This window comes from Dasypus novemcinctus, chromosome 4 (assembly GCF_030445035.2).
Source record: "Dasypus novemcinctus isolate mDasNov1 chromosome 4, mDasNov1.1.hap2, whole genome shotgun sequence".
NCBI lineage: Eukaryota > Metazoa > Chordata > Mammalia > Cingulata > Dasypodidae > Dasypus > Dasypus novemcinctus.
Window position 1 is genome coordinate 3,214,907 of NC_080676.1, and position 130,211 is coordinate 3,345,117.

Below are 130,211 nucleotides of genomic sequence, written 5' to 3' on the forward strand. Positions count from 1 at the left end.
GGCTGAGCGCCAGCTTCCCACATACAAGGTCCCAGGTTCAATCCCTGGTCCCCCAGACCCCAAAATAATAATAATAATAATAATAATAATCAGGTTGGTTCACAAAGGCAGAGTGTGTTAGATATGCTCCCAGTGGAGCTGGGTCTGGATAAAGTCCTGGATTCCCCTCCTCCATGGTCACCTCAGGACAGAAGGGTAAAATCCGTGTCAGGCTGAGTCCTTTCAACAAGAGTCTCTGTCTCTAACTCACTCCTTTACTCACTCCCACTCTCTGTTTCCAGAAAACATTAGGTAGGAGGAGCATTTCTCCAAAATCAAGATGGGAAAGAGTATATTAATTCAATGATTAATTCATTCAACAAACATTTATTACATGTGTTCTATGAGTCAAGGATGTGGCAGTGACTACAGCAGGCAAACTCTCTGCTCTGCTTATGCTTTGATGGAGAAGGAGACAATGATCAAGTAGGAAATAAAGGAACAACACTATTTCTGATAGTGGTGAGTTCCAGGAGGACAGTAAAGTAAGATAATGTGATGGAGAAGGGTGGGTTCTCTTTGAGCAAGGGAACAGGGGCTGCAGACCTTACCAAGAATGTGCTGTTTGGGCTAATGCCTGAACACCCCCAGGAGCCAGCCCTACACAGACCAAGGAACAAGGCTCTGAAATGGGAACAGGCTAGGCACGTGTGAGGAACCAAAAGGAAGTCTGGATGTGTAAAGTGAAATGAACCAGGAAAGGATGAGACCAGAGAAGTAGATGGAGCCAGATTATGTGGCAAAAGTAACCAAACTGCCATACCCATGGAAATGTTATTGGCTCCAGGCCCATCTCAATCTCTAGGCACCCATCACTTGGTGGCCAATTATGTAGAGATGGCTGGTAGAGAAGAGCCTGCAGGACCTGAACTGATTTTTGTAACTTCTGCAGTCACACAGGTATGCCGGCGCATCTAGAATCCTTCATTTCTGCCAGGTTTTTGGTTGGTCTCTGCCATATTTTACACTCACCTTGGCCAGACCAATATAACTGGTTTTGCAAAATTAGCATTCCAACTACTAGGGCTTCCATTTTTAACAGTTCTGCTATGATAGAGGGAAGTGGTTAGTCCTCTCTACTTCCCAGTGATGCCTCTGACTTCTAACTCAACTCTCTTGCTAACCAGCTACTACAAACTGAGTCGGTGTCAAATAACTCACCTCAAAGCTTCTCATTGATCAGTTTGGGACCTTGCAGAGTTTTGTAGCTCTTCTTCTCATTTTCTGTTGACCGTTAGCGTAGAAGAATCGTGTGAGGTAGGTTCTCCACTCACACTTCCCACCCACTGCAGGCGCCTCAGTACCAACCTCCTCTCCAGGTGGTCAGACAAATTCAACCGGATTATTTCTAATGGGGAATTTACCAAGTCATGAAGGACTTTTGCTCCTCTGTTGGACAACTTTAGTTATTAGAAAACTTGTCTACCTATTGTTGAATGGACACATCTGCTAGTAACATTCCTAGACATGTATTTGAAGAGAGTTATCTTGTAGTTGTCGAGTTTTCTCTTCTGTGGGCTAACACCACCAGTTCCTTAGTTGTTCTCCCTGGAGACATTTCCAGAGCCTTCTAATTCCTCAGATGCATTTGTTTCAGTTAGGGCTCTTTTGTTTACAAATGACGGAAAACCCAAGTCAAATTATCTTGAGCCAAAAAGGGAATTTATGAAACTGAAAAGTCCAAGGATGTTCCAAAACGCTCTTCTCCAATGCCTGACATCTCCTTGTCCTTGGCTCAGCCTTCCTTTGTGTTGGGTACATTCTAGCAGGCCACATGGTAGCCCTCATCGCTCCAGGCTCGCATCAGAGTTGCCATGCTCTGATAGGCTGGTCTGAGCACAGAACAGATGTACTGAGCATGCAGAGATGGTCTCCAGAGGAAAAGTGGGGTACAGCTACCTGGAGAAAAAGGTGAATAGATGCTTGGGGGCAAAAGCAGCAGCACTTCAGCTGAATCATAGATTTAAAAGTAACCAATATGTTCCATATCATCAGCGGGGAGCACAATTAAGGTCAGATCTCCTTGGGAAATTCCAAATGAAAAGCATCAAACTTCCATCTCAACTCATCTTTTTTTTCTTACTGGGGTCTAGCACAGAAGTGTCTCCCACCACCGGTCCCATGTGAGAACCCAGAGCCAGCTGGAACTCAGCCTCCTGCTCAGGTGCTGCCTCTGGCAGGGGCAGGGGATCCTCAGATGGGGGGGGGAGGCTGATTTCCCACTCCTCACACTTGTACCACCCTCCCTTTCCCCACACTGGGTGCCAAATGCCCAGCCAAGGAGGTACCGGGCTCCAAATATTGTGTTGGTGGCTTCTTTAATGTTTGAGGGCTTTTGAGGATAGAGAATTACTATTCTTGTACGTGGTTTAATAGTTCATTCATTAATGTTCCAAATTTATAAAATGATGAACATTCTATTAACTTGAAATGCTCCACATTCCTCTACCTATTCATGTATTTAGGCAATTATAAATAAAAACTTGACTTAAACTAAATTTCCCCAAATAGTTTCCCATTAATTGAAAATTATTTAATCTTCTAAACATTTATAACATCTTCTAAAATTATAAATCCATTGTATCAGATTTTCTTAAACACTTTAGGAAACAGAAACACCCCAAATCGCTCAGTGACTATAAAACTGATTCTTCGACTTGTCTTAAAACCATTCACAAAAATGCTAGTACCTGTTTTTATCTATTTATTAGATCTGTTCTTATCCTCAATCTTACCTTTGTGCAAATACCTCACTGAAGTCCTCTTTTTTGGGGTTTCAGTCCCCCAAAGGAAAAAGCAGCCATTTAGAGGGCCAGGCTGATGGCTGTGTGCTGTGGACAGACAGTGCCGGGACAGGATCAAGCGCCTCCAAGGCCAGCCCCCAAGGGGCACGCCGAGCCCCGCGGATAGTTTGGTTTCACTGTTAATTCCCTGGAGTCAGTGCTGATTTTCTGAAGGGAGGTGTCTTTTTCTAGCAATGAGGGACTCCATGGGTGCTGCCTGCCGGCTCGCCTGGCCCACTGCCCTGCCCTTCCAGTACTTGGACTCGGTTATGGCCCGTCCTTATGGTTAGCGTGGCTGTCAGAGGAGTTCCCCTGCAGAGCGGGGGGAAGTCGAGTCTGGGCAGGGAGGCTCATCTTTGGGATATCTGGTTCCTTCACTCTCTTGGAACCCATTGTTGAGCCTTTTTGTAACTGGTTCCTGTGAGTGAGCACCAAGGCTGGTGGATTTGAGTCCTCTTCCCTTGGGCCTGTGGCCCTGGTTGGCGGATCCTGTTCTCGGTAGAGCACCTGCTTTCTCCGGCCTTACTTGGCTGAGTCTGTTTCTGTGTGTAATTTTTAAATTTATACTTAAAGTACATGTCTTTACTCTATAGACATCTATTTAATAGACAAAACAAAATAACAATAGATATATGTATGCATATGTGTGGATATAGATGTAGGTGTAGGTGTATCTTCTCCCTTGTCTGTTAAAATAATTAAAAATGGAACCAGGGGAGCGGATGTAGCTCAGTAGTTGAGCACCTGCTTCCCATGTACGGGGGTCCCAGGTTCGATGCCCAGTACCTTCTTAAAAAAAAAAGAACCTACCTTCTTTGTTCATCCTTCATTTTTATCTGGCTGTACCTTTTATACTCACTAGATTAACTTTTTCTTATTATTATAAGTTCTGGCCTTTCCCAAACCCCCGTTGTTTTCATCGCCATATTTATCATTCTCCCCCTGATGCGCACGGGTCCCAGCTCAGCCCCGAGGCCCTTCGAGCTGGCCCTGGTCCTGTCAGCCCCCCCTCGCGGTGAGCATCCTCATGCCACGGCAACGGCTCGAGCACGTCCCGCACCCACCCTGCCTGTGCCTTTTCCTTTCATTAGGGATCCAAATCTGAGCACGGCGAATGCCCAGGAGGGCTGGGGGCCATTGTGTCATTCTGGAAAAAGAAACCAAGACTTTTTTTTCAAAGGAATGGGTCTGTACTGGTTTTTCCAGTGTAACATGCCATGTTAACAAAATCTTCCAGAGTTTATAGTCTCATCAACTGCTATGACTTTTCCTCACCTGACGAGTTATCGTTCCTTTGATACACTTCCCCAGCCGCTGCCCCAGGGCACGAGCCGGTGCGGCAGGCTCCAGCTTTCCTTAAGTGACGGAACTCCAACACTCTGCCCTTTTGACCGCTTACCTCCGCACGGAATCCAGGCCACAGGTCCCGCCTCGTCCACCTGCAAGCTTGGCAACTTTGTTTCAGGAGGCTCTCTATGCCTCTCTATTCTGCTTCATTAGCAACCTGCTTCAGAGAAGTCTCTATTTTAATTATTTGTTAGAAAAATAATGTTTATTAAAGGTAATTTGGAAAAATTAACAAATTACAGTAAAAATAAAAACCACCCCTGATGGCTCTAACTTTCTTTTGGTAGCCCACCTGAAGCAAAGGATGCTTCTAGCAAATTCTATTTCAAACACAGTGAAGTCTGATTTATTTCACAATGTTAATAGAGCTTACATCTAGAGAGTGGCTAGGTGAGAGGGATGGTAGGTGAGAGGGAAGATACTTTAGTTTTTACTGTATCTCCTTGTGTATTATTGGAATATTGTCAAGCATTTACTACCTTTGTAATAATAAATACAATTTTAAGTGCCGTGAATCTTAAAAAAAAAGGTCACGTCGGTAATAAGCACTCTTTATATTTTGTGTGCTGCTTTCTAGTCCTTTTTTTCCTCGAGGCATGCATTTCTTTTTGCAAAATTAGAACCATAATCTATATTTAAGTTTTTCCCCCGACCTTTTTCTTTCAACTTGCTATTATTTCACAAGCACTTCTTATGTTAGCAAATATTCTTGGGAAACACAGAACTTCCAGCAGCTGCATGATATTCTATCATGGGGATGCACCATAAATGATTGAGTCATCCTCCTTTGTTGGCAAAGAATCCTCATCAATCTGGGAAGTACACGAAAGATCATCCCATTCGAGTCTCTCATTTTCCAGAGGAGAAAAACGCAGTCCAGAGAAGTTAGTAATTTGTTCAGGCCGGGCCAGCTGGTGGGAGGCGTGGAGGCGACACGCCCGAGGCCCGGGCCTCTGCAGGGCACTTCTGGAACCTAACTGCAGGGCACTGCCTGCATTCTTGCTAAATTACATTTAGTCATTTGGGGCCCATTGTTCCTACCTGTCAAGGTCCTTCTTTATCTTCTGTCACAGAACCATTAGCTAATGAGGGACAGTGTAGGCCACACCAGAAATTGTAGCCTTCTCCTTTATCAAGACTCGTTTTCTAAATCATCTCGGTGCCCAGCAAGGGGGATACTGTCATCACTTTTATCAGATACGCCAATAATCACTGGCAATTACACGGAAGGGTGCTCATTAGCAGACCTCCACGTCGGTGTTTCTCAGAGGTCCCCGGCCTCTGACACACCGTCATCAGCATTCCACTGGGATGCCTGGGTTTTGCCCCAGGGCCAGTGTCAGGGAGGAAGAGGAAAATTATCGGGTGGGGAGAAAGGTGGGGGTTGGGGGGATAACACTTGTGGCCAGTTCTGTGCCTGGCCAGGGTGCCAGGCCTGGGTGCCAGCGGCATCACCGGGGCTGGGTTCCTGGAGAGGGGATGGGATCAGTGTGGTTTAAGGGGGAAAGCAGGTGGGCCAGGGTCTCTGCCTTTTAATCAAATTTAAAAACGTTTTCTCTTCTTGAGGTTGTATTACCAAACTCTAATTAGGCACAGAAGAATTCTCGAAGGTGTGAAAGATTGCTCTAGGGGAGCCGGGGCTGATTCTGAGTTTTCCATCACATTTTATCCAAACTTTACAAATGAGTCTGTAACATCCGTGTCTGGCATCACTAGAACCGCTTTTGGAGTCCCCTAATATAGTTTGGGTTTTTTTGGAGCATGTCATTTTCACTCCCACCTAAGTTACTTGAGATACAGTACCTTTCAAATCTGTCTTTGGAAAGGTTGCTGGGGTTTATTCTGCATTAACATTTTTCATCTATCGCTTTTCAGAAAATGCTTAAGTCAGATGAACGTGATTGGCAGTCTCCAGAGACTATAATGGCTTCTATTTATGGCCGATGTTAATACATTGGCCATATGGTAGTTTAAATTTCTCGTATAAATTCCTTTTCCATGGTGTTACAGCTCATTCTTGAACTGCTTTAATTGTATACTTTATCAATGTGGAAAAAGGACTTGGAAATACAATAGACCAGAGCTAATATGGAGTGCAGCAAGGGGACTGAGCGTGTTTGGAGAAGAGCTGTTTCCAAGAAGCGGCATCCTTTGAGAAAGGCCCCAGACCCTGAGCTGCAGCGTGGGCTGCAGATCTGGGTGATCCGGCCTGGACTCCAGGCTTCGCTCTGCCGCGAGTTTCCAGACGCCACAGGCAATTGCCTTGACCTCTTTGGGACATAACACCCTTATCTGTGAATTGAAAAAGTTAGATGAATTCAGTGGTTACTAGACTTTGGGGTATCATATATATATATATATATATATAAGTTTTATTCTGGAATAATTTTAGGGTCACAGAGAAGTTGTAAAGATAGCATAGAGTATCCCACACACCCTTCACCTAGGTTCTGCTAATGTTAACATCTTACAGATGTCAAAACGAAGACAGCAACATAGGTGCAATACTATCGATTGTGCTGCAGGCTTCATTTGGATTTCATCAGTTTTTTCACTAATGTTCTTTCTCTGTTCCAGGATCCAATCCAGGATCCCCCATTGCATTTAGTCATTATGTCTTCATAGTTTCTTTGAATCAGTGGCCATTCCTTAGTCTTTTTCTGTTTATCCTGACATTGACCATTTTTGAAAAGTACTGGCTATGTATTTTGTAGAATGCTACAACCAGTAAAAATTTTAAAAGCCAAACAAAATCGAAGGACTTGTCTAAGTTTGAAAATTTTTTATTTTGATAAATAAGGTTATCCGTGTTGTAAGTGACAGAAAACTGGACCTGAACTATCTTGGCCAGCAGGGAATTTATTGGCTCCTATAACTGAAAAAGTCCAGCGGCACATCTGTTTTGGGAATGACGTTTGGATGCAGGGCTGCTCTGTCTCTGAAATGGTGGGTCTTTCTCAGATCTGAATTCAGTGCTAGATACAAGATAGCTGCCAGCAGGCCCATATGGCTATAGCCATCCGGATGTGTGTGTGTGTGTGTGTTGTGTGTGTAGGATGCTCATCTCTGCTCTAGTTTCCCAGCTAAGTTCTCATTGGTTAATATTCACCCCTCTGCCCATCCCTGAACCAATCACTACGGCCACTGGAATGGGAGGTTCTGATTTGCTGGGTCCAATACTCTCCCATCTCTGGAGCCAAGGTGATGCCAGCTCTAGTAGGAGAATAGAATATGAGGAAAATCAGAGCATAAGTCTTTTAGAAGAGTGCAAAAAAGGCACGTCTCTACCCTGTGAGGTTAATAAATAAAAAAACTACAATCACTATCACCACCATTTCCTGAAAGGAAAGATATTTTAATACCAAACCAGTAGAAAAGATCTGCTCTTTCTAAGAAAGAACAGTCATCAACTTTTCACTATTTTTTAAAAAAATTATTTGTTATTTATTTCTCTCCCCTTCCCCCTCCCCCCCCACTTGTCAGTTCTCTGTGTCTATTTGCTGTGTGTTCTTCTGTGTCCGTTTGCATTCTTGTCAGCGGCACCGTGAATCTGTGTCTCTTTTGTTGTGTCAGCTCTCTGCGTGTGTGGCGCCACTCCTGGGCAGGCTGCATTTTTTCCACGATGGGTGGCTCTCCTTATGGGCACACTCCTTGTATGTGGGGCTCCCCTACACAGGGGACACCCCTGCGTGGCTCAGCACTCCTTGTGTGCATCAGCACTGCATGTGGGCCAGCTCATCACCAGCACTGCGTGTGGGCCAGCTCATCACACGGGTCAGGAGGCCCTGGGTTTGAACCCTGGACCTCCCATTTGGTAGGCGGATGCTCTGTCCATTGAGCCAAATCTGCTTCCCAACCTTTCAGTATTTTTTAAAAAAGATTTCTTACTTACTTTCTCATGGAGAAAAGTTAAACCAAATGATTTTAATTTATGACTTTAAAAGATAATGTAAAGATACTGCTGAATTGCCTACTCAAAATCCTCCATTTCCTCCTTGTTTATGGTGTTAAGAAAATTCTAGTTTTGTTCAGGTACGACCTTCCTCCTTTTGCTTATGAGCTCCAGGAAGTGACCCCGACCTCAGCCGACCTGAATCATCAACCCCAATCATGCGAATTCCTTTTTCATTGCCAGTGTTTGGCTTAGAAGGGTATATTTGATCCAATTTGGTGGCACTCTAGGAAAACTTTCTTAGTTCTTCAAGAGACAGGGAAAAGACCATTTCATTTCTGCTTCTTATCTGAAGATGTGTTGCCCAGAGATACAGCCGCCACCTTGTAACCATGAGGGAGTGAGCTGACAGCTGAGAATGAGAAGAGAACCTTGACAATGGACAAGAACCTATGTTCTGGGTGATGTCGTCTGGCTGCTGAACTAATAGACCCTGGGGCTGTGTTGGTTGTGTGAAACACGTCATTTAAGCTTCTTTTAGTTGGGGTTCCTGTTACTTGCCAATGATGAAATGATATGGCACCTTTGTCCTTGTGTCTTCGATGCAGATTTCTTTGTTGGGCTTCTTTACTTGACAGGCAATACAAAGTGGCACTCAGCATAGTCTGCTTCATGATTTTTATCAGAATTATTGCTGAAAAATCTGGCTTTCACATAGGCATTTTGGCAAAAACAGAAGCGATACTCTTCAATTTCACACAATATGGTTGCTTCTTACCATCAAGACATGAAGGGAACCTTGGGGGCAGGCCAGTGAGGGGAGAGGAGAAGGTCTGCTGGGAGGGCCCAACTCAGCACATCCAGCATTCAGGCTTCTGCTCTTCCAGTGGCCACAGAAAGGGACACTAGTGCCCGGAGAACACTTTCCCTAGAGCAACATTTGGGCATCAGGGGCTGAGATGATCTCATTTAAGCCCCTTTCGACTCAGTCGGGTTAGCACTGCATGGTGTGACGGTGTGGAGACCGCCGTGCCACCCGCAGTGGAGACTTTTCTCTCTGTGTCACTGTGAGCCCATGCTTTCCCATCAAGCAGTCTCTTTGAAGACTAAAGGAGTGACAACTTGGAAATGCAGCATCTTCTTCGTCTTCTAGGTCTGATACGCTCAACTCTTAATGCTTTGCTCGTATGTGAATCGTTCTTGCTTGCCGCTCTAGCTTTTGAAAATAAAGAAAAACATTTCGACTCCTTCCTTTCCTCCCACACGTACTTTCTCATGAACAGATACATACTTACATGAGTCTCAGACGTCTTGTGGATCCACATATTTTGGGCATGAACATAAGGGCATTTATAGAGGTTTAACCCATGACTCATAAGCAGAAGCTTCTCATTAGGAACGGGCCCTGGCTTCCTTAAGCTTGCATACGATTTACAGGATTTGAAGGTGGAAAACTCAACATTTTATACACGAGGTTCGTTAGTGTTGCAGCAGGTTCCTTATTTTAATGTTAAAACTGTGGATATGGTATTAAGCCCAAGAGCCTCAATAATCTGATACGACAGCAGCATTTTGTTCAGGGCCAGTCATAGAGTGAATTGTCAAAAACATTTGTTGAGAAAATGAAAGACACGTTCCTTCCATTTTTAATGACTGGAAAAGGACAACTGGATTTTTAGAATAAAAAGTTACAAGGAAGAAAAATCAATGATTTAGGAAAAAATCAAGGACTTCGGGTTAAATAGAAAACATTCCTGGAATGTTAAGTGCTAAAACACATTTTCAGTTTCCCTGCGGTCATTATACCTCCGCAGGACTGTGGACAGTCTGGTGCAGATTTGGTATTTTCCAGTGAAGAGGACTTCCATCTTTAGCGTAAAAATGGCTTCCGTTTCTTGAGCCCATTTCTGGAGGTTGCTGTTTGTTTTCTGTAACCCACACAAAGTCCTCGAGGCCTGGGCTTTGGCTTTGTTTCTGAGAGTCTTATATTTTCCCTTTTGGTCTCAAATGAGTCTTACTGAAACCCTATCTTTATGTGGGTCAGAGCTTTCTTCTTCCTTAAAAACATTTTTTTCCACTTTAGAAACAAACAAACAAAAAAACACCCTCTCATTTCCAGAAATTCCCCACACTTATTTCCTGTTGGCTTATTTCGGGCATTTTTTTGCTAAAGAAGTTTCAAGATGATTTCTTGAAACCGCTATAAAGTTATATAACTTTGCTGATTTAAAACTATCTTCATTGCTGAATTCTTAACTGTTGAGTCTTGCTCTCTTTTTTAGAACAGAGGTTCTAAAAACTACTGATGGTGGAACTAGACTGGATTTTACATCGAATTGATTTCAGTTTAGAAGCATGCCTCTCCATTATGCTTGTTGTTGTTTTCTGATTCCAGAGTTAATGATCTTCCCCTCTACAACAGTTGTCATTACCTCCCCTTTTAACCCTGCCAAATCACACTCTTTCACAGGAAACCCACTCTCAGGACTTGAAGGCGCAAGAGAGACTCGTGGGCTTTTTCCTGGGCTCCTGAGATATTCTGCCAAGAAGAGCGCCTTGCAATGGGAGCCAGGACCCTGGGCCATGCCCACACGAAAGGTCCCGCCCGCCCTGGGCCTTGGTTTCCCCATCTGCAAAGCAAGGAACCTGAAATGGATACATTTGTGGTTTTTTCAGTCTGAGGTCCATTCCTTTCAGGTGTCTCGACAGATGCTGGCTCTTCTATTTCTCAAGACCTTGCAGAAGAAAATTCTGGAGACTGCGACTTCATTTCTATAATTTTTTTCCTAGTAATTCTGAAAATTTCTTCCTTTCCTCCCCTAAATCCTTTCCAATTCAATCAAGGCTGTGTCCTGGACGTGGGAGCACAGACCTGCTTTTGCAGCCACACCGGCAGTTGTCATTTGTACGCTGGTGGTTGTAGAATGCTTTGCGACTACTCTCCGAAGCGTTGGCTACCAGAATTATTAATTGTTTTCCAGAATGAAGATCCCAGGAACAGAGGCATGGTGCAAAGAGGATGGGCTCTGGCAGACAGCTCCTGGGTTCCTGGGGGATCTGGGCTTTCTGAGCGGCTCTGGCCCCCCCACCCCCCCGGCTAAGGTGGGGACCTGGTCACCTGGGTGCGGGGCTGTTGTGAGATGCACCAAAGGCCCCGCGGGAGAGTGGCTCTGCTGTGCTGTGTGATTATGCCACGTCCCAGAGACAGGCAGCCGGCACAAGCCATCGGGAGACGGCCGGGAGCGCACCTGACCAGGCGGGGGGCAGAGGCCGCGGGGGCTCCGGGTGGAAGGCGCCCGGCTCCACGCGAGCGCAGGGAGGCTGGCGGGGGGGACATGCTCCCCTGACCTGCGCTGGGGTTCTGGGCAGGGGCGGATGGTTTGGAACACTCTCTCCTTGTACTTCTCCATTCCCGGGGGTTTTGAAAAAACTTTCTCCGAATTTTCCCATTCCTCCGTGGCCTGGCTGCGAATGCTGAAATTCCATCCCATATTTGTTGTCACCCGCGGGCCCGTTTCCATGGTTACCCAGATTCCGGGCTCTGGCCCAAGGCCCACCACAACCCATCCCTCCCAGTCTCCTTGGCAGAGGAGACGCATTCCTCCTGCCTGGAGAGCGTCGAGGGAAACGCGCGTCCCCCCTCCCCGGGTGATTTTGTGATTTGGGAGTTCTAGATGGTTCTGTTAATGCCATGGGGGAGGGAGGGGCGTAGAAGGTGAACATAATATGGCAGTTTTCCCTCCATTTCTCCTCTCCTCATTTGAGCTGAGGAATTACTTTCTTCTACCAAACATTACACCCTTGGCAAATACTCCAGATGGTTCTCATTAAAATTCCAATTCAGTTCCCTTTTTTTCCATTCCCCTCAAACTGCTATCTCGAAAATAAACACCAGGTTGAGGCCTGAGTGAGGGGTTCTGGGTATGCCAGCCTAAACGAATGGGAGCTTTCCAGGGCCTTCTGGTGTGGCTGAGAAGCAGCCCCGCTCCTCTTCTCCCCGCTCTTGAGGGGCGCAGCCCTGGGACATCCTGTCTGTGGCAGTGTCGCCAGGGAGAGTCCAGATGCCCCTGGGTGGCGTGCTCGATGGCAGAGGGGCCGTCGGCCGCGGGCCCTGCTGTCTGTCAGGAGGGCCTGAGAGCCAGCCCCGCGCTCCCCGAAGGGCTGTGCCCCAAGGGTGCCTCAGGGGGACGGCGGGTCCACCAGCTTAGTGCTTACCTAGCCCCCCGCTGGCTACTGAGGACGCTGGCCATGGGGTGAGGAGAAACTGCCCTAGAAGGCGGCAGGAGGATCGCCAGTGGCTCCTGGCCCACCTCCTCCCCTTCCCGCCGAGAAGGTAGCTTGCTTTGTCTCCTTCCTGCCCTTTGTCTGTGTTTATACTGATAGGGGCATATTTAGATCGAAAGATACACTTTTGTCGTATGTGCTTTTAAACATAGGTACGATCATACCGTGCAGCTGTTTTGCGATTTGTTTTTCACTTGGAAATATGTCTGCGATCTTTCCATGTTACTACTTGAGCTCGACCTCTTTCTTTGACTGCTGCAGACCATTCCAGAGAATAGTTAGTCATACAGTACTCTCTTGACGGCCATTTCCGCAATTTTTTTCATTATTCGCGATGATGCAATTATTCACAGTGATGCTTGACATGTGTTTCTTTAGGAGCGTGTGCAAATGTTTCTCTTGGACAGGTACCTAGAGGTGGAATCGCAGGGTTGGATGGGATGCACATTTTACATTCGGATGGTTACTGCCAAACTGCTTTCCCAAATGGCTGCTTCACTGCACACGCCACCAAGGTGTACGTGAGAATGCATACGCCTCGCCAACATTGAATGTTATCAACCTTTTCAAGTTTTGACTTTCTGAGGGATGAAAAATCGTAGCATCGTTGACTTGATTTGCATTGCTGTGATTTTTAGTAAGGTTGATCTGATCACTGTGTCAGAGTTCAGCTACAGATGGCAGAAGCCACTCCAGTTAGTATGAGCAGAAAGAGATTTAATATGAGGATTTGTGTTTTAAACTTTTGTCAGATGGTGTAGAAGGGCAGATTCTAGGCTAAGTTTCGAGGCCTGACTCCCGGAACACCAGCTCAGAACCGACCCAGCAAGGGAAACCCCACTTCTGCCGTGACCAGGAGCCTGGGAGGTTGGGTCCCAGCTGCTGGCTCCAGGGCACACTGCTTCTCCAGCAATCTGGAAACCAGGGAGCCTTGGCTACCCCAGGTCTCCAGGGCCACACCGCCTTGGCTGTGGATGTCCTGTGTCCTGTCCGTGATACTCACGAGGCTGGGAATTGGCTCTAGGCACCGAAATCTCGATTGTGGATGCAAGAAAGAAACCAAACTGAGCAAAGCACACAAAAAATGAGGACCCCCTCAACCCTGTGTGCCAGCAGTCAGTGGGTCTGTCCGGGGAAGCCTGGCCACGTGCAGAGGCTCAGCTCTAAAAGACCCTGGAAAATGGAAGCATTAGCTTTCCAGGCTCCAGCTCGCAGGAGGCAAGCTACAGCAGGGAAGGGATGGAGCTGAATGAGTCAGTCTGAAATATCTCCCAAAACACATTTTTATGTGTTTCAGCCTTTTTTTTTTTTTTTTAAATAATTTTCCTATGACTAGCATGCATTTTTCTATTGGGGTTACCTTTTTCTTATTGATTTACAGAAGCTTCCTAAATTATCTTTTGTTTGTTATATATATATAGCGATATATATTTCAACTTCTATTTCTTGTCTTTTAACTTTATATCTGTTATCATAGAGCAATTTTATCTATTTTTTTTGCTTTTTGGTTTCTGAATTTTATAGCATACTTAGGAAAAGCCTCCCTTACTTCAAGATTACTAAAGCATTCAGCTAAAATTTCTCCTAATATCTTTTACTTTACAAAAATGTTTAACTCTTTAACCCATCCTGACTGCATGGTGTGAGGTAGGGATCTAACTTAATTTTTTTTTTTCCCAAATGGAGAGCCAATTGTCCCAGCATAATTTGTTAAATTTATTTTTATTATATCTTAAACTGGAAGTTTTTCTATTTATTTATTTTTTAATTTTATGACAGAATGACCTCTTTGCCTTTTCTGAAGCAGAGCCAGGGTAAAGCTTAAAAAAATTAGCCTGTTAACCACTCCACATTTTGGTTATCTAAAGGGTTAAAGTGGGGATTTGGCATCTCCTAAACTACAGCTATGACAGGATCATTCTCCTAGTCAAAAATCTTGATTACATCTCCTTTTTCTCAAGACCAAGGTTCAGTCTCTGTTGACTAGCCCCTATCTGCTCAGGCCTGTGTGGGCTTCTCCAATCTTGTTTGTCTGTTCCTTTTCCTAGAAGGGAGGTCACCTCATTTGACTTGGATGATATAGCAGAATACTTGTACAGATAACTGTGTCAGCACTTTACGACATAATAATCTGTTTTCAATGCTTCTTCCACCTACCAGCATTTCTCAATGTGGTCATTATTGGTATGTTGGATGGAACAGTTCTTTGTTGCAATATATTTAATAGCTCTGGCCCAAATCCACAGAATATAGCATTATCCTCTGCATACCCCGCATCCCAGTCATTGTGACAACCAAAAAAATTGCTCCCACATGTTTCCAAACATACGAGTGCTGCCCCTTAGTTGGAGGGAAGAAAAGAAAGGAGGGAAAAATGGGATTGAATCATAAATGAAAGAATATGTTATCACCCCAATGCACCATCCCAACTTTCAGTTCCTAGATGTCCAAATCTAGCCTGTATTTTCAAAGACCACCTTTCCAAACAAAGCTTTCGTAAATTCTCTCAGCTGCAGGAGGTCCCTTCCTCTTCTGACTGCCCTCTTCCCTAGAACTGTATCTATTTTCCTATCGATCCACTTGTTCATCTATGCAGTAAGTATCTATTTAGCATTTACTGTGCACCAGGCCCACTAACAGCTTTCTTTCTTATGTTACAGCTCTTTGCATGAATGTCTTATCTTGCCTAATATTGCAATCTCAGGCAGACTCCTACAACTGATCTAGCTTTATGTCTTTCCTGTGGTCTGCGTGGAACTGGTGCTTACTGCTGAATGTGAAGAGTGGAATGAAAGTGACTTAACACAGACACATTTTTAATGCACATACTAAATCTTTATTTTAAAGCCCATGAGGGTATATATTTTAAATGACTGCTCTTCTGGTATCTTCATTATTAGTTAAAAAAAATTACTCATTAGCCCCACTACTCTTTCAGAAGAATATAAAGTAAGCTGTTACAATTTCCCTCCTCTGCTGGTCTAATCTTCCCCCTACAGGTAATCACTGTCAATAGTCAGTTGTCTTTCCTTTCCTTCCACTTTAAGATTTATTTCTCCCCACCCCTTGTGTTTACATTTGCTGTGTCTGTTTGTTGTGTGCTGGTTTTCTTTTTAGGAGACACTGGGAACCGAACCTGGTACCTCCAATGTAGGAGGGAGGTGCCTAATCACTTGAGCCACCTCTGCTCCCTGCTTTGTTGTGTCTTTCATTATGTTCTCCTCATGTCTCTTGCTGCATCATCTTGTTGCATTAGCTTGCTGTCTTGCCTGTCTTCTTTAGGAGGCACTGGGAACTGAACGTGGGACCTCCCATGTGGTAGGTGGGAGCTCAATCGCTTGAGCCGCATCTACTTCCCAACCTTCCACACTTTAAAAAACAAGTTTAACATTTCTCCAAAGAAGGTATACAAATGGCCAAAAAACACTTGAAAAGATGTTCAACATCATTAGCCATTAGGGAAATGCAGATCAAAATCACAATAAGATACCACTTCACACCCACTAGAATGACCACTTTTCAAAAAAACAGAACTCTCTAAGTGTTGGAGAGGATGTGGAGAAATAGGAGCACTCATTCATTGCTGGTAGGAATGTAAAATGGTGCAGCAGCTGTGGAAGACAGTTTGGCAGTCCCTCAAAAAGTTAAGTACAGAATTACCATATTACCCAGCAATCCCATTTCTAGGTATATACCCGAAAGAATTGAAAGCAAGGACTCAAAACAGATATTTGTACACCAATGTTTATAATAGCATCATTCACAATAGCAAAGGGTGGAAGCAACACCAAGTGTCCATCAATGGATGAATGGATAAACAAAATGTGGTATATACACACGGTGGAATATTTTTCTGCCCTGAAAAGGAATGAAGTTCTGATGCATGAAACAACAATCTTGAAGACATCATGTTGAATGAAATAAGCCAGAGACAAAGGGGTAAATATTATATAATCTTACTGATATCAAATAGTTAGAATAAGCAAACTCATGGAGTCAGAATCTAGAATATAGGTTGCCAAGGGAAGGAGTTGGGGGGAGGGACAGAGAATGGGAAATTAATGCTTATAATGTACAGAGTTTCTGTTTGGAATGATAGAAATATTTTGGCAATATGGTGGTAATGGTAGCACAACATTGTAAATGTAACTAACAGTGCTGAAATATAAATCTATGTTTAAGAGAGGAAATGTTAGGTTGTATATATGGAAATAGAATAAAAATTTTAAAAAATCCATGGAACTGCACTACACAAACAATGAACCCTAAGCCAAATCATGGACTGTAATTAATAGTATAATTATAAAAATGTGCTTCCATCAATTGAAACAAAATATTCCACCCCAATGCAAGGCATTAGTAACAGGGTGGTCTAAGGGTACCCTGTATTTGATACATGATTTTTCTGTAAATCTACACCTTCTCTAATAAAAAATGACAGGTTTATGCAAATATACATACAGATATTCCTACATGTACATTTATTATTTTCTAAGTAGTGCATATATTAAGTGCTATATGAGAGATGAATTTGAGGATAAATTTACAAGTTTATGCAGCAAATGAATTATGATGCTTAACTCCAATGTGCATAGTTTTTTTATAATTACAAGACAGTTTTGAATACATTTCAATCACTTTCCTCCCTCAATCCTGTGGTGTAGGCTCAGAGAAGCTGACGGACTCCCAGTCACACAGCCATTGAGTGGTGGAGCTAGAACTTGAACCCAAGACTTCTGGCTTCTAATTCATGAAAAATCCCTGAGGATTATAGGGGAATGACTATTTACACAATGAAATTACTCTTTGCTTGACTTCAGTGTGTCCATGTAGAATTCCTTTAAAATGCTTTAATACTTTATTATATTGACAACAAGAATAACAGTTTTTCAAGTGCTAAGCACTTTACCTGTATTTTCTCAGCTCTTTACCTGTGTTGTTCAGTTTAGTCACCCCACAAACCTGTCATGTGGCAGTACTGTTAGCCGCACTCTCAGTGAGGCAGCGGAGGCCCAGGAGAGCTCTTTGCTTGGAGAGGGGCAGCAGGTGCAGGCTGGGCAGGTCTCTCTGCCTCCCAAGTCTGTGCTCGCTGCCACTGTACTTTGCAGCCTATATGCATTTTACTAACGTGTGATTTTCAATAAGTTGCTAATATGCAAAACCGAACAAGAGGAGACTGTGATGTGAATTGTATTTTAGAAGTAAATGCAACATAAAAGAAGAAAGGCGAGCCTAATGCATACAGTAAAATATTTCCATAAATCCTTGAACAAGAGAAAGGGAGAGAAGAGCAAGAAAGGGAGAAATAGCAACATCCACTGAGTGCACCGATTGACTGACTGAGAGAGAGAACCTGGATGAAGGAATTAGAGAGCAGAGTCCATGGTGGCCGAACCAGAGCTCCAGCCCTCTCCACCTGGCTGCAGAGCCATCTGGAACACTCCAACCCAGCCCAGGACTCCGTGTACTCCTGGAGCCCTTGCTACCTGCACTTTCGGGCTAAAGACTCAGACCCATGAACACCTAATCACCTCACCCAGACAGCAACCCCGGGTGAGAGGAGCCACTGGTGGAGAGGAAGGAGTGTTGCTAAATATCTGTACAGCCCTGAGAGCAGGGGCTGGTTGAGAGCAGCTGGGGACACAAAGCAGGAGAATGGGATGGGAGAGAAGGCCCTCACCAGGCAAGCCCACCTTCTACCCTGTCCCTGCTGAGCTGGGGGAGGCTGCGTGGGGACTCAGCCAATGAGAGGCGGGAGGGCATTCCCACAGGCAGGGGTGCCGGCTCCTGCCTCATCCTCAGGAAGTCCTGCGCTGGGAGACTGTGTTCCAGTTAGACCAGGTACTGATGGGAGAGCGGGGCCTGCCTGAGACTAAGATGACAGATGGGAGGGACCACGGGCAGAAATGCCAAGAGCGTGGAGGTAGGGCCATGGCATGGGCTGCTCCTTTTGCCCCTGGGTGGTGGCATCGTGATAAAGGGGATCTGAGTCACCAGGAAGGCAGGGAATAAGTGGGAGGCTTAGACAGCAACCTCCCTCATTTCCTTTCTAGTCATTTGGCTGCTTTGATCTTCTCCAGCATTTGTCTGCTCCCCTCCTATCCCCAGTGAATCTGGTATGTATGTGTTGTGTATGTATGTGTATTTTTGTGAGTATACATGCATGACTGGCTCTTGGTAAAAATATTATGAGATGAAAGCATGGGAAATTGTGACTACCTGGCTGGTTGTGACCTACAAAAACAGGCTCTTTATATGGTTCATGCCACTAGGGTAAGCTAAATGAAAAGCCAGGTAGAATCCCTCTTGAACGGAGCTGACCATTGTTTCCAGCTGCTGCTGTGCTTCTCACACCTTTTCAGTCAGAGGCCCTTTCTGCGGCAAGGGCATTCCTGGGACCAGGGCAGTAGGGAGCAAGGTTGTAGAACAGCTGGCTAAGAGCCAGACATTTAGGCGAAGACGTGCCTGGGACTGGGTGATCGCCTCGCTCAGGTTCTCCCAGCCGTCCACATAACCCGTCCCATTGCCCTTTGTGCGCTCCTCTACCTGTCCCGTGGGTTAGTTAGGCTTTCAGGAGGCAAGGATGACAGAGGGCTCAGGGGAGCTCGAGGAACAACTTCAGCAGCAGCACTGACGCGCACCAGGCGCTGGGACCGCGTTCCCAGCACTGCAGGAGCCGGGGCGGCTGCCCTCAGCCAGCCGCAGCTCTTCTCTCCACTCCTGGGCCTGCCTGTTTTTCTGCCAACCCAAAGGCCACTGCTCAGGGTCTTGGATTTCCACTCCCAAGGGGAGGGCACTCAGCTGGGTTGGGCCAGTCATTGTCTAGCATGGAACCTCTGCCGGTGGCGTCCACAGACCTCAGAAGCAGCTATGTATGTATGAGGCCAGAGCAGACTGAGCAAGTTGAAAAATTACTAAGAATTTCAAGGTGGCAACGGCGGAACATTAACCCAAGCACGAAGCCCTTGTGAGTGGGACCGTGTGTGACCGCACAGGCCACACATCCGTGAAGCTGGCCCTGGCTGGCTCCGGCGCTGAGGCCGGGGCCGTCACCTGGGTCAGGAAGCCTGAGTGCCACACTTTCCACAGGAGCTCGCTGGTGGAAAGCACGGAACTGGAGGACACGCTTTAACTGTGGGTGAAAAAGCGGGCTACATGAAGAAGGGAGCTCTGGAAAACAATCTTTCTAGGGACTGGTGGATTATTGCGGGATGATGCCTAAACTATCCAAATGATGACTTAACACAAAGAGTTGGGAAACAGGTTAACCAGTGAGTCCCCAGGCCTGGCTACGAGCCCGAGTAGGGACCACAGGCTGGCAAAGTGTCTGGCTGTGGCCCTGTGTTTCTGTAACTGATGATCTGGACTGCCCTTACCTTCCATGCGCCCTCACTTGGCCTTCAAAAGCAACTCTCCACGAACGAAGGGGAGAGCTGATGGAGAGTTCCCACCTGCTCCCAGCGGACGGTCCTGGCTGGCATTCTGGATGCTTCCCAGGAGGTCGCGATGGAAGCACACTCCACTGCCTATCGCTGAATGTTGATAAGGCACCTTACCCTGGCTTTTTCTCCTCCTTGCCTCCTCTCCCTGCTCCCTGGGATCGCCTCTCAATTAAACCACCCGCGCGTGCACACACACACAGAAGTGCAGCCACCCAGAATCCCAGGGTGGCTGGGCTTTCCTCAACAAACTTCCACTCGGCACTAAGATAACGGCAACCCAGATATCCAGAATCACTTCCAAGCAAAAGACGGCATTTTCTCAGGATCTGCAGTTAGTGATTCAAACGTTCTGAAAGGAACTGAGCGCCCCCTGCTGGGTATTAACCTGCTCTGACATTAACTTGTCCAATGAATGCACTGAAATCTGATAATGTACCTTAGAGATTTAATCCCAAAGAGTAAAAGCCAGTGAAAATAATAAGACTCATGGTGGCAAAATTATGTGTTATCTGCATTTGGTAATAGGTTGAATTTTTGAATGTTTCATGACCCACAGGGGCCTATTAGAAATTATTTCAGTTCATCTCAGTTACAGTGACAAGGTTAAATATTTTGAAATTCTGAGTGTTCTGATAGGATTTTCTTCCCATTTACAGGGGAGGTGTTAGGGTCCAGGGAGAGGGCATACAGGTTTTGGGGTCAGGTAGCCCACACTGGAATCCATTTACTCTTCGAATGACCTGGAATGAGTCCTTTAAGTTGGAGCAAGTAGTTTTGTTACCATTTTCTGATCAATGAGTTCAGTAGCATCCATCATTTTTTGAAAAGATTTATTTCTACCCCCTCCTCCCCCATTATTTGCTCTCTGTGTCTACTCGTTGTGCGTTCTTCTATGTCTGCTTGTATTCTCTTTGGGCGGCACTGGGAACCAATCCTGGGACGTTCCAGAGTGGGAGAGAGGTGCTCAATCTCTTGCGCCACCTCAGCTCCTTGCTCTGCTGTGTCACTGTCTCTTCTCTGTGTCTTTCTGCTGCGTCATCTTGCTGCACCAGCTATCTGCATGGGCCAGCTTGCTGTGTGGGCCAGCACTCTGCTCAGGCCAGGTCGCTATGCAGGCCAGCACTCTGCATGGGCCAGCTCTCCACTCGGGCCAGCTCGCCTTCACCAGGAGGCCCTGGGAATTGAAACCTGGACCTCCTCTACGTAGACGGGAGCCCAATCACTTGAGCCACATCCACTTCCCAGGGACATCTACCTTAAAAAGTGGATGTAAGGTTTAGGCATCATGTGTCTCAAGCACGTGAAAGTACTCAACCAATCCTGGCTCTCGTTATTATAGGATTGAGAAGTGGATCTACATGGGGCTTCAAGGGATGGGCGGCTCCTGGACCCGGGCTCCACACGTCTAGAGAGCAGAAGTGTGTGTGTAGTCTGGGTCTGGCTCAGAGAATTCAGGGACCAAGGGCAGCGCTCACACTGGGCACTGGCCACACAATCATGATGCAGGGCACTGGTTTCCTGAAGCGTGCCTCTCACTGGGGCAACTCTGGACAATTCTACCTCTTCCATACATCCCAGGTCCCCTACATTCATCCCCATCTTGCTGCCCAAGTCGCTGGCATCTCAGCCGAGCCAATGCAAAAGCCTTCTAACTTGTCTTTCCCTTTCTATTCTTGCCCTGCTCAAATCCACTCTCCAGGGTGACTTAAAAAATAAATAAAATCTAAGAATGCCACTCCCCCACCTTCAAGGTTGAAACCTTGCAATGGCTAAGTATAAACTCCTTGAAAGAGCCCTGTTTACCCACCTGCCTGGCTTGTTATGCCAGTATCTACCTTCATGCAATTTGCTCCCTCCTCAGTCCTTCCTCCATTCTTTCTTCCCCCTGCCTGTTACCCCCAATTCTTCTGCTGGCTACTCCTGTCTCACAGGTGTTCACTTACAAACTCAAGGAGTACACAAGAAAAAGCACATTTTTCTTATTTCCCTCAAAGCAAGTTGCCTATTTGGCCTCACTCAGCTGCACTGGAAGTAAATGAAATCTTGTGGTCACTGGGGCCCTTCTTAGGGTCTCACAGCATTTAGGAAGCTCATGAATGACCTGAAAAATGAGTAAGGGGAAGCAGATGTGGCTTAAGCAGTTGGGTGCCTGCTTATCACATGGGAGGTCCCAGGTTCAGTTGCCGGTGCCTCCTAAAGAGGATGAGCAAGACAGCAATGGGCTGGCATGGTGAGCTGATGCAACAAGATGATGCAGTGAGACGACACAATGAAAAGATGCAGCGGGGAAACACAATGAGACACAATAAGCAGGGAGCTGAGGTGGCTCAAGTGACTGGGTGCCTCCTCCCACATCAGAGGTCCCAGGTCCAGTTCCTGAAGTCTCCTAAAAAGAAGACAGAGAGCAGACAGTGAATGCAAACAATGAGGGCAGAGGGGGGAAATAAATAATAAGTCTTAAAAAAAAATTGGGTAAGACCACCAATCCTCATGCCACCTAAGTGCCTGAAGGGACCAGGAAGGTGGTAATTTCAATGCTCGGGGGTCTTTGGCTACACTGGCAGCCTCAGTGTTGAAGTTCATGTCTCCCTCTGGACACCCCACAAACCATGCCTGTGAAATTCACCATCTCATGGGGGTCACAACGATGAGGGGAGCATAACTTTCCACCACTCTTAAGCGGCTTCTGGTTTCAGCTCCCCCTTCTCTACCTCCCTCCCCAGCTTGACATTTCACACTATTTCCTTAAGGAGTCCAGGATTTCCCAAGCACAGGTAGGGTTGTGTTTGAACATCTCTGCTTTGTTGTATGAAGGAAGCACAAAGGGCCTGCCTGGCCACTTCCTTGGAAAGGAGTTGGGAAAATTCAGAAACAATATTAATATTTCAAATTATCTGATATTAAGGGTCCAACCTTACCAGATTCCCCAATCATCACCTCTTATACCTGCAGTAGCTACTATGGATGCCCACCTTGCCTTCACCTGGTCTGCATCCCCTGGCCACACCGACCTGTCTTGCTGCCAAGCACTCATAGCTGCCCTGCTCCCTGGAGGGTTGCCTCCCTGAGAAGGGGACGGCAGGTCATTGCCATGGACGGGCTGAAAGATATGGGTACTTCGGCTCAAGGTGGGGAAACTCATGATTCCATCCCATTCTAGCACTCCTGTGGGGTCAGGTGGAGCCTAGTCTTCAGCTTCTTCTCCTGCCCTAATCCTGCTTCCTTTGCAGGTTCCTGAGAACACAGCCTCAGTCACTAACACAGGAAAACCTGCCTCAGGCTTTGCTCCTAGGAACACAAACTGTCACACCCTTTTCTTTCCTACCATTCATCACAGTTTGAAATCACAGATTAGTATGACCATGATCTAATGTTTATCTCTTCTTTACTGGAGGAAAGGTCCATGAAGACAGAGGCCATACTTACTTTGTTCATTGTTGTATTCCCAGAGGCAGGTGTGCTACTTCCCACAAAGGAGACGAATATACACGCACTGAAGAGGAAAGCTGGCAGGAACTGAGGGGCCAGTCTCTCAGCAGAAACTTTCCTCCTAGTGTATTTGATACGTACAGTTGGGAAGAAAACCTGTCTCCCACCCCTTCACCACCCCAGCAGCCTAGGGTATCTCCTGTGTCCATCATTCTCAAGGCAGGCCTAGAATTCCAAAGCCACAGCTGACAGGACTGGACTGGCCCAGCTTAGGTCACTGAATTGCCAAATGAGCTACGGTGCTGGCACAAATCACACTTGGCCACTCAAGTTGGGGGTAGCTTTCAGAGGATCATAAGCCACACAAACAAACCAGGAGCTGTCTGTCTTATAAGCTTCATACTCTGATTTCAAGTGAAATCGAGACAGGTATCATATTTTACTGTTCTACCAATACTCAAGGGTCAGGCTGGGCCCACAGCAAATGTAGATTCATGTGAACAACTGCTAAGTTCTTAGATATCAATGTCTTATATTACATACCACAAATAAAGTAGCAGTAAATCATCATTTAAATAGAATACGAAAGAACTATGACTTTGAAGGCATGTTAAATATTTGAAAAGCTTTATTTTTTCTTTTCTTGGTATAATTTTTTTCCCCCTAAACATCCTAATTCTTACTGCTAGGTTGTCTTTCTCTGGTCATTGAGGGGACTGGTGCATTGGGTTCTTTATTCGGAAGAGGAGTAACTGGTAGGCGGGACCGTTTACGCAGGGGGAGATCAGCCTGAATGTGTTTGAATTATAGGACATGTTTTGCTACAATCACGTTTCTAATTGAAACCCTACGATCAAATCATTTGTTTTGTGCTATGCCTCTTCCTCCTAAAAGCTAGTTAAAAAACAGAATCCAGTATCAACAAACGAAAAACAGGTGAGGAAAAAAGAGAGATTTCAATTATTCAGTGTTCTCCATTTCACAGTGAGGGATACAGAAGTGCAAACCAAGGCCTCTTCCACAGAGAGTTTACAATCTGGTTAGGGTACAAGGAAGACACCATTTACATACACAAATGATTCCAGGAGATAATGTGCATGAATGGTTTGCAAAGTACTATACCAGTGTAAAACCAACTGCTGTTTCCATGGTGTTTCAGTTATATTTGAAAGGGCTCTGACAAATAAGAAATGCTGTTACTGGACAAAACTAGTGGTCCATCTAACTATATAGATCCTTTCCAGTAGCACCAAAGGAAATTACAGGGAGAGCAGAGGTAACGATCAGATTTTTTAATCTGTAAACTTATCCAAAGCTTGAACGCACTACAGGGAGTCTCAGGGATCCTAGTAATCAGTGAATGGGAGAACTATAAATCCCAGCACTCACGGGCTAATTACACTCAGAATTCTTCAGTGGAGACACATGAGAAGTTAATAATTTGCATGTCTGATTTCCTCCCTCTTTGTCTTTTTGTCTCACCTTTAAACACATGTATCACGTGACACAGAGAAATAGTTGGCAAGTGTTAAACTCTGTAAGATAAAACCAGAGTTAAGACAAATGCTTACCCAATCATGTTCAAATAAGCTACTGAATGAGAGTTTTCAGTTCAAAGAGTCCAACTGCCTGCATTCCTGGGAAATTTTTAAATTTCTCATTTGGTGAATATTTTCACATTGTACTTTGCTGCTATGAACTAAGGGAATGTATATTTTTGAGTGTTGATTTATCACTAAAGGATGTGAGTTAGGAAACTGAAAGAAAACAATACATATCGATGTATTAAAAAATATTTTCCCAGAGAAGCGGCAGGCGTCAGTTTGCAATGGGGGGGACGTTCTCATGGAGGTACTGCAAGGCTAAGTCTGTCCACTTCATTTCTTGTTCTTTAACAGACTCTGTGGTGCCACCATTGTCCTGCTCAGGTTCAGGAAGCTCATTCTGCAAAGGGACAGTGGAGTTCAGAACATGGTATGTTTAACAAATCGCTTAAAACCCAAGAGCACTTAGAACGAAAACCTGTGAGCTCCCAGAACAGGCAGCATAACCTATAAAAGTATATTCTAAAGAAAGTGCTAAAATAAATAAACGGGAGGAAAACTTGAGGAGTACCACTCAGCTGTGGCCTGGTCCCTCTTCAGTAGAGAACGGTGGGCATGCTGACCTGGCATGCGTGCAGGGGGGTGTGGCAGGAAGGCCAAGGGCACAGGGCTGGGAAGACTGACTGAACCCACGTCTTCAACCCCACCATTAGCTGTTGGATTTTTGGCAAAGTGCTCCATCTCTCAGAGTCTTTGTTTCCTCTTCTGCAAACAGTAGATAAAAACGGCCATCACTTAATAGTACTGCTGTGATGACTACACGAGATAATTCAGATAAAATGTTCAGCACTGTGCTGGGCACCCAATGCTCAATGAGCATCTGTGCTACTATCAGCGGCTAGGAACACTGAAAAGAGTCAGTACTAAATCTTTTGGGAGGATGCTTTTAATAGAATATCATATTTGCTGGCAAATTTTGTAAGCCCAAGAAACACATCCCAAAATTATTCTGTACCCAACATGCTCATATTATAAGGGAGGTCAGGCACTGAAAATGTGGAATAATGGCCGAGACCTCCCTCTAGTGGCAGCACAGAGTAAAATGAGCGTATACCAGTTCACAGCCTACCTACTGGCAAGCCACGGGTTCCAATCAACTGGAAATAGAACCTAGAATAACTTCCTTGTAACTTAAATTTATTATTACTGGAACTCTGCTTTGTATATTTCTTTTTGGTCATCTGAATTTACACATTTTTTTAGGATATCCAGACTTATGATTTCCCACTGGAGTGCAATTTGCGGCACATAAATTATGTTTAATCCACTTAAAAATAACTTTCAATATATAAGATTACTTACGATTTGTATAAGAATATTTGAATCACATACATTTTGCTCTACAAGAGTAAGATTGAAACATACTTGAACAAATTAAAAAGAACGATTGTTTATTTAAAGTAATAATAAACTCTTAAAACTTAAAAAGGAAATGTTTGGTCCCAAAAATTACTTATAGCTGACAAAGCATGAATAGGTCCTTGGTTGATGAATTATTTAGTTCAGAGGCAGACAACCTGGCTTAATTTCATCCTATCTGTGTGGTGGTATGTTTTTAAAATAATTTATTTTTCATTTGGCCACTACTGTCTCTTGCAATGAATGCCAACATATAAAATTGCATGTTCTTGGAAAACAAGAACAGAAGTATCATACATACAATTGTTCATTCTGGTATAATGCAAAAATGGCCACAGTTCTTTGTAGTTTACCTATTAAGAGGCGGCATCTATTTCCCCAATCTTGAATTTGGACTGTCCATATGACATGCTTTGGCCAGCAGAATGCAGCTTCAAGTGCCAGTATGTCAGTTCGAAGCCTACGCCTCTTGAGGCCTTGCAGTTTTCTGCCATGGTGCTTTGGAGCCCTGAAACTGTCATGTGAAGAAGTCCAAGCTAGCCTGCTAGATAAGGAAAGTCACGTGGCCCATGCCTCATCACCCCAGCTGACAGCTTGCTAACTGACAGATACCCTAGATTACCATCCTAGTTAACCTGACCTCCAGCCAACCAGCCAGCTGACCAAACATGCATGAGCAAGCCCAGCAGAGATCAGCTGAGCTGGTGCAGACAAAAACCTTCCCAGCTGATACACAAAATCTGAGCTAAATAGTTGTTTTAAGCCACTAATTTTGGGGCAGTTTATTATGCAGCTAAAGCTAATTGATACATACACTGTACAGGGGGCTATTCTTTCCTTTAGGATCTCAAGACATGGGAAAAGATACAGATTATCAACAGGAACTGGAAATCAGCACAATTTCCTCTCCCTCATCCTCTGCTACACAAATGGCCCATAAATTTTGCTATAAATATCTCCAAAATCTGACAATTCCCATCCGTCTTCTTGTCTTTGTTCAGGCCCTCCTCTCTTGCCTAGATCATTGCACGAGCAGCTTCCTAATTGGTCTCTCTGCTCTGCCACGTGCCTTTCTCCACTTCAAATGCTTCCTAACAATGCTGCTAAAATCATTTCCCAAACACTAAATCTGAACACGGCAGTCTTCTATTTTTGAAGACCACTCATTCCTGGGTTATCTCCAGGGGGAGGGATAACTGTGGCATCAAACACCTCTCAAAACATGGTCTGAGCAGACCTTTGCTGCCTACTTCTGGGACAAAAGTTAATTTCCATCCATACGGAATGTTTCACCATCTTCGAAACCTTTCAAAATGTTGGGCCTTTTCCATGTGTTCTCCTGCCTGAGTGTTCTTGTTTATCCCCACTAACCTTCTGGTCCTCCTTACAACCCTACGTAGACATTGCCTTCTCTCTGAAACCTTTCCTGATATTCACCAGCAATCAGCCATTACCTATACTATGCTCACACTTATTTTAATTATTATGTTGCCTCTCCAGATTCCTCAAGGGCAAGAATTATACATTATGTTCACCTAATCTTATGGCACACAGTTGAACAAATGATTGAAAGCTCACAGGATAGGACTTGGAGTCTCACAGATCTAGGAATCAAGGCCAACTCTTTTCAGCTACCATGCTTTGGGCAAGTTCTCCTTTCTGACCCAATTCTTTCCTATAAATTGGGTATAACATCACCTCCTTTGCAGAGTTGCTAAGGATTAGAGATAATGTATGTAAAATTTCAATCTTTCTCCAAGGCATAAAACTGGTATTCAGTAAGTGGTAGCTGAATTTTTATTATTCCCTCTCTCTTGACTATTTTCCTAAATTTGAACTAAGCTGTGACTTATTTGTTATGTATATTGTTCATTAAACACATCATCTTTTTAGTCTTAAATGATGAGCTGAATATTTTATTTCTCTGTAAACAGAAGCAGCAGCCACAGCAGACCATCTACTTGTAAGCTGTATTTATTGAACCATTCTTCTTAGGGCAGGTAGTGTGCTGTAATGGAAAACAGCCCCAGGTCCTGTTCTCCTTGTTCTTTGTTAGACCTCAATGACGTAAATACGATTTTTAATAACTATTACAAAAACGAAACTTTTGGATTGCTTAAGTGAGGTGTAACAGATTCCTTCCAAGGGGTTTTTCCAGATAAAAGAGAAGAAGAGAATATTTCAAGAGCTTGCTGGTCTAAACATAAAAGAAGAAAAGCAGGTGTCTTCTGAATATTTTCCAGGGAACCTGAGAAAACTGCTTGTTCTAACAATGTGAGTTTCTAAAAATGTTAACAGACTGACTAGCCATAGGCAAAGAAGTAAGACACAGCGTATCTGCCTTTGGATGGGCTGCTGCTTTTCTACTCCTCCCCTGCCCCCTTACCCATTAGAGGCTCAGGGTTTGTCTACCTTTGGCTTCGGTGTGGTAGGGAAGTCATGGCTCAGAGGACATGGGCTCCAGTCCTGGCATGGTCCCTAACTGAGTGAGTCTCTTCATCTCTCTAAGCTACATTTCTCTTCAAATAAAAAGTCAGGCTAGTTGCTCTCCAGAGGCTTGTAGAATTACAGAACACCATGGCTTTGATTTCTTTGCCCTACCAGTTTATCAGTCCTTTGATATTCCAACGCCACTAGGGCCTGTCAGACCACACCTTTAAGCATTACCCTCAGCACAAATCACAACTTACCAGTGGTATTGCAACGTCCTCATAGGGCAGCTTGTCTTCTCTCCAAGCATCATCAATCAAATCCAAGATCCTTCCATCTCTCTGAACCTCACTGTCCATTCTCCTGCAGTTCCAATCTTGTCAGATCTGTAAGCCAAACAGGTTATTTCTTTAAAGTGGAAACTGAGGAGATGGGATAATCCAGTAATTGGATTTTGGTTATCACACCAATCTGGGAAAGGTTAACCTTCTCACCTGGACAACAATTCATTTATAAAACCACCCCCCCCCCCCAACCGCACCCCCAGCTGATGGGTGCTTTACAGTATATAGTGGACAGATGTAGCCCAGTTAAGGGACAGTCTCACAGTGTGGCAGGAAGACAGCATAATTAAGGGTGTCATTTATGAGGCTGCAGTTTATCTCCCCTAATGTGCATATTCACTTTTCCCTGTTGATGCCTTCGATCAGTCCAACTCATAACTGTCTGCTAGGTCTTCTCTCCAGCCTCCCACACATTTTCTGTATCAAATTTACAAAGGTCTCCATCTACCTTGTTTCTAATGTTGGCATTCTTAGGCACAAAAGCTAAGGAAGATAATAACAATGAACTGGGTTATGCAAAATCACTAACCACAGGCCTGATGCAAATCATCAAATCAAGAAAAATGTCAGCAGTTGAGCTTATAAAGGAAACTGCCTTCTTTCTTAAAAATAAGAGCCCAGACTGAGCTCTAAAAGTAGTACCTCCAGGGGAACATTAGGGGCAGGTCCCCATGCTGCTCTTTGGGGTTCTTTCCCCTGCTTCTTACTGCCGTTCTCCCTTCAATGCCTTGGCCTAAGTGGTCAAGGCACTTACTCAGCTTCTACACTTAAAGGATCTTTTATACCCCATCACTAACTCCTACTTTTCCTTCCAAATTCTGCCGGGTGTCAGCTCTTCGGGTTCAACTCAGGCTAAGGTGCCTTTACTCTCAGGGGGCTGGGACAATGAAAAGAATGCAGGACATGCCCACTGTCCCAACCACTGCCCCACTCTGGGCACAATGAGCCGTTTGCCCTTTCCTGAACAAAAATGTCTCCCATCTTTGCGTCTACCCATGTGACAATACCAACGCCAAGAATGCGCTCCCCTTTTCCCTTCTTTACGCTAGCCCCCAGTCGAAACCGTCAGCTCCCGGGTCGCCTGTCCAAGGCAGGAGGCCCTCTCCAGGTCACAGCCTGGGAGCGGTGGCCGCTTCCCCGCGGCTCCGTAATCCCCGGATTCCGCGAACGGCTCCAGGTGGGGAGCTTGTCACACAAAGAGCCTGTTACATGTGTCCTCCCGTACACGACAGCCGTGCGACCCCCCGAGACAGGGGCAAGTTTCACCCATCTCCGCACATCACAAAACTGGAACAGTGGATTTACATGCCCAAAGCAGGCGAGAAGACCGATTTCCTCGCTAGAAATGACCCTCACAGGCCACCACCATCGTCCGGGCGTGCGAGCCCATCCACGGCCGCGTTTCCGGCCCGAGACTGGCTATACCAAATGCAGGGGCGGGGGTGTTATGTGTCCCGGACGGCCCGGCAAGCTCCTGTCAACCCGACAGTGCGTGCGGTAAGGGCAGTGACATGAGGGAGAAGGAAAGGCACAGGCCTCGACAGACGTGGGGATAGAGGGAGGCCGGCCGCTCAGACGCGAAGGCCTTCTCAGCCCTCCGAGACCGAGCTTGAGCGCGCAGGGCACCCTTACCCGCCCCCGGCTCGCGGCAGCACCGGTTTCCGCCAGGCCACGCCCTTTACAGCCTCTCTTCCCGCAGATTCCCGGATGTGGGCAAGTCCATTTGCGTGCGAGGAGGGGAAGTCAGAGCAGGACCTTTCAATTAAAAGTCGGGTCAGTGGGCGGAACGGACGTGCCAACGACAGAAGCTGGACGTAAGGCTGGCGTGGGCGCGCGTGCGCGTCCCCGGCCCGAGGTAACGGCGGGAAGGCTCGCGCGCGCTCGCGGCAGCCGCATAACCGCCTGTGCGGGCGAGGCTTTGTCCAGAGGCTGCCCTGGCCGCGGCGGTGCCGCGGGTGCGGCGGCCGCGTGGCCCGGGATGGTCCCCGGAGCCACCAGCCAGCCACCAGGCTCGCCCCCGTCGGCGCAGGTCCGCTCTTGCACCCCGCTCCTCAGCCCGGTGGCGAGCGCCCTGCGGACCCGGGAAGGCCACCATGCCCTCCGCGGCGCGCCGGCCGGGCCCGCCCGCTGGCCAGCCCTCCCCCCAGGCCCGGGGCGCTGGGCGCGCTGCCCCGCGCCTGCTCCCGGCCGGGCCTTGCCCTTCGTGAAGGGAGGGACGCACGGCGGGCCCTGTGGGCTTCTGTATTTGGTTATAGCTTCCTGACCTTGTTGCGATTTTATTTACGGCAGGTGAAACCGGTTCCTTTGTGGCGGGATATTAAGTAACAATCTAAAAAAGGGCGATTTGGTTAAATAATGTTTTAGTTTAGGAGGTACGGGAATGTGGCAGGAGGCTTGAAGGACTGAAGTGGGAAACTGAACTAACGGTTGCTCCATGCATCTAAGTCAGGGATGGGAAATAAATGATAAGAGTGTGGGTTTTAAAAGGACCTTTCCTTAGAAACTTTAATCATGAAAATATTTGAAGATAGTAAATTTGGGTTCATAATGTGTCTTACATCTGTTACAACACCCTAAGTTAAAAGTTGAGTTGTTGATAGACTACTCTTCGTATACAAAATAGCTATTTGCACGAGGTAGATGTCTCTCTTTTTGCATGTTTCCCTAAATTTTTTTTGCAAGTTATTTTATTCCTTTAAAAAGGAATATCTTTAATGTAGGATAGATGCCCTGTATTTATGTAGTTCCTCACATTTTTAAGATACGAAGAATAATAACGATCAACTACCCGTTGTTTTAAAATACTTTACATTAATACTTGTTACAGGTGTAGCCTGAGGGTATAGTAAAAAGTATGCATTATCTATTTGGAATGCCGTGTTCTCTTTAGGTTAACTTTTATCCTGAATTTTCCTGAGATTATTCTGGAAAAGGGGTTGATTTTTTTCATTCAATTTGATTTGTTTTGCAAACATGATTGCTCCTCACTTTTCTGTTATATTATCAGTGATAGGTATAGTAAAAAAAGCTCTACAACTAAAATGGGTTAGGGATTTAAAAACATTCAATCACACTGCCCTTTAAAAAACATACAGATTCAAATTTTAAAAATTATTTGTTACATTTTATATATTAATTGTACCAACACTGTTTTCTCCCCATTAAGAAGTAGAAGACAGTAGACCTTTCTGTTCTCATTTTTGATGTGGTGGAGGTGGTGTCAATTTTCATAATCCACTCTTTCAAGATTTCATACTTTCTAAGAAAAATGTCAGCTCAATTTGAAGTTCTGCTAACGCCAACATTGGCATAATGTTTCAGGAATTGAAATTCTGATTTTTATGTTACTTTAGGTTATTTTTTTCTCCAAGAGCTACGGTTTCTTTTTTCAGTTTTACAGAATCACAGTATCACGCCTACAAAAATGAATAAAAATTCCATACTGCCAAAATCCTCTTGGTTAAGATTTCCCCAACTGTCGCAAAAGTGTCTTTTTGCATTTAGCTTGTTCGGATTAAACGCCTGTTTATATGTTGCATTTGGTTGATATACCTTTTTTTAAAAAAATTTCTTTTATACCATTTGAATCTCTTAATCTATAGCAATTCCCTCTCCATTTTATCTTGCCATTCTAAATTAAGGTGATTGTATCCATGTAGTATCCTTTAACATGTACCCCTATTCTCTTTATTTCCTTTAGATTTAGAATTGCCCTTTCCAATATGGTAGCCATCAACTAGCTGTGATTAAATTAATTAAAAGTAAATAAAATTAAAAGTTCAATTCTTTAGTCACACTAGCCACTTTTCAAATAACCAATAGTGGCTAGTAGCTACAGTTTGAACAATGAGATATATTTCCATAATTGCAGAAAGTTCTATAGGATGGCACTGATCTAGAGACTTGAGCAGATTCAACTTTTGAGTTTTTTTGGTGGAGGAGGGGCAAGAATATTTCATAGCTACTATAGTGTATTTCCTATTGCATTATTTTTCAGGGACGCACACAAAATGTATGATGAGTTGCCTTTCTATTTATAATGGTAAGGTTAATGAGAGGGTTCAGGTGTTGTCAACCCGATCCATCCCTGATGAATTTCCCCATGAGCCTTTCACCTGAATTCAGATTGCCTGTGCCCATTATTGCAATAGGGATTGTAACATGTCCATTTCTTAATTCCAGTACTCCTTCTGTATTTATGAAGAACTTTCTATCATCAACTGTTTGATTACCCTGAAATACAGTTTGTATAAGAAAGGCAAGAAAAATGTTTAATTCTTTCCCTCTATTTTCAGACTACAGTAATGAATCAGTGCCCTAGCAACCTCCAAAGGTAACCATGAGGGTTTTTGCTTTTTTTTAAAAATTTTATCATGCTGAAATCATAGATATAAATATATTTCTACTGTTTCAACCTATTACAAGCATTATTTTTTTAAATAATCAGTTTGTTCCATTTTTGGCCAGTGGGAGCCTCTTTAAGTTGGCTCCTGTTCCTTTTGACATAATTCCAGTAGTCAGGTAAAATAAGTTCCTGGCTCATTTTGTATGTCTCTGGTCTCCAAAGAGCCTTGGTTCCCTTTCGTGGGACATGGTATTTAGAGACCACAGTCTGGGTGATAGAGGAGCTCCTACTACTAGGTTGGTCATTGGTTCTAGGAGTCACAGTGGCCAGAGCTAGGATATAAATTTTTTAAAAAGATGAATGTACAGATTTCATATTAACATTTCCAATTTAAATTTAATTTTACTATTTTTCTGTTTATTTTTTAATTATGTGTTTGATTTATATCTTTTTTGTATCTTTTTCTCTTTTGTTGAAAATCTTGGTACCTAACGTCATTAATATAATTACTTTTTTTTTTGCTTTATCTGATATTATATATAATGGCTGCAAATGAACAATACCAGTGTTATTATTAACAATATGATTCTGAGTAGTCTTTAAGATTTTTTGTCATTCTTTTTATCCTTGCTATATATATATTTGACTAGGAATATATACAATGAAATGATTGCATTTAAAAGATACATGAAATAATTTGTAATTTAGGCTACCAATTTGATATATAGTTGACTATTGATTCATTTATTTTATTTTGTTTCCAATATTTTTCAGTATTGTTTTTGTTTCTAGTTTGATTTAATTGTTTTCTTAAATGCAAAACCAAAGCATAAGTCCTACAAAAAAAGCAACTATAAAAGAAAGTACGTTGATGATCCTCCCCTGCCACAGTTTGTAACCCTACTGTGTTCCAAAACTTTTTCAAAATGAAGCCAAGAATATTGCCAAATACAGTTAGTAGGGTAATGAAATAATAATGACAGGTTTAAACATAAGAAATAAAATAGATAATTTAGAGAAAGTAAAACTAACAATAAAATAAATTCGGATATTAAAAAAATAACGAACAGATAAAAAATTTTTTTGGCATTTTGCCTTTCATCCCTGTAATATCTGTTGTCCTATATTTACAGTGACATTTTCTTCCATTTCTTTCCCATTGTCTTACTTTTTTTCATTTTGTCTTGAAAGAAGTTTTAGGCCATAGTAAAGTCACATACAGAACATAGGGATCTCCCATATACTCAACATCTTCCCCCTTTTTCCCCTTCTGGTATCAATAACCTTTTTATATGTGGATGGTACATTTGTTACAACTGATGTACAAATATTGAAACGCAGCCACTGTCCATGGTCAATGGTGTACATTATGGTCCACATTCTAGACCATATACTTTTGTAAATTTTTGATGAAATTCAACATGGTCTGTCTCTGTCATTGCAAGATCATGCAGAACCCTTCCATTGCCCCCTAAATACCTTGTCTTCCGTGTAGTCTATTCCTCCCTCCCTCTCCCCTTGGGGCCGTGGCGACCACCAGGCTTCACTCCTTGAAGGACAGGATTCATAGTTACTTGCAGCAACACTGAAGGCTTGACACACTGGACTGTCCTCCCCTATTAGGAACCACCCATGCTCTCAAGAGTCATCCCTCTCTGTTTGAGAGCATATCTGGCCTCCCCAAGACGGGAGTCCGACTCCTTCACATTTATTATGCAGGTCTCCACCCACTGATACAGCACACTATGACAAAATGGACACTTGTGCATTCTCTAGAAGACTTCCCCAAGTGCCTAAACCAGTGACCCTTCCTTGTCATATTGTCAAAAGAGCTTGCCCAACATTGTGGAGGGAAGTTTAGTGCTCATCCCTGTTTGTAGACCCTGATTGCTTCCCTTCTGTATTGGTAATCATTTTCACTAGTTTTGAATTTATCCTTCCCTAAAACAAATATGCCTAAAAGCATATATATATTAGTATATTCCTTCCCTTCCTAGATGTAAGGTAGTATTTGCACTTATTGTTTTGCATCTTGTTTTTTTTCACCTAGTAGTATATGCCCTGTAGATCATGCCATAGAAATACATACAGGTCTTTATCCCTTTTTACTACTTAATAGTTCTTCATTGGTGGATAAATAGTCAACTAGTTTCTTATTGATAGGCATTTGTGTTGTTTCCTCATATTACAAATAGTGCTGCAGTGAATATCCTTGTGCATATATCATTTTATATTTTTGCCTGTTTACCTTTGGGATAGGTTCTTAGAAGTGGCATTGTTTGGCAGAAAGGTAAATGCATATATTAGTTGCTAGGTGTATTAGTCAGCCAAAGGGGTGCTGTTGCGTTTTATAAAGGGTATTTATTTGGGGTAAAAGCTGACAGCTACCAGGCCTTCAAGAGTCCAACTCAAGGTACCATAAGAGGTACTTTCTCAGAGTCATTTGCCACGTGTTGAGCAAGATGGCAGGCAATGTTTGCAAGGGTTCAGCCTTCCGCTTCCCCTTAAGGCTCCATGGTCCCAGCTTCTTCCAATTTCAGCTGTAGGCTGGAAAAATCTTTTATTTTTTTTAATGATGATAAAAATATATAATTTTTTAAAAAGATTTATTTACGCCCCCCCGCCATACCTTGCTGCCTGTACTTGCTGTCTGCTCTCTTTGTCCATTTGCTGTATGTTCTTCTGTGTCTACTTGTCTTCTCTTGTCTTCTCTTCAGGAGGCATCGGGAACCGATTGTGGGACCTCCAACATGAGAGAGAGGCACTCAGTCACTTGAGCAACCTCAGTTCCTGATTTGTTGTGTCTCTCATTTTCTTTCCTCTGTGTCTCTTTCTTGTTGTGTCAGCTTGCGGTGTGGGCCAGCTCTCTGTGGTGCAGGCCAGCTTGCCATCACCGGGATGCCCCAGGAACCAAACCCAGGACCTCCCATATGGTAGATGGGAGCCTAATCACTTGAGGCACATCTGCTTCTTATCAGTCTTGTCTCTCTCTGGGCTCAGCAGCAGCTGTAGGCTCTCAGGCTTGTTCTCTTCCTGGGACCTCTGCTGTGTCTATGGAGCTATCTCTATTCCTCTGTGTTCTTCTCCTGTGTATTTGTTCCAGAATCAAAAACAAACTCTCCTCTGCCCTGTCATGTCCTACTGACATGGCCAAATCAAACCCTAATCATAATTTAATCAAGTAAAAGTGAAACCTCGGAATTTAATACAAGCTAATATGCCCAGAGGAACAGACCAGTTTACAAATACAATCCAGTATCTATTTTTGGAATTCATAAACAATGTCAAACTGCAACACTAGGTAATGCCAAAATCTCCTGTGTAGTAGTTGTACCATTTTGCATTCCTACATGTTGGGGGAAGGACATCTGTTACTATACATGCATGAAAGATAGAAAAGAGATGTCAGCCCACTCCATTCAGGTGTCAGAGATGCCAACAAAAGACCTGACTGACACAGGGCATTGGATGTGCAGTGTTTACTTGTGTAGATAAGAGACTAAGCGAGTCAGCGGCACTAGTGGGCATCCATCCTCCATAGCCAGTGGGTCTTATTCTGCAGCTGATGCAGGGAGGTGGCCTACGCATACCCTTCTCTCTCGCATGCAAGAGGTCCTGCTCCATTTCGAGTGGGGATAGATGTTACGGTGGGCTTGGCCAGGTGCCATCAAACACGCCACTTAGGTAAACAGTCTCCAAAAACGTTTCCACATGCTCAGGACAAACAGACGGAATGTGCCAGCAGACCACTGTGCTAGCAAATGTGTTTTAAGTCAAGGCTCCCCAAGGAGGGGGCTAGTCCATATTCATCATGTGTCCTAGGTACCATACTGGTGCATCTGATCCAGAGCACAGCACTTATTTGTGGGAAAGGTGGCGGACCATCCTCACGCTGTCCCCCTCAACCTCACCACAATGTGTATTAGTACTCTTTTTCTAAAGCCTTAAGCCTTGTCATCAGAGTCTGTTGTCAAATTTTAAATTTTTGGTTAATCTGTTACAGAAAAAAGGTATTTCAGTTTTAATTTGTATCTCTTGTATTATGAACAAGATCAAGCTTCCTTTACATGTTCAAGGTCATTGGCATTTTTGTGTGTGTAAACGGCTTGTTCAAATCTCCTGCCCATTTTTCTGTAGATTCCCCTCCCTCAGTTTTTAGAAGCTCTTTATGTACTTGGGTAATTAACCCTTTATCTGTGATAAAACTTTCAAATATTGTCATTTATCTTTTACCTTTGCTTATGGTATTTTTTTCCCATGCAAAATTTAATTACTCAGATTTATCAGTCATTCCTCATATTCATTCTGGATTTCGAGTCATAGTTTGGACAACTTTAAAATTTCTCATATCAGAGAAATCTTTTTACCCTTAAATTTTTAACCTTTAAACTTAAATTTCTGAGAAATGGTAAATAATATTGATTGTTTATTGGTACAGCCAGAGTTTATCACTCATGGCATATTTCATGCAGCTGTCGTATATGGATTTTTGTAATTATAGTGACACCAATGCAGGTAAAAGGATAGAGCATTGTTATCCTCCTCTAAACTAGACTTGATGGTTATAGTCCTTCTCATAGCGTGCATTTATTCATAGGTGTATCCAGAGTTTTTCTTTTCTTCCTGTGTCCACTTTGTGAGTAATTTGGTCTTGGGCTTATACTCTGGATATTTTTCCTGATCTGTTAAATGACGAGATTGATTTAGAGCTCAGAATGCCTTTCTAGTTCTTACATGTCAATATGTAACAATTTCAAAGTTTGCTTATTTTAAGACATCCTATTTATATTCTTTATTCCCTAAGATTTAAAATATGCTTCGGTGTTCCCCTGACTTAGCATTCTACATTTTGCTGATTTAGGCCTTTGTTCCAGGGGAGAGTTATAATAAACAGCTTCTGTTTGTTAATGTCTTGGTCTAACTGCAGAAATGACTAGGATTGTCCTCTAAGTAGATGGGGAGCTACACAGTTTCCGTTTAAACACATTAGCATTTCATGTTAGTGGCATGAAGTAGCAGATTGTCAATCAGTACTTACTTAATTTTGTATTTAATCTAGCAAAGAACATCTAACTATGTAATTGTTTGTAACATAGCACAAAGTGACATAGTACAGAGAATTGAATGGCATTCAGGTGGGTTAGGAAAGGAATCAGTGATGTAGCTGTGAGAAAATCAGGTGACAAAGGTCCATGGAATAATTGGAGTTCTTTCTAGAACCTGATCCTAAGGAATGAGAACAGAGGATGTTTGACAGCTACTCAAGCAGATGGTATTTATGGAATGTAACTGTTGACCTAGGCTGTGATATGCCTACAAAATCCTTTAGTTCAGGCGTTTTTTTTCCCTTTTCTTTGTTACCTTTATTCTTACTGTACCTCAGAATTGTTGGGGGGGGAAGGTGAAGAGGAAGGGGCAAGAAGGAAAGAGGTATTGTTAAAGAAACGTAGCACATATTAGTAAGTTTCTTTTCCACAGAGGATGTAGTTGATCCTTCCCTCTGCCCCCCTTAAATAGAGATCTCCTTGTCTTCGTCTTAAGACCATTATTTTGATTTCTGAAAAGGAAAATTTCCATACGTGGATTATTTCATTATTAATGTGCTGCTGCCATCTGGTGGCCATCATAGTGATGACATACTTCAGTTTGAATTTTTTTCCTGTGTTCAGACTTTTTTAGTTTTGATTGAGCATATTGTCAAAGGAGACACTATTAAACCAAAAGAAGATATGCTGATGCATTTTAAGATCTGGAATACTGTAAAATATACAAAGTTTGCACAGTGGTTGCAACACTGGAGTCAAACTGCCTAGGTTTGGATCCTGGGACTGCAATTTCTAGTTTAACCATGGGCAGTTTACTTAACCCTCCAAGCTTCAGTTTCCTCACAGTAATTGATATATAATACTAAGTATCCGTATAGTAGTATATTGATAATAGACAGTGTATGCCAGGCAGTCAGCACAGTTGAACATTCATTGACTTTTAGCTTATTTATAATGTCATTCAGGAAGTATATATTATATATAAAATATATATACACATACATAAAATATATATTACTAATATATACTACCAAGTATATTAATGTTTAAGAATAATATGACCCAAAGAAGTATAATTTTACAAACAATAATTTTTAATAACTGTAATAATCATCCTTAGTAATAGCACGTTCGTACGTATTTAATAAATATCCATGTATGGTTGTCAGGAGCAGGCTATTAATAGTGGACGTTTAATTGACTGTTAGAACCCCATGAAAAGCTGGAAGAAACCTTGGAGATTATAGTTCATGCCCTTCATTTTACATATGCAAAAACCAAAGTTCAAGGACACACAACTGGTTGCAGAGCAGACTGTATTCTGGGTCTGCATCTAGTTCTGTCTGAACTGTGTACTGCCCTCTAGTTCTCCTAGAGTGAACCAAAACCCAGAGCCTGAACTGCATTGTAATTTGGCTGTATCGTGGCTTGAAAGAAAGTGGAACAGAAAATCGAAACCATTTTCTTTAGGTTCTTATTTTGTCTAATGTTGGTATAATGTGTAGAATAAGTCAACTAGAAAAAAAACTTCTCTGCTCATAAGAAAATCTATCATTTATGTATGAATAGTTTAATCCTCCTTGTTACTACCTTTTTAGAAATAGATGCAAAGAATGTACAGTGGTTATATTTTCCATTTTCCTCACTCTGTGTCTCCAGAGTATCCTGTGCATGCTTCTGCTTTACATTTATCTTATTGGGTAAATATTTTTGGCTAATTTTTTTTGAACCATACTAGGCTACTAATTTGTTAAGGAAAAGGGCCATATATTTTCCCACTATACTTCTAGTGATTAGGACAACACTGACTTGTTTTTCAAATGAAGCATTAGGACAAAGGGACAGAATCTTCACAGCACAATCTTTGGTTATTGTCTAAAGGCTCTAATTCAGGGTGAGCCTTTGGAAGTTTTTGGATAAAGAGCAGTTTTCTGGATTGAAAAGTGGTTTGACATTACTTAACATTTTGAAAATTCATGATGGCAAGAACTAAAGGGCTCACAGTACCTACTACAGGTTTATACTTTTGTGGTTTCCCCCCTTTTTAAATAAACAAATTTTATTGACATGTATTAATAAAGCATACGCTTTAGTTTTTTAAGGGTCTTTCCTCTCTCACTCTCATCTTCCTTTCTTCATGGTGTCTTTTCCTTTTTTATGGCATTCTATTCTGCCTCCCTTTCCATCTTTCTCTGCTAGATTCTTCTCTGTAGTCCTCTAGCTATGACAGTTGGCATGGAGGATTAGGGGGAAGAGGGAGGGGAATTGAGAGTAGTTCAGCCAAAAACTTCCTGCACCTGCTGTATTTTAATGCTAGGCCCAGGTCTTAAGCTGTAGAGATGAATAAAATTGGTTTTCTCTGTCAAGGGATGACTGTTCTGCTAAGGAAAAAGGTGTGTTAAAAAACTCATTGCTAAGCCTCACCTCATCAAGATGGCCAAGAAAGATGCTTAAAGGCTCTGTCTACAAAACTTTGAACAACTAGCAAGAACTGGACAGAAATATCTTTCTCAAAGCCCCAGAAGCCAGTTAAAGGAGTGCAGTAATAGGACAAGTATTGAGTCAAGAAAAAACCCACTTAAAAATGGTAACTAACATCTTGTGTAGCCCTGGCTGGCTGCTCCCACACCCTTCACCAGTTCAGTGTGGATATAGCCCATGCTCGCAGCATGGATCCCTGGTCCCAGTTGCAGAGGGAACAGAGTAACCCTCCTGTACATACTGGGAGCATGTGTATCTGGCCCAATCTGGTGGTGTCCTGCGGAACTTGCTGTCCCAAAACTTGCCCTACATGTAGAAGGCTCACGGAACTCTCCGTTAGAAAGCTGTGGGAGAGCAGTCAAGCTGTGCTGTCTGGGGCAAGGGATTGCTGGCTGTAGGACACGCAGTTCATTGCCCAAGACCACTAGGAAACTCTTTCCTAAGGAAGAAGGGACATCAGGAGCTGTGTAAACGGGAGAGTTCCCAGGGCTACAGGCATATGCTTAAGACAGATGCATGCCCAGAAAGGATCAGGGAGGCCCCTCTACTTTGGCCTGAAGCCATTCTCTAAAGACAAATGGATAAGTCCTGAAAGAGAACACTTGCTCAGGTCAATATGCAAAGAATGGGAAAGATGTTTTTCTCCTCTTTTTTGTTAGCACCTAGCAATCAAGGAAAGTTCTGTCATTATATTAGCTGGATAAATCTTAAGTAACAGACTCCTCAGAGGTTAAAGTCCAGTAATAACACATTAAAATATCAAAATATCTAGGCTTCAACAAAAGGTTACAAAACATACAAAGAAATAGGAAGTGATGGCCCAGGCAAAGCAGAAGATTAAAGCTTTAGGACCAGACCTGGGACATTCCGGAAAAGATTTTTTAAAAAAAGTGGTCCTACTTACCCAGGTCCGCTAACAGGAAGGTGAAGATGGTCAACCACTGCACCAGGGAACCAAAAGTGCCTAAAACTGCAAGCAGGAGAATTGCATCCATCATCCATGTGAAATCTAAGCCCCCTCTCGATATAGAGGTGGAGAGGACATCACTATCCCAGGGTCCACAGGATGGAGGAATAAAATCTGGATTAGAATGGACTTATTGATATTCTACTATAGAATGATTGTGACTAGTAATGGAAGAAATTGTAGCATTGATGTGGAGAAAGTGGCCATGGTAGTTGCTGAGGGCAGGGAGAGGGAAGAAGAGATGTGATATGGGGGCATTTTCAGGACTTGGAGTTGTCCTAAATGATATTGCAGGGACAGATGCTGGACTTTATATATCCTGCCATAACCCACTGAATGTACTGGGGGAGAGTGTAAACTACAATGTAAACTATTATCCATGTGGTACAGCAGTGCTCCAAAATGTATTCACCAAGTGCAATGAATGTGCCATAGTGATGAAAGAGGTTGTTGATGTGGGAGGAGTGGGGTGTAGGGGTTATATTTTTTAATGTAACATTTTTTTGTGATCTATATATCTTCAAAAAAAATACAATAAGAAAAGATGGGGGTGGGAGGGTCGGGAGTGGGGTATATTGGAACCTCATGTTTTTTTAATGTAATGTTTTGTGTGATCTATTAACTTTAAAAAAATACTTAAAAAATAAAATAGATTAAAAAAATGGTCCTAAATATGCACAAAGAACTAATGGGAAACAGAAACAAGTGAAGGCAATCAGGAAAACAGTAGATGAACGTGAAGAGAATATCAATAGAGAGATGGAAATTATGAAAAGGAATCAAACAGCTGAATATATAGTAACAGAAATTTAAAATACCCTGTAGGGGTTCAATAGCAAATTGGAGCTGGTAGAATAAATAATTAGACCACTTGAAGATAAAACAATCGAAATCTTTCAGTCTGAGGAGCAGAAAGCGGAAAGGATAAAGGAGAACAAATGGAGCCTGAGGAACTTGTGAGACACCATCTAGCATCTCAGTGTATGGGAGTCCCAGAGAAGAAAAAGGAAGGGTAGAGAGAATATTCAAAGAAACAATGGCTCAAAACTTCCCAAATTTAATGAAAGTCAGGCATGAATATACATATCCAAGATACTTAATGATCTCCAAACAAGAAAAACCCAAATAGACCCTCGCTGCAGCATATTATAATCAAACTGTTGAACGCCAAAGGTAAAGTGAATTCTGAAATCCACAAGAGAGAAGTAATGTGCTCCATGCAAGGGACCCTCAAGAATATTAAGTACCATTTTTTCATTGAAAACCTTGGATACGAGAAGTGGGATGACATATTTAAAGTGCTAAAAGCAAAAAATTGCCAACCAAGAATTCAATATCCAGCAAAACTGCATTTCAGATATGAGGATAAGATTAAGACATTTCCATATAAACAAAAGCTGAGGGAGTTCGACAACACTATACTGGCCCTACAAGAGATGCTAAAGAGTGTTCTGCAGGTTAAAAGGAAAAGACAGTATACACCAGATCAAAACCACCTGAAATAGAAGTCTCCAGTGAGGGTAAGGACATGGTTGAATACAAATGCCAGTACCATTGTATTTTTAGTTTGTAACTCCACTTTTTACTTCCCACCGGATCTAAAAGAGAAATGCATAAAATGTAATAAATTAGAGGTTTTGAACTTACAAACATGTGAATTGTAACAAGAGCTACATAAAGGTGTGAGGGACAGTATAGGAAGATAGTTTGTGTATACTATTGAAATTCAGTTGGTATCAAAGCAGTGTAGATTGTTACAGATTTAGAATGTTAAATTTAAGGCCCATGGCAACTACAAAGAAAATCTTGGGAATATAAAAGCTCTTACAGACAGAAATTAGAGTATATGTTGCTAGAGGTAGGGGCAGGGGGAAGAGGAATTAATGCATAATGGGTGTAGGTTTTTTGCCTGGGAAGATGGGAAAGCTTTAGTGATGGAAGGTAGTGAGGGTACTGCAATATTGTGAATGTGATTAATCCTACTGAATGGGATGATTGGGAATGGTTGAGGTGGGAGAGTTTATGTTGTATAAATATTCCCACAGTTAAAAAAAATCAACTATAAGACACAATGACAGTTAATTGGAATATGTAATTCTGGGTGGGTTCTAGCTAGGAAGGAGAAAAGGCTAAAGGGATATCATTGCTACATATGAAAAAATTAGCATGTAGACTGTTAACTTTATATCATTGTTAAAATTCTTGAACTTAATTCTTGAACCACTTAGGTGGTTAAACATAAGTGAATATCTTTGTTCTTAGGAAATGTACATGGCAGTATTCAATATTTAAGAGGAATCATGCAGAGGAGTGGATGTAGCTCAGTGTTTGAGCGCCTGCTTCCCAAGGTCCTGGGTTTAATCTCTGGTACCTCCTTAAGAAAAAAAAGGAATGATGCATATAATCTACACTCAAGTGTTCAGAAAATGAATGGATAGGTGGAATGATATGGCAAATGTGGCAAAATGTTAAAATTGGTGGACCTGAGTATTTTGGTGGGGGTTGATAGGGATATGTTGAAGTTTTCTGGGGTTTGTACTGTTTTTGTAACTGTCCCATAAGTTTGAAAATATTTTAAAGTAAAAAATTTAAGATTTCCAAAGGAAAAAACCCAAAACAACAGCTCCTCATGACTAGTGTGGTATCATTCCCATGAAAGAGCCCGTTAACCGGTGAAGTCCTAAGCATGTGAAGTGCAGAGGAGGGCGGGCCTGCAGCACTGCCTCTTAGGGGAGGGAGGCTGTTCCAGGGGTCTGTCATCTTGAGGGCCAGTAGGGTCTCCTGTGATGGACCAAAGAGTTGGACCTCAGGACATTTAATCTTTTTATGTGTCAAAAAAGAGAAAAATATTCGCCAACAAAAACTTTTCCTTTTTGACTTGTGTGACCCAAGATTTCTTCCTCTCATTTTATAGGGGGTTTATGTCAGTGCCCCTCTGCTAGAAAGGTCCAGCTCCACCCCTTGCCCGCCCTTACATTAGGGACTAGTGATAGAACAATCAAGTGATTTCAGTCCTGAGAGAGAGATTGTGAATAGCAATTTAGATAATTTTAGATTATTTTATACTAAAATATATTTGGTCCTAATATTTCTTGAAATGACACTCCTTGACTGTTTCTACAGTCATCTTAAAAGTGCTGTGTTTACTTGTTATTTGTGTGCTTTCATTCACATTCTTGAGTTGTAAGTTGGATGTTCAAACTTAAAAAATGAATTTTTTCCTGATGGTGATTTTTTTGCTTTCCCAGTTGCCAAAACAAAGGAGATTTGGTCATGGAGGCTTTGTTGGAAGGAATGCAAAATCGGGCACGTGGCGGGTAGGTTTCTTTTGACCTTTAGCATATCACTGCAGTTTAGAAATCATATTCCAGTGAAGTCTCTGACCATACTGTGCTTTGGAGACAGAAGTATTTTTAGCAGAAGTGTTGGCTGTTAAGCTGGTCTGTATTGTGTTTGTGAACAACATCCTCTCTGGTCTGTTTTGACTCTTTTCAGTAATGTGAAACTGGATACTTGCCTTCATTCCAGTTTGAGTTCTCTGCTCTTAAAATTCAAAAATACAGAAGTTTTTCTGGCCCTAAGAATAAATGATTGTGTCTTTTCATCTTTTTTTGCCTGTCTGTTTTTTTGTTTGTTTGCTTGTTTTTTTGCTTGTTGTCTGCTTTCTTTGCAGCACAGGAACCGTACCAACACCTCCCATGTGGGAGGCAGGCACCTTAATGCTTGAGCCACATCTGCTCCGCTTTTATTTTTTAAAGTACTTAAACCTTAGAAGTTTTAGCTCTCTGTGGCCATTTCTGGAAATCTCTTTGAATCCAGTATATCTCTGCTCAGCTTTGTTTCCAAATCCCTCTATATAATGTAACTGCAGCAATATCTGGCATCTCCTGAAAATTGGACATTAGTAGATTTACAATAATAAAGGTAGCCTGTATTCAATTTATAATAACAAGGTGAAAAGAAATAGTTGAGATAAATCTGGCTTGAGGATGCTTTTCTTGAAACATCTCTGAACCACCAGGTAGTCTGGTGATTAGATGAGAATGTGACAAACAGGCTGCCTGGATTCTTCCTGACAGCTTCTTTAAAATATTACTAAAGAGTTACTAGTTTTTGGTTGTAGAAATCTCAACCAAATTCCACAAGCCAGCATTAAAACATCTGTTTTGTGTTTGGCTAAATGACTTAGTCTTTAGGTTGGCCATTAGAGGAAGACAGAATAATTTGTGGAATAAGTAATCATCTCAATATGAGTATTTAAAAAAAAAGTAAGAACCCAGAAATCTTGTTCTTTGCTTTTGGTAATTTATCAAGATTGTTCTACTTTAGGTAGACTCGCATCTTGCTGTATTTTCACATGTGAAGAATGAAAAGCCACTTGGATGCATATCGGTGTTCTTAATGGTCTGTTCTTATGTATAGGGGATTTTTGACATCCTGTGAAGCAGAACTACAGGAGCTCATGAAGCAGATTGACATTATGGTAGCTCATAAAAAATCTGAATGGGAAGGACAGACGCATGCTCTAGAAACGCGCTTGGACGTCCGGGAACGGGAACTTAAGGCTCTGAAGAGTCAGCTGGATGTGAAACACAAAGAGGTAGAGCAATTAATTCTTTCATTTTTTGGATATTTTAGCCTTTTTTTTTTTTTTTTAAGTAATTTTATTGAGACATATTCCCCTACCACACAGTCCATCTAAAGTGTACTTTTAGTGGCTTTTGGTATAATCACGGAGTTGTGCATTCATCACTCTAATCAATGTTAGAGCATTTTCATTACTCCAAAAAGAAAAATATACTACCCCTTAGCAGTCATCTCTCAAACTTTTATATTAAACATGTTTCTTAAATATTTTTTGAAGTATTTGTGTGCCAAGGTTAGCTTCTATATTGTCTTACTATAATTCTGTTGGTTTCTTTTAGAAGAAAAATTATGCATAAGAATATTAATATTTAAGTATCAATTTATCTTGGTCACATATAATAATATATAACTTTTAAAAAAATGTAAAATGATGTTTTATGATCTTTGTGTGTTCTTCATCCTATTACATGTTCCTATTAACATTCACTGAGTTTAGTGGAAATTGGTTTTAGCCTTAATTATGGCTAATGGAAAAAAAAATTAAACCCCAAATTCAATAGTTTGCCTCTGTTTGTCTTTACAATTTTTTTATTTTTTGTATTTTTCCATTGTTGATAATTAGGAGAAAGAGCAAAGAGGAAAATAAAAATCAGTTACAATCCTATCACCCATAAATTTGGTGATGTGAGGGAAAAGTTTAATAATATGTGCTGATTGTTTTCTCATAATTCAGCTGGTCAGTAAGAATTAGACTCAGTATTAAAAGGGAAGGTTAAGCGTTTGTAAATTTAAGAGTTGCTTCTAAATTTCTAGCCTTGGTGTCAATCTCAGAAGGATTGGAAAATGTAGGGAAACATTGGTCCCAAGCTCTGTGGTGATGGACTTTTCCTGTCAGTCAGATCATCACTTGTCAGTCATGCTATCAGCTTATTCAGGTACATTTTGAGCAGTGGTACTGAGATTGTGATTGTGTTGGTGACACTTACCAAAAATATTTTAGAAATGTTTCATGTAAGAAGGAAAGGGTTAGACTTGATGAAAGTATTTTTATGCTTTTCAAGGGAATCTGTTAATGGTTGGCCATTTGCACTTTGAGTCAAAGCAGTACATAGTAATATTGGCAATGTTGAATTCAGTTTTCTGTGACTGCCATTTGTCAAACTGGAGTTTATTTTAAAATTTGGGTAGGACTTTGAGAAGGTGTTTTAACATTTACCTCATGCCAAGATATAGAAGGTGGTGAAAACAGTAAATGGAATAATATTCATGTTTGATTTTTTAATTGTAACTTAGTTAGGGTCTGTGCTATTTTTCTAATGAGCTACTTTAGCTACTTATTTCTCCTTGGGCAAAACAAAAGTAGTTCTGGACAGTAAATTAAAATGATAGTGTTTTCTTGGTTAAGAAAACTAATGTATAGATAGAAATCTGAATTGTTTATTTTGTTGGAAACCTATTAAAGAAATTCCTGTGTGTGTGAATATGAGAATATTTAGTCACTCTGAGGCTAAGTTTGAACTCACTCCTGTAGCTTATGTTTTTTGGTGTCAAGGGCATTATTATCATCACTTACTACCTTATAAAGAAATTGATTGAATGGATAGGTTCCACAGTAAGGATCTGAAGATTCAAGTTTGGTCTGGGGACATATAAAATATTTAGAATTGCAGCTACCTGGTCAGTTTGCTGCTTCATTCATTGGATTCCTGATTAAGTTTCTAAAATAATGTACTTTTACCAAGCACTGGTAATGTGAGTCTGTCTCATAGAGTTTGTGAAATCGTGTTGCATTAAAACACTATTTTCAAGAATGGGTTATAACATACTTGAGCAATATGTCCATAGGAACCAAGAAATAGTACTCTAAGTGTTTTCCATTCTTATTTGTTTGAAGAATAAAAGGCTTAGGAGCAGTCAGCCTTATGGAATAATCCAGTGTTACTCAACTGATTGATCCATGATGAGATAAGGAGCTTGTATCAGAATGTAAATGAACATACTGCGTCCTTCGTTGAGAAAGTTTTGCTGTATAAAAATGTCGCTTGAACTAAGTGGTGTGTTTAGTGACAGAATTGGTTTACTTTCTGTCTCATGCTCCTTATCTTATAGTGGACTGCTGGTTGTGACTACTCCACCACTCCTGCAGCTTATAGTTGGAGAAACTCACTAGTATGAAACTTGTTTTGTGAGGTAGTGCTTTGTGTGTTTTCTTTTTTTAAAAATTTATTTATTTATTTTTGTTTTCTTATTACACTGTCGAACATGTTAATTGGTACTATCTGGTACTATTACCTTCTTTTTTTTCCCCCTTTTTTACATTGTAAGTCTTTATTTTATTACTATTTTAAAAGAAGCTTTTAGTCCATAGTTGCATTCCCCCCTTATGTTTGTCATTCCTCAGTCTTGAGGATTTGGGAATGGAGGTGCTCACTGTGCTTCCTGTTCAAAAGGGCCTCAGATCCTATGGGGTAGATGGGTGGAACTATCTTCCTTGCAGTTGTCGATACTCTCTGTTTTACGGAATCTTCGTTGTCTTTATGTGCTGTTAGCTTCTAATGACCTATGGGTTAGGTTGGCCTAATTAAACAAATAAGAAATTAAAAATCCTTGCTGAATGGTCTTGGACTTGTTAATTTTACTTTTTGAGCCTATTTTACAGTGTGTATAATTAGGATAATCCCTGTATCCCTGTGTAGTTATGAAGATTGAGTTATTTTGTAAGAAACCACTTAGAAAACAATGAATCATGTTTAAAATTCTGTTATTTCTGCTCTTATTTCTAGTATCCATACTAACAGTTTCAAACCTTGACTCCCACTTCTCTCCCTAATGCTACTCCCTTACTTTTATCCTTAAATCTCTTTTATTCACTTCCTTTTCCTTATGACATGTAAATGTAATTATGGTCATTTTGAGCCAGCCCCTTAGTATATGAATAAAATTAAGCAATCTTTCCTTACATTTAATATTTATGCTTGCCACATATACTTAATACAAAGAAAAAGCGTTCTACAACGCTCATAAGGAAAACCGGTAATCTTCTGTTCACCTCTCTGAACCTAGACTTCTTTCTTCTCTGAAACTATAAGTTCAGTGCTGTTAACTGTTTCTTTTAGTGTTTCCCAACATATTTCTAAGAACATTATACTTCTATTTCTTGATTTTTTTTTTTTTTTTTTTTTTAGTGTTAGCTATTATCTAATGATTTACTACTATGAAACATGAGAGTTTTGTTCTCTTACATACTGTGTCCATCCCCTCTTCCTACCAGGATTGTATATCATACATTTTGGTTAGATCAGTATTCAGATTTTATATTATTAATGCTAAATATTATTCACAGTTAGTTAGATAAAATAACTATGATCAAAGTTATTATACAACTTTTTGTCTGCCTGGGAATTAATATTGTCTCATTTTCATTTTTTAAAAAAAAGATTTATTTATTTATTTATTTCTCTCCCCTTCCCCTCACCCCGGTTGTCTGTTCTCTGTATCTATCTGCTGCGTCTTCTTTGTCCGCTCCTGTTGTCAGTGGCACGGGAATCTGTTTCTCTTTGTTGTATCATCTTGTGGTGTCAGCTCTCCATGTGTGCGGCACCATTCCTGGGCAGGCTGCACTTTCTTTGGCGCTGGGCGGCTTTCCTTACGGGGCGCGCACTCCTTGCGCGTGGGGCTCCCCTACGCGGGGGACACCCCTGCGTGGCAGGGCACTCCTTGCGTGCATCAGCACTGCGCATGGCCAGCTCCACACGGGTCAAGGAGGCCCGGGGTTGGTTTGAACCGCGGACCTCCCATGTGGTAGACGGACGCCCTAACTACTGGGCCAAGTCTACTTCCCTCTCATTTTCATTTGTTGTTGTTTTTTAAATGAAACTGTCCTTATTAAGTCTTCCCAAACTTTCTAACACAAGTGTAAGTCTTTTCTCAGTGTGTTCAGATATAGCATATCAGGCAATTTATCCATTTCTTTCTTTCGTTTTTTCTTTTTCTGAGAAGATATCTTTTCTGGAGCTCACCATTCTCAAATATGTATAGATTACTCTCTAGACTATTTGTATAACCTATCCCATCATGGGAACTTCTTTCACCATTATTCTGGAGGTTTTCTGTGCTTTTGTCCATTTTGTTTCTTTGCATTCTCTGTCATTTTCTTTGTAAGTTTACCCTTCATTTGGTGGATACTTTTGAGATCTTATGTTTCTGAAAATATCTTTATTCTCTTTTCATGCTGTATTAAAAATGGAGCTGGCTATAGAATTCTGTAGAAGTAAATTTCCCTCAGGATGTTTTTAGTTAAATGTGAATCTTTTGGAGTTTCACATTTGGTAGTGGCAGACTAGGTAATTTGGACTAATCCATCCACTGAAGGCAACAATTTTTTTAAAAAATCTGCTCAAAGTAGCATAGTAACAAGATAATGAAGAAATACTAGGCCACAGTCTGGACTAGGATCGAGGCCCAGGGAACTGAGCCCAAGGTTTGGGGCCATTATTTGATGAAACCAGGGGAGATCACTGAGAAGGTGAAAAGTCAAGTGGGTTTTGATGCTTTGAAGGAGTTAGGGGTATAAAGGTTTTGACATGTAGGGTAGCTCTAAACCTCCTCACTTTGGGTGGGGACCCTGAAAAGCTATACACTACGAATTAGGATGGACCAGATGCAGAATAGGCCATCTTAAGACTGCCACTTAGCTTCAAACATCTAAATCTTTGAAACTAATTTAAGGTAATTCTAGAGTGATACTGTCCCCAGGCATCTCCAAAGTGCTAGCGATTCCCAGGAAATAAATTTAAATCTTCTCCAAAGAAAGAAACACCACGCAGCATTTTAAATTATTTATTCAAATAATTTTGCAAATACAATGCTTGGCACACACTCATAAAGTAATCCTAGGCAACACAACAAAATGAAAAAAAGAAGTACTAAAAGATAGAAACAGATCCATGGCAAATCTAGATATTGGCATTATCATGCTCAGACTTTAAGATAACTATGTTTACTTTGTTCAAGGAGATAAAAAATAAGATTGAGTGCTTCAGGAAAGAATCAGACTGTTAAAAAAGGAATCAAGTGGAAATTCTAGAATTGAAAATTAGAATCACTTCAACTAAGATCTTAAAGACTAAGAGATTGGTTAACTAGAAGATAGGACAGAAGGAAATATCTAGAATAAAGCACAGACAAATGATAGAAAATATAGAAGAGAAAATAGGAAAAGAGAAGATAGAGCGAAGGTCCAAAATGTGTTTTTGGGGTCCCAGAAGGTGAGAAGAGAGAAAGAATGGGAAGAAACAATATTTGAAGAGATATTAGCTGAGATTTTGCCAAAAGAAAGGAGTACCACATATTTATGAAATACAAGAATCTTAAACAAGATAAATAAAAAGAAATATTTACCTAGGAGAAAATCTGGAAAGCAATCAGAGAAAAAAGACATATTACCTACAAAGGAAAACAATTACTAATAGCTAACTTCTTAGCTGAAATAGTGAAATCCATATATAGAAGAATGATGTTTATAAGAAAGAATAAAACTGCTGAACAAGAATTCTATACCCAGAATAAAGGTGAAATAAAGACATTTTCAGATCAACAAAAATTGAGAGAATTTGTCACTAGTAACTCTTCACTAAAGAAATACTGAAGAATCTTCTTCAGGGAGAAGAAAATTGATCCCAGTTCAAAAGATGCATGAAGCAGCAGTAAATATGTAGATAAATTGAAATGATTATTGATTATATAAAGCAACAGTAATTATAGTTTTTTAATTTAACTTAAATATAGAATTAAAATAGACATTTAACACAGGTTTTGGAGCAAATGGAATTAAAGTATTTTTAAAATATCTAGGTTGTTTGGGAAGAAATAAAACTACTAATTAACATTAGACTTTAAGTCACAAATCTCTTCTTTAATCTTAAGGGAACCATTAAAGATATGTGTTAAAAGAGTATATATCTTGCAAGGTAATAGAATAAGAAAAATAGAATGATGAAAAGTAATCAGTCCCAAAGAAGTCAAGAAAGGAGAGGAAAAAAGGAACATAAATCTATCATCTTACTAAGTGCTATTTGTACTTAGTAAGTTTAAATCCAAATACATCTTTTAAATGTAAATGGATTAAAAGGCCTAATTAATAGGTAAAAATTGTCCAGTGGGATAAAAATAATTAAACCTGGCTATATGCTCTTTATAAAGATACAGCCAGATCAAAAAGTAAAAGGTAAAATAAAAAGTTATACAAATACTTTGAATGGAAAGATGGTGTAACTATATTCATATCAGAAAAAAATGTACTTGAAACAAAGAGCATTTCTAAAGATGATAAAGAACATTTCATAGTGATAAAATATGAAATTTCAGGACATGTAACTGTAGCAAACATTTTTTTTTTTTTGTGCCCAATACCAAATTGGCCTCTTTGTATTATCTTAGCTATTATAGTCAGCTCTGCACAATGCCAGCATCCCTTATCACGATAGCTTTCTCTTTGCAATCCTGGGAAGCTGGTGATATGAAATCTGGAAGTATTGAGGAGTTAACACTCCCAGGGTAATCCTCAAACAGTGGAGGATTTGGAATTGGTAGATTAATTCCCCAGCTTCCCATACCTCCAAGAGACACATTCTGTTCAGTTCTTGGGTGGGTCTGCAGTGGAATTCAGCCCTGGTTGCTTACTGCAGTAATCGGCTCAACAACACACACTGTGCTGGCTTTCCTTTCTTCCCTGTTTTGCTCTCCCTGTTCCGTCATGAAGCTTTCTGGGATCACCTTCAAGTAAATTACCTGCCCTGAAGTCTATGTCTCAGGCTATATTTCTGAGGAACTCAAACAAAAATCTAAATTTGTAAGTATCTAATAAAATAGTCAAAGAAATTTTTCTCTCCCTCATTGATATGCATAAACTGACAGAACTACAAGGAGAAATAGATGAAGCACAGTTACAGCTGGGGATTTTAGTACTTCTCTTAGTAATTGACTGATGGAACAAGAGACATACATCTGTAAGGTTATAGATTTGAGCAACATGAGCATCATGCTTGACCTAATTGATATATATATATATCATGTGATATACACGTATATAAAACATTTTACGCCAAAACCGCAGCGTATACAAAATTCACCATATGCTAGGCCATAAACTAAATCTCAACATAATTTAATGGCTCGAATCAGAGAGTATCTTTTTCTGAGCATAATGGAATCAAGTTTGGAAAATATAACTGGAAAATCTTCATGTGCTTGAAAGTGTAGACCTAAAGCTCTAAATAACTAATGGGTCAAAGAAGAAATCACAGTGGAAATAAGAAAATACATTGAATTGAGAGATAATGAAAAAAAATTACCATCAGAACTTGTAGGGTGAAGATAAAGTAGCTCACAGGGAAATTTATAGCCATAGATGCATATATGATCAAAGAAGAACAGCTGAAAATAATGAGAATAATGAAAATAATTCATCTCAAGAGGTTAGGAAAAGAAGAGTTTGATAAACCCAAAGAATGCACACTAAGAAAAGAAAAAAACCTTGGAAATAAGCTTTTGGAAAATAATATACTATGAGAACACATCCAAAAGAAAGCTGGTGTAACTACAGTAACATCAGACAGAGTAAACATTAAGACCAAAATATACTAGGGATATAGGAAATAAAAATAGAGGTAAAGGAAAACTTAAAAATGATGACAGGTCGATCACCAGATTTGCTTTAATAATACTAAATTTGTAAGTACTTAATAACATACCTTTTAAAATATGTAAAGCAAAAATTGACAGAATTCGAAGGGAAAATTAAATTCACAGTAATTATGGGAGACTTTAACACAACTCCCTTAATAATTGAAGAAACAAGAAGACAACAAATAGGTAAGGTGAGGATTTGATCAAAATTAAAAACTTGAACTAATTAACTTATGTTGAACTTTTACCTAATGACTGCATAATATGCATTCTTTTCAAGTGAACAGTGAACATTCACCGCTGCTGCCACAAAGCAGGTGTCAGTGCATTTCAAAGGATTGAAATCACATGTTTTCTGACAATAGTGTATTTAAACTAAGAAATCAATTACTAAAAAAGCTAGAAAATCCCCAAATGCTTTGAAATTAAGCAGTATACTTTTAAATAACCCATGGGTTAAGAGGAAAACACAGTGGAAATTGGAAAATATTTTGGGCCAAATGCTAATGAACATGCCACATATGAAAACTTGTGTGATGCAGCTAATACAGTGCCAAGGAAGAATTTTATAAATAAATACGTATAAATATAAAGATAAAACTATAAAGATGGGTAGCAAGTAAGAAGGACTGAAATTCAGTGATCTAAGCATCCATTTCCAAAAATTATAAAAGTCACAGCACAATGAAACTGAGAAAGGTGCAGAAATTCATGAAGTCAAAATAAAAAATAAATGTGTAAGAGAAGATGATCAAAGCCATAATTGGTCTTTTGAAAAAAAAATTATCACTGGTAATACTCATCAAGAAAAAAGAGAGAAAAAAATAACTGTTAGCAATTAAAACAAGGACATTGTTACAGATCTTTAGGAAAGTACAAAGGATATAAGAAGGTATTAGGAGTGACTTTATACTAAAAATGAATATTTAATTGTAATGGAAAAATTTCTAGGAAAACAGCACACAAATAAGGTTGAAACCTGTGGATGGTACTTCATTAAAGAAATCCAATCTGTTACTGAAAAACCTTCTCATAGAGAATCTCCCAGACTCAGTTAGCATCAGTGGTAAATTTTACTAGTTATTTTAAGGAGTTAAAAGCATCAGTCTTGTACAGTGTATTCCAGAGAATAGAAAAAAAAAGGGTACACTTTCCTAGCTCCTTCTATGAAGCATTAACCTTGATTTCAAAACCTAACAAGGACATAAGTGAAAAGGAAAATTAGATGCCAATTTCACGAACATGAATGCTAAAATGTTTAAGAAAATAATAGCCAATTGAATCTACCAATATATAAAAAGGATATTACACCATAACCTAATTAGTTTTATTCTAGGCATGCAAAATTGGTTTAATGTTTATAAATCAATCAGTATAACATATTACATTATCAGAGGAAAAAAACCTACAATTATCCCAAATGATTCAGGAAAAAGACTTAATAAAATTCAACCTCCATTTATGGTAAAAACAAAACAAAACAAAACAAAAACCTATTAGCAAACTAGTAATAAACTGGAGTTCCTTAATCTGATAAAGGGTATACAAAAAGCACATAGCAAGTAACATTACTGGTAAAACAATAAAAACTTTCCTTCAGAGATTGTGAATGAGATAAGCATGCCTAGTATTACCTGTCCCCCCCCCCTTCATTATTGTGGATGTTTAACTAAGTTTATAAATCAGGAAAAATAAAATATTTAAAGATTAGAAATAAATACCACTGCAGTTATTAGCATATGACTTTATTGCATATATAGAAAACCCCAAGAATCTACAAATTGTTAGAATTTTTAAGTGGATTTAGCAGAGTTGTTGACTTTAAGGTTAATATACATGACTTAACTGTATCTTCTATACCAGCAATGAGCAATTAAAAATGAAATTTTCAAAAGATACCATTGATAAGAGTAACAAAAAAAGCACCCAATATGTTAAATTCAGTGAAATATGTGCAAGAAAGCTTTAAAGTATAGATAAAAATGAAAAAAAATGGAAATAAAAGGAGGGATAGTCAGTGTTGCTGGATAGGAAGGCTCAATATTTTAAGGTATTTGTTCCACTGAAACTGATCTATAGATTCAGTGTTTTCCCAATCAAAACTCTAGCATATTTTTTAGTGAAAAATGAAAAGCTTGATTCTCAAATTTATATGTAAGTAGCCAAGACAATTTTAATGAAGATAAACGAAGTTGTAGGTGTTAAACTACCAGACAATAAGACTTACTGAATTAAGACCATGTGATATTTTTAAAAAGTTGATTTATTGAAGTATATCACTCATACATAAACATACATAAATAATAAGTGTATAATAATAGTTGTGAACTTACAAAACAAACATATACAACATCATACAGGACTCGCGTAACTCACCCTACCACCAATAACTTGCATTGTTGTTAAACCTTTTTAACTAATGATTAAAGAGCGTTGTCAAAATATTACTACTAACCAAAGTACTTTTCCCCCAACCAACTCTATTATTCTTATCTTTATATCATTTATTTATGAACATACATAAACAATTAAGTGTATAGTAAAAGTTGTGAACTTACAAAGCAAACTGCATAACATCATACAGGGGTCCCATACATCAACCGTCCGCCAACACCTTATATTCTCGTGAGACGTTTGTTACAAATTATGAAAAAATATTGTCAAAATCTTACTACTAATCATAGTCCTTATCTTACATTTGGTGTATTTTTCCCCCAACCCACCCTATTGTTATTTTTTAAATATATTTTTTGTGACAGAAGTTGTAAACTTATAAAACAATCATGCACATGTGCAGAATTCCCAAACAACACCACTCCATCAACACACCACACTGTGGTGGAACATTTGCTACAGATCATACCATCTGATGGTCTATAGTGTACATTTGGCTCACATTTTCCATACTGCCTCATTATCAACACAGTATATCTTTCTCATAGATGCAAGAATATATATTATTACTGCTAACCTCAGTCCATAGATCACTCCAGCTGTATTTTCCAATGCTTCTTCACATTCCCAACACTCTGCAGTAGTGATGTACATTTGCTCTATCTCACAAAGGACACTCTTGCATCTGTACCATCAACCACAATTCTCATCCACCTCTTGGTTTACTGTGCTATTCAGTTCCTAGATTATTCTCTAGCATTCTGCCAGTTGGCATTTACATACCTAGACTACCATTTTCAGCCACATCCCCATTTATAAACTAGCTGTTACTCACTATATGTTAAAATCCACTCTATACATTTCCACACTTTTACAGTAAAGCTAATTAAAACTTCTATATACATTAAACATCAGTTGTCCATCTTAGCCCTCCTATTATCTCCTTTAATAATCCACTACCTACCAGGTCTTGAAGATATTTTCCTACAGTTTCTTCCAGAAGCTTTATGGTTCTTGCTTTTATTTTTAGGTTTTTGATTGATTTTGAGTTAATTTTTGGATAAGGTGTGAGATAGGGTCCTCTTTCCTTCTTTCAGCTATGGATACCCAATTTTTTCAGCACCATTTGTTGAATGGACTGTTCTGCCTGAGCTGTGTGGGTTCGACAAACTAATCAACAATCACTTGACCAAACATGTGAGGGTCTGTTTCTGAACCATGGTTCCTATGGTCTATGTATCTGTCTTTATGCCAGTACCATGCTGTTTTTACCGCTATAGCTAGGTAATAGGATTTAAAGTCTGGAGACAAGAGTTTGCTTTTTCCTTTTTATGGTGTTTCTGGCTATTTGGGACCCTTACCCCTCCAAATAAATTTGATGATCATGTTTTCAATTTTGTTTTAATGTTGGTGGAATTTTTGTCAGGATTGCATTGAATCTGTGTATCAATTTGAGTAGAATTGACATCGTATTGATATTTAGTCTCCCAATCCATGAGCATGGAATGTTCTTCCAGTTATTTAGGCCTTTTTTGATTTGTTTTAACATTGACTTGCAGTTTTCTGAATACAAGTGCTTTACATCATTGGTTAAAATTATTCCTGACTATTTGAGTTTTATCTGTCACATTTTATTTTCACCACTCTTTTGATACTTTGTTACTTTTATTGATATAATCATCATTTCTAGACTCTCTTCCAGGCCTCTCTCTCCTTTCTTTTCAGGCTCTAGCACATCCTTTAGTATTTCCAGAAAATCTGGTCTCTTGCTTAGAAATTCTCTTAGATTCTGTTTATCTATGAATATTCTAATCTTGCCCTCGTTTTTGAAAGACAGTCTTGCTGGATATAAGATTCTTGGCTGGAAGTTTTTCTCTTGTGGTATCTTAAATATATCAGACAGCTGTCTTCTTGCCTCCATGATTTCTGGTAAAAAGTCAGCACTTAATCTTATTGGGTATCCCTTATATGTTATGCATTGCTTTTCTCTTGCTGTTCTCAGAATTCTCTCTTTCTTTTTGGCAGTTGACATTCTGATGGGTATGTGTCTCTGAGTTGATCTATTCTGATTTTTTTGGATGGGAGTATGTTGTGCTTCTTGGACATGGATGCCTATATCCTTCAATAGGGTTGGGAAATTTTCTACCATTATTTTTTCAAATATTCCTTCTGCCCCTTTTCCCTTCTCCTGGGACACCTGTGACACGTATGTTTGCATGCCTTTTGCTGTCATTTAGTTCCCTGAGACCTTGTTCAATTTTTTCCATTCTTTTCTTCATCTGTTCTTTTGTATGTTCACTTTCAGAGGCCATTTCTTCAAGCTCACCAGTCCTTTCTTCTGCCTCCTCAAATCTGCTATTACATGATTCCAGTGTTTTTAAAATTTCATTTATTGTACCTTTCATGCCCATAAGGTCTGCTATTTTTTGATGTATGCTTTCAGATTCTTCTTTGTTCTCATCTAGTGTCTTCTTAATATCCTTAATCTCTTTAGCTATCTCATTGAGTTTATTGAACATCTATGATTAGTTGTCTCAACTCCTTTATGTCATCTGGAGGCTTATCTTGTTCCTTTAAGTGAGCAAGCTTCCTGTTTCTTGGTGTGGATTGTAATTTTTTGTTGGTGTCTTGGCATCTGGCTTACTAGAGTATTTATTCTGGGTGCAGTTTTTCTCTTTAGTTTAGGGCTTCTTGTCCTTTCTCCATTGCTGATTGTGCAGTAGGAGCCAAGGTTGTAATTGGTGCTATAAGCTGTGGAGGCTCAAGCTGCCTTCATTGCGCCAGGGACCAAGGAAGCTTCTTCCAACTTTTTCCTTTGCCAGGGGTAGGGACAAAGTCACAGCTGTGTGGAATGATCCAAGTCATGCAGGCCTAGACTGTAGTTGCCCAGAGAAATTGGTGAAGCTTCATGTCCCTTTCTCCCCTGCTGGGGGCAGGGATGGAGCTGCAGGTGTGGGCAGCAGTCAATGCAGTACGAGTCCAAGATGACGGCAGTTGCTCCGTAGACTTCCGATTACTCAGTCTGTGCCAGCCAAAAGTACCTGCAATTATCTGGATAGGCTGGTGCAGGGTCTGCCAGCCTCCTCTCTGCCAGAGGCAGGGCTGAAGCCTAGGCTAGGGCTGTGTCTGATCTGGGTGAAAGAAACTGGTTTCTCCCATCACTATGATTTTCAGTCAGCCCCACCTCCCCTCAGGCTGGGGGTGGAGTCAAAATGGCAGCCATTGGCCTCTTTCCAACTTGGACAGATTCATACCCCAGCTATTCCCAGGGTTATGCCTTAGCCAGCTGAGTCTACCAATCAGTAGCTGAAATAGTAGCATTTCCTGTTAGCTGACTTGGGTCAGTTCAACGAACTGGAGAGTAGGAGTTGCAACTCTGCTGAGGCTCAGGGCCCAGCTAGCACATGGCCAGTCCAGAGATTCAAGTCTCCTGAGTATACACCAACCCCAGCACCAACCACAGGTTCAGTAAAAGTGACAGAAGAGGCATGTGTAGAAAAGTCACATCTGAGTCCAACTCCGTCACACTCAGAAACACAAATTCCAAAGTAGGGCCCACTGGCAAGGCACTGAACTCCAGAGCCATCTGCCATGACCATAGAACCTGTGTGTCTCCGTAGCCCTCAGAGCACCAGTACCTGGGGTTGTGTCTACTTTGGTTATCTCTGGGATCCTGCTGAGACTTGCATAAGCGCGACCCCTCTGATGACCTCCTGACTCTTTTTTGAAGACTCTTAGCCATATAAAGTCATTTGTCTTTACAATTTCCTCTTTGTATTCAAGGTCTTTTTCTGGTTGAATCACCAATTAGAGATTGGTAGTAATCCCTCGGTGCCAGGGAGGCTCATCCCCAGTAGTCATGTCCCATGATGGGGGGAAGGTAATGCATTTACATGCTGAGCTTGAATTAGAGAGTGGCCACATTTGAGCAACATGGAGGCTCTCAGGAGGTGATTCTTAGGCACCCTCTAGCTCTAGGCCTAGTTGAAATTTCGGGCACATAGATTGATAAGCATGGTCATCAGTATCAAGGGCTCATTATTGGACCATCCTTCACTGGTCTTTATCCTTGCTCTTTGGGGATTGTTGCTCTTCTATTGGGGAATGTGACATAGCTCCCCTGGCTAGGAACTCAGCACTCCCTCAGCTGTCATTTGTAACTGTAACTACTATGAAAATATACAATGAATATCTGAACATTTTATGTACCCTATATACATGCCCTGGATAACTCCCTCTCAACCATGTGTCCCCCATCAGTTAACACCCCACACCAGCAGTCCTCCCCTGCCATAGTTGAACCCCTCTGTGGTCCAAAACACCTTAAAAAATGAAGCCTATTGTATTGCCAAATTCAATTAATAGGAAAATGAAATGGTAATGATGGGTTTAAAGAGTAGATATAGAACACATACTAATTTAGAAAAACTAAAATAAAGTAAAAATAAATTGGGGTATTAAAAAAAGAAAAATATCATAAAACTTTGTTTTTGATGTTTTGCCTTTTATCACTATAATAGGTGTTGCCCTGTATGTACCCTGGCAAGGCAATTTCTTTCATTTCTTCCTCATTGTCTACATCCTTTTTTTTAATTTTTAATTTTGTCTTCAAAAAAGTTTTAGATCACAGTAAAGTCACATATACAATATAGGGAACTCCCATATATCCAACATCAAACCCTTTTTCCCCTTTCCCAGCAATGATCTTTTTATATGTTCATGTTATATTTGCTGCAGCTAATATCAGATATTGAAACCTAGCTACCAAACATGGTTCCATTTTGGTTTACATTATGATTTATATTTTAGACTGCACAGTTTTCTAAATTATTAGTTACATTATGGTTTGCATTTTAGCCTATAGACTTTTAAACATTTTTGGTGAAGTTAGCATCTCCTATATCCATTAGTGCACAATCTTGTGGAAGGAACACTTCCATTGCCCCCCAGTTACCCTGCTTCCATCTATTCTATTCTCTCCCCCTCTCCTCAGGGCCCACAGTGACAACCAAGCCTCACTGTCTCTCTGAATTTAAGGTGAGTCTCTTGTAAACAGCATATAGTTGGGTCATGGTTGTTTTGTGTGTTTTTCATTTGCGTGTCAGTAAAGCTTTATTTATAAAAATAGGCAGGTGACCTGTAGGCAGTATATATATATTTTCACCCCAACCCTATAGTATAAAAGTATTAGAAGAAACCAAGGTGAATGGTTCTGATAGAAAAGGCATTAAGGCAAACAAAACAAAAGAAACAAAAAAAAAAAGCCTGCAAATCAACAAGAACACTACAATCCAGTAGAAAAATGGGGAAGGCTTTTGAACAGGCATTTTGCAAATAGGAAAACAGATTTTCAGCCTCCCTAGTAATTAGAGAAATACCAGTTAAAGCAATAGCAGGATACCATTTGGCAACCATATTGGCAAAAATTAAGTTTCACACCATCAAGTGTTAATGAGAGTGTGGGGAAATATAGCCTCCAACACAGGTAGAGATAGCATAAATTAGCACAATCAGATGAGTTTAATTTGGCAATTTTTCTTGAAATTTAAAAATCACATTTCCTAAAGCTTGAGCATCCTTCTACTTAATTTGTATTTGAATTAAATACAAATTGTCTTTGTGCAGTGAAAAGATATACAAGGATGTGTAATGCACGATTCTTATTAAGGGTGAAAAAGTGGAAGAATTAAGGTGTCTAGAAGAGGGGAACAGCTAAATACACACTGCACATATTCATAAATTGTATATTGAACTGCTTTTATAAAAATGAGGTGGCTCCATAGCAGTCAACTGAAGGTGGTTTTCCCCAGGGGGCATTTGAGGATGTCTGGAGACAGTTTTGGCTGTCCTGACAGGAAGTAGGGTGTGCTGTTGACATCTAGTGAGTAGAGACCAATCTGTTAAACATCTTGCAACATCCCCACTGCAGAGAACAAACTGACCCCAAGTATCAATGTTGCCGAGGTTGAGAAACCCTGGTCTATATGGATCAATATGGATTTCACTCCAAGACATTGAATGAAGTCAAGTTGCAGGAGGATCCCTAGGTGGCAGTCTGATCTCTGTTAAAACACAATACTCTTTATATTTGTTATACATGGGTTTGCATTTGTTCATATGCCACAGACATACAAAGATCTGGAAGGAAGTCCATCAATGCTTGCGTGGCAGACATGCCTTATTTGCAGCATTTTGATGATCTAATGAGAAGAAATGAATATTCCTTCATTATTTAATTTTTTCATCTATTATTAAGAAATTTATCCACTCCTTGGTATATATATCCAAGAGAAATGAAAACACTTCTGTACACAAAAACTTGTATACAGATGTTCATCACAGCATCGTGCACAATCCCAAAAGGAGGAAACTACCTGTGTTCCTCCATTGTCATGATCTAGCCACACAGTGTAATATCATTCAGCCATAAAAAGGAATGAAGTTCTGATGCATGTGACAACATGGATGATCCTCAAAACCATCAGCCTAGTGAAGGAAGCCACACACAAAGGACCACACATTTTGTAATTCCATCCCATGAAATAGAATAGACAGATCTGTAGAGAAGAGGGCAGATTGATGGTAGTGTATTGGGGGGGAGGACTGGGAGGTGATACCTACAGGGTATGGGGTTTCCTCTGGGGATGATAAAAGTGTTCTGAAATCAACAGTGGTGATGGTTGCACCTATCTGTGAGTATATTAAAATCTGTTGAATGGTGCACTTTAAGTGGGTAAATTGTATGGTGTATGAATTATATCTCAATAAAGCTATTTTAAAAAGAGATAAAAAGAAATTTAATTTACCCTAGTGGGTAAAGGGAGGTGGAGGGCATATCCGGCTGCCTCCTCAGCCCCAGTAGGCCCTGTCTGTGGGTCATGCTTTTTAATCCATTCTGCCTATGTTTGCCTTTTGACTGGAGAGTTTAATCCATTTACATTTAAAGTCACTGCTGATAATGAAGGACTTTCTTCTACCGTTTTGCTATTTGGTCAGTCTTATACCTTTTCTGTCCCTCAGATCTTTTGTTGATGCCTACTCTCATATTTACTTGACTCTTTTTTTTAAACATTTTTAGCCCCTCTCATTTCTTTCTGTATGTATTTTTCATATATTTTCTTTGTGGTTATCATGAGTCTTAAATTTAACATCCTCAATCTATGACACTCTTGTTTGATTTCATACCAGTTTAACCTCACAAGCATACACAGTGTTTCTGTATCCTTCTGTCCCCCCACCTTTTTCTGTACTCTGTACAAATTATAAATTATGTCTTTTACATTGTATGTCCAAAGCCATACATATATCATTACTTTTTTATGAATTTGCATTTTAGAACCTTTAAAAGAAGTAAAATGTAGCGTACATACCAAAAAAGACAAAACAATTATACTGGCATTTGTAAGTACTCACGGTTACCTTTACTGGAGGTCTTTCTATCTCTCCATGGCTTTGAACCACTGTCTAGTGTCCATGCCCTTCTCTCTGCTTGTAGGGCAGGTCTAGTGGTGGCAAATTACCTCAGCCTTTTTAAAAAAAATCTGGGAATGTCATATTCACTCCCTAATTTTTGAAGGCCAGTCTTGCCAGATATAATCTTATTGTGTATGTGAGGGGGCTTGTACTTGTGTTAGGAGTAGGAGGGTATAGGGGTGGGTATGAAATATAATGGTGTCTTGTTATCTTTATTAGGAATAACAGTTACCACTCAGTGATGAAGTTTGTCTTCAAGTCTAAGGTAGCATGGATCTAGGGGTCTCCTTCTAGGTAATATGCTGCTGCTTTCTTTCTTTCTTTCTTTCTCTGTCTTTTCCAAAAGCTGATGCTTATTTCTGCTGGTCAGCATGTTTGCCTCTACTACCTATATTCTCTTTACTTTCTAATTTTGCATCTTTTAATAGGTCCTAAGCTAGGTAATGTGAATAACTATGACATTTAACTTGTCCTAAAGAAGCAGATGAGTCCTCAAGATCTTTAGCAAAGCTAAGTAGGTAGGCTTACGGTCAGTTGTTTTTTTTTTTTTTCCTTTTTTTAAAACCACCTCCCCCCGCCCCCCCCCCCCACTTATGAAAGCAATAGCCATTGGAGAAAATTTGAAAAAGACAGAGTAGGAAGAAGAAAATAGGATAACCTATAATACCATGAGCTACAAATAACAAGTATTAACATTTTTTATATTTTCTTTAAGCTGTAAAAATCTTTCACGTAATTGGGATTTTAGTGGGTTTTTAAAGATATCCTTATGTTTTTACAATTGGTAAACATTTTGCATGTTAACTTCAGAAACATTATAATGTTTGCATAGTGTATCACTATTCATTAAAAATATCCTTATTTTTAAACATTTCAACATTGCTTCCAATTTTTTTTCAGCTTTTATAAGACAACAGCATGTGTGTGAACAATTTTTTTTTTTTTTTAACATCTACATTTATTTTCTTAACTTGGATCCCTAGGAGTGAAATTACTAGGTCAACGTTAAAAATACTTTAGGGTTGCTTACTAGAAAGATTATTGTGCTTTGTATTTCTTCAAATACTTTATAGGTCTCTGACTCAGAATAATTGCCCCATATGAGTGTTATTTTATTAAAATCTTTGCCAATTTTATAGCTATTAAATGCCACTGGGTTTAAATTTTCTTCCCCTAGTGGTGTTAATGAAGACCTTTTTCATATACTATTGGGTATTTATGTTTTTATGGAAATTATTTTTCTTCTTGAGTTATTTTTTATTGAATGTTTAACAGTTTTTAAAAATTTGATTTGTATTTGTAAGAGTTTTTTATACTAATGATTAAAGCCCCTTTGATATATTTTTGTAAATTTTTCTCATTTTTTTTGTCTTTTAGTTTTGTTCATGGGATTTTAAAAAAATACAGAAAATTTATGTTTTTACATAGTCAAATCTATCATTTTTAAAAGACTTTTCCATTAGTTTTAAGCCCAGAAAGTTCCCCTCCATTAAGAAAGCCAGTAAACATTAACTTAGATCTTTTTTTTTTAAGTGGAGTTTTATCTTTTTCATTTTGTTGGCTAGATTTATCCATTCTTCTAGTTCAAACTTAAGAATCAATTTTTAAGTTTCCAAAAATCCTACCAGCATTTTTCTATTCCATCACCTTCTTATTCTTAAAAGAAGTATATTTCTAGTTTAAAAAAAATTATATTTCTAGTATTTAATATTGTGATTTCCATACTGAGGTTACTGCCTCCTGTCCCTTGTTCCATACCTACTCCACCCCACTCCAGGTTATCAATGGATGAAGTTCTAACTGGTTATCAAAAAGACAGAGAGCAATACTGATGGAGTTGAGGGCTGGCATGTATAGCTGGGGCTGATAGGAAACCACTGACAAATGGGTTAGGATGACTTCTGTACTCTGGTTGGTAGAACTTATTTCTCTGAAGTAGGGCAAATGGTAAAGCATGTACAATCTTGCTATTGTCTTCCTGTTGAACATTATTATTCAGCACTTTGGTGTGTGGAAATTATTCTTGAGGTCTGGTAAATTTTTGTTCAGTATTCTTAGTTTCCAAGGTTCTTATAACTTTATATCTCTTCCAAATTTTTTCATGAGGTGTTTCTGTTTGTTTGTTTGTTTGTTCTGCAGCAGTTGTTTGTTCTCCATTTTTTGGCAGTGTTTTTGGATGATTAAAGTAACTAGATATTTGATTTCCTGAGAAGTAGGGTATTATATGTAGACATTTGAGTTGTATTTACAATTGAATACAAAAGTTACTTCCTATTTTATCCCTCAGGAATATTGTTTCAGTGCTAATAATGAAAAATACTCCCACCTATCTGTTTTTAGGTTGGAATGTTACGTGAGCAGGTAGAAAAACATGAGAAGGTCAAGCAAGAAATGGCCATGGAATATAAACAGGAGTTGAAGAAACTACATGAAGAAGTAAGATTTTAATTCTCTTATATGTTGTATAATTATGTCTTTTTAACCCATAAGAATTTTGTTAACAAATCAGTTTCATAAAGTGGGAAGTATATATTGCATGGGAGATATGGAGTGAAAATTTATTTCTCTCTTCTTGAATCCAGGCATAGACTCTTGCTTAATTATATGTTTGATACTACTTAGAGCATGGATTCTAAAATGTGCTTCTTGGTTGAGTACTTGAAAGAAATAGATCCATTTTTTAATAATACTATGAATAGCAACACAAATATTATATTTAATATTTTAACTTTTGAATTAAATCATTTACTACATTTTAAATAATGAAGCTCCAAAGGTTTAAAAAAAGGCTTTTGGTATTATAAACTCTAAAATAAGTAAATCTTACCTTTAACTCAATTTTATTATTCAGGTTTGGGGAAAAACTGCTTTTATTTTAATTCCAAAGTACTTCTTTCCTGCTTATTGAATACCAGTGTTCCGTAGGAGAATGGCTTGAGAACCATATGCCTATAGGGAAGAAAAAGATTTTTATTTTCTCTGTGTGTATGATTCTGTGTGGTAGATGTTTATTATAACAAGACTGTTATAATAAAAATAAGTTTTAACAAGTATTTTTTCCTTTTATATTTTTGACTTAATATATTTCTTTGCTAGTGCTTATTTCCCATATGCATTTTTTTAGTTTTGTTTGGTATTTTCATTTGCAAATCTAACATGTTCTTAATCTAATTTTAATAGTACTATTTAGTACCGGCTCTTGTTTTCATAATACCAGTTTGTCCCACCACCACTGTTTACAAATTCTTAAATTGTAAATATAGAAGTAACTATCTTTACAGTTAGGCAGACTGAAGAGAAGCTATGAAAAGCTACAGAAAAAGCAAATAAGGGACTCAAGAGGAAGCACCAAAAATCACAGGGAGGATCGATCTGAAATTGAGAGGTTAACTGGAAAAATAGAGGTATGTTCATAGTAATAATTTGTTCATAGTGGTGGTCAGCCTTTACGTAGGAAAGTGCAGTTTCTAATAGTGCTATTTCCTGAAACCAATTTTTCTGTCATCTCCAGAACTGCCACTGAGCTATTTCAAAGATGGATGGGTGATCCTCAGTACATCCTACCATCATCTGATTCCCTGTGATTCACAGGGTTTAGTATCAGTAGTTCCCTTAGAGGGCATTTGGAAAGATATGGAGACATTTTTCTGGTTGTCAGAATGACTGAAGGGGCAGCTGTTATTTAAGGGGTAGGGAGCAGGAACACTAAACTCCTGGGACTGTCTCATTCAGGAGGGATCATCTCACCTGCCATGCCAGTATCTCCTCCATTGAGAAATATTGATCCCAGTTAACAGCATTCCTCCATGGGCACTGTCCTTGCCTTGTTTGTCATTGTATTCCAAGCATGCAAAAGAATAGGGCCTTAGTACATGTTGAAAAGGACAGGACAATTTTTTTGTACAGAGTACTCTGTATATCAGATTGTTTATCCTCAGGTTCCTTTTAAACATTAAGCCATTTACTTCCTTTTTTGAGGACTTAGTAACTCCATGGTTATTGTTTATTGATTTCCTGGAGGACTTATGGGGAGGTGTTAAGTCATAATTGTAAAGAGTAGATGAAGGCTGTCAATCTTTTCACCTTGAATCTGAAATTCTTCTCCTCTGTTTACACTCTGTCTGCACTAGCAGTTCTCCAGTATAAATAAGAATCACCCAGGGTACTCTTTAGGCTTTCGGAGATTTGATCCAGTAGTATGGTATGAGATCTAGGAATCTACATTTTATACAGCTTTCCTACAAGATTCTAATTCGAGAATCATTGTTCAATATCTTTGTATGATTTTACTACTTTTCTACTCAGCACAACCTGTTACCCACAAATACCTGTATATTATTACTCCATAGAATTTTAATTTCTGTGTTGAATATTCTTTTACATCTCAATATTTTGTACATTTGAATAGCTTAGAATCAGAGGACTATAGAGATCCTACTTTCACTCCAGCCCTCTTCAGGCATAACTTTTTTTCCCTGAAACCCCTCACTGCTAATACCTTACCAGTCTCTTCTTTCTACCGGAAAAACCCCACCTTTGAATTTCATGTCAGCAGCCTATATATACCACCAGCTGCCCCTACGTGATGTAGTCATCTTCTGAACCCTGAGTTAGTCCCCTGGTTCACAGACTTGAGGTCCCAGCTCATTGTCACTCTCTCCATTTCCCTTATCCTAACTCTTGAGGATTTCAGTATCTATAAGGATCCCTATACTCTGGACTTTGAGTTTGTTGGCCTTCTTTTTTCCACAGATAATTTGATATCAAATTATATCCTCTCTTTCTCAACCGCTTATTCCCATGGTTGTTCCTTGGGTCTTGTCATCACCAATACTGTAGCACCCCACAACTTCATTTTCAGGTACCTCACTTTCTCACTGCCATATCTCTTCAGCGCTCTCTCTTTAGGTCCCTGTCTCTCAGTAATCATTTGACCCTACCAGGACGGACCTTAAAGCTGTTGATTCTGTCACCACTACGCATCAACCTCATGTCCTCACTTATCAGTCTTGATTCCATGGTTCTTCATCATAGTAATTTCCTTACATTTCACTTCAATTCCTGTTTCTTTCTCTTGCTTCCATATTTGCATGGCAAAACTCCAGATTTCTCCCCTTACGTATCCTTTCTTGACTTCACTTCCTATCCTCCCCGTTTTTCTCCTTCATTTTATAGCAACTTCTTCAGGCCTCTTTACTTGTCTGCAATTCCTTTTCTTTCATTTTTTCTTGTGCCTACTCCAGTGAGGCTCTTGCTTTCTCATTCTGATAAGCTGTTTACATGGAGGTTACCAAGGACCTCCACATGCTTAAAGCTATGACTAGCTTTCCCTCCTCCCCAGAATTCTTGACTTGGCTTCACAAAAGCAACAGCAAAAACAAAAACAAAAACAAAACACTGCCCTGGATTTCTACCTTCCTTACTAGTCACTCTTTCTCAATCTCCTTTGCCTCTCCAACTATTTAACATTGGAATGCCCTAGTGTCCTGTCATTGGACTGCTTCTTTTTTTCTATTTAATTTCACTCCCTTGGTGAGCTCTCATTCAATCTCATAGCTTTAAACACAGTGTGTATGTTCACAGTTCTCAAATTTAAATATCTAGTCTTGACATCTCTTTGCCACAGAGTAATTTCTAGCTGCCTGTTTCACATCTCTTCTTGGATGCCTAAAGCTGTCTTAAACTTAACATGTTCAAAAACAAGATCCTAACTCTTCCCCATCTCAGCACCAGATCACTCATTCCTTTTTCAGTTGATTGCAACTCAATTCTTCAATTTGCTCAGGCCTAAAATATTGGAGTCATCCTTGACTTTTCTCAGCATAAACACACAATGGTTATGATACAATGTAGCATTACATAATAGCATCTCCTTTACAAAAACCTTCCAGTAGCTTTCCCTAATAGCCAAAGTTACCCTAATGGCCTATGCATTCTGGTTCCCGTTAACTCTCTGGCCATGTCTCCTCCCAATTTCCCTTATAGTCATTCCACTCCAGCCATACCAGCCTCCTTATTCTTCCTTAATACACCAGAATGCTGCTGCTGCAAGGCCCTTGTACTAGCTATTCTCTTTACCAGTATATTTTGGATTTGTCCCCCATCTCCATAGATTTTTACTCAACTGTTATTTAAAGGGGTCTGGCTAACCCTTTTAAAAATTACAAGCCCAACTCTCTGACCACTCCATGCTATTTTTCCTTCAAAGCCAGTATTACCATCTAATGTACTTTATAGACAATGAATGTGTTTTTCTCTCACCTCCAATTGACTGAGGCTAAGATTTTTGTGTTTTGTCAAATGTTGTATCCCCAGCACCTAGAACTGTACCTGGCACGAAGCAGAATGGTTGAACGAATGAATGGCAGAAACCTGGTTGTTAATAATACCCTAAGAAGCCTGAGACGTCTGAAGTTGGGGGTCCTAGAGGATAGTGATAGAAAGCCCGAGCTTACCCTACTTTCATAACCATAGGGTGCATATTATTGATCATGTGATTTGCTGTTTGATCCACCACTTACTTTTAACTGTTTGATTTTGGGTTACAAATATCTGTTAAAATTTAGTATAAATTTCCCTGGGAGTTCCAGTCTTTGTACTTTTTCTGTTGAGATAATGAAAGTTTGGATATAGAGAGATATTGTGTTAGCTGGATCTATTTGGTTTCTGAATTTTGGATACTGAGAAGTAAGAATTAGGCCCCCAGAGAGGCATAGAGAGATTGAGAAGTGAAGAATTTTCTTATTTTTTTAAATCTGTTTTTTGTTAATTATTATTGAAATAATGAAAATGCTGTAATAATAGTTGAAGTGATGCATGCACAGCTATGTGATTATAGCAAATACCATTGATTTTCCACTTTGGGTAAATCATATGCCTTGTTAATATCTATTAATACAATTGATTTGTTTAAAAGAAAAAAGAGTTTAGGCTCCCAAGAGATTTATCTGAAAATTTATTTAAATCTGTTCAGTTTCTAGGTTTGGATATCAAGAATTTGGGTAGCAGAATACCTATAATCATATATTGAAATTTTAATTTTCTTATCATCAATTTTCTGAAAAATCACTAGAACATTATAACAACCCTTAGAGGGCAGCAAATCTATGAAAATAATCATGAACCCAGTCTTTAGCATCTGTGTTTCATGCTCTTCTCCACTAGGGTGTTAAATTTAGAAAGACAGATATACGGAAGCACAGTATGTAAGGAATTCAGTTTTACTCTGTGGTTAGATCAGATAAGTGAGTAATGGGATTCCTGCTGTGGAGAAAGGTACATGTGTACCCAGGGACTTGGAGAAATAGTAAAATAAAAGTAAATATGGGAAGTAGTGACAGCAAGGGGAAGCACTTACAAGTTAAGAACCTTAATTGCCTCTTCAGGAATTTCGTCAGAAATCACTGGACTGGGAGAAGCAACGTTTGATTTATCAGCAACAGGTATCTTCTCTGGAGGCACAAAGGAAGGCTCTGGCTGAACAATCAGAGATAATTCAGGTAGGTTTAAAACATTTAGAAGTAATGAAAGAGATAAAGGTTTAGGTTAAATTTGAACTACCTTAATGCAGTTTCCTGTACAATTCAGTCTTTTTCAGCTGCTCTCTGCTGACCCGCTTCTCTTTCTTGTATAGTGAGCATATCCTTCTCTACTTACGGAATTATCCACTTGAGAATCTAGACAAGCTCAAACATCTCTCTCTTCTCCTGCCTCTCAGCGTGCGTCTACTTTTATGTCCACTCTCCTGTCTTCATGCTTGCCTGCCCCTTTGCTTGCCTTCTTGTTTCCTCACTGATTCTTACTCACTCATGCTGTCTATTGTTCTCTTGCTCTCTGTTGCTGTCTTACATTCTCATGCTCACTCTACACTCACATTCGTGTTCACTCTCCTCTTGATCTCTAGTTTTCTCTTGCTCTTGCTTTCTTCTCTCTCTCTCCTGCTCTTTCCCCACCTCACCCTCTACCCATGTTCTGTTTCTCCTTTTCCATTTCTTTCTGTCAGTTGGTCTCTAGCTTCCCTGCTCTGGCTGTTTTGGTTTGGTTCTTCTTCTGTCTGTCTTCTTCTACCTTTGTACCTAACAGCTGGGGTACCTTGGCTAGTGTGCTTCAACTGGTCTGCTTGTTTAGACACAAATGCTAAGAGAGTCACACACATTGGTGTGAATGCTAATTAAACGCATCATTGTTGTGGTAACAGAGACACTTTTTAGAGTATGAGCACTGGTATACACCTTTTATGAAGAACTACTGACTTAAGCCTAAAAAAAATAACCACCTAATTTAGGAATATCTATTCTTAAAATAGATTAAGCTTGTTCACTTTTTCAGTTAAGAGCAAAGAACCTAAAGGGAAATGAATCTTTGTGGTCATAATTATGTGCTAGATATTGTCTCGATGCTTCTTCTGGATGTATTTTGTATATGTTATCTATTATCATCATAATCTGTCAAGGTTGGTAGTTATCTGAATTTTACAGAATGAGGAAACAGACTGAATAAGTTAAGAGAGTGAGAGGGCAGGTTTGTTGTTTTTGTTATTTTTTAAAGGTTTGTTTTTATTTATTTATTTCTCCTCCCACCCCCCATCTCATTGTTTTGCCCTTGCTGTCTTTGTCTGTTTGCTGTGTGCGTGTCTTCTTTTTAGGAGGCACAGGAGCGCAACCCGGGACCTCCCATGTGGGAGGGAGGTGTCCAATGGCTTGAGCCACCTCCACTCCCATTTTTGTTTGTTTGTTTGTATATTTGTTTTCCCCAGTAATCTGCATTTATTTGCTGCTTGAGTGTTAATATGTTGCCTTTTTGCCTTTTTTAATTCCTCCGAAATATCAGCTGGCTGATAAACTACGAAGAATGCCTCTGCTGTGAGTGACCCCACTCACTATGGCAGAGGGCCCACAGCAACCTCAAGGAAGAAAATTATTTTCTAGGCTGCAGCAAGCTATGAGCCAGAGCAGGCCAAGGTAGTTCAAGGATATTTTTGACATGAATGCTAAATCACTAAACAAACATAAATAGCTAAAGTTTTGCTATTTTAATTGTGGTCTTTAGATTGGCAGAGAAGCAAATTGAGTCTTAATTTTTACAGTCCTTTGCTATTTGCTCAGGGAATGTGCTTGTTATCAATTGCTGATCCTTCTTTCAAATTGTTATTGTGGTAATCTACTCTGCTTAGTTAAAACTTCATTTCGGTAAAAATGGGATTTTAATTTGCAATAATTCAGCTGTTTATTTTCCCTACTAAGAGTAGATTTTATTTGAATTACTCTTCTCATAATTTTCTTTAAACTAAAATTAGTATTTGTTTAATTCAAAAAAATCTGTTATTTATAAATGTATTTCTATCTTTTACCCTTAGTAAACTAGACAAAATTAAATCTTTCTGTGATTCAGTATGTACCAGTGCTGTGTGGTCATCATTTTTTTTAAACTTTAAAATAAACTTATACATACCCATTACCCAGCATTAATAGTTGTCATAGTTTTATAAATCGTTTCATACCTTCCTCCTCTTTATTTTTGGCTGGAATATTCTAAGGCAAATCTCAGATGTCATCTTATTTCCTAACAGGTAAGGACTTCTTTTAAAAAATGCAATTATAAAATGTCATTATCATGTTAAAAGAATAAATAATAAATTCTTAATATAATTAATAATAGGTCTGTTCAAATTTCCCCTGTTGTCTAAGAAATGTATTTTTGCGTTTGGATGTTCAAGTTACAGTTGAGTCGAGGTTCACACATTGCATTTGGCTGATATGTAGATGTAGGTCATCACTGAACTATAACAGTAGAAAATCTAGGAGATTGGGTAAATGGATATCAACATCCTTCCTCTCCGCCATTTATAAGAAATTCTTGATATAGACTTTTTTCCCTAAATATTTTTAACATCTAAAAGTAGAATTCAAAAATACCTGCTCACTTTTTGTTTTACATTTGAGTTCTTTCCTTTTAGGCATTAAAATTATACACATTTAAATACATGTTCACTTTAGAAAAATAGGAAAATGATATTTAAGTAAAATCACCCATATTTCCACATCCTTTAGGGATTTATCATAATTAACATTTTGTTATGAATTTCTTCAAAGTTTATCTGTGGTTATATATCATGTACCTATACTACATATAGGTACATTGGGTAGGAAAAAAAAATGTGTGTGTGTATGGGTGGGAGAAGTGAGATGAAAACCTTATAAAATTACTAAGAATGGCAAAATTTTTATAATTGTTCAAGTCAGGTGATGAATATATAGGTTTTGATCATTTTATTCTCATTATATTTGTGTAAGTTTGAAAATTTCCATAATAAAACAATTTTAAATGTATTAGAGGGCATACTATGTGGCAGACAGCTATGCTAAGAACTTTATAGTAGACTATTTAATTTTCCCCACTTTAAAAAATTTCCTTTCCTAAATATTACCTGCCAACAAATGTGTGGTCATAATGATTGCATAGTAATCCACTGTATCACTGAATGTAACCTAGTTTACTTTAATCCCCTATTATTGAATAATTAGTTTAACTTTTTCATTTTTATAAATGCTACCTTGATGAACATCCTTATATAAACATTTTTGAGTTTTTGTCCATTTAGTTTCTTAGGAAATGGTTCTAGAAGTGAAATTGCTGCATATTCTTAGAGTTGTTTTTTTTAAATTAATTTTTCTTCTCTCCCCTGCACCCCCCCCCCTCGTTGTCTGCTCTCTCTGTCTGCTTGCATTCTTGTCATGTGGCACCGGGAAACTGTGTCACTTTTTTTTGTTGTGTCATCTTGCTGCATCAGCTCTCCATGTGTGCAACACCACTCCTGGGCAGGCTGCGCTTTTTTCATGCATGCGAGGCGGCACTCCTTAAACGTGGGGCTCCCCTACACCCCTGTGTGGCATGGCTGTCCTTGCATACGGTAGCACTGAGCGTGGGTCAACTCACCACATGGGTCAGGAGGCCCTGGGTGCCAAACCCTGGACCTCCTGTATGGTAGGCGGTGCTCTATCGGTTGAGCCACATCCACTTCCCCTTAGAGATTTTAATATATATTGCCAAAGTACTTTCCAAAGATGATGTACTTTTTTTTTAGGCTTTCTATGTTTGATGTCATACTATAAGGTCTTACCTAGGCCAAGATTTTTTTTAATGCTTTATAATTTCTTTTTTTTTTTTTGAATATACATATTGAATCTGAAAATTATTTTGATCTAAGGTATTTGATAGGAATCTAAGTGTACTTTTTTCTGAATGATTATCCACACGCTTTATTGACTATTACCACAATGTGTTAGTAGTTTTTTGAGATGCCACCTTGATTGTAGTATTCTAGTAGGCCTCTGCATTAGTGGGAGGAATTGAGGGCATGGGAAAATGGCTTATCCTAATGTTTTCTCCTGCAGCTTTATGGACACATTCAAATCATTTAGTGCCACTCTTCAAAAAAAAAGAAAAGAGGCCTGTAGTGATTCCAGCCCTTTGTCCTCCTTGATCTAGGGAAGAGTTCACTCTCAGGGTCTAGGCATTCTTCCTTCACTTGATGACAGCTGTGTTGTTTGTGTTTTTCTTGGGTCAGACTGCTATTAGGTCCCTGTCAGAGGTACTTATTGTGGGAAAGTCATGGGCTTCTCTTGCCATCAGGGCATGGACAAAGTACCTTCTAGTTAGATTTCTGCATTACCAGGGCCAGGCTTCTGTCAATGTGGGTCCCCCTGCTCTGGGCAGAGCCTGTTCCACATTGGGCAGTTTCCAGTCTGTGTGTCACTGGCTTAGTGTCTTCTAAGTTCTGCTCTTTTGAAATATAGACCTAATTCTGTTGACTCAATCACTTCATCTTGCTTTGGTGAGACACAGCGTGGTAACAGACATAATGTGAACTAAAATATCCTAGTGTCAGCACTAGCTGACAAGTCCAAGATTGTTGCCTGGCTCTCATAGACAAACCTGATGCTTGCACTTTTTTACTCATCTAGCAAGGGGAGATAATCACAAGAAACCCCTTTCCCCCATATACTGAGGGAGTGGGAAGAGGCTTGCATACTTGGGAAGCCAAACCATGTTTTATGTTCAAGAAGAGTGAATATCAGTTCATTCAAAATAATCAGTTCTCTAAAACAATCTATACATTTAAAACATCATCTCAATCTGAATGCCTTTGAGGCCCTCCCTAAACTGAAATTAAGATCTTAATTTCTTGAGGCTGCTGTAATAAATTACCACAAACTGGGTGGCTTTAAGCAACAGAAACTTATTCTCTCAAAATTGTGGAGGCCAGAAGTCCAAAGAAAAGGTGTTGGCAGAGCCAGCTCCCTCTGGAGGCTCTGGAGGAGAAGCCATTCCTTGCAATTCCAGTTCCTGGCCGCTGCCAGTCTCCAGAAGTCTCTCAGATGCTTATGGCTCTAGATTACCTTCTTCTCTGTGGTAGTCTCCCTCTTCCTCCCTTATGAGGACACTTGTGATAGCATTTAGGGCCCGCTCAGATTATCCAGGATAATCTCATCTCGGAATTCTTAATGTAATCCTATCTGCAAAAACATTACCATGTCAAGTAACACAGTTTCCCAAAATTAGGACCTGATTGCTTTGAGGACACCATTCAGCTACAACAAGCTCAACATATATATTTTTTGTAATGCTTTATAATTTCTTTTTATATATTTGATCTGAAAATTATTTAGGTGCAAAGATTTGATAGGGATCTGAAAGTATTTTTTCCCAGGTGATTAGCTACATAATTTATTGACTATTATATTTTGAGAACTTCACAGAATGATTCTGAAATTCTTATAGAAAAATAAATGAGTGATACTAACCAACATTTTAAAAAAGAACACTAATGGGGATGTTTGTCCTGTTAAATATTAAAATGTATTATATTAAATAGTATAGCCCCTAAACAGTTTATTTTTAGAGCTGATGGCAGAATGATGGTTAGATGAGTGTAACAGAAGGATCAGTACAGTCACTAATACACAAGGCAAATAACCCTTTGCTCTCTAGCCCCCCTCTCCAAATAATACAAGTAGTAAAAAGAAGTATGCAGGGAAATGGAGAACATGTAGAACATTTGAAACAAGATTAAGCCAACAGAAAGTATAAAATATTTAATACTTAGCTTATAAATGGTATGTAAGAAAGGTAGAGATTGCATTATATGTTTCCTTTTGACATATTTAGATGAGCTATAAGATACTGCTCAAGTTAATTTTAAATCTACTCAATTATATGTATTTTTAATGCTTTAAACTTATCAATTATATGTATTTTAAAAGCATCATTTTCCAGCCACTATTTGTGAAGAAGGGATGATCTTAACTCAAATGTTAACTTGTTGTCTTGGTAGAATTATCACAAAGTGAATTGAATTGACTCAGATGCATCATTTTCCAGGCACAATTTATGAAGAAGGGATGATCTTAAATGCTAACCTTTTGTCTTGATAGAATTATCACAGAGTGAAACAAATTGACTCAGACCTACTATATAAAAGCTTATGGGGGGAAGCGGATTTGGCTCAAGGGATAGGGCATCTGCCTACCACATGGGAAGTTCAAGGTTCAAACCCAGGGCCTCCTGACCCATGTGATGAGCTGGCCCAAGCGCAGTGCTGATGCGCGCAAGGAGTGCCATGCCACGCAGGGGTGTCCCCTGCATAGGGAGCCCCCTGCACAATGAGTGCACCCTGTAAGGAGAGTCACCCAGCGTGAAAAAATGCAGCCTGCCCAGGAGTGGCTCCACACACATGGAGAGCTGACACAGATGATGCAACAAAACGAGACACAGATTACGGGTACCACTGACACAAGCAGACATATAAGAACACACAGTGAATGGGAACAGAGAGCAGACAACTTGGGGGGAGGGGGAATGAGGAGAGAAATAAATAAAAAATAAATCTTAAAAAAAAAAAAGCTTATGGGGCCATAGACACAACAGTGATAAGAGATTTTTTACTGATAGCTTTACCCTTAGCAGAAATGCTCCCAGAAATGCCTCTACTGACAGAATTGGAATTGACACTGATGGGGAGCATGGTAAGAGATTGATGCCTGCAGTGGGATCATTTAGAAAATAAAAAGGCATTGTGGCTTCCTATCACATTGTTCTCAGGAATCTTACTATCTGGGAAAGTTATTTCCTTGAAGCACCAGGAAACATAGAGATGGAGAAGACTTGAATTTACCTCTAATCTTCAGCCCTTCTCTACTCTGCGTCTTTACAGCCCACCCTCTTGTTTTTCCAACTCCCTGATATAAATTGTCATCTTAATTATTTCTTTACTTTTAACCACAGTCTGCAGTGGTTTGTGTTGTTAAAATTATTCCACCCACTCCAATAGAATAGTTAGAATGTTATGTGTTAGATTAGTAAGAGGTAGTTCTCATTTCTGGTTCAAAAAAATTAGTGGCAGTGGTTAGTACTAAAAAGTTTTAAAAAATATGTAAGGTTAGGGAAATTGTGAGAGGATGGTGTTAGATTAGGCGGTACTCAACTGTCTCACAGAAACAATGGAGAAAGAGCCAAAAGCTGTACAAGAGAACTGCTATGGGGGTCAGCAGACTTGGAGAAGAGTATAGAATTGAAGAGATTGAAACAATCATCAAAAACCTCCCAAAGATAAAAAGCCCGGGATCAGAAGGTTTCACAGGTAAATTCTACCAATCATTCAAAGATGACCTAATACCAATCTTGAATTAAGCTCTTCCAAAACACAGAACAGGAAAGAAACATAAAGCCAACATCACCCTAATACCAAAACCAGACAAAGATTCTATGAAAAAAGAAAATTACAGACCAATATCGCTAATGAACACAGATGCAAAAATCCTCAACAAAATACTTGCAAAATGAATCCAAAAGTACATTAACAGAATTAACTGATGTGGAGACATTGGCCATGGGAGCTGCTGAGGGCAGGGAAAGGGAAGAAGAGGTGTGGTATGGGGGCATTTTCAGGACTTGGAGTTGTCCTGAATGATATTGCAGGACAGATGCAGGACATTATATATCCCGCCATAACCCACTGAATGGACTGGGGGAGAGTGTAAACTACAATGTAAACTATAATCCATGCTGTGTAGCAGCATTGCAAAATGTATTCATCAAATGCAGTGAATCTGCCACGCTGATGAAAGAGGTTGATGTGGGAGGAGTGGGGGTGGGGTGGGGAGTGGGTATGTGGGAACCTTTTATATTTTTAATGTAATGTTTTGTGTGATCTATGTCGCTTTAAAAATAATAGGGATAATAAACTAATTATAAAAAAATATTAGGGAAGCGAACTTGGCCTAATGGATAGGGTGTCCGTCTACCACATGGGAGGTCTGCGATTCAAACCTTGGGCCTCCTTGATCCGTGTGCAGCTGGCCCACACACAGTGCTGATGCGCACAAGGAGTGCCCTCCCATGCAGGGGTGTCCCCTGCGTAGGGGAGTCCCAAGACAGGAGTGCGCCCTGTAAGGAGAGCCGCCCAGTGCAATAGAAAGTGCAGCCTGCCCAAGAATGGCGCTGCACACACGGAATGCTGACTCAGCAAGATGACACAACAAAAAGAAACACAGATTCCCGTGCCGCTGACAACAACAGTAGCGGCCAAAGAAGAGCACACAGCAAATAGACACGGAGGACAGACAACTTGGTGGGGGAGGGAAGGGGAGAGAAATAAATAAAAAATCTTAAAAAAAAAAAAATTATACACCATGATCAAGTGGGTTTTATTCCAGGTATGCAAGGCTGGGTGATTCAACACAAGAAAATCAGTTAATGGAATAAACCACATTGATAAATTGAGAAAGAAAAATCACATGATTCTGTCCATTGATGCAGAAAAGACGTTTGACAAAATACAGCACCCTTTCTTGATAAAAACACTCCAAAAGACAGGAATAGAAGGAAGCTTTCTCAAAATGGTGAAGTGAGTATATAAAAAACCCTGTAGTTAGCATTGTGCTCTATGGTGAAAGACTGAAAGCTTTCCCACAAGATCAGGAACAAGACAAGGGTGCCACTGTCACCATTATTATTCATTATTGTGCTTGAAGTTCTAGCTAAGGCAATTAGGCTAGGTAAATAAAAGTGCACCTAAATAGGAAAAGAAGTAAAACTTCCACTATTTGCTGATGATATGGTCCTATATTTAGAAAATCCTGGAAAAAAAAACACAATAAAGCTAGAATAGATGAGCTCAGCAAAGTGACAGGATACAAGATTATGCAAAAATCAACAGTGTGTCTATATATTACTGATGTGCATTCTGAAGAGGAAATCAGAAAAAAATATTCCATTTATAATAGTCACTAAAACAATAAAAATATTTAGGAATAAACTTAACCGAGGACATAAAGCACTTGTATTCGGAAAACTACCTAACTTTGTTAAAGGAAACAGAAGAAGACTTAAATAAATGGAAGGATTGGAAGACTAAATATTGTGAAGATGTCAATTCTACCCAAACTGATTTACAGATTCAAGGTAATCCCAATAAAAATCCCAATAGCCTCTTTTGCAGAAATCGAAAAGCCAATAATCAAATTTATTTGGAAGGGTAAGGGGCCCCAAATAGCCAAAAATGTCTTAAAAATAAGATTGAAGTTGGAGGACCCTTACTTCCTGACTTTAAAGCATATTATTTAGCTAAAGTAGTAAAAACAACAACAACCCAAAACAACCAAAAACCACAAAACAGCATGGTACTGACATGAAGACAGACAGACTGACCAATGGAGCTGATTTGAGAACTCAGAAGTAGACCCTCATATCTACAATCAAGTGATTTTTGAAGAGACTGTTAAGCTCACCCAGCTGGGCAAGCACAATCTACTCAACAAATGATGCTGGGAGAACTGGATAGCCATATCCGAAAGAAAGAAAGAAGACCCATATCTCATGCCTCACACAAAAATTAACTCAAAATGGATCAAGGACTTAAATGTGAAAGTGACAACCATATAACTCCTAGAAGAAAATGTAGGAAAACATCTTAATCTTGTGGTTGATAGTAGCTTCTTAAACCTTACATGCAAAGTATGAACAACAAAAGAAAAAAATAGCTAAATGGGACCTCCTTAAAATTACACACTTTTGCACCTCCAAGGACATTGTCAAAAGGGTGCAAAGGCAGCCAACTCAGTGGGAGAAAATAATTTGACAATCACATATCTGATAAGGGCTCAATATTCATGATATATAAAGAGATCATGCAACTCAACAATAAAATTATCTATTTAAAAAATGGGCAAAAGACTTGAAAAGACAATTGTCCAAAGAAGAAATACAAATTGCGAAGAAATACCTGAAAAAATTTTCAACATCACTGGCACATAGGGAAATGCAAATCAAAACTACAATGAGGTATAATTTCATCCCTATTAGATTGGCCACTATGAAAAAGTCAGAAAACCATAAATGTTGGAGAGGCACAGCCACTGTGGAGGACTGTTTGGCAGTCCCTAAAAAAGTTGAATATAGACTTGCCATGTGACCCTGCAATACCACTACTGAGCAGAACTGAGACCAGTGACACAGACACCTGCACACCGTGTTCCCTCCAAAAGATGGAAACCCAGGTGTCCATCAGCTGAAGAATGGATAAACAAACTGGTATATGCACACGATGAAATGTTATGCAGCTGTAAGAAGAAATGAAGTTGTGAAACATAACAACATGCTTGAACCTGGAGAGCGTGAAGCAAGCCAGACACAAAAAGACAAATACTGTATGATTGTGCTCTTATGAACTAAATATATTATGTAAACTCATGGAATTAAAATTAGAATATAGGTCACCAGAAAATAGAATGAGTGTAGAGAATGAAGCCGATGGTTAATGTGTGCAGAATTGTTTAAAAGGTTGTTTGTAAAAATTTGGAAATGAATGGAAATGGTAGAGCACATCATGGTGTTTGTGACTAGCAGAACTATTGTATGGGTATGACAGTGGTTGAAAGGGAAAGCGTAAGGACATTTACATTACTAGAAGGAAAGCTAAAAAATGAAACATGAAACTGTATAACAGTGAAACCTCATGTAAAATAAGAATATGGGTGATATTGCATATATAAGACTTTTTACAAAGAATAAATACAAATATACAAGAATGAAGAAAACAATAGCAGCTGTGTACAGCAGGGGAAGCATAGAGAGATTGAGAGGTGATGAGTTTTGTTTGGTTGGTTTGTTCGGAAAATGAAAATAAGAGTGATTGGTGTGATGAAGGCACAACTATGTGATTATACCAAATACTATTGATTGTACAGTTTGGATGGATTTATGCTTTATTAATATGTATTTTTGTTAAAAATATTAGTTTAAAATATTTCTGAGGCCAGGTATTTAAGAGAAATAACCATTTGTGTTTTTATTATAATTTTTTTTCTCAAGTTCTCTAGTATTCTTGAGCCATTCTAGTGCAGTCCTGCCCAGTGGAAATATAATGTGAGCCACATATGTCATTTTACATTTTCTGGAGCCCCCCTAAAAAAGTAAAAAGAAGCAGGTACAATTAATTTTAGCGGTATATTTTATTTAATGCAATCTATCAAAAAATATTATTTTAACATTTACATTCTTTTCTTTTTTGCACTGAGTCTTTGAAATCCAGTGTGTATTTTATACTTACAGGACATCCCATTTCAAACCATCTACAATTCAGGTGCTTAATAGCCACCACATGTAGCTCATTGCTACTATATTGGACAGGTCAGGTCTAGTATATTAATTCTAGTTAATGAAAATTTAGAATTTATACTTGATTTGGTTCTGTACTTTTAACTTTGCCTAAATACACTGAATATTTTTAGATGACTGAGATAGTGAATCAATGAAAGAAGGCCATATTCTTGATTTTTCAGAACTTATAAGTTTGCTAGTTTTTAAGTAGCAAATCTAGACTCACTGGTTAACCTATAATTTAGTTAAAAACTATACCTTGGGAAGCGGATGTGGCTTAGGCAGTTGGGTGCCCACCTACCACATGGGATGTCCTGGATTTGGTTTCCAGAAGATGAGAAAACAGCAAACTGATGTGAGGGGCAGGCATGGCAAGATGATACAATGAGGAAATACAATGAGAGGCATAACAAGCAGGGCATGGAGGTGGCTCAAGTGATTGGACACCTTCGTCCCACATGGGAGGTTCCAGGTTTGGTTCCCAGTGCTTCCTAAAAAGAAGACAAGCAGACACAGCAGACAGCGAGGGCAAACAACAAGGAGGGAGGGGAGAAATAAATCTTTTTTTAAAAAATATACCTTAAACTGTAACGTAAACATTGAATTTAGTTGAGGATCACAGATTTAAATTGAATAACATTAAAGTATTCAAGTATAAGGTATTAAAGAAAAACATGTCAGTATTTTGCAATTCTCTGCTGTCTTCATCTTGAGTGTCCATTTGGGCAGTGATTTTCAAGTTGTTCTGCCAATCCTCAAATATACCTTGGAGGTATATTGGGCTGCTGTGTAGGTTAAGGTAGGGTTGGTGGAGGCTCAACAAGCATTTCTAGCCCTTTCTTCTCTCTCACTCTCACCTAATCTGTGCATTTATTCTGCACAGGATTCTGTATAAGATTTCTTATTGGAAAAAAATAATTCATACTGTATTTTAAAAGTTTGGAGGCAGTTGCATACTTAGCAGTTATTCCAGTGTATCTAAACCTATGTTGATGTTCTTTCACAATATTCTAGTGATCTGGTAAAAAATATTTGGTTCTTTATACCAGAATATTGACCTATAATTTATGCAACATTGCTTGTCTCTTTTCCTCTTTTTTCCCACCCCTGCCCCAGGTTTTGTTTGTTTGCTTTTTTTAAAGATTTTTAAAAAATTTATTTATCTTCCCTTCCTCCGCCTTTCTCCCTCTCCCTCCCAGTTGTCTGCTCTCTGTGACCATTCGCTGTGTGTTCTTCTGTGTCTGCTTGTATTCTTGTCAGCAGAACCGGCCGCCCCAGGTTTATTGACATTATTTAGCCATCTGCTTTATGTGAATGTGTATGGTATGTGAATATATCTCAGTAAAACTGCTTAATAAATAAATAAATATGCAAGAATAGCCAGAAAAAGCATCTGTGTACAGCTGGGGAAACATAGGTTGTAAGGTGAAGAATTTTCTTACTTTTTTGTCTTTTTTGTTTACAATAAAATCTTTTAATCTGCGGCAGATGGATTTTCTGAGATGTTTCCATTTAAATTAAAATAAAATTGTATGCCTTTGCCTTTAGAAATATGTAGAATGGGAGAGATTTGCTTACAGAAGATTTATATTCATATTCAGTGTGTAGGTGAAGTCCATGTCTGGATGCTGAGTTGAAACTTGTGGAAACTAACTGTAGTAAATTAAGCCAATAGATCAAATCACTGATAAATGTCACTGTAGTACAAATGACTGAATTTGTACAGAAATTTTGTTTCATAGATTAAAAATAATTGTGGTTGAAGAAAAAAATAAAACTTGTGGAAAATAGGAAGTTGGGATCTAAAACCTTCTATAGCTGGGATGCATAATCTAAAAATAGTATCTAAGTCTGTAGGAAGTAGTTTTATTTCTATATACCTTGGTAGAAACATTATTAAAAGAAACTAATTTGAGATGTGCTACCTTTGGTTAATTCTTTTAGCTCAGAAATGTCCAAAAATTGATGAGACCAATCCTTCCTCCCCTCCAACTGCTTTTCAAGGAACAAAATTCCAGTTTTCCTCATACAAGTTAAACAGTTTTTGTGGTCATACAGGGCTCCCGTATATTACCCCACCACCAGCACCTTTCATTTTTGTGAAACAATTGTTACAAACTATAAAAGAGCATCTTCTAAATATTACTTATAACTATAGCCAATATGTTTCAATTCCTCACCTGTATTTTTTAAAAACAGATAAATGGTTTATTAAAGCAGAAATAAGTGAGAACAATCAAAGAACAACTTTATTCTTCTAACATTACATTCACTCATGTTCTGTCAAATTTCCCTTTTCCCCTTGTAGACACTGTTTTATGTAGAATGTATAGCTTCTTTCATACATTTCAGGTTTAAATTTTTGAGATTGAATGAAAAATCAAAACATCCACCTTTCCCTTATTCAAAGCTTCCTCTCTGCTCTCTCCAAGCCAGGCCTATGTCTTGAGTGAGAAACTTCATTAATTTGGAAATTCCTGATTTTAATTATCCTCCTCCTATTGCCGCCTCCTTTTTTTCTGGGTTTCCTAGGGTTAGGATTGAGATTGAGGAATAAGAAGAAAAAAGGAAAGTTGTCTTATTGATAATCATAGCCGTGCCTTCTGGGGTGGGGAGACACTTAAAATGCTGGGTTTCTTACGGGTGCGTTAGTGGATAGTTCAGAGGCCTTAGTGGAGAGGCCTTCGGAACTCTAGGTTTCCCTGAAATGGACCCTGCTCCCTCCGGTGGACTGCCCTTCCCCAGGGACTCACCTCCTGCTTAGGTGAGAGGAATCCAGGTTTGTGGAGTTGAAGTTTTTATGAAAGCGAAACTCAGGTTCATTTTAGTCTCCCTTATTCATTATTTATTCTTTAATTCTTTTATCATTTAATTTTACCTATTGGTATTCAATGTATTTCTAGGCTCAACTTGCCAATCGGAAACAGAAGTTAGAGTCTGTGGAGCTGTCCAGCCAGTCGGAAATTCAGCACCTCAGCAGTAAGTTGGAGCGGGCCAATGACACCATCTGTGCCAATGAGCTGGAAATAGAGCGCCTCACCATGAGGGTCAATGACTTGGTGGGAACCAACATGACCGTTCTGCAGGAACAGCAGCGCAAAGAAGAAGAATTGAAAGAATCTGAAAAACTGTTAGAGGTATGTAAAATTACTGTAATTGGAGAAATGTGTGCAGGAATTTTTTAAGGGAGAAGAATAACCCAAAATCGAGGGACCCTACTCTATGGCAGGTGGATCAGATATTGATAGCCATATCAATGTTGTGCCTATTATTTAAGTTATAGATCTGACTCCCTGGATTCTGTTTCTCACAAAATAGGAAAATAATAATACATGACTTTTTCCTGACTATTTTGTAGGTTCTGCAAGAAGAGAAGAGAGAATTGAAGGCAACTCTTCAATCTCAAGAAAATTTCATCCGTGAAACACAGATTCAAAAGGAGAAACTGCAAGCAAAAATAAAGGCTACTGACAGTCAACATGTACTAGAGATCATAAGGTATATTTAATTTTTTTTTTTAGGTACTGGGCTGGGATTGAACTTAGGACCTCGTATGTGGGAAGCTGACACACAACCGCTTGAGCTATGTCCACTCCCCTATTTAACCTTAAATATTATTAATCCCAGCTGCTTCGTGGCTTGGCATTGAGCACCAGTTTTGATGCTGCCCGTAATTTCGAATTTAATCATATTAAGTGTTTTATTCAGTTTTATCTTTTCTAATGCTATAAAATTTATTGTGCTTAGTTTTTTTCTGCCTTCAGTTTGGTCTCTAGCAGATCCTGCAATGTTTGAAGTGTTAGAGACCTCTTGGCCAGTCCTCACCCTTGGTGGAACTCCGAGTGTGAAAGGAATTGCTCTTGTCTTCTAGAAGGCTTCTCTTTGATAGATTAAGTCATAATTAGTGACTGCTTACCATTAATACTGGCCAACCATTTAGATAGCCCCTTTTTTAAAAAAGTCCTAAAGTAATTTTATGTGTATATATGGTAATTTTATGTATATAAATGAGAGGTTTGGAAAGTAATAGAATGACTATACTCCTTTATGTGGTTTAAGTCTGGTGCACACTTTTATTTTTGCCAGGACTCTCCTCTTTTGTAATTTCACTTTCTTTGGCTCAAGGTATCAAGTGTCAACCAAGTGATTTTGGTCATTTTTCCTTTCTTTCTGCCTTGATTCAACAGGCTAAATCCCAGGTGAGAAAGAAGTAAATTTGCTACTAACTTTTTTGAGAAGCATCATTCCTGTTTACTCTTCCAGTGTTTTTTTAGTAAAGAAGGAGACAAACTGAAGAATTCCAAACACAATTGGAAAATTCAAACGGGTTGTGTGTTGCTTGTTTTTGTTTCCAAAGATTAAAGGCTTTTATCAATCATCCTTCCCTAGGTCGCTGGAAGAGTCTCAGGCAGAAAGGAGGTATGCCTCTCAAGAGCAGGGGGACTTAGAAACTGTGCTCTCCCAACTGGATTTCAACCACAGCAGTGAAGAACTCCTGCAGGCAGAGGTGACTCGTCTTGAAGGCAGGTAGATATTTATATACACATTCCAAAACCTTTGAGGTTATTAAAATGATTTTAAATTGACTATCATATTGATAAACTAATATAGTATTCTTAGTGTAAAAATAGGTTTTTTTCTAGCATGCACAAATGGCCCAACTTATTTCATTGAGCTATGATTAGCACAACTTCCTAGTCATTCCAACACCGAATCTCCCATGTGGCCGTGATCTCTTAGTATGGGTGAATTGATGAATGAAATGTCTGTGCTCTTAAGGCTCTACTTGTGCACTGTACCTCCAGTTATTGACTTTCTCTTCTTCTGCATCATCAATTGCTGCTGAATCACTCCCTTTGGTTTAAAACATACTATATATCTCCCAACTTGGGAAAAAAATAAAAGCCCTGCTTTAACCCTACATCTACATCAAGTTGCTTCCACATTTCTAAGCTTTCCCTCCCCCTTTTTAAAAAGATATCTTTTATTTATTTCTCTTTCTGCCCTCGTTGTTTGCACTCACTGTCTGCTCTCTTTGTCTGTTCATTATGTGCTCATGCTCTTTTTTTTTTTTTTTAGAAGGCACTGGGAATGAAACCCAGTCCCTCCCAGGTAGGAGGGAGGTACCCAATCACTTGAGCCGCCTCCACTCCCTGCTTTGTTGTGTCTTGCGTTGTGTTTCTTCATTGTATCATCTCATTGAATCATCTTATTGCATCAGCTCGCTATGCTAACCTGCCATGTCTGCTCAATGCCTTGCTTTCCTTCTCCAGGAGGCACCAGGAACCGAACCCAGGACCTGCCATGTGGTAGGCGGGCACCCAATTGCTTGAGCCACATCTGCTTCCCATAAACACCCCTTTTAAAGCCATATTCTTCAAGAGTTATCTATACTTGCTCTATGTCTTCACTTTTCCCCTGTTCAAAACCCTCTTCAATTGGCTTTCATCCCTCTCACCACACTGAAAATGCCCTTGGTGAGATCATGATTGACATGTAGTGCTCCTTCTTCCTGTTCTGCAGGGCTGTTGGTATTTCCTGGGGTGTTGATTGAATCCTGACTAAAGCTATACCATGCCTATCCTTGTCATACTTGTATGTAAACTTTTTTGTTTGTCATATCTCTAAACTTTTTGACTATGAGAGTTTGATACTTTGTTGTTTTTTTAAAGATTTATTTTTTATTTATTTCTCTCCTCTTCCTCCCCCAAACTCCCCCCCCCCCCCCCGGCCCCGTTGTCTGTTCTCTGTGTCCATTTGCTGTGTTCTTACATGACCGCTTCTATCCTTATCAGTGGCACTGGGAATCTGTGTTTCTTTTTGTTGCGTCAGCTCTCCGTGTGTGCGGCGCCATTCCTGTGCAGGCTGTACTTTCTTTCGTGCTGGGCGGCTCTCCTTACGGGGCGCACTCCTTGCGCGTGGGGCTCCCCTATGAGGGGGGCACCCCTGTGTGGCAGGGCACTCCTTGCATGCATCGGCACTGCATGTGAGCCAGCTCCACATGGGTCAAGGAGGCCTGGGGTTTGAACCCTGGACCTCCCATGTGGTAGGAGGCTCTATCTGTTGAGCCACGTCTGCTTCCCAGTTACAATTTTAATTAGGCATGTCAGGGAGAAAATAAATTTGAAAAAAATTGATTAACTTTGGTTTAAACACATTAATCATGATCATTTGTAGAGTAACATTTTCTGTATATAAAAGATAATACATAAACTATTAGCCTTTTGGCAAAGGAGTAAGGAAACATTGCCTTTTTATCTTTTGTAGGATATCTTTAATACATATTTAAATTTTCACTTTTATTTCTGCTTTCTGAAAATCACTAATAATTTTCTTTGTTTTTGTACATATTAAACACACGTTTTGCTTTTTTCCTTTTTCTACCTTGGAATACTTAGGATATTCTTTATTATTATTACTGAGGTATATGTGTACTCTTCAGATTGAGTAAAATAATAAATATTTTTGTTATTGGAAAAAAACCTGAAATTTTTATCGTAAATTTTGCATTGATTGGGTGTTTGATAATATTTTAAAATGTGTATTTTATTATGCTCTCATTAGTCTCTGAACACTTGACTATTGCTTCTGACTTGCTTTGTTACCATGGATACTGTATTAGTCAGCTAAAGGGGTACTGATGCAAAATACCAGAAACTGGTTGGTTATTATGAAGAGTATTTATTTGGGGTAGGAGCTTACAGATACCAGGCCATAAAGCATATGTTACTTCCCTTACCAAAGTCTCTTTTCACATGTTGGAGCAAGATGGCTGCCGATGTCTGCATGGGTTCAGGCTTCTTGACTTCCTCTCTTCCCAAGTCTTGCTTCTTTCCAGGCTCAGGGTTCCTCTCTTCCCAGGGCTTGCTTCTTCCTGGGCTCAGGGTTCCTCTCTTCCTAGAGCTTGCTTCTCTTTCCTCTGTGTGCTTACTTCCTGGGGCTCCAGATTAAGACTTCAGCCTCAGACTCCAACATCAAAACCCTCATCTCTGTCCTTTGCCATGTCTTTTACCAGTGAGTCCCCACCTACCAACACCCTACTGACGTGGCCTAATCAAAGCCGTAATCATAATTTAATCAAGCCCAGGTACAGAACAGTTTACAAACATAATCCAATATCTATTTTTGGAATTCATAACTTTATCAAACTGCTACAGATACCTTATCCTCTTTAAGCCCCAATTTTCCCATCTGTAGATAGGACAAAATTATCTGATTTTTTTGTCTCTCTAGCTCAGTGTTTGGTATATTGTAAGCCTTCGATAATCATAAATAAAGTAGGGTTTTTAGAAATAGGTAGAACTGGAACAATTGAATACAAATAGCCGTGTTCAGAAATAAAATAATGTTCTTATTAATTTTTGTTGTTTATAAAAGCAAGTAGAAAAAGAAGCCCTTTAGACAGTTTGCTTTGTTCTGTTTGAACAAAATATTCCTTAAAACAGGAAATGTAGAATACATTTAAATAACTCTTTTTTTGTCATTGTATTGCAAAGATGGTAATTTCGAATGATAGCTTGTTTGATAAGTTGCCTATGTTGGGAAACTAACATAGGTGATAATTATTTTACTGAGCAGTCTAGAACCTTATGCAGGGGCAAAGGGAGTAATAGACAAAGTTGAAGGGAAATACAAAGTAAAAGACATTATTTTAATCATAGAATTTGCAGTCTTCAAAACAAAATATACATGTTAAAGGATCTGAGGGCCATTTGAAGCAGCATGATAAGTACTGAAAATTGTAGAAAATGTCTACATTATAGCTATAAGAATTGAGAATAAGCTCTATTTAAGGTGATGGGGAAATGAAGGCTGGGGTAGCTCTGAAGAGGTAAATGCTGGTGTGATTCTTGAAAGGGTATTGAGCATCCATTGCCAGATGGAAGCAACAGGTGCTCTGTAGTCAAGGGCATGAGATATGAAAAAACAAGAAGTCAGGCATAGCAAGGGCACCTGGCAGATGAGTAAAGCTTATTGATTTAGGATCAAAAAACCATGTTGGGGAAAACGAGCAATGAGATAAGAGAGGTGTAGTTCCTCTGAGTTCCTTATTTTTGATGAGGGAGTCACCAAGGGATCAATTCTTAAATTAGGGTGAAAATTCTTCAAAGAAGTTATGTTTAGGATCGAATTATAGATAAGTGTAGTGAAAATTGAGATTACAATGACAGCATCTGTACAACTAGAGGAAAATAATTAGCTAAGTTTCTGTGTAATCTTGAGAATTTTTGTAACTGGTTAAATTTTAGGCAAGGGACAGTATAGGAAAACCCACAAGTGAAAAGTATCTGAAAGTTAGAGTTGGATTTAACTGCCTCTGGTGATGAGGATTTTGGAAATGAGTTTTAATTTGGGGAGTAGAGTGATGTTTAACACATTGGCAAGCATTTTCTTAGACATTAAGAGAGTAACTTAATCTAATTTATTTTGTTTAAATATGTGATTTTATTTTTGATATACAGTTTGGAATCTGTGAGTGCAACATGTAAACAACTGAGTCAAGAACTAATGGAAAAATATGAAGAACTGAAAAAGATGGAAGGCCATAACAATGAGTACAGGACAGAGATTAAAAATGTAAAAATCTGTATGCCTGGGATTGCAAAGTTGTATACATTTATGGACTGAGCTATGGGTTGGCATTATAGAGGTTGTATTTAATGAGAGAAAAATGTATTCCAGAGTACCAAGTTGATATTCAGGAGTGGAAGAGCACCTGGAATGTGCTTAGTGAAAGCACCGTTATTCTTTGGCATCCTCAGGAATGTCATATAAATATTTTTAAGATAATTAAAGCATATCCCCTTTGAACTCTAAAACTTTATTTAAAAACAAACATTATTTTTAGACATTTTTTGATGAAAAACTCTTTAAAAGATATATACTTTCTTCTTTATGAAAAGAAATACGAGCTATCATTTAATATTTTCTTATTGATTGAAGGTAGTTATGGATATATTTTCCTTCTGTGCTGTGATTTAGTTATATCATCTCTAGCTGTTAAGGTACGTGGAACTGTTCATCTCTACCTTACTGGGCCCTGGCTGCTTTGTTTGCTGCCTTTATTATTATTATTATTTCCTTATTTTTTATATTACTTTTAGCCCCTTTCTTCCTCTTGCCTATTTATTGTTTATTATATTCCATGGACCAGAAAACCATATAAGCAAAATTTTTAGGTTTGCAACTAAAGAAAGAATGAAGGTCACAGGTGCTGTCCTCTAAATAAAGTGTACATGGACTTTGATGCTGTTCCTCAGCATTTGAATAATCTGTTGTCTCTTCCTATTTTGAGATCCAATAAAATTGTTGATGTAACCACCTGCCCTTCAGTACAGATATGCAACTTGGTAAATTGCTAATTTTCTGCAGATTTAACCTAGGAAAAATTTCATGTCTTTAGCTAAAGTAAAACCATGTTTTTTAAATTATTATTATTATTACTTTGAAATAATGAAAATGCTCTAATAATGATGGAAGTGATGAATGCACAACTATGAGATTATACCAAATACCATTGATTGTATGCTTGGATGAATTGAATGCTTTATTAATATGTATCAGTGAAATTGATTTGTTAAAAAAATAATATTAAAAATAATTCTAAAAGAACCCATATTAACTATTAATGTATTTTTTTTTCTAGATGCTTTCTCTAAATTTTGGTGCTTTCCTTTCTGTTTCTTTGTAGTTGAAAGAACAGATTTTACAGGCTGAGCAGAGTTACAGTTCTGCACTAGAAGGAATGAAGATGGAAATCTCCCACCTAACTCGGGAGTTGCATCAGCGAGATATCGCTATTGCTTCTGCCAAAGGTTCTTCCTCAGACATGGAAAAGCGACTCAAAGCAGAAATCGAAAAGGCAGAAGAAAAAGCAATGGAGCACAAGGTGAAGTTTAAACAAAACCCCATTTTAAAAATTTTTCTTTTATTTTATATATATATATTTTTATTTTTTTAATTTTAATTTTCATTTATTTTTTGATACTGGGGCCAGGGATTGAACCCAGGACCTCATATGTGGGTAACCGGCACTCAACCACAGAGCCATATTGGTTCCCCTGAGTTAGGTTTTTTCATTTGTGTGCTTTTTGTTTGTTTTTGTTTTAAGGATGCATCAGGGACCAAACCTAGGACCTCCCGTGTGGGAAGTAGGTGCTCAACTGCATGAGCCATACCTGCTCCCCTGAAGCATGTTTTTGAAGATTGAATGTATTGAAGATATAGTTTCCATAATACTTAATTTAATAAATTTTTAGTAGACAATTGCCTGGCGTTGAGGGAATACTGACTGACAAGCCTTCTTGTGAGGATTGTTGGAGAGGTGAGAGTAAACAGAGAAAAACAAGAGAGACCATTTCAGTAGTGTGCGGCATCAGGCTCCAGGGCGAGGGAGCATACCTGAGGCCTACCAGACCTAGGCCACTCAATTCGGAGGCTTCCCAGAGGGCATGGGGTCTCAGTTAAGATCTGAGGGCTGAACAGGAATTAGTTGGGTGAGGGAGAATGTTTTAATTTGCTGGCTGCTAAACCAAATACCATGCAATGGGTTGCCTTAATCAGCGGAAATGTATGGGCTCACGGTTTTGAGGCTAGGAGAAGCCCAAAATAAAGGCTTTCTCCCAGAAGATTGGCTTAATGGAGGGGCTGCTGGTGGTCCTCGGTCCTTGGCTTTTCTGTCACGTGGCAGTGAGCATGGTGGTCTCACCTTTCTTCTCAATTCTATTGGCTTACAGCTTCTGGTTGCTCCTAATTCCTTTCTCTCTCTGAGACATTTCCTTTAAGGCTTTCAGAAATAGGATTAAGACCCACCTGATTCAGCTTGGCTGTAGCTTAATGAGGTAACCTCATCAAAAGGCCCTATTTATAAGGGTTCACACCCATAGGAATGGATTAAGTTTAAGAACATGCTTTTCTAGTACATAGCTACAAACCACCACAGGAAGGGAAAATATTTCAGGCAAAGGAAAGATTCACTCAGAAGTCTCTAAGAGAGAGTGTAACGTGCTCTCTGTGGCTGAAACTAGATGTGTTTGTGTGTGTGTGTGTGTGTGTTTTTTTAAAGATTTATTTTCATTTATTTTTCTCCCCTTCCCCCCTCCCCACCCCAGTTGTCTGTTCTCTGTGTCCATTTGCTGCGTGTTCTTTTTGTCTGCTTCTGTTGTTGTCAGCGTCACGGGAATCGGTGTTTCTTTTTGTTGCATCATCTTGTGTCAGCTCTCCTTGTGGGCGGCGCCATTCCTGGGCAGGCTGCACTTTCTTTGGCGCTGGGCGGCTCTCCTTACGGGGCGTACTCCTTGCGCATGGGGCTCCCCTACGCGGGGGACACCCCTGCATGGCAGGGCACTCCTTGCGCGCATCAGCACTGCACATGGGCCAGCTGCACACAGGTCAAGGAGGCCTGGGGTTTGAACCACGGACCTCCCATGTGGTAGATGGACGCCCTAACCACTGGGCCAAGTCTGCTTCCCAAAACTAGATGTTAAGTGAGGCAATTATCAAGAGATGACTGGAGATCTAAGCAGAGACTAGCTCCTTAAGGGCTCTGTCAGCCATGTTAAGGAGTTTGAGTGTCATCTTGAGGTCAGTAGAAAATGGCTTTAAACAGGAATGGAAGATCTCTATGGGAGTAGTGTGGAGAACAAGCAAGGAGACAAAAGAAACCACTCAGGTGCTGTTATAGCATCTGATGTAACAGACGGTGTGGCATAAGCAGCAGGCAGAGGATTAAAAGGGAAATAGATGAATTCTAGAGTTACTGACATGACTTTGTATGGGTTGGACTGGGAGGGTGAGGTAGACAGAGTTAAGGAAAGATGTCGCTCATGATTCAAGCTTGGGCAACTGACTGGGAAGTGGTGTTCTTTAGTGAAATTGAGAAAAGATATGGAGCACGTTTGGAGGGAGGATAATGAGTTTGTGTGAAGGGTACCCCAAAATAGGGAAGTTGGTGGAAGGGGCATTGTTTTGGCACCTTTGGCTTGAGCTAAAGGCTGCATTTTAATATGGAAAAGTCCATTAGTCAATTCCTCAGACCTGGGGTTCAAGATTAAAAGCAGAGTTAGGTTTTTAGGGTTAGCTGTGAGAGTCTTTGCATGACAGTGGTATTTGGAATGTCCTGAGGAACCTAGACTATGATGAAAAAGTATAGCATATGAGGAGCAGAGACACAGACCAAGCTTAGAGTACCACTCAGTTAGGGAAAATGGAGTTTAAAACTACGGAGGAAACCAGGTGATGTTCTCTAAGGAAGCAAGAAGCCAACGAAAGCGGGAAGCTTTTCAAATAGGAATGGTCAAGCAAAAAAGCTATGGAGAATGAAGGCTGAAGAGTAAATTATTTTATTGTGAAAGGAGTGTAGTTCCACTTGATGTTGGAGATAGGAACCAAAATATAGGAGCTACCCCAGGAGAGTGCTTAGGGAGTTAGTAGTGGACTGAAGCCCTGTTCCTTCACCACTTGATTCATCATCGTAGAATTACCTTTTCATCACGTGCGTGGTAACTCACCTTGGTAATACCTTTTTATCTTCCTGGAAATTATTTACATATATACATATGTGAGTGAAGAATGTAACTTAGCCTAATGAAAATTACATGTGGAAAAATTTTGTAAGATGCATTTGATTTATTGTATTTGTTTATTTTCTGTTCTTTCCCTCCTCAGGTGATTTTGGATCAGCTGGAGTCACTCAAGTTAGAAAATCATCATCTTTCTGAAACAGTGACAAAATTGGAATTGGGTTTACATGAGGTATATAGATATAAACTTAACTTTTAAAAAAAATTATGTAAGCCTTTGAAAAGTCACTTTGTAAATATCAGTACTATAAAGAGAGAGGTACGACCAAACCAGTGGAATGATCTCTGCAGAAACGTTCTCAGATAAAAGAACGTTAAGACAATGATGGAATGAGCAAAATGTGACTCTCTACTTGAGCAATAGAAAGATATATTTTTTTATATTATGTGTTTGATAAGATACATGTACAGTTTGTGTTTTAATACAGAGAATATATACAAAGGACTTAGCATATAGTGCTTGGCACTTAATAAGCATACAATAAGTTCTGTTATTATAACTATGTTCACAATATCTTTTGATTATAAAGTATCTTGTCTTTAAATAATTTAGTTTTAATTGTATTTCTGCGAGATATCATTCATTTATTCAAATGTTCTAGAACCTCTTTTATTCAAAGCCATCATAGTAGGCATGATGAAAGGCACAAGGATGAATAAGCTAGGATTCCTGCCTTAGATAGGGTTCCTATTACAACAGTCCTCCTATAAATATGGGGAACTATTTCTATAACCTTTCTGGAGGATTAGACTCTTCTAAACATGAGAGAAAATACAGAAACCCTAAAGAATTTTACAACACAATTAATTTTACAACATAGAATTATAAAATTTCTGGGTGGTAAAAGATAAATAGATTGGGCAAAAGCACTCTATAAACAGATAAAAGTCTAATATTTATATTAATACATAAGGGTTTTTTACAAGATAATAAAAATAACCCAATAGAAAAATGGTCAAAGAATATGAATAGAAAATTCATAGAAAAATACAGATATCCAGCAAACAAGGAAAACTATTCAACCTCTCTGATAATCAAAACAAAATATAGGGAAACAAGCTCTCTTACACTTGGTTAATGAGAAAGTGAATTGAAATGTTCTTTTTGGAGGACAATTTAGTAATATCTATCAAATTTGTAAATATGATTTTGATAGTCATTGCTGAATATTCAGTTCTCCAGAAAGGTTATATCAGTTTTCATTCCCAAAGAACCCATCCTATAGGAACAAATGTATAAAAATGGTCATTGCAGTAATGTTTGTAGTATCCAAAATTTTGAATAAACTAAATGTTCATCTATAGAAGGATTAGTTAATTGTGGCTTTCTATACTATGGCATATTAATAGTATACTGTCATTTAAGATGCCAGATGAAAACATGTTTCTATTCTTGCTCATGTCCTCAACCCCCTAACACTGTAAATGAAAGGATTTTTTTTTAAAAAACATAAACCCACAGGATGGGAAAATAGGAGAGGAGACAACAGCTAAACACTTTGTAAGGTGGCAATGATGGATGGTTGATAAATGACATTCTATGCCCCGATAGAGCCACCATTAAGCTAGCAGTGGAGAAAGCCAAGAAGCAACTTGATTTATATCACGGAATCCTCAAAAGGCTTAGAATTTGGCAACATCTGAATTAAGGAACCTTATCTTAGCCAATGATATTCTGTTCATATTTAAGATTTGGGAACTCTCAAGGAAGTTTAAACCAGACTGTGACCAGAAATTCTTTTTAGCTCATTTTCTCCTGAAACCTCCATCTAACGGTGGCAAAGCTGTCTATTCTTTTGTGCTTGCTACTCAGTTTATGTATTACTTTTTACATTCATTTATCTGTAATTGTTGCTAATAAAATAGAGGTGTTTGAGAAATTTTAAAAAGATGCCTAGCAAAGGCAAGCATAAATTAAAAAAAAAATGTATTTATAATGACATCAGACTTCAAACTCTGGCAGGTAAAATCTTGTCAGCAGTTTAGGCTTCTCTGGTTTTGAAGTTACACACAGTATAAACATGTTATGTGTATTATTAAGAATAATTACTAGAAAGGGCCCTTTTGTATTTTACCACCTTGGGAGGTAGAATTTTATGGATGAACGTTGGGTTAAGAATCTATTTTAATAAATTATATAATTAGCTTAATAATCAAAGCAGTAGCTCTGATAAATTATTTACCACATTTTAAAAAATATTAGTAGTTTGAGTTTAACTCATGTCCTGCATATGTTTAAATTTGAGATTTTGTCTGGCATTGACAGCTTGTTGAAAGATTTTGTAACTATTTTCACTACTGATACACAAATAGTTAACAGGTATGCTTTAGTTATAATTTAGTTAACAGGTATGTTTTAATGTCTGTTAGGCAAATTCTGTTTGTCAAACCACTCTTAACTAGATTCCAAAGATTCCAAAGATTCTTTACCGAGCTAAGTATCATATTAAACTCCAAAGAAGATTACCATAATTTTGCAGAATATTAATGAAAATATTTTGTCATTAAAAAAAACAAAAGGAAAAAAGATCCAGGCTACCTCTTCTTCAGGAAACCTCTGCAATTGAAGAGCAATAAAATTTATGATCAGAGAACTAAAACCAGATCAGGATAGTGTTTCCTACCTTCTGCTTGAATGCTACTTTACATGTCCTCATTTGTGTCATGTACAAGGGTAGGTGTCAAAATTCTGTCAAAGTCTTTAAGACGAGAGAGTGTTTGTTTAAAGTTTTCCCTGCTAACACAATTACTTTTAAAAACCTTTTGTTCAAATTTCTGTCTTTGAACTAGATCTCTTTGTTTTCTTCCATAGGTCTTCTGGGGCTATTCAGCCTTCTCCAAGAACAACCCATGGCGGCTATTTTCTTTCTTTTTCTCTGTTTTAGAGTCTCTGTGTTAGCTTTTTTTCCTTTCTGCTTCCATCCTTCCTCTAGCTCCTTGCATTTTTGTTAGCACATCAGGGAATCCCATTGTGCTTCTAGTTTTCCATTTCCATTTACTCTGAGAAACAGAACCCTTTTTCTCTTGTTTATTACTTGACGTGAGTCTTAAGGGGGCTAAAATTGAATCTTCACTTTATCCAAAGTAAGCCGTAGATTAAATAGGTACAAGTAAAAAAAAGTGAAGTTTTCCACCAGTGGTATTATAGCTCTATAGGTATTCTTATGCAAATTAAGTGACTCTAGTATTCTTTTTCATTAGGCAAAAGAGATTTCTCTAGCAGACCTCCAGGAGAATTATATTGAGGCATTAAATAAATTAGTATCTGAAAATCAGCAACTACAGAAAGAATTGATGGATACCAAATCTAAGTTGGAGATTTCCACTCAGATGGGCCCCTGCAAATATGATGGAAACTTTAAGCCAACCCACAGAAGAGCAATAGCGTTCAAGTAAAATTTCTTTAAAGCTTATTTAAAATGTGTATTATTATAATATAGTTCTCGTTTCTTTTTTTAATCTCATTTATTTATTTCTCCACACCCTCTCATTGTTTGCACTTGCTGTGTCTGCTTGTCTTCCTTGTCTTTTTTAGGAGGTACTGGGAACTGAACCTGGGACCTCTGATGTGGGAGGGAGGCACTTCATCACTGGAGCCACCTTCACTCCCTGCTTTGTTGTGTCTCTCATTATGTTTTCCCTCGTGTCTCTTGTTGCATCATCTTGTTGCATCAGCTCACTGCACCAGCCCATCATACTAGCTCACTGCCTTCTTTAGGAAGCACTGGGAACCGAACCAGGGACCTCCCATGTGGTAGGCAGGAACCCAATTGCTTGAGCCACATCCGCTTCCCATAGTTCTCATTTCTTTTAGAATAATTTATGACTACAGAAATTGAATCTTCATCAAAGGACTCTTTATGTTTAATTCTGAGGGACAATATACATAAACTGCTATTAGATTTTTTAAAATGGAGAGTTTGTATAACGCTTTTATTAAAGCCTTGGTTTTGTGCACTCTGGATGTAGGTGCTAAATAGCACCTGCATTCCCCTGCGCCTTTTCTTGCTGAGCTCACATTCCCAGTCCTACTTTCCCCATAAGAAGTATACTTTGGCTTTTTATAAAAGCTTCCTTTGCATTTCTGATCAATTAAGTATAGGCTGTTACCATAAGGAGTAAGCCTTCAGTGAAAAAACACCTGGCTTCAGCTCTTCCCTCTGGCGTTAGGCTTTCCTGGCAGGAGCCTTTGCTGACTTCCTCACCCACTCCCAGTGGGGCGAGGCACCCTTATCTGCAGCCATGTGCCAGCACTCCTCCTAGCTTACGTTTATCACCGGATGGCTCTGGCAGCTTGTTTGCCTTCCTCACTATATTGTAAGTGCTAAAGGGGTAGGGGCCTGGCAGTGGGGACTGGACATGTGGGCCTGGATGAGTGAAAGAACACCTGGTCTGAGTAGGCTGCTCATTTTGTAAATTATAGCCTTACTAGTTAGCCTGTTAATTAATTTTCAAGTGAACTTCTTGAAACATTTTTGTCGGGAAAGAGCAAAGTACCTGCAATTTTTTTGTTTTGTTTTCTATTCTGTTATCCAGGCCCACCCATGGCCAGTGCAGACATGATGGAGTAAAGACTGAGCACTACAAAGCAGACCTTGGGTCTCCGAGAAGGCCGGCATCAGATAGCATAGACCCCATCTCCGGGATCCTCAGCCCCCTGAGTCCTCATCTCAGCCCTGGCAGCTCCACCATCTCTTTGCCTTCTCACTTTATGTGTAAAACTGACTCTTTGCCTTCCATGCTAGATGCAAATGAAACCAATTTTTCTGAGACTATGTCTGAGAGTATGAATGACCAAGAAGAGTTAATATCTCTGGTAAGAAAACTTTCTGATTTTACTAGTTTATTGAGTTTATTTAATTTGGTTGTATTAGGGATTTTTTTTTTAAAGGGGGAAGAGGGTGATTTTTTTACAATACTTTTTTTTTTCTTTTTTGTTGTCTATCATAAGTTGTATTTCAGCTAATGGTGTTTGTAAAGACACATTCAGCCAAGACACTTTTTGAAATACATCCTAGTTCTGAAGTATAACTTTTATTTTAAACACATCAATTTTATTGATGCATATTAATAAAGCATACAGTTCATCCAAATTGTACTGTCAGTGGTATTTGGTATAATCACATAGTGAAATACAACTTAATTTATAGATATTTGTTTGTCTTAACATTAATTGGAAATACCCTTCCTTCATTTTTCTGAGAGGATCAATTTTGTACTGGAATGTTGGTTTAAGTAATGTATCTGGATGCCAGGATATTTCTGAGGTATAGGCAGTGGCAAAGGAAAAAAAGGAACTGTTGGGAAGGAAAAAGGGGGCGAATGGAAGGAGAGGAAAGAAGTCTATCTGAAGTGTCCAGAATCTGCTTTGGTCTGCACAGCGGTGGCCTGTCGGCTGAGTCTGCCCCTGGACGTTGCACTGGCCCCTTAGTCCTGCAGCTGCTGTGCAGACTCTACCATCTTTGTCCCTTTTGTACTGAAATGCTTGCACTCAAGTCAACTCATTTCCTTTCACACTTATGTCCCTGTACAAGTACAAGTTCAGCATTTTCCCCTTTTTAATATGCTAGTAAGTCCATGGAAAATTTTTCTTTTAGTTTTCAAAATAAAGGATATGCAGTTTCTGACTTCTTATCTGTGATTCTGAAATCCAAAGACTCTGAAAACTAAACTTTCTTCTTATGTTTGGCAGCAGAATTTGACACCAAAACCTGAACTGAACTGATAGGATATGATAATATGTATACTTTATATTTATCCCTCTCAGTGTGGCCTTCAATGCATTTTGCTTCAGAAATATCAAGGTGTTTGATTATGGAATGTTACCTTAGACGCTACTTGGGTAATATATGGTATTTGTCCTATATTACCTTTCTAAAATCTGAATATGTCTGAATTCTGAAATGAAACTGGCCCCAAGGGATTTGGATAAGGGATTGTGGACTGGGATTTTGGAAGAGGGAAATACTGATTTTAACTGGTATCAGATTTATTTTTGATAGATTTTCTGTGTTTTAAAATGAAAGCAATATATTCAGATTTTTTAGGTGAGTTTGAAATAACAGGCATTATGTATCTCTCTTCTGGGGTATAGAAGGATATGCAGGTATAAATCAGGATATTCTTTCAACCAATAACTAGTTTTATATTCATATAACACTATACATACATAAAACTTAAATCAGAAAGGAAAAGGGTCTGTGTTAACTTTTGAAGAACTTATTGATATTTTTACTGTTCTTGGTGTTAAGAAAACAAAAAAATATATCTTGAGAGGAAAAACTATATTTTAAAAAAGCCCCTTCTAATACTGTTAGAAAATATCAGGATAGTTTGTCTTAGAAATATAGTATTTTACCTACTTACACATGTCAAAATGTGTTTCTCTTCTAGAGTCCCTTGCCTGTGTCTCCCCTTGGTACAATAGCTACAAGATTTTTGGAAGAGGAGGAACTGAGGTCCCTTCATATTCTAGAGCGCCTGGATGCCCATATTGAAGAACTGAAACGGGAGAGTGAAAAGACAGTGAAACAATTCACAGCTAGCTCTTAAGTAGCATTTTGAAAAAATCACAAACTTGGACATAAAAATAAACACTGAAGAGTTACTGTAGTCTGAAATAGCGGCTCTTTAAAAACATGTACATATGAAATTTAAAAAGATGCTTCATACTAACACAGTTGTGAAGAATTCTGAAAAAATGATCAGCGTTTTCACTGTCATGGTTTATTTAACAGACTCCTTCCAACAATACTTATGAGAATAAACCATTTTGTTAGACCTTTTTCTCATATTATCAAAAGCTATACTCTCTTTTGCTGACTTAAATGTGAATATCTATGTACTAATTAAAGATTTTATAATACATGTTGAAAATAAAGTAACTATAGAGAGACTTCCTGTAAGGGAAGTATGTAGTAGAAGCATAGATTTGAGAATCAGATCTAGATTCATAAATAGAGTCATATACTGGTTATTAGCCATGTGAAACTGGGCTGGTTCTTCTTCTTTCTCTAAACCTCAGAGGAGGACATTACATTTTTTGTGTGTGAAGATTAAATGGGAACTTCTGGATTAAGATAACAGGAAAGCAGTTGCCTATCATTCCTACAGTATAATATGGACAGTTAGGCTAGAAGTACACAAAGAAGGTCAGGTTAAGGCAGTTTGGCTAGAAGTATGCTTTTGCTCAAAACTCATATATGAGAGAGAGAGGTGTGGGGTGGAGGCAGGACTGGTTTAATATGTGGGGTAGTTGGACATCCAACGGAAGTTTTTAGGATCTGCATTGCTGAGGAGAGGTTTCTACCAAGATAGAAATATACATGCTATCTGTGTTGCAGGAGGCATTTGAAACCATGGGAATTGATGAGATCCACCAAGGAGGGTGTATAGAGAGAAGCCCTGAAGGATGCCAGCATTTGAGCATCAGAGGAAATAGATTCGGCAAAGGAGACAATAGAGTGTGGGCCTGGAGACAATTAGAAGGTAAAATGTAGTGTCCTTGCTAGCTTGATGATGTGGCTCCTGCGAGTTCCCCCTCTCTAGCAGATCTTTTCCATTAGCATACAAACATCCTGTTATTTCTCCTTTCTTTATTCAAATCAAAACAACACCCCTCAATGCCATATGCTTCTCTACTGCTCCATATGTTTGTTCCCCTTCACCCCAACATTTCTGGAAAGAGTTGTCTTCAATGACTGTTTCTTCCTAACCTCCTTCAACCCCACTTCTCTACCCACCAGGAAACTGGTCTGCTCTCGAGATCACCCATGCCTCTATGTTGTTGAATTAAACATCTTTGCCCTCAGTCTAATCAGCTGACCTCTCCCTCTCTGCTTTAATGACTTCATTGCCTCTGCCTCCCCTTACTCTCGTCACTGGCTACTCCATCTCCTTTTACTTTGCTGACTTTCCTCTTCTGACCTCCATGTCAGAGTGCCCCCTATGGCTTTGACCTGGGTTTTCTCAAGCAATATATTCTCCATAGACTATTCCATCCCCAGATTTAATTACCATCTATAGACTGATAAACATACTACATTCATTGCTAATCTTTACTTCTCTTCAGGATTGTTGTCTGTCCCAATTGCCTGTGAGACATCTTCTCTTCCATGACTGATAAGAATCTCACTTTTAACATTTCCAGAAGAGAAATCTTGAATCTCTCTCTTGCTAAGATTCACTGTCTCAGGACTTAGCACCATGTTTGCCACACCTCCATATCCCATCCATTGGGAAATCTTGTCAATTGCCTCCAAAATATGTCTCAGATCCAGCCATTTCTCTCTGCTGCCTGATCTGGATTGCCCCATTCTCTCAGTGGATTCTGGCAGTAGTCTCCTCACTGGCATTCTACTCCTGAACCCAACAATTCATTCTCCTCAGAACCTTCAGAGTGAGCCTTTAGAAACATAATATCACCACTACCTGCCTTAAACCTTTAAAGGCTTCTTATTGTACTCAGAATAAAATCCAAAGGGCTTGCCATAGTCCACTGGACTCTCGTTAACCTGGCCCTGCCTACTTCAGCCACTGCATCTTTCTTTAACTGTGCTCCAACCACTCTGACCTTTCTGCTTGTTAAATGCAGCATGATTTAAACTGTTAGGGTCTTTGTGCTTGTTGTTTACTTGGAATCCCTTTCTCTCACTTCATCCCGTGATTGGTCTTTTCTCATCTCTTGGGTTGCACTCCAGTGTCCTGCTGTAGAAAGGCCTTTCCTGACTACCTTATCCAAAACCTGCTCGTCCCAGTCCCTCTGGCTTACTATCCTGATTTTTTTCCTCCATTGGAGGAAATCCTATCTGAAATCATTTTACTTGATTTATGTTTTTATGGCCTAGCTCTACCATTAGAATTAAGCTCTATAAGGGTAAGGACTTTGTCCATCTGGCTCATGGTGGGATCCTCATTACCTAGCCCAAGCCCAGCACTTGGGAGATGGTCAGATATTTTGAACCAGTAGATAATTGTCCTTTCACAGATGCACCCTCTGTGCCTCTGTATATGGGTCTGTACTTAGGTCTGCCTCCTCTTCCACACTTTCACGTGTCCCATTTACTTGGCCACTTTATGCTCCCTTAGCAAAGCCTTCCTACATCCCCTGACTAGACTTGGAGATTTCTTCTCATTGCTCTCACAAAACCCTGTGTGCCCCTCTCAAGGACCACTCTGTGCTATCCTCTTTACTGTTCTGTCTTCCCCACTAAGCTGAAAACTTAAAAAATGCATCAAGGCCCTCCCTATGTGCTCAGTCATTGTGCTGGCCAACACGTAATAGATACCCAGCAAATGCGGGACAAATGAAAATCACTGCCATCCTGGGCTTCATTGTACTTATCTGTAAAATGGGGATAATTCCTCATGGGTTGAGGGAATTTACTGAAAAATATGTATCTGATGGTATGAAATGGATTTCTACAACATGGATTAGTATGAGAGGATTTCTGAGTTTCAGAAAGTTCCAAACTTCAGCTTAAAATTTATAGGCTATAATCCTGCTTCTGAAATGTTCATAGTACATATTGACTTGGAGGAATAATGACAGACTCTGTAGACACTGGAAATATTTAAGAAATCATGAGTAATTATATATTTTTTAAAACACACTGTTTTCTAAAGTTAGTTAATTGTCTAGATTTATGTCAGAACATTTGATTATAATTTAATCTCTCAGCTTTATTTTTCAAAAATACATCCAAATATTAAAATGTGTCAAAACTAAATTTGAGTTATTTCATTAATACATATTTAAAAAACATGTTCAGTGGTTAGGGTTTTCAAATGAGATGAAAAGATGAGGAGTCTGCAGTCTGCTTTTGGTGTTTACAGATTGTGTTTCATTGGTGAATTATCTCATTCCTTTTGGCCTGGATTTCCAGTGAAATTTTGAATGGATTCCTATGTAGATGTTAACCAAAGAGGAAAAGAAAAAATTGAGTTCTAACTGTAGGTTGGACACTACTTTCCCATGGAGCCCCATGTTGCCAAGGGACAACACATTTGACAAAGCTCTTTCCAGCAAAGAGATAGAGCTTTAACCTAGAAGGAGAGAACATGGACTTGAGTCAGACAACCTTGTTCATAATACCAACTCTGCCACCCATTAGCTGTATGACCTTGGGCAAGCTACTTAACATTTTCATGTCTCAGCTGTAAAAAGAGGGAAATAAACATGTTTTTTTGTGAGGAATAATATTTGTAAAGCACTTAGACCCAGTGGCTAGCATAGTAGCCATTGTGAGCATTAACTTCTTTAATAGAAAAAATGCTACATCACTATATATGATAGATAGTTTTAGGTTATTTTATGAGTCCCCAAAAGAGAAAGATTATATTTGTAAACTATTCCTCTGGATGTGATACCCGTTGATTGCATTAAATTCAGTTGAGGGGCTTTGATTAGATTACTTGATGAGGTTGCTTAGTATTATGGTTGGACTACATCAGTTGGGGCGTGACTTGGGTTGAGTCCCTATCCTTTTGCTGGGTCTGATATAAACAGACTTACATGGACAGACACAGGGAAAAAAGTAAACTATTATTTTGATTCTGCAGTTTGGGAGAGGAGACTGCTTAAGCACAAAGCACCCAGTAGGCTTGGCCTACAGATCAGTTCAAGAGGAGACCAACCTTGCTATATGCCTGATACCTTACAGCTGAACTTGAGAGAGAGTGGATCAGCCAAGGCTGATGCAGGAGGTCCGGAAAGAAACTTGCTGTATACCAGCTTTCAGCTGAAATCAGGAAGAAAGCAGAGTAGTGAAGCCTGAGAGGAAGCTTGGGGGAAAGGCAGGGACCAGGCAGAAATCACCTGCGATCTTGCTTTAACACAAGGCAGCTGACTTGGCGAGAAAGTACCTCTTATGGTTCCTTGACTTGGACTTTTCATGATCATGAAACTATGCCTTTCTTGCAGATAAATACCCTTTATAAAAGCCAACACATTTCTGTTACTTTGCATAGGCAACCCTTTGGCAAACTAAAATACTAGGTATTGAAAGAAATGGAGGGAGTTCTAGGAAGACGGTGGTGGCTAACAGCTGTTAGCTGTTAACAAGGGAAGAGGGAGGGTGACTCAGAGGGCTTATCTTCATTGAATTCTGCCAACTGAGTCTGCTTTTAATCTTGACTCTGGGCAGACCAGAAACACTGAGAAGTGGAGGTTGAAAGAAACACCTCCATGGAAAGGTTTATGGATGAATACCATCTGGCCAGCCATGAAATTGGAAGGAGAAAAACTGCTTTTAGATTTCTTATTAGCCCCAACTCCTGGGAGAAAATCTGTGCCCCATTAGTGAGTCCCTAGTTTTATTTTGATAATTTAAGCTGAGCAATTTTAAAGACTTAGAATATGTTGAACCAAAAATCAGAAGAGCTATGAAAAAATAAAAGCAAAAAACACTAGGTAAGAGAGAGAAATTGACCATCAGAGTAAATTCAGTAACATATTCAGATGCCTAGACATCAGCAAAAAATTACAAGCCATACTAGGAAACTGGAAGAGATGGCCCAGCCAAAGGAACAAACGTAATACACTAATGAGATACAGGATTTAAGACAACTAATCAATGATAATCACATAAATCTCCTAAATAAATTCAAAGAATTAAAGGAAATATGGCTAAAGAGATAAAGGAAGTTAAGAAGGTAATGAGTAAGCATAAAGAACAATTTGAAAGCCTGCAAAGAAGAATACAGAGCTTATGGGAATCAAAGACACAATAAATGAGATTGAAAATATATTACTTTGAGACCCATAACAGCAGATTTAAATCACTTGAAGAGAGAATTAGTGATTTCAGGGATAGAACATCAGAACAGGAAAAGACAGGAAAACCGAAAAGAGTGGAAAAAATGGAACAGGGTCTCAGGGAATTGAATGACAAAATGAAATGCACAAATATATGTTATTGGTGTCCCAGAAGGAGAAGAGAATGGAAAAGGGGCAGAAAGAATATTTGAGAAAATGACCTAAAACTTCCCAACCCTTATGAAAGAGATAAATATCAATACCTAAGAAGGATAACACACCCCAAACAGAATAAATCTGTAGACCTACTCTGAGACACCTACTATTCAGAAAGACAAATATCACAAAAGAATTCTTAAAGCAGCAAGAGAAAGCGAAGCATCACATACCAGGGAACCTCAAAAAGATTAAGTGCTAATCTCGCATTAAAAACCATGGAGGAGAAGAGAAAGCTGAGAAGAGTTTAGAAATGAAGATTATTAGGAAGGGTAAATGAAAGGGTAAAAAGATAGGCAATAGTAAGATATGACAATGGAAAACCATAGGTCAAAATGGATGAAGGAAGCAATGCCTTTATAGCTATAACATTGCATATTAATGTCTTGAACTCCCCAATTAAAAGACATAGACTGATAGAAAGGATATTTATATATATATATTATCCTTATATATCCTTATATCCATATATTATCCATATATATATATATATAAGCCATTTATGTGTTATCTACAAGAGACTCACCTCAGACCTAAGGACACAACAAGGTTGAAAGTGAAAGGCTGAGAAAGATATTCCACCTAAATAGCAACCAAAAAAGAGCTAGAGTAGTAATACTAATATGCACAAAATATATTTTAAATGCAGAACAGTTTATAATGGATGAAAAAAGTCATTATATATTAATAAAAGGGGAAATTCACCAAGAAAAAACAACAATATTAAATATTTATGCTCTTCAACTGGGTGCCCCAAGAAACATGGGGCACACACTGGCAAAACTGAAGGAGAAATAGATGTCTCTACAATAACATTTGCAGACTTCAATACACCACTCTTAGTATTGGATAGAACATCTGGACAGAGGATAAATAAATAGAGAGCTTGAATAACATGATAAATGAACTAGACCTAACATACATTTATAGAGCACATAGACCCCAAAAGAACAGGATATACATTATTTTCAATGGCTCATGGATCCTTCTCCACAATAGATCAAATACTGGGTCATAAAACAGGTCTTAATAAATTTAAAAAAGATTGAAATTATACAAAACACTTTCTTTGATCATAATGAAATGAAGTTGGAAATCAATAATGAACAGAAAAGAAAAATCATAAATATATGGAGATTAGACAACACACTTAAATAATCAATAGATCAAGGAACAAATTGCAAGGAATTCAGTAAATATCTTGAATGAAAATGAGAACACAACATACCAAAACCTATGACATTGCATAAACAGTGCTGAGTGAAATTTATAGCCCTCAAAGCTTACATTAAAAAAGAACACTAAAATTGAAGATCTAACTGTATATCTAGAAGAACTAGAAAGAGAACAGCAAACTAATCCCAAACCAAGTCAAAGGAAAGAAATAGTAAAGATCAGAGCAAAAATAAATGAAATCAAGAACAAAAAAAAAAAAACAGTAGTGGAATCAACAAAACCAAAAGGGCATTCTTTGAGAAGATCAACAAGATTGGCAAACCCTTAGCTAGACTCTAAGAGAAAAAGAGAGAAGATGCAAATAAATAAAATCAGAAATGAGAGGGAGGGCATCACAATAGACCCCACAGAAATAAGAGAGGTCATAAGAGGATACTATGAACATCCGTACACGAAAAACTAGACAATGTAGATGAGATTGACAAATTCCTAGAAATGCACGAACAACCTACACTGACCCTAGGAGAAACAGAAGACCTTAATAAACCAATTGCAAGTAAAGAAAATAGTCATTAAAAACCTCTCACAGATGAAAAGGCCAGGACCAGATGCCTTCACAGGTGAATTCTACCAATCATTCAAAAGGATGATCTAATACCTATCTTGTTCAAGTTCTAAAAAATTGAATGGGAGAGAACACTACCAAACTATTCTATGAAGGCAACATAACCTTGATACCAAAACCATATAAAGATACTACAAAAAAGAAAATTACAGACCAATCTTTAATGACTATATATGCAAAAATCCTCAACAAAATATTTGCAAACCGAATTCAAAAGCAAATGAAAAGGATTATACACCATGATCAATTGTGTTTTATCCTAGGTATGCAAGGGTGGTTCAACACAAGAAAATCAATGAGTGTAAAAAACCACATTAATAAATTGAAGAAGAAAAATCACATGATCCTCTGGATTGATGCAGAAAAGGTATTTGACAAAATACACCATTCTTTGTTGATAAAACATCTCCAAAAGATCAGAATAGAAGGAAGTTCTCTTAATGTGGAGAGCACATAAGTGAAAAGCCTATGGTTAGCATTGCACTCCACAGTGAAAGACTGAAGGCTTCCTTGCTGAGGTCAGGATCAAGACAAGGATGCCCACTGTTACCACTGTAATTGATACTGGGCTAGAAGTCCTCGCTAGAGTATTTTGGCTAGATAAAGAAATAAAAGGCATCCAAATCAGAAAGAAAGAAGTAAAACTTGCACTGTTTGTTGAACATATGATCATATATCTAGAAAATCCTGAAAAAATCCACAACAAAGCTACTAGAACTAATAGGAAAATTCAAAAAAGTGTTGGGATACAAGAATATCATGCAAAAAGCAATAGTGTTTATATACACTACTGATGAGCAATCTGAGGAGGAAATCAGAAAAAAATTACATATGTAATAGTATCTAAAAGAATCAAATATTTAGGAAAAAACTCAACCAAGTTAACAAAACATTGCTAAAAGAAGATTTAAATAAATGGAAGGACATTCTGTGTTCATGGACTAGAAGCCTAAGATTAAGATGTCAATTCTACCCAAACTGATTTAGAGATTCAATGCAATCCCAATAAAAAGCCCAACAGCATTTTTTGCAGAAATGGAAAAGTCAATTATCAAATTTATCTGGAAAGTAAGGGCCCATGATAACCAAAATATCTTTTAAAAGAATGAAGCTGGAGAACTCTTACTTCCTGACTTTAAAGCATACTCCTTAGCTACAGTGGTAAAAACAACATGGTACTGGCATAAAGACAGACAGATTGACCAATGGAACCAAAATGAGAACTCGGAAATAGACCCTCATATCTACAGTCAAATTATTTTTTAAAAGACTGTTAAGTTCACCCAGCTGGGCCAGACAGTCTATTCAACAAATGGTGCTGGGAGAACTGGACCTCCGTATCCAAAAGAAAGAAAGAGGACCTCTATCTCACATCTTGTACAGAAATGAACTCAAAATGGATCAAGAACCTAAACATAAAAGTGATAATCATAAAACCCCTAGAAGAAAATGTAGGAAAACATCTTCAAGATCTCGCGGTAGGTAGTAGTTTCTTAAACCTTATACCCAAAAGCAGAAGCAACAGAAGAAAAAAATGGAGAATGGGAACTCCTAAAAATTAAACTTAAAAGGACTTTGTCAGGATGAAAAGGCAGCTGACACAATGGGAGAAAATATTTGGAAATCACATATCTGTTAAGGGTTTAATATCCGTGATATTTAAAGAGGTACTACCACTCAACAATAAAAGACAAATGACCCAATTAAAAAATGGGCAAAAGAGTTGAATAGACAATTGTCAAAAGAAAAAATACAAATGGTGAAAAAAACACATAAAATGATGTCCACTGTAACTAGCGATTAGGGAAATGAAAATCAAAACTAAAATGAAATAGCATTTCACACCCAACAGAATGGCCAGTATTATAAAGTTGGAAAACTACAAGTGTTAGAGAGAATGTGGAGATATAGGAATGCTTATTCACTGTTGACAGGAATGTAGAATGTACGGCCACTGTGGAAGACTGTTTGGCAGTTCCTAAAGACATGCCATGGGACCTGGCAATATACTACTAGGTATATACCCAGAAGAAAGAAGTGACATGAACAGACATCTGCACACCGAGATTCATAACATCATTATTCACAATTGCCCAAAGATGGAAACAACCCATGGGCTGGATAAATAGATGAATAAGCAAATTGTGGTATATATATATGTGATGGAATACTGTGCAGCTGTAAGAAGAAATGAAGTCATGAAGCATATGACAGCATGGATGAATCAGGAGGGCATGTTAAGTGAAGCAAGCCAGACACAAAAGGACAAATACTGTAGAATTGTGCTCTTATGAACTAAATATATTATGTAAACTCATGGAATTAATAATTAGAATATAGGTCACCAGAAAATAGAATGAGGGTAGAGAAAGCTGATGGTTAATCTGTGCAGAATTGTTTAAAATGCTGTTTATAAATCTTTGGAAATTAATGGAAATGGTAGTGCACATCTGGTGTTTGTGACCAGCAGAGCTGTTATATGGGTATGGCAGTGGTTGAAAGGGAAAGCATAAGGACATTTATGTTACTAGAAGGAAAGCTAAACAATGTAACATGGGACTGTACAGCATTGTGAAACCTCATGTAAAATATGAATGTGGGTAATATTGCATATATTATACTGTTTTTTCAAAATATAAATACAAATAAACTAGAGAGATGGAAACAGAATAGCAGCTGTGTATAGCAGGGGAAGCATAGAAAGATTGAGAGAATGATTTTTTGTTTATTTTCAGAATAATGAAAATGCTGTAATAATAATTGAATGATGAATGCACAACATGATTATACCAAATACCACTGATTGTACACATTGGATAGATTTATGCTTTATTAATATGTATCAATAAAATTGATTTGTTAAAAAAACACTATGAATCTGTTATATGCACTAACTTCAACTCTACCCTCACCCCATACACAGGCACATAATACCTGGTATACTATGAGTGATGGTTATCTGTTTGCAAAACACCCTGTAGTCCAGTACCTAAAAGGTACAATTGAGAGAAATAACCATCAAAAAAAGCTCTATGTCACTGAGAGCTTAAATAGCTGTAGCAGTGTGATATTGTTTATGAATTCCAAAAATAGATATTGGATTATGATTGTGAACTGGTCTTTTCCTCTGGACATATTATATTGTATTGAATTCAGAGGTTTCATGCTTACTTGATTAAATTATGATTAAGGCTTTGATTGGGCCATGTCAGTAGGACATTGAGTCTTTGCCTCCTGGTGGGTGGGGACTCAGAAAAAACGACATGGCAAAGGAGGAGTTTGGAGTTGTAATGCTGGAGCCCTGGGAAGTAAATACACAAGCAGGTATGTGAGGAAAGAGGGAAGGCTCCATTAGACACGGCAGAGGCCCTGAGGAAAGAGACAAGCCATTCGACTGATAGTTTACAGCTGGCCTTGTGGAGAGACCAGAGCAGCTGAGCTTGGAGAGAAATGAGCCCCGGGAGAGAGACAAGACTTATCCCAGCCTCCAGCAGATGCTGGAAGAAACTGGGACCATGGAGCCTTAAGAGGAAGAGGAAGCCTGAGCCCTTGCAGATGTTGGCAGCCATCTTGTTCCAACATGTGGCAACAGACTTTGGAGAGGAAGTAACTTATGCTTTATGGCCTGGTAACTGAAAGCTATCTCAAATAAGTACCCTTTAAAATCCAATAGACTTGTGGTACATTCCTTGGCACATCCCTCAATATCTCTAGAAGCATGACTGGGCAAAATAGAGAAGGAAAACCTGGATACATTACATAAGCCTGCTTCATTTCTTTGGGTATGGAAAACAACTGCTTAGACATGGTTCAACACTAGTCTGCCTAAAGCTTTTGTAGAGCTGGCACCCCTGTGAAAGGCATCCAGTGTGGATTAGTTACTTGCAAGATCTCAGAGCTGTCCTGATTCCTGCAACATTGGCTTTTAGGAAACAAGGAGGGCTTCTTGGTGGGCCAACCCTTGCATTTTTCCTTCCACTGATGTGTAGCATAAAACAAAACAAACCACCAGTCCCTGAATCCTTCTGGAATCTGGGACATGTATTTATGATCCTCAGCCTAAAATACCACAAACAAGGCAAGATTATCTACCAACTAGTCTCTTCAGCCTCAGTTAAGCTTAGCCCTGCCCCTCCCCCTTTTTTTAAGTATCTGGGATTAAACCCTGAACCTCACATGTGAGAAGGTAAAACTCAACCACTGAGCCACATCGGCTCCCATCAGTTGTTTTTTCCTTTTGTTTTGCTTCTTGTTGGTTTTTTTTTTTTTTCTAGGCGGCATCAGGAACCAAACCTGGGGCCTCCCATGTGGGAAGCAGGTGCTCAACTGCTTGAGCCATATTTGCTCCCAGGTCTTGCTCTTAACATTAGCTTATACTCTACCTGTGCAGGACCCTGTGGAAGCCACCAGAGCAGCAGCTCTGAACCAGTGGCTTCTCCCATGGTTCCCGACCTTCCCACTGCCACCCCCTGGCTGACAGGCCCTCAGTCCATGTTGGAACCCTAGGAGCAGCCTTTTCCTAGTAGTACGAGCTGGACTGTGAGCCAAGGATAGGAAGAGTTCTGGATTGCTGCTATGTTCAACCTGCTACCTCCTGCATAGAGCCGTGATTGTTAACTGAGACATCACTCGATCTGTTTATTTTATTCCAAAATGATAAGAGATTCCACTGTCTTTCCAGACTCAGTCATACCTTAGATTCACATTTCTCAACTGTTTTCCAGAGATCCATACAGTTTCAAAGTGCTAGTAAGAGTTCCTTAAAAAAACGCCAAGTATGCCATATCCCCCAGGGCCAGGTCAGCCCTGCATGGAATTGGGAGCTGCCTCTCTTCCTCCCACTGCCCAGAACCCCTCTCCTGCCTTCTCTATTGCTTCTGAATCCATTGGTTGCTTTTTTTTTTTCATTAAAAAATTTTGTTGAAATATGTCATTCATACATGAACATACTAAACAATACGTGTATGGTAAAAGTTGTGAACATACAAAACAAACATGTATAACTTCATACAGGGCCCCCATCCATCACCCTACCATAAATACCTTGAATTGTAAACATTTGCAACAAATTATAAAAGACCAGTATCAAAATACAGGTTCTTAACCTTTTGTGTGTTATGGACTCCTTTGGCAGAGTGGTGGAGCTGCTGGACCGCTTCCCAGAATAATGACTTTAAGTGCCTAAAATAAAATACATAACATTAAAAAGAAAACCAATTATAGTTTATTGACATCCAGTTAGCCAAACTCAGGAAAAGCATGATTGCAATCTAATAATATATGTGCTTCTTTATTAATTCATTAAAAAGCAAGACCAAGTGGCATGTCTGTGACCTACTAGACTCTTGAAGCAGTGATGCCTGTAAATGATATTTTGAGATGTCTGCAACAACTGTAATATAGTATGAAAATATCTGTGATTTCTAATGGAATAAAGTCACAGGTACTTCTAACACTACTGTGGTTTATGGCCTAAGTTCATAAAGGAAGAAAAGCTAAATTCCAGTTAGAGGTAATTGAAAAGAAGGATGTTCATTTTTTCCATCCAGTTCCTAGAGCTCTGAAATCCATCCTCGGGTCTATGGAATTTAAAGCTTAGAACTTACTTATATTTTTGCTCGTACTTGGTCAGTCTGGTTCTCTGTGAACATTCAGTCACTTGTTTAGAGGGGACGGTACTTGGGTTTGTTTCACCTGAGAATCTAAGAAATTAGTCTTTAAATGGGTTGAAATTACAAACCTCCTTTCCCAGGGCAAGTTTTTTCTTTTTTTATAGAGTAGCTTTGAGCATCTTGGAGATCTACTGTTGGAGCATTCCACCAGAGTCTTGGTCAAGTCCTGTGCAGGAGGTAGCAAGGCTGGGGTGGCCAAAGTTCCCTGCCTGAGGCTCCACGAGAGAAAGCAAGGTTTGACCAGGCAGCTTACAACCCCTGTAGAAGCAAGCCTGACAGATGACATCAGCATCTTGGGCTTGCCCATGTGACCATGGAGAAGCAGTAGTACCTGGACATCTCCTTCCACAGAGCTGCAGAGGTACCACTGCCCACCACAGACAAGGGGCCCATGCAACTGCAGGAAGAGCTGCTGTTCTGTGCACCCAGGCACAGCTATGTGCCTCCTGAGTAAGGACACTTGAGGATGGGTGGGGCAACAGACACAGGGGCCTCCAGGAACCTACCACCCCAGGAAAGTAGAGAGAGAGGGACACGGCCTAAGGCTGCCTCAGCTTTTGACTCACAATTTGGTCTGCTGTGTCCCAGGAGCCCTTCCAGGAGGGGCCATGCCATTGTTGGCCTTGGAGCCAGCAAGGAGATCAATATCCCAATCGCCTTCTCTCCCAACTGGGCCAGATTGTTGAGGACTCAGAGGGGAGCGGAAATGTTTCCTAGCAGGGAAAAGGGAGGGGGCTGCCAGAGAAGGCTGGAGAACCATCTCAGAAAAAGTTTGAATTACAAGGTTCCTAGCTTCCTGACAGGAAGCTCTATCACATTGATCTGATCTGTGTTGGAACAAATACACTCCCACTAGGCACTGACCTGAGAGCTGCCAAGGAGAGCCATCTGCTGGCTGACCAAAAGGTGCATGCAAGAAAATTAAAAACAAGGAGAGGCTTTTTCTGGCCTCTATAGCCTCCCTCCCAAGACCCTAGGAAGTGACTCTATAACTGATTACTGGGTCCACTGCTCAGTTTTAAGCAACCAGCATGGACAATCCTAACAATCCAGGTCAAGTCAAGAATCAAAGAGCAGGAGTAATACGCAGCCTCCTGCCACTAAATTCCTACAAAAGAGAACGAAATTGAGCATCTGAGTAAACTACATCCTAATCGGATGCCTAGATATCAGCAAAAAATTATGAGCCATACTAAAAATAGGAGACATGGCCCAAGAAAAGGAATAATCAAAGCCCCAGAAGAGACACAGAATTTTAGGGAACTATTCAGTGAGATGTGTACAAATTTCCAAAATCAAATTAATGAGTTGAAAGACAATATGGCTAAAGAGATAAATGACATCAAGAAGACATTGAGCAAGCACAAAGAAGAATTTGAAATCCTGAACAAAAAAGTAACAGAGCTCATGGGAATGAAAGACACAATTAGGTGAGATAAAAAACACGTTAGAGACCTACAACAGCAGACTTGAAATGATAAAAGAAAGAACAAGTGGTACTGAAGACAGAACAGTTAAAATTGAAGAAAGAAGAGAAAAGAATGGAAAAAATGGAGCAGGTGCTCAGAGAATTGAATGACAACATGAAACACAACAACATACATGTCATGGGAGTTCCAGAAGGAGAAGAGAAGGGAAAAGGGGCAGAAAGTATTCGAGGAAATAATATCTGAAAATTTCCCAACTCTCATGAAAGAAATGAACTTAACATGTCCAAGAAGCACACTGTACCCCCATCAGAATAAATCTGAACTGACCTACTCCAAGACACGTACTGCTCAGAATGTCAAATGTCAAAGAAAAAGGGAAAATTCTCAGAGCAGCAAGGGAGAAGCAAACCATCACATACAAGGGACGTCCAGTAAGACTTAGCACAGATTTCTCTTCAGAAACCATGGAGGTGAGAACACAATTAGGATACTAAAAGAAAAGAAGACTGCCAGCCAAGAATTCTTTATCCAACAAAATTGTCCTTCAAATATGAAGGTGAATATAAAATATTCACAAACAAACGGAAACTAAGAGAGTTTGCAAAAAAGAATCCAACTTTGCAGGAAATATTAAAGGAAGCCTTAGAACCTGAAAGAAAAAGACAGGACAGAGAGTTTGGAGGTTAGTACAGAAGAAAGAATAGCAAAAAGGATAACCAAAAGAGTAAAAAGACAGACAAAAATATGATATGACATATGAAAACCAAAGAATAAAATGGTGGAAGTAAATAGTGCATTTACAGTAATATCATTGCACATGAATGTATTAAACTCCCCAATCAAAAGATACATGCTGACAGAATGGATAAAAAAACATGACCATCCAGATGCTGCTTACAAGAAATTCACTTTAGACCCAGGAATACGAAATGACTGAAAGTGAAAGGTTGAGAAAAGATACTTTACGTGAATAGTAACCAAAAAAGAGCAGAGGTAGCTAAACTTATATCAGACAAAACAGACTTTAAATGCAAAAAGTTTATAAGAGATACAGAAGGTCATTATATATTAATAAAAGGGCCAATCAACCAGGAAGATATAACAGTTATAAATATCTATGCACCTAACCATGGTGCTCCAAAATATATGAAACAAACTCTGGCAAAATTGAAAGGAGAAATAGACATCTCTTCAATAATTGTTGAAGACTTCAACACCCCACTCACATCATTAGATAGAACAACTAGACAGAAGATCAACAAGAAAACAGAGAATTTAAACAATATGGTAAATGAGTTAGACCTAACAGACATATACAGAATGTTGCATCCAAATTCAGTGGGTTATACCTTCTTCTCAGGTGCCCAAGGATCGTTCTCCAGGACAGTCCACATGTTAGGGCACAATGCAGCTCTCAATAAATACAAAGAGATTGAAATTACACAAAGCACCTTCTCCAATCATAATGGAATGGAACTGTAAATCAATATTAGACAGGAAAAAAGTAAAATATACAGGAAAAAAGAATCATAAGAGAATATTATGAGAAACTATGTGAACAAACTGGACAATCTAGATGAAATTGAAAAATTCCTAGAAATGCACAACCAACCTACATTGACATTACAAGAAATACAAGAATGTAACAAGCCAATCACATTTAAGGAGATTGAATCCATCATCAAAAATCTCCCAGCAGAGAAAAGTCCAGGACTAAATGGCTTCACAGGTGAATTCTACCAAGCATTTTGAAAAGAACTAACACCAATTCTGTTTGTTTAAACTCTTCCAAAAAATTGAAGAGAAGGGAAAATTCCTCAACTCATTTTATGAAGCCAACATTACCCTAATATCAAAGCCAGATAAAGATACTACAAGAAAGAAAAATTACAGACCAATCTCTCTAATGAACATAGAGGCACAAATTCTCAACAAAATACCTTGGAAATTGAATCCAACAGAATATCGAAATAGTTACACATCATGACCAAGAGGGATTTATTCCTGGTATGCAAGGTTGGTTTCAACATGAGGAAATCAATCAATGTAATACACATTAACAAACTGAAGGGGGAAAAAAACACATGATAATCTCAATAGATGCAGAAAAGGCATTTGACAAAATCCAGCATCCTTTTTGATAAAAACACTTCAAAAGATAGGAATAGAAGGAAAATCCCTCAATATGATAGAAGACATATAGGGAAAAACCACGGCCAATATCGAACTCAATGGGGAAAGGTTGAAAGCTTTCCCTCTAAGATCGGGAACAAGACAAGCAAGGATGCCCACTTTCACCACTGTTATTCAATATTGTACTAGAAGTTCTAATTAGGGCAATTAGACAAGAATAGAAAATTAAAGGCATGCAAATAGGAAAAGAGGAAGTAAAACTCGCACTGTTTACAGGTGACATGATCCTGTACCCAGAAAATTCTGAAGTATCCATGATGAAACTACTTGAGCTAATAAGTGAGTTCAGCAAAGGGTCAGAATACAAGGTCAACACACAAAAACAGTAATGAAAAAAATCAGTAATGTTTCACAGCTATCAGAATGGCTGCTATTAAAAAAACAGAGAGCTACAAGTGTTCAAGAGGATGTGGAGAGATAGGAACATGTATTCATTGTTGGTGGGAATGCAGAATGGTATAGCCGCTGTGGAGGACTGTGGCAGTTCCTAAAGAAGTTGAATATACAGTTGCCACATGACCCTGCAATACCACTACTGGGTGTATACTTAGAAGAACTGAGAGCAGTGACATAAACACACTCTGCACACTGATGTTCATAGTGGCATTACTCATGATTGCCGTAGGTTGGAAACAACCCAGGTGTCCATCAACAGATGAATGAATAAACTGTGGTGTAGTCACACAATGGAAAATTATGCAGGTGTAAGAAGAAATGAAGTCGTAAAGCATATGACAACATGGATGAACCTGGAGGACATTATGTTGAATGAAGCAAGCCAGACACAAAAGGAAAAATATGTGTTACTATAAACCAAATATATTGCATGTGTTGTATGATTTAAAAAAATATCTGTATCCAGTATATCTAATTGAAAAATGTATATTTTTATCAACTATGCTTTCTTTTTAGATTTTAGTGGTTTATATTTTCAATTATTAAATGTGCAAAATAAAGTTAAAAAAAAAAGTAAAGGTAATGAGGGCATGGATGTGGCTCAAGCAGTTTAGTGTCCACCTACCACATGGGAGTTCCTAGGTTCAGTTCCCTTGCTTCCTAAAAAAGACAAACAGACTACAAGCAGACAACAAGCAAAAACAATGAGCAGGCAATGAGCCAAAAAACCCCAAAACAACAAGCAAACAGACGAGGGAGCCAACTCAGGAAAGCTGATGAGGCTCGGTGCTTGAGTGCCAGCGTTTCACACACAAGGTCCTGGGTTCCATCCCCAGTTCCAGAAAAAAAAAAGTTAAGGTAATAAAAGAAAGCTCAATGTAACTAGGAAATGACTTTGAATAAAAGGGTCAACTCAGACCAGCAGAATATCTCAATCTACATATACTGGGAGTTAAAAATGCTTTTTGACCTGAATGAAAGGGGGAAATAGAAAGGACAAATGAGTTTATATGGCTATGAGTCTCCAAAAAGAGCTGGGAGGTTATCAGAGGGATTGCCCTAATGCACACCTGAGCAGAGTCCCAGAGACAGATAAAGTAGATACAACCCCAGGTATTGGCTCTTCTGAGGGCTACAGAGACCCACAGGTTCTATGGTCATGGCAGATGGAGTTCAGTGCCATGTCAGTTGGCCCTACTTTGGAGTTTGTGTTTCTGTGTGATGGAGCTGGACTCAGATGTGATCTTTGTCCACAAGCCTCTCCTGTTACTTTTACTGGAACTGTAGTTGGTGCTGGGGTTTAATGTATACCCAGGGGACCTGAATCTCTGGACTGACCATGTGATAGCCAGGCCCTGAGTCTCAACAGACTTGCAACCCCTACACTCTGGTTTATTGGACTTACCCCACTCAGCTAACATGGAGATGAAGAAGGTCAACCACCACACCAGCGAGCCAAGAGTGCCTACAACTGAAAGCAGGAGGATTGCATCCAGCATCCATGTGGAATCTAAGCCCCCTCTTGATATAGATGTGGAGTGGACACAACCATTCCAAGGTCCACGGGATGGAGGAATAGAGCATGGATTAGAGTGAACTCACTGATATTCTATTCATGAACTATTGTGATTAGTAATCAAAGAGAATGTGGCATTGGTGTGGAGAAAGTGGCCATGGTGGCTGCTGGGGGTAGGGAGTGGGAGGAAGAGATGTGATGTGGGGGTGTTTTCAGGACTTGGAGTTGTCCTGGGTGGTGCTATAGGGACAGTTACTGGACATGGTATGTCCTCCCATGGCCCACTGGGTGGACTGTGGGAGAGTGTGGGCTGTGGTGTGGACCGTTGACCATGAGGTGCAGAGGTGCTCAGAGATGTATTCACCAAATGCAGTGAATGTCTCATGATGATGGAGGAGGTTGTTGTTATGGGGGGAGGAGTGGGGTGAGGGGGGTGGGGGGTATATGGGGACCTCATATTTTTAAAATGTAACATTAAAAAAATAAACACAAAAAAAATTTTAAAAAAAGGAAGGCTCAGGTTTTTCATTAAATGTTTTTGAAAATACTATCCTGGAAATTTTAAATAAACTCAATATTTTCCCTAATATTTGTATTTTATTTTTTGTCATCATAATTATATATTGTAGAAAAAATGTAATAAATTTTGTCCCCATATGGACACTCCTAAGTTCTCCTCCAGATGCCCCCAGAGGGGTGTACAGCGATCACTGCCTGCTTCTCACGGGCAGCCTCCCCTTAAACGCGCAGTCATTGGACGGCAGGAGCTCGGCGGCCGGGGCCCGCGCGCGTTCTGGCGCAGGGGAAGCCCGTCCTCCTCTTTCTTTAGGCCTCAGTGAAAAGTTTCTACAATGAAAATCTGTTTTTATTAGTGGTTAAACACGAGGGCCCTTCAGGTGACCGTTCATCCATTATTCATTCATTCATCAAACACTAATCAAGCTAACCCCTCATCTGAGAAGACTGAGCCCCTGCCAGTCCCCGAAGATGCCAGCCCAGGCGGCGCAGCCCCCACCCCCTCCACGCCCCAGACCTGTGACCAGTGTCTGCGGGGACTAGAAACACACCTGTGCCTTAGCGATTTGCATCACTAGTGCTGAAGGACGGCCCCAGTGCCCAGGGCCTCGGGACAGAGCCAAAGAAGTCCAGGGGCAGAGCCACAGGGCCTCGCGGCCCGGGCCGCCTGGCAGCTGTGCGCCCTCGGGGGTTCCTTTACAGGCGGACTGTGGACCCCTGCCCTGCAGCAGCTGCCTCTGCCTGGGCGAGATGCTGAGCAGGGGGAGGTGGGGACCCCTCAGGTACCATCGGTCACGAAAGAGGGCGGCTGTGGGGCAGCGTCAGGCCTGGAGCCGGCCAGCGGGGCAGGCCTGGGGACCTGGATCCAGGCTCATTCCAAGCAGGCAGCTGCTCCCGGGCTCGTGCGGAGGGAGGCGTTCTCAGGCCTCTCCGGGAAAGCTAGCCGGTTGGCTTTTAATGCAAATCTGATTTTTATTTTTAAGAGGTATTGGGGATTGAACCCAGGACCTTGTACATAGGAAGCAGGCGCGCAACCATCGAGCCACACTCACGCCCTGCAAATCTGATTTTTAAATGTTAGTATCAGTTAATTTTTTTTATACCGCGCAGGCTAAATAGTAAAGTTTGCAATCTCTGTCCACACCGGTGTTGGAGTGATGAGGATGAAGTGGGGCCAGGAATGGGGGTGGGAGGACAGCAGGAAGAGAGGGTCTCCACTGCCCTCTCCCCGGGGTCCACGGGGCTGGCCACCTCTGTTGTGTCCCTGCCGCTTCCCAGGGACGATGGGGCTCATTTTGCAACAGAGTGACTTCTATTAAGAGCTAAAGCTATACAACTTCTAGAAAAACAGCACAGGGGAAGATATATCTCTGTGCTCCTGGGCTAGGCAAAGTTTTTTTTTTTTCAATGTTGGTATGTATAATTTTTTTTTTCTGGATTTAACACATGTCCACATTTTATCATACATGTTTCAAAACTTGTACTGCATAAAAGCTTACCAATCAAACAGAAAACTTTTCATGTGGCTCTTCCTACTTCCATGGCCTTTTTTTTCCTATTTTCAGAAGCCGTGTCCATCCTTGTGACCGTGTTAACACTTCACAACCATGTTTTTATATTTGTATATACCCACAAATAACACAAAGCATGACCACGTGTGTTGTAAGAAGTACATGTGCAAACACCATGCATAGACTTTGTCAGCTTCCTTCTTTCTTCTGATCATTATGCTTTTGTGCTCCACCCATATTAGCACAGGCAGCCTCGATGCTCAGCCCATTCCAGGCAGTATTCCAGTATTCCGGGCTGCCTGGTCTAGCCTTCTTTGCCTCCTTTCCTGCCTTTTCTTAGACTAAGTCATCTTTGTTTCTTTGTTTCTTCTTTTTTTTTTTTTTTAATTTAATTTTTCATTTTGGAGCAGTTTCAGATTTGTAGGAAAATTGCAAGGATAGTATGGAGAGCTCCCATAGCTCTCCCTCCCACGCATTTTCCCTATTATTTACCTCTTACATTAACATGGCAAAATTAACGAGCCATTCTTCCTACCTAGAGTCCATACTTGGTTCAGCCTGCCTTAGCTTTTTCCATTATGCTTTTTCTGTTCCAGGATCCCACCCAGGACCACATGACCTTTAGTCATGTGTTCTGAGGCCGCTGGGCTGCGACAGTTTCTCAGGCTTTCCTTGTTTTCGATGACCTTGATAGTTTTTTGTTTAAAATTTATTTTATTTATTTCTCCTCACCCCCTGTTGTTTGCACTTGCTGTGCCTGTTCATCTTCCTTGTTTCTTTAGGAGGCACCAGGAGCTAAACCTGGGACCTCCCATGTGGGAGGGAAGTGCCTAATTGCTTGAGCCACCTCCACTCCCTGCTTTGTTGTGTCTCTCATTACACTTTTCTTCTTGTGTCTCTTGTTGAGTCAACTTGTTTTGTCAGCTCGCCATGCCTGCCTGTCCCGTCAGCTTGCTCTCTTCTTTAGGAAGCACCTGGAACCAAACCAGCGCCCTCCCAAGTGGAAGACAGGAGCTCAATCGTTTGAGCCATCAGCTTCCCTGACCTTGACAGCTTTGAGGAATACTGGTCGGATTTAGAAAAATGACCCTAAGTCAGTCGGGATTTGCCTGATGTTTTCTCTGATTAGATGGGGTTCTAGATTTTGGGAACAAAAACCGCAGAGGTAAAGTGCCATTTTCATCACATCATATCAAGATTATATTCTAGCCACATGATTTATAACAGTGTTTGAATTTGACCACCTGGCAAGGTGTTTGTCAGATTTCTCTGCAGGGAAGTTACGACCCCCTTTCCATGCTGTGCTCTTCGGAAGGAAGGCACCGGCACAGCCCATGCTCAAGGAGGGGCCCCGCCTCTTTATGGAGGATGTATCTCCACAATTATTTGACAGGATATTTGTCTCTTTCCACCCATTTATTTATTTATTCAAAAATATTTAAAAAATGGACTGGTGGGATGGAAAGTGGTCTAGCCGCTTTGAAAAATGGCTTGGCACTTTTGAAAAGTTAAGCATAAACCATACATCCCATTAATTCACTGCTAGGCACCTAGGCCTCAAGAGAAATGAAATCTTATACCGATATGTGGCCATATAAAGACATGCATGTGAATGCTCATAGGATCGTCTTTCAGAAGAACCATAAACTGAAAACAATCTAAGGGCCCATCAGGTGATAAATGGATAAACAACCTACAGTATATCCACACAATGGAATACTACTTAGCAATAAAACAGGCGTGAAATACTGATACCTGCTATAGGATGGATGAGGCCCCAAAACAAAATGCTAAGTAAAAGAATCCAGACACAAAAGAGCACATAGTGTATGAATCCCTTTATATGAAAGCTAGAAAGGCAAATTTGTAAGTAAATAAAGCAGATCAGTTGCTTGGCTGGGACTGAGTACAAGATAACTTTTGGGCTTGAGTGAAATGTTAAAAATTTCTAAGAGTTTACTAAAAATCATGGAAGTGTACACTTATGTAGAGTGAATTCTATGCCCTGTAAATTATATCTCAATAAAGCCATTTAAAAACATGCACACAAAAAGAAATAATCCCAACCATAATCATATTCTTTCAGAAAATAGAAGAGGAAAGAGTCCTTTTCTACTTCTTCTACCCTGATCTCAACCCCCAAAAAAGACATATGAAAAAAGAAAATTACAGGTAAATACATTTCATGGTCATAATGCAAAAATCATTAACAAAATATCAGCAAATTAGATCCGTACACCAATGAGTGAACTGGACAAAAATCATGGCCATATGGGGTTTATCTAAGGAATGAAAAGTTTATTAACATTTAAAGTCAGTGCAGTTCACATTAATGGAATAAAGGCAAATAATTATATGATCATCTCAAAAGATGTAGAAAAAGATTGAATAAAACTTTTATTCATGATAAAAGAAAAATACAACTCAGTTTTTAACCAGGAATGGAAAGAACTTCCTCTCGCTTGTGAAAGGCAGCTATGAAAGATCTCTGTTTGCATTTACTTAATAGTTATGCTTTGAATGCTTTCCCCTAAGAACAGAAGCAGGGTAGGGATATTCATTCTCACCACTTTTAGTGAATACAATGTTAGAAGTTCTAGACAGCAAGTCAGGAAAATGAAATAAAACGCATAGCAATTGTAAAGAAGTCCGTTATCATTAGATGACATGATTATGTATGTAAGGAACCTGATGGAATCTAGTTATAACAATTATGACATTATGAATATAGCCATTCTAGTGAGTGTGAAATGTTATCTCACTGTGCTTTTCCTTTTTTTAAAAATTTTTTTCATTTATTTCTTTCCCCTTTCCCCCCCACCCCGGTTGTCTGTTCTCTGTGTCTATTTGCTGCATCGTCTTCTTTGTCCACTTCTGTTGTTGTCAGTGGCACGGGAATCTGTGTTTCTTTTTGTTGCGTCATCTTGCTGTGTCAGCTCTCCATGTGTGTGGCGCCATTCCTGGGCAGGCTGCACTTTCTTTCGCGCTGGGCGGCTCTCCTTATGGGGCACACTCCTTGCGCATGGGGCTCCCTATGTGGGGGACACCCCTGTGTGGCATGGCACTCCTTGCGCGCATCAGCACTGCACATGGGCCAGCTGCACACGGGTCAAGGAGGCCCGGGGTTTGAACTGCGAACCTCCCATGTGGTAGACGGATGCCCTAACCACTGGGCCAAGTCCATCGCCCTCATTGTGCTTTTCATTCGCATCTCCCTGATAAATAATTATGTTGAGTCATTTCAGACATTCTAGGTTCTTTGAACATGCATACTATATTTTATATACAAATTTCAACTCAGTACAAATTAATGTTTACTAAACAAATGAGATAGGTGAGTTTTTTCCCTTATTATCTTTTTTCAAAAATACATAGCTCACATAAAATGTTACATTAAAAATTATAAGAAACCCCATATACCCCCCTCCCTATACCCACCACTCCTTCCACATCAACAACTTCTTTCATTAGTGTGGTACATTCATTGCATTTGATGAGTGTGTTTTGGACAACTGCCACACAGCATGGATTATAGTTATATTGTAGTTTACACTCTCTCCCAGTCCATTCAGTGTGTTATGGCAAGATATATATTGTTCTGCATCTGTCCCTGCAATATCATTGAGGACAACTCCATGTCCCCAAAATACCCCAATATCACACCTCTTTTTCCCTCTTCTTACCTTCAGCAACTCCCATGGCCACTGTCTCCACATTAATGTTATAATTTTTCCATTGTTAGAGTCACAATAATTCTATAGTAGAATACCAGTAAGTCCACTCTAAACCATATTTTATTCCCCCGTCCTGAGGACCATGGGATGGCAATGCCCATTCACCTCTAAATTGAGAGGGGACTTAGATCCCACATGGCTGATGGATGGGATTCTCCTGCTTGCAGTTGCAGACTCAGTTCCTTGGTGTGGTGGTTGACCATCCTCACCTCTTTGTTAGCTAACCTGGGTAAGTCCAGTGAACTGGGGAGTAGGTGTTGCAACTCTGCTGAGGTTCAGGGCCCAGGTGGCACATGGATTGACCAGAGATTCAAGTCTCCTGAGCATACACCAACCCCAGCACCAACCACATATTCAATAAAAGTGACAGAAGAGGCATGTGTAGAGAGTCAATCTGAGTCCAACTCCATCATGCTCAGGGACACAAATTCCAAAGTAGGGCCCACTGGCAAGGCACTGAACTCCAGAGCCATCTGCCATGACAGTAGGAACTGTGTGTCTCTGTAGCCCTCAGGAGCACCACTACCTGGGGTTGTATCTACTCTGCTGTCTCTGAGATCCTGCTGAGACATGCATAATCACAACCCCTCTTATAACCTCCTGACTCATTTTAAAGTTTCTTAGCCATATAAACTCATTTGTCTTTACCATTTCCTCATTTTATTCAGTGTCTTTTTCTAGTTGCATCACCAACTGGTGCTTGGTAGGAATCCCTTGGCACCAGGGAGGCTCATCCCTGGGAGTCATGCCCCATGGTGCAGGGAAGGTAATGCATTTATAGGCTGAGTTTGGCTTAGAGAGTGGCCACATTTGAGCAACATGGACGCTCTCAGGAGGCTCTTAGGCAGTCTGCAGCTCTAGGCCTAGTTGAAATTTCCAGCACACAGATTCCTAAGCATAGTAATCAGTATCAAAGGCCCATCATTGGATCATCCTTCTTCACAGGTCTTTGTCCTTGCACTTGGGGGATTGTTGCTGTTCCATTGGGGAATGTGACAGAACTTTCCAGGAGATAGGGGAGTTTAACAATAGATTAGATGACACAGAGAGAGTATTAGTAAACTGGAATATCAGAAAAGGAGGGAGGAAAAAAGAAAAAAAGATTAATTGAAATCTCTATGGGAAGTAGAGAAAGAGTAGGGGAGAAGCAATATTTGAAGAGATATTGGCCAAAAATTTTCTAAAGCAAATGAAAAATAACAAATCATAGAGTAATGAGGCTCTATACCCTAGAACAGAATTGAAGATAAAGAAAAAATCCTAATAGTAGGCAAAGAAAAATTAAATTTCTTTGAGGGAGCACCAAAAAAGCCAGCAGCTGTTTCAATAGAAATCAAGGAATCCAGAAATCAGTGGAAGGACATCTTTAGAGTGCCAAATGCCCACCAAGAATTCTATACTCTGCATAGGTATCTTTCAAAAATAAAAATAAAATTAAGTCTTTTCTAAACAAACAAGAACAAAGAGAATTCACACCCAGTAGACCTACTTTAGGAAGAAATTCAAGGGAAAAAATTAGTTCAGATAGGAGCACAAGAATACAGGAAAGAATAATAGAGAGACTGACTATGTGGGTAAGTTCAAAAGAACATGTAATGTAAAAACAAAAATAACAATGCTTATAAGATAAAAATATATGTAGAAGTAAAATGCATAACAACAGTAGACAATACAAGGGAGGGTTTAAGTAGAATTGAACTGTTCTAAGGCCCTTTCGTCATCCAGGAAGTTGTAAAAGTATTAACTTCTATGAAGCTCTAATAAATCAAAGATATAATTTCTATGGTGAACACTGAAAGAATATTAGAAAAAGTATAATAAACCCACTAATAGAAAAGCCAATGGGATAATAAACATATTTGATTTTTCCCAAAGAGGAGAAGAATGGAGGATAAAAAGAAAGAAAGTGTAGGTGGGATAAATAGAAAATAAATACTAAGCTGGTATATTGAAAGCCAACTATATTAAAAAATTACATTAACTATGAACAGACAACTCTAATTAAAAGATAAAATTGTGAGATTCCATTTTAAAAAAAGATGTGCTGTTTGCCAAATTTAAAGAAAAGAGTACAGCAAGTTTGAAAGTAAAAAGATGGAAAAAAATGATGCCATGCGAACACAAAATTAATTTAGCTAAATAAATATTAGAAAAAGTAATCTTTAAGACAAGAAGCATTACCAGAAAATAAAAGATATTTAATAATGATAAAAGAGTCAATCCACCAGAAAGATTTACCAATTCTAAGTTTATATGCCCCTAACAATATAGACTCAGAATATAGAAAGCAAAAACTGGCAGAAATAAAAGTAAAATAAATAAATCTGCAATCAGAATGGAGTTTTAACATACCACTCTTGTTAATTTATAAAAACAATAGATAAAAAATAAGTAGGGAATATAAAAAACTTTAATAAGATTGGTAAACTTGAACTAATTGCTATATGTAGAATATTCTATCCCCAAATTTCATAATACAGTTCTCTTCAAGTACACAAGAACATTTTCTAATATCAAACATATCAAGCCATAGAGACTCAACAAAGTCAAACAATTGAAATAATACAATATATTCACTGACCAGAGTATAATTATACTAGAAATGAAATTTAAAAGATACTTTAAAAATCTCCTAAATGTTTGAGAATTTGGCAATTTATTTTTTGAAAAATATACGTGTGCTTAAGACATCACAGTTGAAATTAGAGAATATTTTGAACTGAACTATAATGAAAATACCACATACAAAAAATTTTGGTGTGCAGTTAAAGTTGTGCTTAAAAGGATATTGATAGGTGACCCCGGCTGCCCTGGGAATGGCCAGGTGGCAGCACCTGTGGGGGCACGCCAGAGGCTCATGGCTACCTGGGTGATGCCTGGGCAATGGCTGGGGGGAGCCCGACCCCCTGCAGATGCCCACCTTCCTTCCTGACCACAGTTCCTCCAGTGAACAAGGAGCACGGAAGGGCCCAGCATGCAGGTGCTACCCCTGGAACCCAGATTCCTGAGCCCGGGGGTTCCCAGGGCTGAGCTTGAGCCTCACGTGTTTGTCTCTGGGCTCAGCCCTGGCTTGGCCTGGAGGAGCCAGAGGCGTGGGGGTGGCATGTGACGCTGCCTTAATGGGAGGGCATTCCAGGCAGAAGGCATGGCAGGGGCAAAAGAGAGGGGCACTTTGGGGAGATCGGGGAGGTAGAGACGCTCAATGGCTGGGGCTTTGTCCTGGGGTGCTTATCACAGAAGGGGTGGGTTCATTGCTACAACTGTCCAGATGCCGCTGCTATTTTTAGGTAAACACAAGAGGGCTCCACCAAAAAGGAAAAAAAAAAAAAGGAAATTTATAGTCTTAAATGCTGTTTTAGAGAAGAAAATTATTTGGAAAATAATCTCACAAATACATGGAGATTACACAACACACAAATAATCAGTATGTCAAAGAAATTGCAAGAGAAATCAATAAATATCTCAAGATGAATGAAAATGAGAACACAACATATCAGAAACTATGGGATGTAGCAAAAGCAGTGCTGTGAGGGAAAATTACGGCTTTCAGTGCTTATATTAAAAAGGAAGAAAGAGGAGAACCAGCCAGATGGTGGTGCAGTGAGGCGCTCCTAGAATCAGCTCCTGCTACAGGGCAGTTAGCAAACACCCAGAGCTATCTGGAGCTTCTGAAGCACCTGCCTGGGGGGTCCAGAATACAGATGAGCATCCTGCAATGTCCTTGAAGGACTGGAAGGAGGAGACGTCCATCTGCAATGAGGATTTGTTAGTAGAGCACTCCATGCTGGTAGGCTGCTGCCCATCTCCACTGGTGGCCCAAGTTGCCTCAGGAAAGCTCCATTTCCCAAAAACAGGGGAGAAAGAGGTAGTTGAGCACCAACTTCAGCTACTGATTCATAAACTTGGTGGGCTAAAGTATTATCCTAAGAATAGCTAAAGTTTTAACTTGTTCAAGTCAGAAAGAGGATGGTAGCCACCATTTTGACTTCACCCCTGGCAAGAAAGGAAACAGGGTGGACTGAAAATCACAGCACTGGTAGGGACCAACTTCTTTCACCCAGATCGGCCTGCAGCGCTAACCTAGGATTCAGCCCCATCTCTCTAGCAGGGAGGAAGCTGGCGGACCCTGCTCCAGCCTCTCTGGGTAACTGCAGGTACATTCAGCAGGCACAGACTGAATAGTCAGAAATCTACTGTGGTAACTGCTGTCATTTTGGCCTGCATGGTATATGTTGCTACCATACTGGCGGCTCCATTCCAGCCCCAGGCAGGGAAGGAAGGGCATGAAGCTGCATTAGTCTC

General features: G+C 39.6%; 1 protein-coding gene and 1 non-coding gene across 16 annotated transcripts; one reads left to right on the top strand and one right to left on the bottom strand.

The window, feature by feature from the left end:
- Window positions 1-24,979: 24,979 nt before the first annotated feature.
- LOC101439717 (uncharacterized) lies at window positions 24,980-28,863 on the bottom strand. The gene is made up of 2 exons (XR_011648564.1): window positions 25,384-28,863; window positions 24,980-25,160 (listed from the first exon to the last, which is right to left on the bottom strand). It is a non-coding gene; the product is annotated as an uncharacterized protein (transcript).
- Window positions 28,864-30,270: 1,407 nt separating this feature from the next.
- On the top strand, window positions 30,271-111,811 carry CEP63 (centrosomal protein 63). 15 transcript variants are annotated; one of them, XR_011648563.1, is made up of 17 exons: window positions 30,365-30,450; window positions 30,653-30,808; window positions 45,040-45,108; window positions 46,214-46,391; window positions 66,272-66,367; window positions 67,213-67,335; window positions 71,317-71,430; window positions 85,492-85,725; window positions 85,947-86,086; window positions 86,978-87,115; window positions 91,051-91,165; window positions 92,280-92,477; window positions 95,255-95,341; window positions 98,371-98,561; window positions 99,706-99,985; window positions 101,563-102,657; window positions 105,730-111,811. XR_011648563.1 is itself a non-coding variant. In XM_071214509.1 (17 exons), exons 2-17 carry the CDS (start codon window positions 30,932-30,934, stop codon window positions 101,719-101,721), a joined length of 2,211 nt encoding a protein of 736 aa, XP_071070610.1. In that variant the 5' UTR covers window positions 30,410-30,450; window positions 30,653-30,931; the 3' UTR covers window positions 101,722-104,897. The 15 variants fall into 15 exon arrangements, 11 of the variants coding, with proteins under 11 accessions (XP_058150967.1, XP_012374506.3, XP_071070611.1 ...); XM_071214509.1 differs by lacking the exon at window positions 105,730-111,811 and adding an exon at window positions 33,249-33,286 and having other exon boundaries at window positions 30,410-30,450; window positions 30,653-30,982; window positions 101,563-104,897; XR_011648560.1 differs by lacking the exon at window positions 30,653-30,808 and having other exon boundaries at window positions 30,273-30,450.
- The last annotated feature ends 18,400 nt before the right edge of the window (window positions 111,812-130,211 follow it).

What these genes read in the sequence shown, in the direction of transcription:
- CEP63 (XM_012519052.4), top strand. Translation starts at nt 30,299, where the DNA reads ATGACCCTCACAGGCCACCACCATCGTCCGGGCGTGCGAGCCCATCCA. An exon ending in TGGATGTGAAACACAAAGAG is followed by an intron (nt 46,392 to 66,271) that starts GTAGAGCAATTA and finishes ATCTGTTTTTAG; the next exon opens with GTTGGAATGTTACGTGAGCA. An exon ending in GGTTAACTGGAAAAATAGAG is followed by an intron (nt 67,336 to 71,316) that starts GTATGTTCATAG and finishes TTGCCTCTTCAG; the next exon opens with GAATTTCGTCAGAAATCACT.